Raw genomic sequence first — 144,179 nt, forward strand, 5'->3', positions numbered from 1 at the left:
AGTGACTAATACAGCTCCAGCCCTGATCTGGTGTGATGATAATACTTGTCAGAGAAGTGTCCTGAATCTCAAATACCCAACTCGGCGGCTTGGTAATACAAACAAGGACACGTGCCACAAAAAAATGTGGGGATCTTTAAAAAAAAAAAGACACAAACTAAAACATAATGCACAAATGAATATTCATCGTTGATCTAATGCTTACGCAAGTCATCATTTTTTGCTTTGATGTGTCTATCAGGATTTCTAATTTCTGGCCTGAGAGGGCTCATTCCCCACTATGTTTCATAATACTGTTAGTCACTATTTAAATTGACTTGCATAGCGTTTCCGTTCTATCCCCAACGCCATCTGCTATGACGGGGGAAGGCCCTTAAAGTTCCCAGATGCAAACAAGTCTGCATCAATAAGTCATCGGGATTTGACCCCCAACTGCCCTGACAACAAACACTGAATGGGATCAAAGGATTGAAACCAGCCTTGGGGATCACCTGACCTGAATTCAATTAAATCTTTATCAGCAGATCACAGAGGAGGCACCACCCGGCAGGGGGAAAGAGCTACCAGTGATGACTTACATAGTCTGGAAAAAGAGAGCGAGGAAGAGGAGGAGGAGGAAGATGAGGGGGAGGGGGAGGTGGGGAAGACACACACATGCATTAAAAGCCATGTGTGTGTATTCACACTGTCTTTACATACTTACACATGCATGCTTAGACACACATACAAACACAAACAGACACATGCAAACACACAGACATATGCAAACACACACACACAAACACACACACGCACACAGACACACACACACACACACACACACACACACACACAGCCTGTGGGACTTAGGTGAGGGCGATGCTGAATAGATATTAGGCAAATTTGCACGCTATAACTGGCATCATAATCTACCAAATGACTGACACATTCAAAAATGAGGAAAAAAAACTGTGCGTGCGTCAACTATGGAGACACAACGTGCATACCCAAACATCTATCAAAGCAAAAGGGGAAGATGGTTGGTTGGACAAAGAAAATCCCCCAAAATAACCTCACACGTTGCCTTGTTTGAGACCTTTGCATGCTTAGAATGACAGATGAACTCGTGACGACACGCTGCCTAAACCCGTTGGAAAGAGCGAGCCACTGCCGTTAAACCGATGTCAGGGAGCACTAGACAAGCCATGGAAATGCTATGAATCCACAGCGGCCGAGGAAGCTGCGGCTTTTAAAGGATGCTTTTCTCTTTTCTTCTCTCGGGCTCTGAAGAAAATGGAATGGTTGGTGGTCGATTTCCAGAGAGACTTTTAGCGAGATGTTAACAAACTACCCAAAAGTATAGGACTTTGTGTAACGTAACTTTCCACCGGCAGCGGTCGTTCAGATGCCCTGGTAAGTGAAATGTATGGACACTGAAATTCCCTGCTTCATACTATGCATTTTAGGGGCAGCGCTTAGAAGTTTGTTCTCCACATATTTTATCTTCACGAGCACAAAGTCACGTGCACGTACGCACGCACTCAGAGACGCGCACTATCACACATTAAGCCTGCATACTAGCACGCATGAGAGCGCGCGCCTACCCACCCACCAACACACACACACACACACACACACACACACACACACACACACACACACACACACACACACACACACATGCACAAGCAGGAACGCACGCACGCACGCACACACTGGCGCTTCAGTGCTGTGCAGGTCCGGCCGAGAGCAGCGAGACAGCGCCATCAATCGCATATTCATCACACTCCCGTGCCTCCAGTGGGAAGGCAGGAAATCCATTAAGAATTCACTGAAAAAAAACAAAAAAACTTGACAATCGATAGATGGGCTCAACCTTAAAGATTCAACAGGGATTTGTTTATAACAACAATCACAAATGAGTTATGAATATAATAAAAAAAAACAATAATCGTATTATTATTAACAATAATAATGATCATAATAATGATATTAGCAATTATTACAATACTATTACTAATGACAATATGTGTAAACGTAAGTGGTAGTAAAACAATTGCATCAATCTGAGAATTTAGCCATTTGTTGTGTTTGGGAGGCTACACATCAGGTTAAAAAGAAAACATTTAAAAGGAACATTGGGATAAATATAGCCTGAGTTGATAAGAACACGGGAAACGAAATTAAACGCAGGTGGTATGTTATTTGGTTTTTATTCTAGGGAATAGAGAAAATAGGGTTTTAGGTTCATGCCAGCAGTAAGTAGATCCGGGCGTGCGCAGCGCGGAAAGATACTGGGCGCATTCATTGTGGAAGGAGAGCTGCATGGAAAGGAGAGTGCGAAGTGGATGGAGTAGGGAAGGAGACTCCACGTATTGCCATGCCGAGATTTGGAGACTTTAAACTACATGAAAAACCTCCTAATCTACGTCGCGAATGATAGAATAGGTATGTAACCCACTGGTGATTTTTGTTGATCCTTTGTGACTGCGAATTTCAGTCAGTCTTGGCATCTTTCGGACGTATGAAAAGTTTCGATGGATCGGCGGCGGTCCCGCTAGCTTTGTGAGCGGCGCTTTGTAGAGGAATCGGCCACCGCTCCGTCTGCCTTTATCTCCGGGGGAACTTAAGCGAATGCGGGGTCGTTGTGAGTTTTGCGGAGTTATTTGTAACTTGGGTACGTGTTGGAGAAGCGTTTATTTTTTTAAATGGTCTTCATAAATGTCTATCTTTTGACCGTTACTGCTTTCTGTGCACTTTTCTGAGACCGTGCATCTGCTCAGCTCCGGACTGCCTTCTCTTCTTTTTAAAAACTGAATGGGTTTTGGTTGGGGGATGGGGGTTTGAAAAATAAATAGTGTTTAATTATTTTTTTATGGAGAACACATAATTAGTCGTTGTATAAATGCTTGCACGAAACGCAATCTCCAAAAAGTGCAATCAAGGAATTACTTTATCTTTCTTTCTGTATCTTCTATATCCGCTATGCCACAAGTTGAGTTGTGATTCAAGGTAGACTCTGTCAGTTATTAACCCAAACAGCCTAATACCTAACTCAAAAGTTATTAACCTAAACATCCTTAATACCTAACCCGTAAGCACGGCGCTGTGGTCGATACGCTCAAAGTAAACACGTGTCGTCTTTCATGAAAATAACTAGTAAAGACACAATGCCGACTTCATTGACTTTTAACAGATGACGATAATGCCTAAAATAACCTGGGTTCTTTTTGTTTTTCCTGTTCGTACCAAACTATTTGCAATTGATTTCGTGTAGCCTGTTATATTACGGCGTTATGCCTCATGAAAACCTAGTTAGGTATACATAGAAATAGAATAATCTAATATGAAGGGGATTTGAGCTCATGCTGCAGCTACAGCTGCTCAGAAACTAAGAGCTTTGTTGTTAGTTTTAAGCAGCTCCTCAATTGTAAGGGTTTAATTTGCAATGATTGACGTGACCGACATTTTGACAGTGTATATTGTCCTTGTCCCTGAAGGGTATCTTAGTTTATACATACAAATATTCAATTGTACTAAGGATCTGTAGTTATGCAGCTTACAACGTCGCATGCGGATACTACCTGACTCCGTGCAGCAGAGGTAGCAGCAAGGGGTTACTAGCCTACAGTAAAGTTTTGTTTATTTAACTGACCGTACTAGCATATCTAATGACCACATGACATCCATTTGCCTGTTACCATATCGGCTGGATAATAACCGACGTTCACAGCAGTTCACTTATTTAACAGTTGAGATAGTTATCACACGGATAATATAGCTGTATAATATATCCTTCATGATGTACAAATGCAAATTCGGAAATAATAGCCTAGAATAATTTGTTTTCATTTATTTGAATTCACTGACAAAGGACACAATCGTGTATGCTTTTCATTCTTACTTATCCTATTCTCTTTTCTTTTCTTTTTTTTCCAGGTGGCTCTGCCAAAATCACGGTACAAATATGGGAAAATACTTGATCCTACCGGTTCTACTGCTCCTTGAGCACCTCTGTGGATGCACAGGGAACCAAAGAGTTGCGAGATCCGCCACAATGCAATTCACCCACTCTGTTTACAACACAACCATATATGAGAACTCTGCTGCTAAGACGTTCTTAGAGAGCCATGCCAAGATGGGTATCTACATCGCTGACCCCACCTGGGAGATACGGTACAAAATAGTTGCCGGGGACAACGAGAACCTATTCAAAGCCGAAGAATACCTCCTTGGAGATTTCAGCTTTTTGAGAATAAGGACCAAAGGAGGTAGCACAGCCATTCTCAATCGCGAGGTCAGAGACCACTATGTACTCACCGTCAAAGCCACAGAAAGAGGCACCAATTTGGAGGCTCGCGCGAGAGTTAAGGTTCAGGTACTGGACACCAATGATCTGAGACCCCTCTTCTCACCGACGTCGTACAGTATTTCATTGCTGGAGAACACGGCCATACGCACCAGCGTGGCCAAGGTGACGGCGACAGACGCCGACATCGGTACAAATGGAGAATACTACTACAGCTTCACAGATTGGACGGACATGTTTGCAGTCCACCCAACAAGCGGAGTGGTGACCCTTACCGGCAAACTGGACTACTCTGAGACCAAGCTGTACGAGCTGGAGATCTTGGCTGTAGACAGAGGGATGAAGCTCTACGGGAGCAGTGGCTTCAGTAGCATGGCCAAGCTGACCGTCCGGATAGAGCAGGCCAACGAACATGCGCCGGTTATCACCGCCGTCGCTTTAGCCCCTTCTGATGCAGACCGCGACCCCACCTATGCTGTAGTGATGGTGGAGGACAATGATCAGGGGCAGAACGGGGAGATAGCGTCGCTGAGTGTGGTAGCGGGAGACCCTCTCCAGCAGTTTAAAGCTGTGAGAAGCAGTCCAGGGAGCAAAGCGTACAAAATCAAAGCGGTTAAGGATGTAGACTGGGACAGCCAGCCTTTTGGATATAACCTGACCCTACAAGCTAAAGATAAGGGGAGTTTACCCCGGTTTTCCTCTGCTAAGTTAATTCATGTTACCTCCCCGCAGTTTAAAATGGGCCCATCTAAATTTGATAAAACTATCTACAGGGTCAATCTCAGTGAGTTTGCCCCACTTCACACACCTGTCGTTATGGTAACGGCTTTGCCCAAGCATTCACAGCTAAAGTATGCTTTTAAACATAAATCGGAGAAGAATAGATTCAGCATTAATCCCGACACGGGTTTAATCACCACAGCCGGACCCATTAACGCTGATAATGCCCCCAGATATGAGCTGGACGTTATGACCGCGGACAAAAAGGCATTCACCAAAGTGATCATAGATGTGATTGATGTAAACAACAATGCCCCTGAGTTCCAGCAGACGTCTTACAAGGCCTCAGTTGATGAGAACGTACCTGTCGGGACCAGCGTGCTGGAGGTCAAAGCCACTGACCTGGATCGTGGAGAAAATGGTTACGTGACCTACAGCATTACCAATGTCATGCCGCAGCCATTTGTCATCGAGTACTTCTCGGGTGTCATCAGCACCTCCGAGGTCCTCGATTATGAGCTGATGCCCAGGATTTACAACCTCAAAGTCAGGGCATCCGACTGGGGTTCCCCTTTCCGCAGAGAGGTGGAAGCATCCGTCACCATAACACTAAATAACCTAAATGACAACAAGCCGCTGTTTGAAAATATCGACTGTGAAGTCACCGTGCCAAGAGACCACGGTGTGGGGGAGCAGATAACCACAGTGTCTGCCATCGATGCGGATGAACTGCAGCTAGTGCACTACAACATTAAAGCTGGGAACGAGTTGGATCTGTTTGAGCTGAATGCAAACTCCGGAGTGCTCTCGCTGAAGCAGACACTCAGTGACGGAGAGGCGTCCAAAGTGTCCTTCCATGGTTTACAGATCACCGCCAGCGATGGTGAACATGAGACCCAGTCCATGGTTATGAATATAACTGTCATCACAGCGCGCAAGCCTGTCCAATTAAAATGTGTTGACACCGGCGTCGCGACCATGCTGGCGGAGAAACTGCTCCAAGGCGGCAAGATTCACACCCAAGCAGAACCCGAGGATAACTTCATGGATATTCATTCTGTGAACCGCTTCACGCCACAGTTCGCTGAGTCATTTCCGAGTTCCATGGAGGTCAGAGAGGACCTTCCCATCGGGGCTCGCATTGTCCACTTGAGTGCTACAGATACGGACAGCGGCTTTAATGGGAAGCTGGTGTATGTTATTTCAGGGGGAGACACAGAGAGCCGCTTCATCGTGGACATGGAGAGTGGCTGGCTGCTGGTTAATGCTCCTCTTGATAGGGAAACAACGGACCACTATACACTCAATGTCACAGTGTACGATCTCGGCATACCACAAAAGTCCTCATCACGCCTCTTGGATGTCAAGATCTTAGATGCGAATGATAACAGCCCACAGTTTTTGCAAGACTCATATTCAGTGGAAATAAGTGAAAATACACCCGTGGGCACAGAAATCATCCAGGTGGATTCAACCGACAAGGATCTAGGGGACAACGGGATTGTCAAGTATTCTATTTTGGGTGGCACGGATCACTTTGCCATCAATGAGGATACCGGACTAGTGACGGTAAAGAAACAGTTAGACCGCGAGAGCCTTCCCATGTATGTTTTAAAAGTTGCCGCCCGTGACCAGGCTGTGGCCGAACCCCAGCTCGTCTCCACAGTGTTGTTAAAGGTGATCCTGGAAGACGTCAATGACAATCCACCCAAATTCGTGCCTCCTAAATACCGGGTGAGGGTGAGGGAGGACCTTCCCGTCGGTGCAGTGATCATGTGGCTGGAGGCTCACGACCCCGACGTGGGACCCTCCAGCCAGGTGCGCTATAGCCTCATCGACAGCGGCGATGGACACTTTGACGTGGACAAGCTGAGTGGTGCGGTGCGGATCGCGAAAACCCTCGACTACGAGCAGCGGCAGGTGTTCAACCTGACGGCGAAAGCCAAGGACAAAGGGAAGCCCATGTCTTTGTCGTCAACCTGCTTCATCGAGGTGGACGTGGTGGATATCAACGAGAACATTAACAGGCCGCAATTCCCCTCATTTTTGGATAAAGGATTTATCAAAGAGGATGTACCGGTTGGGACCTCGGTGATGAAAGTATCTGCCCAAGACGAGGATGAAGGCAGAGATGGGGAGATTCGATACTCCATACGGGATGGCTCTGGCCTGGGGATATTCACGATTGACGAAGAGACTGGTGAGTTTCTTTTCTCTCCTCTTTCCTCTGTGCCATTATCATACGGCTGCTTGTGAAGCGTGTGTGCTTTTTACTATTCAGAACATGAAAGAATAGGAAGGCAGTGGTTTGGAGCTAACTAGCATAAGAATGAATTCCACTATCTGGCATCCATCGATAAGAGTATGCGCGTCTGTGCGTTGGTATGTGTATGTGAGAGACGGTGCACTTCCGGGAGGACTGTTAAGGTTCCTGATTCCATTCATTTTTCCTCTTTGGGGGAGGATTTGATGGCAGGAACAGATGGGCCAGCTGTCTCTCAGACCTGCAGTAGACATTCCTGACCGGTTGTTTAGGTGAACTAAGCCGTTTCTAAATGCAGTGCTCCTTCCAGCTCCTCCTCTCTTTGGCCACATTTTTTTCTTTCAGGATACTGACCTTCTAAATGCATTACCTTCATATATTTTTCCATTAAACCTCTTTGTAGCAGATATTTATATTGATATTTAATTTTGATTTATTTTATTTCAATTTGAATTATTTAATTAATTATACTGTTTTATTTCAGATTCACTTGTATCTTAGGATTTTCTTTGACAAAAAAACACCTTTGCCGAGACACTCATAGACACGTCAAAGTCTGAAATTCCTGCCACAGTCCCTGCCACAAGGATCTAACCATTACCTTCTTTGATATTTTCAACATGGCTTCCATTTGGAAGCAACCACATTCTTGGGTGGCTAAATGTGGGTTTTCTCCCCTTAAAAGAATCAAACCCAGTTCCTACATATTTAATGTCTAAATTAAAAAGTGAAACGTGCTGCATAATACATAAGCTTTATAGCATATATAACCTCCAATGTTCATAGGCTCGATAAGAATGTTGGAAAAGTGGAGAATAAGAATAGCCCTCAGCCAATATCTTTGATTCTTCATTGATTTTAATGAAGAATCAGGTAGCTATGCATAATTGAAGGAAGTTGATGGAAAGTAAGCAAACCAAATAGTTCTGCGAATAAGAATCTGTTTTTTTATGCAGGTTGGCCTACAAAGTAAAGCACCATATAGAAAGAAGAATAATATCAACCAATCAATAGTGGCTTTTGTAAGGTGTGTTGAGCTTTGTGAAATTATTATTGGAAAGCACAATCTATTCTCCAACAATGGCTCAGGTAATACTCATGGTAAAAGAGGCAAACCCAGAGGAAGCTGAACCCTCAAATCTTTCAAATGTGTTTGGACTGGGAACTAAAAATACTTTTAAGTTGGCCTAGTGTGTGTGCTCGTACCCAGCAAACAGTGTTATCAATGTTCCGTGATGTATTATAGGTGTGTACTCCAGTGTTTGCAGGCTACATTGGCACCAAGCAGAGAACCTCGCTAATCTCCACTGTGAAAAACATTTCTCAACTCAGTTGTTGGGTTTGCTGCCATATTAATCAAAAATGGCCATGTACATTCTTTTCATTATACAATAAGAGTCGAACACTTGTTCAAATTTGTCTTTTCATAGTGTGGCAAGTTTCAGATTTAAAATCTTGGCAAAATAAAGCTCTGTGTCCGTTTGTGTGGTTGTTGTGTTTTCAAAATGGCCCCCTGTCCTGAGGGCACCTCCTGCATTTAGTCTAGGCTTGCAAATCATGAAGTTAGCCTGAGGTAGTGTGTGAGTGGACTTGACTTGGTTCCAGCTTTTTTGGCTCCTGCGTATGCTCATGTCATACTTCAATACTGTAAATTGGGTAATTAAGGATGATACAATGTAATACACTCAGTGATTGTAATGTTTGTGGCTAATTCGATTTTTTCCAAAGCAAAGTACAATCTGTTTTTTACTACGCTTTTCTCTTGATAAGGTGTGTGATGAAAAAAAGATCTAATCTGACAGACTAATTGTTTTCAGCATTTCTAAGTGGGACGTTTGACAAGTGAAAAATGCTTTTCATGTGTCCACCTTTGCTTCCCCATCGCCCCATAAACAGCCCAGAGAAACAGTTTGCTCAAAGAAAAAACGTTTTGTTTCAATATTTACTTTAACAGCTTGTGTTTCAACCCCATTTACATACTGTTAAAGTTGAAGCCACCTCTCTTAACAATAAACTGAATTGGCTTTGATTTCATTGATTTTTTTCTGATTGCTCATTTGAATGCTCTGTCTCACCCCAAAAATGTTCCTTGTAAAAATGTGCCTACTTCATAGTCATATCGTGGGTATGTGTGAATGTGACGTGTGTGTGTGTGTGTGTGCGTGTGTGTGTGTGTGTGTTTGTGTGTGCTTGTAGGTGTGTGTGTGTGTGTGTGTGTGTGTGTGCGTGTGTGTGTGTGTCTGTCTGTTTGTGTATACAGTATGTGTGTGTGTGTGGAAAACAGAAAAAGAGAAAATCTAACGACGGAAGGACTAAATGTTCAAGGTTTGACTTTGCAAAGCATTTCGAAAGAAACAAATTTTGTCTTTAGCAATGTTTTGTTTGAACAGCACTCTTTTGAATAAGCCATAATGAGCACTGGCAGACAGGGCTAGACATATAGAAGAGGATGATATTTACCTTAAGCTATTCCTCATAGAATGTGTAGCAAGGACACTGAGTCTGCTTAGATTACCTTGTTGAACAAGGTTCAATTCTTTATGAATAGAACTTGCCTCAGGCTGCTAGCCAGTGGATGCCAGTGGGCATTGGAATTGTCATGCAGAACAAACTAACCCCCTGAGAGAGAGTTTACCAACAGCATTCAAGGGCTTATTCCAGCATATGCTTTAAAACAATTAACAGACATCAGAGTATCTAGAACCCAGGTTTTAAAACATTATAACCAATCGTACGGAGAAGCAAATCTTTATAGACCAGCTTCTATTGGCTTTTACCAGTGTTGCAATCAGTAGACGCTCGATAAATGTGAACTATTTTGAAAGCAGTATGAAAGCAGACGACATCCCTATTCAGAGTGAGAGAAATCCTGCTCATTAGATAATGCATGCAATGCCCTTTCCTGCTAGATAATGCATGCATTGCCCTTTTACTTGAGGTTGTTAGCAGTCCGTACTTTGAATGAGAGCATTGTTATGACGAATGACTGTTTCGTACCGAAAGAAATAAGTTCAGATTTTTTTTTTATATTTCAAAGTGTTACTTTTCCTCCCTTTTCTACATTGATAATAGATGTGGAACATGCATATACATTGGCAGTTTAAGTTTTTGATGTTTCAGATTAGCTTTTTAACTGTAGTTTGTGTTTAGTATCTCTATTTATATCTGAGACGAGAGTGGCTGAAAAATGCCACATGACTCCAAGCAGTCCTCGCTCTAGTGCCGTTGCTGGGGCGATGGGACGAGGAATGTGCACTGGGCCAAAGTTGATTGTAGGAAGGTAAATTAAAAGCACACTTTCCCTTGTTAAAGTTTGTGTCTCTCTCATCCCATTAAGTCTTTTGGAAACCCTGTAAAGGTCCCTCGTGCAGATGGTGTCCCTGGTGTAAATTCTGCTCATGCTGTTGTTGACATGCTGTTGAGGCTTGGTTTAATAATGATGATGCTCTTGAATTGCGTCTGGGTATTGTTCCCATGTCGGCTTGATTTAAAGCACTTGTGATGTATAACAGAATTATTTTAGCACACTGTTACTTTGACAACTCACACGTATGCCGAAGGAAAACAAATACAATACAATTGTATTTGTAAGTAAACGATCCATGGCCTTTTGGATGGATTTATTTTTCTAAAGGGACGCCTAAATATATTTTGTAGGAGAGGGTTTTATCCAAAGCAATGTACAGTGAATATAGGCAGTCCCACATGTTATTAAGAGGCCGGCAGGGGTTATGCCGCAGACTGCAGGGATCAAACCCAAACCTTTTTGCTTCTCTTTTCTGCCCCTATGTTTTTCCCTTTTTTTCATAAATGTCAGGCGCACGTTTCCTTGGCTGTCAAAGCCTACCTGACCAAGCCTGAAAAAACATGAGTTTGTGATTCAAACTGATTGTTTTCGCCATCCAAGGGTGATGCAAGATACATCTTTTTGGAGCCAAACTGTGTGGAATCAAGACAAATGCATTTTTTGATTGATTGTGCAAATCCATGTTTTTTCATTGTACTGTTGTACGGAATTATCCGCTTGCATTAGACAATCACATTTTTATTCTTCAATCAATCTAGTCTTACCCCAAACAAATAGGACACTTGACAGCTAGGCCAATTCCAAATATTTGTCAACAATTGATATTTGTTTTTCTGAGAAAGCTCAATGACACTAAATTGTCCATATTTTTTGGCACGTTGACACCTCTGGTTTGTCATTTATCTTCATACCAATGCTTAGAAAAAGGCCACTATGGCCGGTGATGCAAATTGCATTTTTGAAACACAGGAATTGTCTGCATATATATTTTGACACAATTATCTCTAAAACAGGCTATAGTGGATTGCGTCCTTGATGCTGTGGGGCTACTTTATCAAAAGTCAATTTATCTCCAGAACATTTTGTTTTTCGTAGCATATGGACTATTGTCCCCAAGGACAAACTAGTGTAGCGAGCCGAACAGAAACAGATATATGTCAGACAATCCCCAACACCTGGGTGCCCGGAGGTGAAGCAGTGCGAGCTCATAATAATGTGCTCTTCGTTAGGGCGAGATTCTTTGGAAGTAGGTTCAAAGGCCAGACAAAATACCCCTGGTATGCCCTAATAGGTTTTTTACTTGATGAAGACCTTCATTAATGAAAGTGTAAATGAATGTTAACAACATGGGAAGCCATGTCGTAAAAGTTAAGGAACTTCCTATGAAGCATGTAGTAATTGCAAATCTGTACCTCAGCCATTTGCTTGAGGTATGTTTTAGTGCTATCTTTAGTAAGTGCGGCATGCTTTTAGGTCTATCCTGCTTGTTAAACAATAACATTTTGTCATTTTTTATTCTGTGTTCGCAAACTTGCACAATCATTTGGTTAGTGCTGGAATGCTGTAAAAGTCATGGTTTTCTGCTAGTTGGGGATATCTAAAAAGCTCTGTGATGAAGTGGAAGTGGTTACAGGTGTATCAGCCTAACTTGCTATGTCATAGCTTTTTGCCCGGGACATTTGAGTAGATAAGATAGGCATCACTTTGAGGTCATAGACCTACTTTGTCATGAGGCATCTCTCTGGAACTGAATACAGCATGACCCCATTTAACAGTGAAACATGAAACTGAAGAAACAGGCTCAGATATTTGTCTCAATTATATAAATATAAGGATTAAAATTGATATAATATATATGTAATTTATATATAATGTGCATTAAAATAAACACTATAACGACCCAAAGTAAAAAAACAACTTTGTAAAAAAAATAAGGAAAATTAGTTTATCCTAAACAATGGGTCATACTGTTCTTTTAAAGATTACTTTCCAAAAAGAACAAAAAGTTCTCTTGATTAGAACACAAAACAGTAAGATAATAACATGGCAGAAAGTGTGAGCAGATCTCAACAGGAGAGAGAAAATATAAAAGTTAAAATTAGGCCTAGGAATTTAACATATTTTAAAGTCCCTTTTACACAAAGATCACCAAAAGAAGATATTTCAATATGCTGGCTTTGCAAAGACACAATAATGTGCTTTAACATAAGATGCCGGCATTCCAGAATCAGAGGTAACGCAACGTCACCGTATAGTGTCGTGTATAACATACACTTCGGTTTGTGAAATAGCTTTCTAAACATTACCGCGTGAGTGTGGAGGGGCTCTTGCTTTCACATCACCCTTCAAACGCAAGCAAAGTTGTTTTGAATTGTATATAGCATATTGATGCATACCTTTTACAATGGAGGATTCCTGACAGCAACGTGTTTGTGTGATCAGAAGTAGGTTGGAGGATAAATTGAAGAGGAGCAGGGAGTGGTCTTTATGAAGAAAGGTGCGCAGACCTTGGACGCCATAGATGGAGACATTTCTTCAGAGATGTTTGATTCCCCCGGTGCTGGGTCGTACACATAACATCTTTTGGCTCTCATTTGGCTCTGTAACTACCGCCGCCGCTGGCTTAAAGGCTGAAATACAACTCTCCCCCATTCTGTGTTTGTACATTTTAAGAGAGGCTGAATAATGCAGCAACATCCCCACCTTGGAACAGGTTGTGTAAAACGGGCTTATGGGAAAAGGGGAGCCCATTAGAAATCTCTTTATTTTGTGCTTTATTCACTAACAATCAACATCAAAAAATCAAAGTCATCCTCTCACTTTTATCTATGGGTTATTTTATGAAGATGTATCTCTTTGCATGCCGAGCAAAGAGATAAATCTTAATAAAAATCTTAATAAAACTTACATACCAATAACAGACAAATCTTTCAAACCCACCATGGTCTATTGATGTTTGTGATATTGAATGGCCTGGCAAATAGCTAGCCAATAGCGATCTAGGCTAAGCTCTGGTCTCTACCTGATACACTGGCCTCAACAGCACAGTGGAGGAATTTGAAGCATGCTTCCAGGGCTATAGAGTGGTAGTTGCAGGGGGAGAGCGGAGAAAGTTTATGTAAGCATGTGAGCTGAGGCCTCAGAAGACAGAGGAATGTGGGTAGGGGTAAACTGAATTATATTAGGTGGTTCAAAGAGAGCTCCAACGTTAAAGCAAAGAGCCCGTCACGTGCTGGCCTAAGCCAATAGACTGGTAAGGAGCAAGAGACCTGGCTCCTCATGCTGCCTTATTAAAACGTGGTTTACTAAAAGCTCTCTGAGAATCATTCCAAATTGATGCCTTTTTGTATTGGAAGTTTATTTTTCTTAAAGGCTTAATACTTCAGTGTGAATGCAGAAATGCCAAAGAAAAAAAAATTAGGACGATAACAGATTTTGGCGAAATCCACAATCGTGATATAATGATGACAAGTTGGTTTTTGGTTACTGCTTCATATTATATACTTTTGACTTGATATGTCAGACAGACTTGACACCTGACAAACTCCACTGCATCCTGCAGGCTCAGTCCATCTTGAACACTACGGTATATGGCCGATGCTGTGCTGCCGCCCTCTACCCATGGTTACAATTGGTGTGAGGGAATCGGTATTCAATAGCGTGTTTGTCTTTTTCCTGTCTTGCTCTATTAACATTATGTCTGCAAGCCTTAAATAAGTGATAAGGTGTTACCCCTTTGAAATGATGTGTAATTCAACAAGGAAACCAAGCATGGTTACAAACAGGATCATAGACAGAGAGAGGTAGGCAGCCCACACAGAATATTCTTATTTATTCACGCTTATACTGTATCCGAATCCTTTTTTGTAAATTATATTCCAGAAAAAACAACTTCAGAGTTTCAGACTAAATATTTGGGCCTTCCTATCTATTTTTATGGGTTTAACCAAACAGTATGAATTTGTAATGATACAAGCATTTGTAGGTGATTAACCCTGCATTTAACTGGGCTTGGGCGGTGTATATATCCTTTTTAGTGCTGTCAAGCAATTAAAATATTTAATCGCGATTAATCGCATGAATGTCATAGTTAACTCGCGATTAATCACACATTTTTTTCTATTCTAAATGTCCCTTGATTTCGTGCTGCTAGCCTTTTAGTGAGATCAGAGAGTGTTGAGAAGGACAGTAATAAAAAATATTTGGTAAGATGGATATAAGAAGAGAGACCCGCAGTGAATTCAACCCGGTCCACTTGACATTGGGTAGGTGCATGACAGTGGTAGGCTTACATTAAAACCTCAATAGCCCAGGCTTTTATTTGTTTCAATCGCTGAACTTTAGGGAAAAACTCTTGCTCAGCAAAGATAAGAAATACTATAACATTTATTATTTAAACCAGTATGAATATTTCTACCGTACGTAGGCCTATACACATTACCAGGCTATTGAATAACGCCTACACACACACACACACACACACACACACACACACACACACACACACACACACACACACACACACACACGGTGGTGGAGTGGTAATCAGGAGAGTCGGGAGATTTCCCGGTGGGCCGTTAACGTTTCGGGGCTGTCCGGCTGATTACTGCGGGATAACAATATTGTGTTTATAAAAGTTCCTTGCAGCGCCATCCGGCAGCCTGAGCTGTGCGCCCGCAACCTCTCACTCACTCAACAAGCAACACTAACAAACTGTCAACGTCGCAACCAAGTCGATTTTGTAATTGAGCGGCCCCTCCCGAAGTGGTACAGCCCAGGTGGGCCTTGAACTGCGATTGGTCAGAAAGGTGTAACAGCTAATGACAACATTGAACTCTCGTGCAGGCTCGAACAGAGTGACACACAAAAACACACACACTTTTAAGGAGTTTTTCACCCACTCTGTATCCTTGCTTGCCCCAACAAGTTTTTGCGGCGTGCTTGTTGTTTTGTTTCCGGTGTAGCTATATCCGGTATGGTGTTGTCGTTTTTCTAATGTGACTAGTTGTTGCTAGACAGCAGGTGAAAAAACTGCAACATTTGCCAAGCCAAAAGAGCGTTAATTGCGCGATAAAAAAATTAACGCTGTTAAAATTGGTTTGCGATAACGTCGTTAATAACGCATTAAACTGACAACACTCATTTTTTTGTACCTTTAATATCCTTCTGACTTTTCACTTGGGAAAACACAGATCCAAAAATCCATAAGTAGAGTAAAGACAGAGTAGGCAATTTCGAGAAACCAGCCATAGTAAGCCTCCCTCAAAAGCAACTCCCCCAAAACACATGGCTAGCTAGGTTTAGCAATAGGTCTGCCTAGCCTTGTGGAAGACTCAGTCTTTGTTAAATCAGAAATAAATAATAAAAAAGGCACTCAATGTTTATTGTGTGGCTGGCCTCCAAAAATAAATGTATGCATGGGAACCACAATCAAATAAGGGTATTTGTGTAAAAGAAAAACTTAAAAGATGTGCTGATGGTGATAGGAGTCATTGTACCATGTATGGCATTGTCTGGCCGACAATGCTGTGTATGTCTAATATGCACTAAGCCTACTTGCTGGGTTTAAATATTTGCCCATAGAATAATAAATAGAGAAGAAATAAGCACCTTTCTTCAATAGAATATTGGTGGAGGACCTTGTTGCTGCGCAATAAGACTGGCAGTTGAATAAAAGCATGTGGCCATTAATCAGATTTTGTAGTTGGAAGAGGTCATCTCTAAATAAAGTTTTATGTGATCATATTTTCATGGCTCCATAAAGATTCAGTGAGTGACGAGATTGCAAGTGAAATTAAGTGATTCGCTGGAAAACAAGTTTTCAATGATCAAAGGACCTGCTGGGCTTGTGTGAGCGCAGCATAGTCACAGACGCACCTTTACAAATAGCGATCCCGAAATATACTTTTCCCAAGCACATAGACTGCTTCACAGGGACAAAATGAGTGAGTGTAAAGCAAGGGCAGGCAATTTTGAGAAACGAGCCAGAGCTAGATTTTGAAAGCATCCAACTGCAAAAAAAAACACATCTACTCTGCCCGCCTCCCTGAAAGCCACTCCCACAAAACACTTGAAAAGCTTGCTAGCTTTAGCAATAGGTCTGCCTAGCCTTCTGGAAGGTTCCGGTCTTGTGCAGTGGTGAAAACCCAGGGAACTTGTCAGTAGACTGGAGGCTAGGTAGACCTAGGTAGGCCCTCCAATCATTAATGTCTGGCCGAAATAAACGACTTAAGGGCTTCTTACGGTTCTTAAACAGCCAGAGTGATGTCAGCCCAAAGGGATGTTAACCACAAGCCCGATTGTTGGGGTTAAATAATTGTTTCTATTTTTGTCTCGTCGCCCCGGGGGCTTTTTGTATATCATTATAAAATAAAATATGCAATAATGATAGCAAATGCATTCCTCCACAAACATGAGACTTTCCTGTGACTGACACAGTCATTATCAAAGAACCTTGATTTTGAAAGGTGTGAGTTTCGGTTTTATGTTTGACTGGAAAGGCCTTTGGCTATGATAACTAAATGCTCAGTTTGTCCCTCAGTCCCTTAGTGTTATAAACTTGGTGGCATATACAACAAAACAAAACATTGGGTAGACAGCAATACTGCAGTTAGAACAGATAACTTTTTAGGGTGCTTAAACTTTTGGCTTATTTTAGGCCTAATCGGCACACATTCTTGGTAAGTAATCTCTCCTCTCTAGTGTTAAATGTAAATTCTTCAGCTTTGGTTCACCTTTATGTGGCTTATTTATAATCATAATCTTCACATGAATATGGATCTGTTCTGGAGAATGACTGTGTCCAGTGATATTACCAATATACATTATGCCTTAAAACTGTTCAGGCTATTCTAAAAAGCCCTACTGTACCTCTACTTTGTGCAGTATCTCAACAGAACAATGCCCGTAGGCAAAGATAAGATTGGCGTTGAAAAAGAAGAAGGAAATCTGGCAGCCTTTTCTGCACAGTCAGATTTTTTATTAGCCCGAAGGCAGGTTTTGCAACCTCCTTTACTGAGAGAAAAGGTTCAATGAGATAGGTGTGCCAGTGATTCAGCCCGTGATTCACCTTTGACAAAGGCCAAAGATTTGCAAACACACCTTTCCTAGTCCAAAGGCTTTTCAGATGGCCTGTGTTTATTTTGTCTGTTAAAACTGTGTTGGGATATCAGTCAGGAATTGCACATTATATAAACCAATAACAACTACCAGGACGCCCCACCTGGCAGTCACTCTCGCATGGCCGGTGAGTTAAATGCAGGGCACAGAGTTGTTTTGGCTCACATTCCGTCCGTGGCTTGCAGATAACAACGGCATATTAACTCATCCCCTTGGCTGATATCTACAATGCTGCTTGCCAGCCAGCCAGCCAAGTGCATGACATTTGTGAGAGTGAAATTGTTGTGTTAGGTCAGTGTCTGCCCGTCAAGCAGATGACTACTCAAGCATGGGCATTGGCTTGGCAGCAGCTCAAAAGAGGTCTGATGCGCTCACTCTCGCGCTATGTCCTATTAGCGCGCAAACGTTCCACCCCCCAACCATTTGAACTGACTTGAGCATGTGCGTACACGAACGAATAACAGATCCTCTCTGTCTCTCTTCTTGGTTTCCATGTTTCAGTCTGATTTGAAAAAAACAGAGAAATGCCTTTTTTCCCTTTCCATTTTCATATTCGCTTTTTTTTTTATCCCCTTCTGACTCGTATTGCTCCAAGTCCTTTGCCTTTCTGCAATTTTTTTTAAACATTCATGCATTCTCTTGACTTGAGTGGGCCTTTTCAGCACACCCAGAGTGTCAAGAGTTGCACTCACATTTTATATTAATACATGGTACATTTGCAGTTTCATACATCTTATTTTTACAGTGGCAAGCTTGATTTATGCAGTTTGCAGTCAGCTAAGTAAAATAACATAACTCTTTTCTTTTCTATTTGTAAAGACATCTTTAAAAGATCTTACTACTCTTTTAACTGAATGCCAATAAACAGTTATTTGGCAATGTTTGATGTGAATCCCAAATGGATTACATTCGGGAAAAACACATTTCATGTCATGTTATAATTTCATATTACTCTCACCTTTGGGTTAACCCTGTCTCAGCTTTGCTCCTGAGACAAAGTCGGTTTTCTGAGCAGTATTCTGGCACAACCAATATCTCGCAGCTCTCTCTCCAATGTCCCATGGGTCCCGTTGATGCACATCTTATCTTTATCTATATTTGTCCTCTTGGTAGAAGTTTGTTACATTAGGTGGTTAGTAGTCTTATTTACATAAGAATAGAGTCACTAGAGTGAGAAGAGAGTAATGCTTCATATGCGTGTTGTACGAAATAGCTGTCAGAAACATAAACTTTGTTTCCATGAAATAATTAGTGAAATCTTTCATCAGTGACGTCATTGTTCTTGGATTTGCGTTTTCCATTGGTCTGATTTGGATCGTGAAGTTCCCCTTTGAATGTAAAAGTTGTTAAAGTAGTCGTTGACTGAAGTCGATTTTTTCAGGCTCTTATTACAAGGTATGATGAAAAAATCGCATTTGTGGTGTTAGTGGAGAAAGTAAGAATAGCAGTGTTTTGGGAAGATTTGCAAACCAAAAAAAACGGATACAGAGGTCAGAATTCAATACTTCTACGATGTCAAACAGTAACAGACTGAAATTCCATCTAGCGAGCTGTGTGCTGAGCGGGAATCAATCAACAGTCCACGATTAATATTTAATATTGTTTATCAATTGATCGCACTCACAATTAGAATAGCAATTCTGAAGTTGGCCTAAATTCAGACTTGTTTCACTAACTTAAAGCAAAAATAAATAAATATTTAGTCTGCACAGCTCTGTATCAATAAACCCATTAAACCCAGTGAATGTTAACCTTAGACATCAGTGCTGCTGAGTGCCACGGAGATATTGGCTTGTGTTTCTCCTGTCCATGGATCTTCGCCTCAGGGAAACATCAGGGAACTATCCGTTTCCCCCCCCCCCCCCCCCCAACCAAAACCCCAACCCCAGCCCCCCACAGCTTCCCTTATTACAAGCCTCAAGCTAACTTCAGGGACTTGTAGCGATGAGTAACAACAGTACGGATCCCCCAGCCAGCGAGTAGCAGGACGCCTACAAAAAACCTCAAAACCTGTACCTGGAGGATGTATGAGGTTAGGGTTAGGAGTCCCTTGAAAGGGAGTTTTTAGTGACAGACCTGTGGAGTTTATTTTTTTTAACCCAGAGATCTCTCATAGCCTAAGGCAGCAAGGGGCTCTGCCGGCTCTTGGCTGCAGTCCTGCAGTGCAGTTCATTGAGTTACAGCAAGTGAACAATGGCTTTTGTGAGGGCTGAGGAAAGCGTGAAGGTTTTGCGGTGGGAAGTCTCTTCACTATGCATGACTTTTCTTCTTCACCCTTATCTGGTCCTCCAGCAAACGTAGACTGTAGGGCTAGGCAAGGCTTGCTTTGATAAATATAATGAATGAATTTACTTCCTCTCCATAATCAAGGCGTGTGCTCTCTTCTGTACTTTTATTACGACCTTTAGACCTGCAGACGGCTCCTTGCGATTCCGAAGTACAAACCAATCCCTTTATTCGGAAGGCTGCTGTCATAAACAGTAACACGATGACAACAAATTAGCCTACGTCACGACCAGTCTGACTCTTTCCAAGACAAGGAGCATGTTTACCTGGATACAAATAACTTTGTTGCCAGGATGTGGTTATAATGAATGGCAGCAATAAATTCGTTAGGCTAACAAACACACATGCAATGTATAATTGCGATAATGATAAAGCCTATATGCAAAAGTTAGATTTAACTTATTTCGGAAAGGTGTAACATTATTGTCCGATTTTAAGTTGAGAAGCAAGCTGCTACCCTTGAATCTGTTTCAGGTATCGCTTACTTTGCTCTATTTCTTTGACGGATGCAAACATGGGTGCAAACCCTTATGGAGTCAAGAAACAACCATTTTTTTCCCAAACTGGCATTTTTTCCCCCCATCCGTGCGCACTGAGGCACAACATATGCACGTTGTTAGAAGGGTGTCATGTCGGTCAGGCTTCTACACTGTTGTTTGGAGTGCAAAGCAAAACTTATTGTTTGCCGATAAGATGGCTTATGTTAGTAGTATATTCAAGTGTGTTTTCTTTGTATCACATTTCTATTGTTGATTGTGTTAGACCATACCATAAAAGTATATACATACATGTATTTTAATTTGCAAAGCCAAGAGCGACCAACACTTCTTAACTAGATGCAACTGTGCTAGTAAGATTGATGAGGCCTATCTTTGAAATATCTGTGGGGTTAATTTATCCTTTTCTGTTTGTATTGCCAATCGTGTTGGCAGTACGTGTCTCGTTAATATCCTAATGTCCTTATCTTATACCTGGCTTCTTCACATTTCCTGTCAAACACTTTCAAGCAACCTCACATCTCATCACCTGCCTCTGTAAGCCCTAATGTGTGCTCAGCTGAGACTGCAGCCCCCACATGGCAGTAAAACACACAGACACACACAATCACACAACACACACACACACACACACACACACACACACACACACACACACACACACACACACACACACACATATACACACACCCACACCTGACACCAAAACGATTTTGAAAGGCGTTTTGGAATGCAAATGCTAGAGCTCTTTGAAAGTGGAATGATTGCACCATGTCATGTTCCATGTTGTTCGTCTTTATTGATACACTCAACAGATCGCATAGAATGAGCAGGAAGTGGGGATAGGTTTCAGCACCATACCTAATGGCTTTGTCTGTTAACATTTATTGCCATAAGAGGTTTCAGAGTTCAAACCATATCCCCTTCTTCTCGCCACACAGGCATCATCCGAACACAAGAGCTGCTGGACCACGAGACCACCGCCCATTACTGGCTGACGGTCTACGCCTCGGACCGCGGCGTGGTGTCGCTGTCCACCTTCGTGGAGGTCTACATCGAGGTGCAGGACGTCAACGACAACGCGCCGCAGACCTCGGAGCCCGTCTACTACCCCTCAGTGATGGAGAACTCCCCGAAGGACGTGTCCATCATCCAGATAGAGGCCGTCGACCCTGACGCCAAGGCCAGTGACAAGCTGTCCTACCGGATCACCAGTGGCAACCCCCAGGGCTTCTTCAACATAAATGGCAGAACAGGTAAAGATGGCGGCCACTTAAAAGCAAAGGTCACCCTGGATTGCGGGATAAGCTGACGCTGCGATGACAATCGTAATATTGTCTCGTATATATGTCGCCATCATCAATAATAATGACCATTAAACACTTTATTTTTTTATCACTAAGGCTGCTCATTAGGTAAGGTAACTACTCTACTGGAAAACATGGTCCAAAGCTCAACAAGTATACCCTCCCGGGTTCCAGGCCGGGCATGGCTGAGCGGTCTTTAAAACAAATGGTGTGTAGAAGGGACGTCAGTGTAAATATATGAGCTTGAGACCCTCGGTCCAGGCTGGCCGGGGGGCTTCTCCCTCTGCAACACACAATACCGTGTTAACATATGGGCTTCTGGAAAAGGAGGCAGTGTTAATATTTCATTGGCCTCCCTCCCTCTCTCTCTTGAGGCTTCCCAGAGAGGCAAAAACAGCACAGAAATTGCAAACGAGAGGTTTCTGCAGAGGTTATTTCTTTGTGTTGGGAGATTACGGCCTGTTTAAGTGCCAACAAAGGTGCAATTTTCGTCCATCGAGCCCGCACCGACAAAACAACTCGAGGTGACCAAAGTGCGCATTCATTGGGATGTTCCCGTTGTGCACTTCATCAAACCCATCAAATGCAGCTTACAGTGATACGTTTTCATTACTCAACAAGGCAATATATGCTTTCGAACAGGTGTTTTATATTATTAAAAAAAGGTTGCTTCAGATTCCAGTAAATTACTCATCGGTTTTCAACGGCAGCTTTTATGAGCTGTATGCTAGCAAAGGGGAGATGAGGAAAAGCCAAAGGGGGCGAGGCAGTACGGCTTTGTTCTTTTTCTAGGTTATGTTTACGGTACAGAAAGGAGAGAATCACACCTGCCCTGCCTGGGGTAGCCCCCCTCCAACCATTCCTTCTTCCTGCTTTTGGCTTATATTTCACTAAACACATGCCAGTGACTTCAAAATCAATTATTATCAGCAGGGGCTGGCATAGCACAACATACAAAGCGCTAACAAAGCAAACAAAACAGAGCATATGTGTGGGTATAAAGTTCAGTGTTATTTGTAATGGGGGAAGGTTGGGGGGGGTTATAATCCATTGCCCTATTACATTAAACAATGATCCCATTTGATTTGAGTTAGTTGGAGGGAACTCATTTTGTGATTAAAACTATTTTCTATTTTTGTAAATGTTCTGAAATGGGCTGCGTTCTGTTTGACAGCGGTGCCAACAGAAATGATTGAATGGTCTAACTTGTACACTTGTAGTTACAGTAAAATATTTTTTGAATGCAAGCGATTGGAAGTTAAAACGAACGACGAGTTGAACCGTGGCTCAGATTTATCATGATAGACTTGTGTGGTCCGAACTCTGAGGCATTCACATCAACAAACTGAGGTTATTTTTGTAGGACGAAACCAATGAGAATTTTGTGACCAAATAAGGATTCCCCATGTAGCATGCTTTTGAATAGCTCCCGGTGTAGTCCTGGCTCCTTCCCAGGAGACGGAAGGCAAGGAATTACAATGAATGGAAAAATGTGGGTGTAGCACTCTCATTTAACTCTTATTAGTTTACCCTTAAAGAGGACAAATATGTGCAGGCCTATATTTAGTGTTTCACATGCATACACGACTAATAACGACTATTGCTGACTGAATTCTGGAGCAGGGGGGTTTGGGAATCGTCATTGCGTAAATCGTTCTGTCTCTGGGATTGTCTCTGGTAGCTGTACTGATGAAATATATGTATCTTTTGAAATAGTATACTTTTGCATACATTCAAGGGAAATGTTATACATATCAATGCAGGATTTCGCTCTTAATGAGATTGTACAGAGTCTTAAACACCCCTTAAAGAGCAGAGGTGGTATCAACTCTTCCATCGATCAAAGCCAATGAATTCAGTAATGGCGTGAACCCAAAGATATTCCTTTAATCCCACAAATAGAAGGCCCAATTATTTACTTGAAATACCGAGTAACGGAGTGAGGAAACAGTTAGTTTTTCTTAGTTGGGCCAAGCTGCCTTTTTTTTTTTTTTTTAAAGCTTGCATCTGCCATTATACCCCGTCTGTTTAATTCTCATTTATTACCTTTTTTTCTACTTTGTTGCTCTAAACGTAGATGATTTGGCAGCAAACCCTGAACAGACGTTTATATATATATATATATCCCGATCCCACCAACTTCACTTGATATTTCCTTTTTCCCAACTCCAAGCTGTACCAAGAAGAGTCCACTGAGGACACAGCCTGTCAACATCACAGCAGTGTGTCTCCCTGCACTCTTTACAGTGTCAGCCGAGTGTTCTGCAAAAAGTGGTTGTAGGGAGAGGAGGACAGTGAGTCATGTGGGACATTCATGCATATCAAAGCATGCTAAAACTTTTATCAGCTGGACGCCAGAGCCTCCTTTGTTGCCTTCAATAGAGAGTGGTTTAGACAAGAAAACAACCTTTCCTAAATCACGGCGGCGTTGCTCAAAGCTTTGTTTTGTAAGATTTAGGGGGAGGGGAGAGGCTGCAAGGGAGGTATATACGATGATGCGGAAAGGAGCCATACAAAACGAGAAAGGGAGAGAATCAACAGGCAGCCGACCATGAAGAGGAAGGCCGGTGGTTCAGAAAAAAGCCAAGCATGCTATGCAGTCGGCGGTAGTGTTTTTGGGGTCGCTAGATTTAGTTAGCGTGTAACGTAAGTGCCTCCAGGAAAGATTACACGTTAACTTTTATTTTTTCCTGTCTGGCCCATTAAGAGGGATTAAAATAACTGATATCTGCACACGTTATCAACTTAATATGACATGCTCACCGCATATTACAGGTTTTGGAAAATGTTTTAAATTTACAACATGCTAGCCTCTGTAATTACATGTTCCAAAATGGCATTGGAAGCGTAGGCTCTGTCTTGGCGTTGCTACAAAGCCCCACAAAGGGGCGGGAGAAAGGAAAATAAGTTGAGGCCTATGTTTTGTGTGTGGGTTTCACAGAACTGTGCATTTTGCAAACTCTCTCTATAGGCTTGTGTTTCAGGCAAACACGATCACATTCTCTCATGGTCTGTGTCCTTAAGCATTATGCCCAACAGCATATCGAGCTTTAAATACAGATGATGGCTTTACCTTAATGCTTCGGGTCGACTACGTGTAGCATATTCTTTTGCCGCTCGTCCCTGCATTGGCTCCACAAAGCCCAGCATGGAGAGCTTAGAGGCTTACAGTGTTCTTTATATCTGCAGAGTAAACAAGTGCCTCTGCTGGTCCGTTGTTCTCTGGCGTTGATTTTTCATTAGAGTGTAAGCCAGTCTGTTCTTCCTCTCTCTCTCCAAAAAAAAAAGAGCCATGCCCAGTGCCTGTGTGCTGCTCTCTCCCGTTTCTCTTTTGGCATTTAGCAGGATCTGCTTCTCAAAGATCATGTAGAGATTCCCTTCTGTGCACTGATAATGAGTATCTGTTTGCATATCCCCATATATTAGTGTCTGTGTGGGAAGGTGTTTGATTAATTAACGTACGTGATTTGGTATTCTCCATACTTCGGTGCACAGACAATATATCCGCTCTTGAAAGGCTTGACTTGACTCTCGGGTCGTTTTGCCTGGTCACTTTCGAAACGGCTACCTGATTTTAAAGAGGGTGAGCGTTTTTTTTCGTTATCTGGTTAATGGCGTTCTCTTGGTAGTTAATTACTTTTACGCTGTTCGGCCGTTCAGGAGATTGAACAACATTGTCTGTAGCACCATTAATAGGGGTTTTCCGTGTATTTATATGTCAGGTGGTGGCAGTTAAACATAATAAGCTCTTGCATGCTAACTCTTTTCTTTCGTCCGGGATGGGAGAAAAAGGAATTAGAATGAAAAGAGAGAGCGGTGGTGTGGGCACATGCAACCTTTACAAAACAACACCTTCCCCATTAATTTGAGGGCCCCTCCCCCTCCTCTTTCAGCTGACAACAGCATGGCCTTTTTAAGATCGAGCCATCTTTAACTGATTGTGCCATTTGCCCTTTGGTGGCGGATTCCATCGAACTTTAGATGAATATAAAAGATAAAGAAACCTAGGGGAAAGTTTTTTACCGGGCCTATTGAGTAACGTGTACCATATTCACTTCCTATTGGGCCCGAGGCCAGCATCTCATTGTGTTAGAGTGGAAATAAATATCGCAGGTAAGGCCATGTATAGCCAGGCTACCTCAGCCGGCTTTCATACGTGGTTTTAATCTGCACAGTTGAACGGACACCTGGCTGGTAAAAGAGTGGGACATTTTAATGGTTTGGAACCACAATACAACCGCAGTTGTGGTGCGACTCTCGGCTTACAGCAACGCCTTCCCTGTGCTTAAAAAAAAGAAAAGCACCGACTCTAACACACACACAAGCGGAGCAGTGTTGAGGTGATCCAACCAAAAGCAGTGGTAGCCAAATAGGAAATGGATACTACCTCCAACAACTTCCTGCCATTTCCTGTGATTTTGAAGCGAGACAATTGGAAGCCATTTCAAAGGTTATGGAAGGAGGATGTGAAAACAACCTTTTTCTGTCCACTTCTTTTTACCACTGCCGTGGCAGCAAAATGGACTAACAGAAACATGACTGACTCATTTACTTGACTACCTACCAAGCCCACCTGTTCCCTTTCCTACCCTACACTTGTTTTTCATAAGGACTGACCACTAAGAAACAGCTGAAGCCATATATCAGCGTGTGGGAAGGGAGAACAGGTTGCAGTCGGTGGTTTTCGGGGGTGTTTAAGTGTCTATCAAAGCCTCTAGTCATGTATTAAATAACAATATAAGTCTATTGCGGTGAGCTTATTACACATCAACGTGTATGAAATATAAATACAATTATCTAGGCTTTTTCTGAAAGGCTTGCAGATACAATGCGTTCACCTATTCTGTCTTGAAGAAGAATCTTCATATGTTCCACTCCCAGCCAGATTGCGTCATTAATGCATTTGCTGCAACCCTCAAAGTCTTTTCCAGTGTGTTGGCAGTGATTGAGGGGCCATACTTTAAGCCTTGTTGCTGACACGCCAACTTAGGAAAAAGGGGGGTGGGAGGTGTTGGGGACAGGGAATCTAATAGAGTTAATTTTGATTGGTTGGGCTGGTACAATGGAAGTTGGCTCGCATTTTTCGTTTCCTTTATTTTATCATTTGCGGTTGTAAATTATTTTCATTGCACCCTCTCCTCAAACTCACTGTCAGGTATAGACAATTATTTTTTATCTGAAAATCTTTCATAAATGGAATGGAGTTAAATTCAGATTTTTTATAGCTGTGCCTTTTATGCACATATGACACCAAATTATACGGTTAAATCAAAGAAAAACAGGATGGTCTTCTCAAGGTCTTTTTCGGTGGTCCAGTAAATTCCTTTTTGGGCTGTAACTACAAGTAAAAGCTACATAAATAAACTTACTTCACCTACATGAGAGTTTCACACCCCTGGCATAGAATAGCTTTGACATTTACACATCTATCCGTCAATTGCATAATAAGCATTTCAAAGATGAAAACATGCAAAATAAATCTAAATTGCACAACATGCATTGGACAACACACAAACAACAACTTTTCATACTTACACTTCCCTTGAAGAGCTGAGTTCACAGGCACATATTATCAATAATGGTATTTGTCAGAAGGAATAGTAGGCGCTATCATGCATGAGCTGGTCTGCCTCACAGTCCCAGAGCTTCCAATTATCCATCTCTGTGCACACCAAGACCTCAGTAGTATTGGAAATCCCAATCAGTCACAGATAAATAGGCTGCTGATGAACGAAATTACAGGTGCTGTCAAGCAAATTACATTTATGATTATTCAAATTCTTACCGATATGCTTACATCTTTTGATTTTGGTTCTTGATTGGCCTGGTGCTTTTTCGCAGCGACATTCTATTAGCCTACCCCGTTGGAGCACGCTGGTGTAAAGTGTACAGACTTTCTGAAATTCTTCAGAAAGGTTTTCATTAAAAAGAAACATGTTTTGCCAGATGGCTTTCAATTTATTGTCAACTTAGCTCTTGGGTTAGAAAAAAAACCCACAGTGTACAGAATCTGTTCAACTCAGATTCTGTTAACCTCAATACACAGAGAAAGGCTGTTTAATTCTCCTTTCAAGTGTGACCGAATATGACTTTTCTGGGTCTCCGGAGCTTTTTCGGTGTGTGAAGTATTGCCTTTCCCTCCCAGTGAATATCTCATGGTCAGAGGACCATCAGCGGCTCTCACTTAGCAACCTTGTTGGGATTCCATTATGACAGAGGGAACAAACAAGCTCCTGTGTGAAATGTACCAGCGCCTTCCCCCGACTGCCGAGCTAAGCGGCCGTCCAAACAGCTTGAAGCCTCGGAAGAATGTTGAAGCCTCGCTAGGCCGTACGAATTTGGCATATTTCAAAGTAATGTATTCTACGACGGTAGACACTGGAAGAGGAAAACTTGTTGACAAAATATTAGTCTTGTCGTAATCACCTTGTTACAAAAATATTAATGTGTGTGCTCAGCATGAGACACAGAAAAAACGATGAAATGTTTTTTATGATTTATTTCCCTTCCCATAAAAGAGTGTAGTCAACGGACCAGCTCGCCAAACACAACAACAACAACAGAAACAAACAAGCATTAAGCAGCGGTGGGTAAATGTCTCGAGGCGTTATGGTGGTGAAGAAAAGCCTTTGCCGCTAAAGCAGCCAGCTACACCCCCCTCCTCCCTGCCCTCCACCCCCTCCCTCTCTCCCATTGTCTGGACCCACGGCTAAATGCGTGTAGTGCGTAAATCTGCGTGTCACTCTCAAGACTGCTAATCACGGTGGTAATGCCCGGGTTCCAGTCGGCCTAGCAAGCGCTCTGGACTCCCCTAGGCATCCATTTTGGAGCGGCGGTTCCAGATGAAGGACGCGCCACTGCTCGTTCACTGTTGTTTTTCTCCCCCTCTCAAAACAGAGCGGGTATAATTACTGTCGGGCCAGCTCAGCCCACGCCTCAGGACGGGAACGTTTTTCGCCTGTGTGTCTTTGTGTGTGTCCATGTGTGTGTGTGTGTCGAGCTAAGGGTTGTGGGTTGGAACTGCAGGTCTCTTGGTGAGCCTTGGCGCTACCAACCGATTCTGTGTTTTTTTCTTCTTGAACTTAGAGGTAGAGCTGGAGAAGTATGCAACATTAGCTGCAGCAAAAATGGCACACAAAGGCTATTTCTAGTAGGGAAATGCACTTTTCTAAAGGACACGTCAAAGGGGTTATTTAGGAGTAAATGTCTTAGCAGACAGACTATAACTTATAAGAGACTTGTAATAAGTCTCTTATGCTTTGAAAAGGGATAAATAAATATGTGAAACATAATAAAAACTTCTTTCACCCATATCCCTGGCTTTTTGTCACATAATTTGTTCTAGAAGAGAAGTGTACGGTACAAACGTACCTTACGCTGTTACTCTTGATCATGTTCCATAGGCAGCTAAAGGAAAGGGAGAGAAAAGCAACAAGAATGAGACCCCATTGGCTCATTTGCTGTGTATGGAGAGGACTATTTCAAGAGCAGATCGTTGTGGCTTGCTATTCTGGTTCCAGGCATATGTGCCATTGATGGTTTTGGGCTTCGGAAATCCTTTGCTTTATGCTAATCAGGCGCAGTGTGGCAGGCAGACGGCTCTACTGTGGTTGTATTTGGCACGTGGACCCTATACTAAACGTCCCTGCAAGGCTGCAATTACACAGGGAGTGAGGACACAATACTGCTTATAATGTAGCCATGTAGCAGTTTGCCTTTATTTTCTTTTGCCTGTTTGTTCAGTTGAGTCGAGTCGGTTCGGTTGAATAAGATTAGCATAGAACTCAAGTCTCGTCTGTTTTCTTTTTTGCTTTGGCCCGGGCTCTATTGAACGGAGTTCCAACTGTTTGGCGCTACAATACACCCCACTCATTGCATGTAAACACTCCAGTGTGCCTGACAAAAATACAAATGATTTATCTAAACTCAACGCTGAGTCGGTTCGGTCTGGCATGTTACTGTGACTCAGATCACAGAGCGAAACGGACGAACTGCCTTCAGTTTCACTACAACTTCCATACAAATGACCTTGATGGTGCCAGCGTGGGGTGGTGTCTTCTAACCATCGCCAATGGTCAAATGATGCCTCGGCGACCCACTGGGATTTTTTTTGCATTTTCTCATCATGTCGCCTTTTGATTTCGAGGCCCTCAGCAGAGAGCGCACTTGTGCAATTCAAGTGTTTGTTGAAGGCGCCGTTGTGTCTCTGCTTGCCATCATAACCCTGTCCGATATCTGTGTTGTGAAACACAGCATCACTTCCTGTGCCACTGTCATTGTTTTCCTGCTCTCCAGTGCAGACCCTCATTTTGAATAATCCTTGTATTTATCCAAGAGCAAAACTCAGCGATCAATTATTTGACCACTTGTCATGGTGTACGTCAGAGGTTAGCTTTATGGCCGGGAAGGGCAGAGATTCTACAATAGAGGTTAGCATCTGGGCATCATGGGTGTGCTTGCGTATTGATTCAGCTTGGGGAAAGACATCAAAGCGGAGCGCTGATCAGCTTCAGGACCTCTGGTGAGCTGCAGGAAGCAGGAGGAGATGAGCGGGAGGAGATGAGCGCAGGAGCCCCTTGCGGCTGTTTGCCCCATTAAACCCCCCTCTCCCTGACCTCGGTTGGTGGACCTCTGTGATATTTCACACACAGGAGACAAGGCTCCCTGGCGGGAGGCTGTCTGGGCCTGTAGGTCGATCAAACTTAGAGGAGGGCCAACCGGGACACAGGTCGTCCACCATGAGGCTCCGGCAGGTCATCTTGTCTCCCTCTAAAGGTCTCTCCGTAGTAGCTTACACGGTTTACATAGTATGACCCAGAGCATGCTTGTAGGCACAGTGGGAATGAGGAACCAGTGTTTTTTTTTTTGTTTTTTTGTAATTTGATTTCTTTGAGGGAAAATTACAATAACTGGTTATAGCGGGCTCTATTTGGCACTGGGGAGGCAGAGCACGCAATGTGCTTGTGACTTAATTAGTCGAGCAGTTAACTTTTCTTCACCTCCATTAATTGCATTGTGTAAAATGTCTTTCACGACTGCACCCTTTTAATTAGCCAGATTAAATATGAAGATGAAAAAAAAAAAAGATGAAGAAAGGCTAAACGCGTGATCAATGATTTTCTCTGTTTGTTTTTGTTGCAACAGGTCTGGTGACGACCACTTCAAGGAAGCTGGACCGGGAGCAGCAGGATGAACACATTCTTGAGGTAAGTGCACTGTTTAGTCTGGCCTCCCACTCTATAATAAAAAACAGGAGACAGCCCGTCTTGTTTGGCTAAAAAGCGCGGAGCGCCAGGTCTTAATACCATCCTCAAGGTCAACCGCCACAGCCCACAACTTCAACACACGCAGAGAATGCAGACCTCACTTTCAGCCACTGTTGTTGACTCAGTGCCGGATAAGTCTAGTTGTACTGTGGAGGGGTTGTGTGTGTGTGTGTGTGTGTGTGTGTGTGGGGGGGTTGTGGGGGGTTATTTATTTACTTATCAAGTTAATCTGATTTCCGGAGACAGTGGGAGTAGGTGGGGCAGGGGGAGAGATCCCGGTGAATGTGCCTTTGTACTTCCCCACTCTTCCGTGTCTGGCCGCGGAACAAGCCGGGACAGGAAGGTGCTATCAACCACGGGGCCACGGTCTAAACATGTGGATTTTTAATTGAGCCTGGCTCCAATCTCCCTCGATACCTCCCCCCAACCCCCCTGCCCCACAAATCCGCTCCCTTTCCCCACCTCACCCTCTTTTGTAGGCTCCCCCAGCCAGCGTGGGTTCAGACACTGGGATCTCTTCCCCTCTTCAATGGGGAAGAGATGAAGTGGAGCCGATACAAGGCCTTTTAATTATGGTGCAGCGGCTTAAAGTTCATTGGATGGCGATTAATGCTGATGCATCCTTTTTCCAGACAGCCTCTGCATTTCATTCTTAAATCGGTACAGTGTGAGCAGTAATTGGATCCTGAAACAGAGCGTTAGATCATCCTCCGAGATGAAGATGATATTTTATTGTCGACTCGTCCCTGTTCACGAGGATTGAGTGTTAAGGAGTTGCGACAAAAGCCCAGCGAAAAAACTCTCTGTAAACAAAACTCAGTGGGTTTGTTTAAGGACCGAACTGGCTTACAAATGGTGAGCAGACGGGGAAATATTTCCCAGACCGGAGAAGGGTTACCCCTCCCACATTCTTGGCAGTTTGTTATGTCTGAGGAATTATTCATGCCAACCTGTGGTTCAACGCTGCTGTAATGCATCGAAGTCGACGTCTGAGTCGTGTTGGTGAATCCCGTGCATATGGGCGAAGAACAAAGCATGACATGGTTGTTTGCCCACTGTTTCCTGAATCAGAATTCGTAATGAAGGCTGGAGTTAATGAAGGCTTGCGATGAGCTTCAGGACATCCATTACCCACTTAAAAGCACGCAAATGAGCTCTTTAGTATTTAGCTATTTTTGCATTGCATTTCTGTGCCGTTTAGGCAAATTATTTTGATTAAATAGAATAACGTCCGGGTCACCTATTCGTTTTTAGTGTGTGATTAATAAGGCTGGTTAAAAGCAGCTTACTTGTGACACACATGCCTACAATGTGGACACAATTTCAGCGGAGCCTCGTATCCATGGAAACTCTGGAAGTGTTTGCAGTGTTGGGAACTTTTAGTGGTAATCTAACAGGAAACACTTTATTGGAACAGATCTCCTTGTAGGTGGAAGGCCCATGCATTCCGACACAAGCACCCCCCCCCTCCTCACTTACTCACCCATGCGCACATGCATGTGTGGAATTCACACCCTGTGCAAATCAAGGTGAAATTAGCGATAATAATGAACATTTTAGCACAAACACTGTGTTGTTCAGGATGAGCAATTTAATAAATAAAGAAGGACCCAAAAGGTCTGGCCATTTGGAACATGTGGAGCAATTAGAGAGGGCGCTGTGTCAGCATTGTTTGAGCCAGATGCCAGAAGGAGGTGAGGAGACTTTTAGGATCGTGAATGACGTGATGGATGGGGGTTGGTAGCGGGGGCGAGTGTTTCACTGAGTGTGTGTTTTTAGGTGTGTGCTTCAGTGTGTGTTTAGGGGTTTCAGTGTGTGTGTGTGTGTGTGTGTGTGTGTGTGTGTGTGTGTGTGTGTGTGTGTGTGTGTGTGTGTGTGTGTGTGTGTGTGTGTGTGTGTGTGTGTGTGTGTGTGTGTGTGTGTGTTGGAAGTGGGGGGAGCAAAGTAAACTCTGCAAGCTCTGGCCAGCTCTGCTTCAGTGGCGGTGTGTGTGATCCTGGTGTCTGAGGTGGGGGAGGGTAATCAACAGGAAGGGGGGATATGTCAGGACATGTCCAGTGGACAGGCCTGGGAAGAGAAGGAAGAAACAGAGTGGGGAATAACGAAAGAACAAGGGCATTGTGCGGTTGGAAAAAAAGGAAAATTAGCCTAATGCTGAGGAATCAAAACTGTCAAACCCTTTTGCTTGCAGTTGCACAAACACACTTTGTATTAATTGAATTTTGGAATGTCTTGTGTTTTCATCTGTGTAACGTCCTCAATAAAAGAGGGCTGCTATCAGCAGATTTAGTTTTAAGGTTAAGCTTTTTTTTAGGAGTTCACGTTTCACAAATTACTATCTAGGGAAGCTCCACAACAAAAAAAATCAGGAATAGCCCTCAAAATGAACCACAATGTAAACATTTACCTAACCACAGAGCAGAACCAGCCAGATGTGCTGTCTTGCTCAGGTGGTGCCCCTACTGGTGACCACACCACATGACACCCACTTTCTAACAACACATTCAAATAATAACAAAAGGAAAATTACATCCAATAGACTGCAATTAATGCATTGTATTGTTTAAATATAATCCACGTTGTGCTACCGAGGAGACAGATGGTTAAAATGGGAATGCACATCAGACTACACAGAAAAACAGTGACATGTCACCTACTCAGAGAGACCCACCGTTGGTTCACACCATTTAATTAATTCTGCTTGGGCAGCTGCAGATCTTGACGGGGGAAACAAAAATCCCCCAACAAAAACACATTATTCCCGTAATTGAAACTATGGCACCAAATGGTGTGTAACTGGTCAAAGACTGCTAAGTGTTTTCCCCATGCGAGCAGATGGTTTGAAATGGCTCTTTGGCATTTGTTCTGGATCTGTGTTTTTTGCAGGTTTAAATTTGAATTCACACCTGACGCCCTTCTTCCAGTCAAATGATACAGGGCCCTCGGGTGTGCCCCCTGTGAGGCAGGAGGGAAAGTAGTGCTTGTGTGTGTGTGTGTGTGTGTGTGTGTGTGTGTGTGTGTGTGTGTGTGTGTGTGTGTGTGTGTGTGTGTGTTTGTGTAGGTCAGCCGATGCTGGGGTTTCATCAAGTTCTCTCAGCTGTGCGCTTCTAATAATAATCGAAAAACAGTCCCGAATTTCAACCTTTACCCTCTGAATCGCATGAAGACGTCGCAAAGCATAAATTCTCACATTCTCAACCCTTTTTTTTACGATATATTGTGTGTATATAAACTTGGTTTCTTAAGCAATTATCACATGATAACACTGGCTGTATTTGCAGTGTATCATCAATTCTCTGGGTGGGTATTGTTCTTTATAAATATATTCAGTTAAATAATTGTTCATGTTGCTCGTAGTTGCACAGGATTATCTTCTCTTATAAATGCAAATCATCAGGTACGTTGACACTATCTCCATAATTTAACTCTACGGCCCCCCACTCCCCCAACCAGCACGGACTGCATAATCACACAACGCATTGGAATCACCCATATCTATTTTTTGTATTCATATAAATACCTCATAACTTACCTTAACCACATTGTGCATATTCTGTCCATATACCATCACTTAGATGCTTTTCTGTTGCTCACTTTTTGCTGCTATTCTTCATTTCACGTACTTTATTGCTCTTTGTTTTACACACCGACAGAGAGAGAGATCTTATTTGGTCTTTATCTGCGCCTCTGGCCAGCATGTGGCTCAGGAGGTAGAGTGGGTTGACTGGTGATGGGGAGGTTGCTAGTTCGATCCCCGGCTCCTCCTAGAGTGTCGAGGTTTCCCTGAGCAAGACACCTTACCCTAACTGCTCCCGACAAGCTGTCATTGTTGACACCGCTATCGATGTGTGCATTAGGGGTGTGAAAAACCGGTTACAAAAAATTGTAAACGGTTACACAACCCCTTTTTTTTTCGTGTACACGGTTAACCGTTTTTTTTATTAATTAATGATTTTTTTATTTTTTTTTCAAGTGGACCGCAGTCGCGCTGTAGGGGGATTATTTGTTCACCAACGTGGCGGATGCGTGAGCGGAATGATCGGAAAAAGAAAATTTGTTTGACTGGTTGCCATGGTTATCTCTGTGTGGTTAATTTGCAGTTGCGGTGTTAATTACGATGTTGTCAGCTTATTGTTACATTAAACTGTTATCAGAAAATGCGGTTATATGCTAAAGACCCTATAGTATCTGTGGTCATTTGAAATTATGGGATGAATTTCAAATTATAAATATGTACACTTTATGTTGAAAGTATAGACCGTCACGATTCCCATTGAAACAAATGGCGCAGTGATTATTCTTCAAAACGAGAGCTGGTAAATTGTGAAAAATGAATTAAACTGTAATCAGACAATGCGGTTATATGCTATAGACCCTAGAGTATCTGTGGTATAAAGGCTGGGACGAATTTTGAATTATAAATATGTAAACTTTATGTTGAAAGTATGGACCGTCGCGATTCCCATTGAAACAATGGCGCAGTGATTATTTATTTATTTTTTTACGGTTTTCGTTTACTGATTTTTCCTAAACGGTTATGATTTACTAACCGTTTACACGTGTACACGTGTACCCGTGCACACCCCTAGTGTGCATGAATGGGTGATTGTTAGGCAATATTATAAAGCACTTTGTGTGGCTACTGGTTAGAAAAGCGCTACATAAATGCAGTCCATTTACCACTCCGTGTTCGCTGTTGCTGCAGCCCCACCTGCATTTCCCCTCTGGGGTGGATCCGTAACACGTTCTCTATCCATCCGTCCGCCAGGTGACCATCAGCGACCACGGCGTGCCGGCCAAGTCCACCACGGCGCGCATCATCGTACGCGTGCTGGACGAAAACGACAACCGGCCCCAGTTCCTGGAGAAGATCTACAAGATCAAGCTGCCCGAGCGCGAGCGGGCAGAGAGGGAGCGGGTCACCAAGCGAGACCCCGTGTACCGGGTGGTGGCCCTGGACCGCGACACCGGCCCCAACGCCGAGATCTCCTACAGCATCGAGGAGGGCGACGAGCACGGCAAGTTCTTCATCGAGCCCAAGACGGGCGCCGTCTCCTCCAAGAAGTTTTCATCGGCCGGAGAGTACGACATCCTCACCGTGAGTGCCAGCCCCTACACAGCCACACGCACGGCCACACGTGCACAGACACGCCGCCGGCTGCGGTTCACGCCTGGCTTTCACAGGTGCACCGCGGGGGGGGGGGGGATACCTTACACCTCTTGCCCGATCTGCTGACGTTTTCCTGACAGGAAAAGGTGTTTTAGATAAGCGAGGATGTGCGAGAGACGCGAATGGAGACTAGGGGGACGAGCAAAGACCTGACAGTGCGGTTTTTATTTTTGCTTTTACTATTCCGAGGAATGAGGACCTGATAACCACCAAAGGCTGTGACTTTAGTTGGATTCGCATACCATTATCTCTCACAGGTTTATTTTGGATATTTGAAAAACGTGAAATGTGTGCGTCCTGGTGTGGAATCTTGTCCTTCTCTCAATGTCTCTCTTTATCTGCGTCTTCCTCTCTCTGCCTCTCTCTCTCTCTCTCTCTCTCTCTCTCTCTCTCTCTCTCTCTCTCTCATTCCTAATAAAGAACTTCCAACACATCCCTGTGTGTCTGTGTCTCTCCCTCAGATCAAGGCGGTGGACAACGGGCGTCCACAGAAGTCGGCCACGTGCCGCCTCCACATCGAGTGGATCCCCAAGCCGCTGGTCTCGGAGGACGCGGCCCCCCTGGCCTTCGAGGAGAGCCCCTACTCCTTCTCCGTGATGGAGAGCGACCCTGTCTCTCACATGGTCGGCGTCATTGCCACCGAGTCCTCTGACGTTGCTGTGTGGTTCGAGATCACAGGTATTGTGTTGTTTACGTGTTTGTGTGTGTGTGTGTATGTGTGGCGAACTCTATGTGCATGCACATCTCGAGGGCAGCACTAATGATATTCAAGCACCGGAATTGGGTGTGTGAGCCTGTTAGGATATTTTATTTATTGCAAACTAGCCCCTAGATTTGAGCAAACAGAGTATGCGCTAAGGAGTGTTAATTGTGCCGGTGACAAACACTTGAATGCTGCTAAGATTGGTTTTAGGATGAATCTTAACCTTCTCTACTTACCTCTCTTTGTTTCTGACTAACAGTTCTTCTCTTCTCCTTCTCCTCTGTGTCCGCTGCCATGTTTCTCCTTTCTTCTCCCTTCTCTCTTTCTTTTATTCTGGAATGTTGTCTATGGTTTGATTTTTTTTTTTTACAAGACGACCTAGAGGATTCTGGGATGTTTTACATCCTTCAGATGGCTTGTGACCACAACTGTACAGCGGAAGGTATCTGCTGAGATCTCCTAGTGGCTGTGTTGTGTTGTGGTGATCCACTCCTTTCTCAACCGTGTGTGTGTGTGTGTGTGTATTGGTGAAATGTGCTGTGCCACCATATTTATGTTACCCACCAGACCTGTGATATAACCATCATAACAGCATCTGCATTTATTTAACCAAGCGTATGAATCTTTACACTAGGTTATTTTGATGTATTTATTTCAATTTTCTTTTGATGACTTTGTTCCCTACTCATTCGTTCAAGTATTGGTGCCAGTTTATTAGCTATAACTAGTTACATCACCGACTGGGTGATGTAACTAGTTTTCAATGTTTTCTCTTCTTTCTGATAAAATGCAACCTTTAGTAAGTTACATTTAGAAGGTTCACAGTCCTAATAAATATTATTTTACATGCATAGACTGAGCTGAAGGCTATTTCAATACTTACTTTATATATGCTTGCATTACACTTTTCCTATTTTTTTTACATAAGAGTTCACGGCATCTCATTTTTACCATATCAGTAAATATCTTCATCATTTTGTAACGGTATAACCTGAAACCTAAATCCACCTGAATCCCTAGATGCTCGCCCTCCCTCCCCATCCTTCCTATCCTGTGTATGCCCTACCCTTGCCCTTTGTATTGCACCAGGTGATGATGTACCACTAATTCGATACCCATCTCCACTCTGCTTTTTCAAAAAAAAAAAAAAAAACTGACATCTCCACAGGTGGTAATTATGACAGCCGTTTTGAAGTGCACAAGGCCAGCGGAACGCTGATTGTGGCGCGGCCCCTCGACGCTGAGCAGAAATCAAATTACAACCTGACAGTGGAGGCCACCGACGGGACGCGAACTGTCAGCACCCAGGTAATTGAAAGACTAATAAAACTGTTGGGAAACTGACGAGGGACCTGTCACAGTTGTGTTGTTCCCGCGTCAAATACAACAAAGTCAATGGAAAGATCGTTTCCCCCCCCCGCCCCGCCCCTACGTGAACAGCTGCATCTAGACCGGCCCCAGCATCGAGGTGGACGGTGTTGTTGAAAGGAATGGTGAATGGAAAGTTAGGGTATCAAATCTCATATAACTGCACACATAGCTTTGTAAAAAGTGCTGTGTAACCTTCACAAAAGATGTGAAAGTTAACGTTTTTTTAATCTGTGAAGGTATTGGTAGTTTCTATTCCAGGGCCGGTTGTTTCTGCTATTTATTTCTCTTTTAAGTGTGAAAAACACGAGCGAAATAGTTTCTAGCTCTTCCTTTAGCGTACTGTGAAACATTAAACAGAATGTACTCTTACAGTCTGTTCTGCGATTTGCATGTGAATGGAGAGAGAAGGACGTTTCTACATTTGTTGCCATGCTTAAAACTGTGGTACAATGCTTTACTTGTCTGCCACCTCGGTGCTGCAAAGCATTTTTTTTCTTTTTGTCTTCTTTGGCGGGGAGCTCCAGAAATCTTCCATTGTCTCATTCCTGAAGGAGGTCTAACATGGCGGATGGTGCCATCGAGCTCCGATTTTTTTGATGTGCACATTCCTTTTGTCTGCCTCCTCCTCCTCTCTGCCACTCCTCCTCCTCCTTGTTGAAAACCATTTTGAACGCTTGCCTTTCTGCATTTTGCTCTGGGAGTTACAGTGCACAATACAGAGTTTGTCATCGCAATATTTGTCTTCTGATCACGGATGAAACCATAAATCCCCCGGAGAAAGGGAAAACCTGACCATGGGGTCGCATAAAAAGCATTGTCTCACGCCAGGAATTCACTGCAAGCAATCAAAAGGTTTGGGCGTGCAGGCCCTGGTTTGTCTGTGCGTATCGCTGTTTTGAACACATAGCTCACATAACTCCTCCTTAGATGTCTGTATCTGTCACGGTAGACTGGGTCATAGGGGATACCGGCATTCAAAATTGTTTGGTCCCCCCCGTTCCTCAAAGGGGCGGCTTCAGAGAGCGGTAGCCTTAGACTGGATCTATTTGTTGTCACTCCCTATGAATAAGGGCTTTCATCATCTGGCTGTGCCGCTCTGCCCTGCCCCCCGCTGAAGAAGCACGGCCCCCTAAGTGACGCTTTACAGCATACCCGTGGACGTGTTGCACCTCTAGTTAGGCGGAGGATTTTCAACACGTTTAGAGGCCCCCCTTCCCCTCCTCTATTTACAGTGCCACTGAAACCTCTCTCCCTCCCCTCGATGCCTCCTGCAGAGCAACCCTTGTGTAGCAGATATTTCTAGAAAGGCTGTAAATAGCACTGTCTCCGGCAACGTTTTACAGTCAAAATGAATTAAGCTCAAAGGTTAGTCCAGTCAATGTATTTGCATCTTTAGTGTTTCTTCCACGCCGCTACCTTTTGACAACGTGAACTTTTATCCACCAAATAATGGGAAATTACATAACGTAGTTAGCATTGGCATCGACATGGGGTTCAAACAAGCATTCTTCTGTCGCCGCCCGTGTCCATCATGATCAAGGCTTCTGCAGCGTCCAATTAGCCATACAAGTCCGTCATTCACAGGGCCGCTACTTGAATTCAGCGATTGGTTTTCCGCCTTCATTAATTTTGGATGCAATTCCCCTGTGATCCGATGTCATTATAGAATCATGAAAGGCCTTGCTTCAATCAATAGATTGGAAAATCCAACTTTAAGGAGCATGCAATTTGCCATCCACATGTGAGGTTTGTTTTGCACCTGGTAGCATGGGCTAACAGTAAACAATGAGGGTACTGTCTTCAGTCTCCAACATCTGGCTCGCTGTAATTAGACCCTGCTTTCTATTCAGCAGATGATTGCACTTCATCATCTGCTCAAGGTTACTGGGGAGACTGCTCCCAACATATTGTCCCCATTGATGAAGAGTTTTCAATTATAATCCTCGATCAATGGCATTTGTTAGCGGTGGAGCAATTTTCAAAGCATGTGCAAACCTTAAAAAAAAAATATGATATTGAATCCCATTAAGGAAAAACTCTTTGCAAAAACCGCAAACACATTTGTCCCGCTGACAAATATACTTTTGGCTTTTCTTTGTACTTTAAATCAATCCATCAGAAAGCACTTCTTCAAGAGAACATTTGCTGACAGGATTAGATTGACTCACGTGTGGAGTACCTTGTGAAAGCTCAGTGTTTCACTTATCTGTTCCTCAAATCAAAGTCATATGGACACCGTGCTGCCAGACGGCGTGGCCTACTTCCAGTCTTTGGAATGCATTTTCCCTACTTTGGCTCCCCCCCACCCCGCCTCTCTCCCTTAGCCCTCACATTCTTTCCTTTTCTTGTTCTCTCCATCTCCATTTTCAGAAACCCTCTCCATACTTTTGGCCGAGTATGTGAAGATTAGGATAATTCTGTTTGGGTAAAATATAATGCACAAATAGGAAGAACACTGGACCTCTGTGGGGCAGTGCTGCTACGGTGCTGGGCTCTGCTAATCCTGCTTTGGGAAGAAATGCGCATGGGCACACGGTGCCAATGTCCTGCCGTTGCCCAGAACCTGCCTCCTGGCAGGGGGCTTCCTCTCCTGCGCATGGTGTCGGTGGCATGCAAGGGCTTTAGAGCCCCCCGCACGTGTCCGGGTTTTGTGACAACACACAAGGTGTTAGTTAAGGCATTGTTTTGAAACAAAAGCACGCAGGACTCATCCTCTTCTGGCTTTGTCCTGATTCTCAAGGCGGTGTTCCATACACAGCGCCTAGAGGGTGTAATTAGAAAAATCCATCCAGAATAAAAGCTTTTATATCTCTCTCTCTCTCTCTCTCTCTTTCTCTCTCTCTCTATATATATATATATATATATATATATGTATCATAATTTATGATTATTTAATTCGAGAACAAATGTAGTTATTTGTAGTACCTTTTCAGCTCTCAATTAGGCACCCAAAAGTATTTGAAACAATGACCCGACCTCTTTCCCATATCTAGCTAGGACGTGCTAAAGGCTGTGCAGGAGCAGAACCTTTCTCTGTGTCGAGGCTGGGGGCTGGTTTGATAGATCACTGTAGCCACTCGTATTGGATGAAGGTGTCCGCAAAGTATCGGCTAATCCACACAAGGGGACGTTGCATCCCAACATTGGGCACCTCACGACCAGGAGCCATGCCAACAAGCCAGCCTGGGCATGGGGCCCTCCCTGCGTCCGTCCAGCCGTCGCCAGCCCCACTACATCCTGCCACGGCCCTGCAGGAGCACCCTCAAGCTGTTCTCTTGCAATCTGCTCCCCAGGACCCCCTGATTCTCATCTTAAACCAGCACAAACTGTCCCAACCGCCCGTCGCCTTCCCTCTCCGTCTCCGGCGGACTTACATGTTGTTAACGCTCTCCACATGTTGTTGCCCGCTCTGAAATGTGTTTGTGGCCTTTTTGGTGTATTGCTGTTCCTGACACAATGCCCCCTTTAAAAAACTGGCTTTTGCAGTCTTTTGTTCTCTTCTCTTTACTCCCCCCCCCCCCCATCCTTCCTGACAGCAGATCCCCCCCCCCCCCCCCCCCCCCCCCCCCCCTCTTGTCTGCAGCACTCCCAGAGGAAGGTATCTAGAAAAGCTAAAGAGTTCTCTATACTGGAAATTCTTCTGCAGTCAGCCTGGATCATGTAGCTTTACGATGTTTCCTTTGAAGTGCCTTAGCCCTCTTTCAGCAAGTGAAGTGGGGGGAGTTTGGATACTGAGCTAGCTCATGTGCGCACAGGGTGTTGGTGGGTCGGCGATGGAAGGGGAATGTTGCATAGAAAAAATAGCCCAAAGGCTTTAAGGTTCTTTACGCTACCTACCAACATACCATCCAGCCTGGCTAAGGAGTCCGGTGTCCAGGTTGTGACCAGGCTTTCTGTTAGCTGACAACACTTGTCAGCCCCCGCAGCCTTATCAAGGGCCTCCCCCTTTGCTCATGAAATGTTATCTAAATCAAGCCAGATTGAGACACACGGGCCCCCTCCTGGCTTCTTTCCGTGAAGACTGTGAGGCCGGGTCCATGTTTCTGGATGTGCGTAATCAAAGAGGAGGGGGTTGGGGTTACTGAGGTTGATTGTGTTGCCTTAGGGATGCTGCACTGTATGATGTCTGGCATGACATAAGAAGAAGACAGACAGCTCGGAGTGTGAAGTGTGTCCCTCGATATGCATAAACTCACTGAAACGCATGCACGCACTCACACGCACACACACATAGAAACACTCATTTCAAACCACACACACACACACACACACACACACACACACACACACACACACACACACTTTGAGATTTGCATACCTCCTGAGGGTTCTCATTTTGCTCAAATAGAGGATATAGTAAAAAAGACTTCTCTCTGCAGAAGGTTTTTATCAGTAGCTCTGTGACACAGAAGAGTCACGCCGTGTGATTGGTGGCACACGGCCAACGTGCAACTTTGATGGTAAGCATGCAGTCGCGGGCACTCTGCGAGATGGCATCTGTGAGATCAGGCCAGTACTGCCAACATCGCAGCACACAACAGATTGTCAATGTTATCGCCCCCTGACGCGCTGAGTCTATATCGGTCTCTTAAGCGGACTGACCACCGGCTCGACATCCTTTCAAAAGCACCCTGTGGACGGCCCTCGCAGCAGAGAGGGATCCGGCGGGCATAGGTTTAACCGTCACTCGAATACCTCTCCCCACCTCTCCACCCGCTCTTCCAGAAGCACCCTGCCTGGCTTTGTGCACCCACCTCCCCCTGGTGTCTGGTATGCAGGTGTCTAATCTGGCTGATCCCTTTGTTCCCCTTGTTTGGCCATGGTAGGAGCCCCTCGCCAGTTTTGGGACCCGGAGCTGGCATTCCAAACGGCTCTTGATAATCCTCTGTCGGAAGTGTGCTAGACGAATGCCGGGTGTTGATAAAACATGACCCCGACGGAATTTTACAGTTTGAGGACAGGACTCGCCACCACAAAGGACACGATGTTCTTTTGTCGTGAGCAAAAAAAAAGGGTGAAAAGATGCCCTTCTTTGGCGCATCGTTGCAGTTTTTGTGGGGTTTGCTCTGAAACATATGCATTTATAGTGGTGAAATATTGAGGGTCGGCGTTTGATTCACACATTGTAAACAGAAATTTTGTTAAGTCACTTATACTCAATGGTTCTACCTAAAATCCTTACTAGAAACCCATTGGCATCACAATCCTCCTTGCATCTTAATGTTATCTGTGGTTTTCGAGCAGTTCTCATCTGAGTGTTTTTAAGGTCATGCGGCCATGTAAAAATATGACGCGGGAGATTTGAAGGGTTTTGCAACAGTTGGTGTTGTGTCTGGTCTATCTTATTTTCTTGTTAACAACTTTGAAAGAAAAGTATTTTATTTCAATAATTATGTCTTAGTTCTGATCTTGGTTCTTTTTCGATCTTAGGTTTCTTTAACAATCATTTGTAAACGATGGAATGATAAATCCCATGTTTGTACCCAAGCCGGTCCTCCTTCAGACCCTAACGTGATGTTCTCCCATGACGTCCCTATAGGTGCTGATCCGTGTCATCGACACCAACAACCACCGGCCCCAGTTCTCCCAGCAGCGCTACAACGTCAGTGTGGCCGAGGACACGCCGGCCGACACCGAGGTCCTGAGGATTGCCGCCGCCGACGAAGACGAGAAGAACAAGCTGACCTTCACCCTGCTAAGCAGCACCGACCCCTTCAGCTTCAAGAAGTTCCGCCTGGACCCCGGGACGGGCGTCCTGTACACGGCCGAGGCACTGGACCACGAGACCATGCGCCAGCACACCCTCACCGTCATGGTACGCTGACGACAGGGCTACAGTGCTCCCATTTTGTTGACCGGCTTTGAGTCGGTCTGATTTATGTGTTCTTTCATCTGTTTCTGTGTTTTCTGCATTTAGGACTCTGCATGTGTTGCTTGAGATTAAGGTGACAACGGAAAATGTGGTTGCCCCAGCCTATAGTGAAATATTCTATAATATCCTCCATTTCTGTTTAAGTACTAGTTGTAAAAGATAGTTTCATAATTTTTTATATTTTTTTATATGAGCAGAACAAGAGTATTTCTTGATCTATGGACTTAATTGAACGGATTTGGGAACGGAATTCTTGAAATTTGGTTCTTTGGGTTTGGATTTTTGGATTAAAGGACTTTGCTGACCCAGTCCTTATACAGAACATCTATGCATGTGTAAATTAGCTTTCCGGTTAAATTGGAAAATGTAACTATACAAGTTTAATGTTCTCCATTTAAACATATCACATTCCCAAGTCTGCCTCTCCGTTTGGTTTGCGTCCTGTCTATTCTTCTGCTAAATGTGCATTCACACCTCTCATGACCAGGTGCGTGACCAGGACATCCCAGTCAAGAGGAACCTGGTGCGAGTGGTCATCAACGTGGTGGACACCAACGACAACGCTCCATGGTTCGTGGATGCCCCGTACTCCGGTCGCGTCTTTGAGTCGGCTGCGCTTGGCTCAGCCGTGCTTCAGGTCACCGCTCTGGACAAAGACCAAGGCCGAAACGCTGAGATTGTCTACAGCATCGAGTCAGGTAAATGTCATTGATGATATGATTTGTTGGTTCAGGCGTAGAACAGGTTTTTACAGAGAAACTGTCAGATAGGTTTCAGCAAAATGGGAGTTATTTTAATTTGAGGATTCTTTCTTCTGCTGAGCCTGGATCACGAATGCTTAACAGTGGAGGAGGTTGCTGGTAGCTTTGTCGGAACACATCTAAATACGTGGGCGCCACAGAGCATCTTCATAAGTTCCCACCATTGTTGTCTCTGCCAATAGACTCCGTTTGAGGGAGGGAAATTCAGTGATTCTCCAGTCCTTTGTTTGATACAAACATTTTTGAGATTGTTAAAATGGTTCAAGCCAACGGATTTGTCGGTAGTGTTCCTTTGAGACAATTTGAATAACGCAAGACGACTACTTGTTGTATAATTTAAATAAAATGTAGAGTTCTTTTCTGCCAAAGCCCTTTGAGAACAACAATTGGAGGCTACTTAGATGTGCTCAGTACATAAACAACAAAGCATGTCAGTCTGAAACTTGGATAATGGGCACACTAATTAATTAATTTGTTTTTTGTTTTGTTTTACAGGAAATGTTGCAAACACATTCGCTATGGATCCAGTCCTGGGGACCATCACAGTAGCCAAGGAACTTGACCGCAGCAAGAAGAATCAGTTTGAGCTCATTGTCAAGGCATCTGATAGAGGAACATCTCCAATGTCCACCACAGCAGCAGTGCTCATTTCGGTCACAGTATCTGACAACGCTGCTCCGAAATTCACTGAAAAAGAGTTTTCAGCAGAGGTCAGTGAATCCGCCCATCCCGGAAGCTTTGTGTGCTTGGTGACGGCCACCAGTCAATCATCAGTGTTTTATCAGATCAAAGCTGGCAACACCAACAACGTATTTGACATTAACCCAAACTCTGGAGTGGTTGTCATCCAGAGAGTTTTGGACTACGAAACCACCTCTGAATACAAGCTTATCATACAAGCCACAAACATGGCCGGGCTCGCCAGCAACACAACTATGCTAATTCATCTGAAGGATGAGAATGACAATGCCCCTTTGTTCCTCCAAAGGGAGTTCACGGGCATGATCAGTGAGTCAGCAGGCATCAGCAGTGTCGTTCTGACCCTTGAGAGCACTCCGTTGGTTATCCGTGCCTCCGATGCTGATGGCGACCACAATGCAATGCTTGTCTATCAGATCGTGGAGCCATTTGCCCTCAATTACTTTGCCATTGATTCCAACACGGGTGCTATCCGAACAATCACAGCCTTGGACTACGAGCAGAGGCAGGTTTTCCGTTTTACAGTCCAGGTACATGACCTTGGAATGCCACGTCTGTTTTCTGAAGCAGCAGCCAACGTGACTGTGAATATCATCAATGTCAATGACTGCCCGCCACTCTTCAGCCAAGAAGTATACGAAGCAAATGTCCTACTACCAACGTACAAAGGTGTAGAGGTCATCCAGGTCAACGCCAACGACTCTGACGCAAACGCACAGTTCCTCTTTTCCATTTCTGAGGGTAACATTGGCGACAAATTCAAGATGGATCCGAGTAGCGGTGTGATTGCCATTCAGAACGTCACACAGTTGAGAAGCAGGTATGAGTTGAAAGTAAGGGTTTCAGATGGCAGGTTTGCCAATACCGCCACGGTGAAAATCAATGTCAAGGAAAACAAAGAGCCCAGATTGAAATTCACCAGGGAATCCTACAAGGCCTTTGTTCAAGAGAACTCTTCTGAGAGGAAAACTCTGGCTGTCATCGCCACAGTTGGAAACCAGGTGAACGAGCCCTTGTTTTACACCATTCTAAACCCAGACAAGAGGTTCCAAGTCAGCCACACGTCTGGGGTTCTATCAACCACCGGGATTCCATTTGACCGCGAGGAACAGGACAGTTTTGACATCATAGTGGAGGTCACCAGACAGGACCAACCGGAAGACGTGGCACATGTTCTGGTTGCGGTCAAGGTGGAGGATGAGAATGACAACACACCCATGTTCATGAACCTGCCCTATCACGCTCTGGTCCAAATGGACGCAGAAGAAGGACACGCCATCCGCCAGGTCACAGCAGTGGACAAGGACCTGGGAAGGAATGCCGATGTCTACTTCCACCTCAAGGAACACCAGGAGCACTTCCAAATCAGCCCCTCTGGAGAGATCTCTCTGAAGATGAAATTGGACTCAGAGTCATTGAAAACATATTCCGTCGTTGTTGTTGCCAAAGACAGCGGTGACCCAGCTCGCTCATCCGAAGTAGAAGTCCCCATCACTGTGGTCGACAAAGCAACACCCGTGTTTGAGAAGACTTTCTATAGTGTTGAAATCCCTGAGAACATCCCAGAACATACACCTGTGGTTCACGTTCAAGCCAATGACTCTGAAGGCCCTCGCATCGTCTACACTATTTCCGAAGGGGACCCTTTCAAACAGTTTTCCGTTGATTTCAACACAGGGGTTTTGCATGTGATCCAGCCATTAGATTTTGAGTCGCATCCAGCCTATAGGTTGAGTTTGCGGGCCACAGACTCTCTCACCGGAGCACATTCTGAAGTGTTTGTCGACATAATACTGGAGGATATAAACGACAATGCCCCAGAGTTTTTATCAAAGTCATACTATGCCAACATCTCGGAAGCCTCTGTCATCGGCTCATTGGTTTTGCAGGTGGCTGCGAAGGATTTAGATACAGGAAACAACCAAGAAATCACATACCAGCTTGTTGAGGAAAAGGGAAAGAGTTCAGATTACTTCTCTATCGATCGTACCACCGGAATTATCAGGACCGCCCAAATGCTAGATCACGAGGAAACCCCAAACCTCAAATTAACAGTTCGCGCCATTGATGGAGGAATTCCAGCCCTCTCAAGTGATGTCACAGTTGCCATAGATGTCATTGACCTGAACGACAATGCTCCAGTCTTCACCAAGACACTTTACGAAGTGACAGTCAATGAATTGGCGCAACGGGGTCATTTCATCACCCAAGTCCAGGCGTCAGATGCTGACAGCTCTGATTCCAACAAACTGTCATTCTCTATTGTTTCTGGAAACGAAGACCAAAGCTTTGCCATGGACAAGCACACAGGGGCCATCATTATATCAAACCATCGGAGACCACATATGCTTCCTCTGTACAATCTAACCGTGTCTGTGTCCGACGGTGTGTTTAGAAGCACAGCATTTGTTCAAGTGACTATCATTGGTGCAAACTTTCATAATCCAACCTTCCCTCAGGTGGACTATGTGGTCGAGCTTGTGGAGAATTCACCTGTTGGAACCTTGGTAATGGAGGCAAAAGCAACCGACGATGACGAAGGCATCTACGGGGCGATTACATACCACATTGTGAATGAATTCGCAAGAGACAAGTTTTCAGTCAGTGAAAATGGAGAGATCTTTACACTTGAGAGCCTTGACCGTGAGAATGCCGTTGAAAAGGTTATCCCGATTTCTCTAATAGCACAAGATGGAGGTGGAAAAGTGGGCTTTTGTGTTATCAACGTTATCCTGACCGATGTCAACGATAACACCCCGCAGTTCAGAGCAGCCGAGTACAAAGCCACGATTGCATCTGACGCCCCGCGAGGAACGTCAGTGACCAGGATCGCTGCCTCGGACATTGATGAAGGAAGCAACGCAGACATATATTATGCGATTGAAGCAGATGTGGAAAGTGTGGAAGAGAACTTTGAAATCCACCCTTCAACCGGGGTCATTGTTACTAAAGAGAGCCTGATCGGACTTGAAGGTGAACTTTATGCGTTCTTTGTCAGTGCAAAGGATGCCGGGAATGCACCCAGGCAGTCTGTCATCCAAGTATACATTAGGATTGTTTCTGCTGAAGTGCCGGTCCCCAAATTTGTGGAACCAAATTACCGTTTCACGATTTCTGAAGATTTGCTCATTGGCACGGAGATTGATGTCATCCAAGCAGAGAGTGTCCAACCGGTGTCCTACATCCTCCTTACAGGCAACACTCCAGAAAGTAACAGAGATGAGGTGTTTGTTGTCGATCCAGACAGTGGGGCCCTGAAGCTGGAGAAGGCCCTTGACCACGAGACCACCAAATGGTATCAGCTCACCCTGCTGGCCCAGAGCAAACACGAGAACCTTGAGGTAGTGGCGTCAGTGCACATCAACATCCAAGTCAAAGACCTCAACGACAACAAGCCCGTCTTTGAATCAGACCCTTACGAGGCCGTCATCGTGGAGAACCTCCCAGGCGGCACGTCTGTGATCCAGGTCCGAGCCACCGACCTCGACACCGGCGCCAACGGCCAAGTGGTCTACAGCCTGGACCCTGAGCAGAGCTCCCAGGAGATTGGCGAGCTGTTTGCCGTCAACACCGAAACGGGATGGTTGACGACGTTGAAGGAACTGGACCGCGAGAAGATCAGCAAGTACACGATCAGTGTCCTGGCCATGGACAGAGGCGACAAGGTCCAGCACGTCACCGACGCTAAGGTCGTGGTGACGGTGGCCGACGTTAACGACAACCCGCCCCGCTTCACGGCGGAGATCTACAAGGGGACAGTCAGCGAGGACGACCCTCCCCCAAGCGGAGTCATTGCCATTCTGAGCACCACGGATGCTGATTCAGAGGAAATCAATCGACGAGTCAATTACTTCATTACTGGTGAGCGTTTTCTTTTCTCATTATGAATATCATTATTATAAGAGGATTTAAAAAAATCTGGAGCCTGCTTACTATTGCTGACGATAATCAAGGATTAATGGGAAACTGTTCAGATGTTCAGAGACCTTCTCATTTAATGTCATATCTGGTCTTTATTATTTTAAACAACATTATACATTCGGTAAGAATAAGAATCCTTTTCTCTGTGTATTCATCTGTTGAGGTGCAACACAGATCTTAATGTCACAGAAATGCAGCCTCTAATCACTTTTAAAATTAATTGAAAGCATTTCCTCGAGTGCTCATTAGTAGTTGTCAATCAAACAGCCACACACACACGCATAATGTTAAAATCCCCACAGACCATTTGCTAGCGTGTCTTGTGCTTCCCTAGGCACATTGAAGATGCATTGAGCTCTGATCATAAAGACCATGTTTAGTGCTGTGTGTATCTAATTTGGGCCGCATTCCTCAGCACAATTGACTCCATACTATCTTTTGCCATGGAGACCCAACGCTCCGTTCAGTCAACGATCAATGATGCACCGTGTGTTTATGTAACGCACTGAGCCGGCAATCCGCGATTTCTAAAAGGGAGAGAAAGTCGATGTAGCTGTATCACTTAATAACCATCCAAAAACATCTGGTGGCTGCCAGCCCGGCTCTCGGTATCAGCCAACACATGGATGTCGGCCAAAAATGGTGTACGGCAACATCAGGGGAGTGTTCCGCTTGATTATTTGTATGCTGGGTGAACAGGAAAAGCTCAAATCTGATCACAAGAGGTCATGGCGAGGCGTTTATAATTCAAAGTGCAGCTGAACTCTTCTAAGACCTTCAGATATATCTGAATTACATTACATTGACAGGCATTGAGTCCTTCAGCGGACACATTATTCACAGCCCCTCACAAGGCCGAGGCTGAGAACAATCAAAGCAATGATAAGAATTGGTGCAACCGCAAAAAAGTCTTGCACAACCCGGTTTAAAAGAAACCAACCTTCTCAGAACCAAGTTCTGAGAAGCAATTTCATTTATTATAAGGGATAATGGCATAATGATTACATCACAGAGGTACCAGAGATAGTGCATCTCAACAAAGAGATGTCAACATAAAACTAAATTCAGCAGTTACAGCAGTAACAGCAGATATATGAGCTAAAAAGCTCTAACGTGTACAAGTCAGATGCAATTCACTCTACCGGGGGAGGAAGGGCCCATGGGACATGACTCAGAAACATTTTATACCTCTATTTCATACCAATAGCAGACAGTAACCAGCAGGGACAACAACATCTCAGCAGATCTCAGACTTGAGTCTGAGACGCGCTTGTTTATTTTCCTCCCACTGAATCGAGCTGGATGAGTGAACCCAATTTTTCACTAAAACGAAAAGGCTTATAATTCTAATTTGGGTGTCTTTTCTTTCCTTCGATCTTGGGCAGGAGGGGACCCGCTTGGACAATTTGCCATCGAGCACATCCAGAACGAGTGGAAGGTCTCTGTCAGGAAGCCCTTGGACCGTGAGGAGAAGGACAATTACCTGCTAAACATTACCGCCACTGATGGCATTTTCGCTGCCAAGGCAGTTGTAGAGGTCAAGGTCCTGGATGCCAACGACAACAGCCCTGTCTGCGAGAAGGTGAGCCCAGACTATTAACCAGCACGTCGCTACCTGTTAGACACTTGGAATGCATTTAACTGCTAATGCATTGTGATGCTGCAGACTGAATTATGGCTTAAATGCATTTAATGGCGTTCCATTTCATTTTATTTTCATTTTATTTTTTTATAGATGATGTCAAGCGCCATTAACTTAGATTAAAGCGGAACTTCCTTAAACACATTAGACCTGTCCACGTATTAAGTGAACTTGACGTATGTGTAACGTCTGCTGTATTTTGCTGTATCTGTTGCCCCAGTCTCTCTACACTGAGCGTGTACCAGAAGACTCCCCGGCTGGGAGACTCATCTTGCAGGTCTCTGCAACGGATGCTGACATTCGCTCAAACGCTCAAATCTCCTACGAGCTCCAGGGGGCCGGTGCAGAGTTGTTCACCATTGATGCTGATACAGGTGTGTGTGTGTGTGTGTGTGTGTGTGTGTGTGTGTGTGTGTGTGTGTGTGTGTGTGTGTGTGTGTGTGTGTGTCTGTGTGTGTGTGTGTGTGTGTGTGTGTGTGTGTGTGTGTGTGTGTGTGTGTGTGTGTTGTGATAACAGTCTAAACCGTTTAGGATCACGGTTAGTCAATTGGAAATGTCAGTGGAAAAAGTTGTCAAGTCATATTATGGGCTTTGGGTGTTCTTTTTTCCGTCCATTAATAATGTCTTCCTGGCGAGTGTTCAGACATGGGGAATGTTTATAATGTGAAGTGTGCATATTTTGCACTTCTTTTTCCCTTTAACTTTATATTAGAAAATTGCAGGGCTTTGAACTGAAAACCGTAAACATATCAGTGATCCTAGCAAGAATTTACGACATCATTCACACTTAAAATTTACGCAGATGCTGCCCAATTTAAGTTATTTTTTAATTATTAATGATTATTATTATTCTTTGTAGTTTTCTGAGCGTGGCACAATTATCAGATATACTCCCAATAGAATAGATGTTTCTTCTGAGTCGCTATTATTTACAAACCTCTTCTCAACGGTTTGGATACATCGCTTCCCTGCAGGACAAACTCAGCTTCAGATTACAGTCATTCGCTAGTCTACTACTTGCACAAACATAATCCCCCCCTCACCCCCAAAAAAAAAATAAATCAACCAAACAATTTGAAAAGAGTTAAGGAAGCCCTGTGGCATGGCTCCGCCGGCGCCGCGGCATTAAACGCCCTTTGACGGCGGAATCCTCCCGCTTCCCGGCACTAAACGCTGGAGAGAGGCTGAGGTGGCCATTCGTCAGCATCCGGCCAGCCTCCGCATTCTGCTGCTAGCACCAATGCGTCTGCTTCTGGCACCAGGGCTACTGCTGCTAGCCACCAATGCTACTGCTTGTAGCACCAGGGCTACTACTGCTGCTAGCACCAGGGCTACTGCTTCTAGCACCAGTGCTACTACTGCTGCTAGCCACATATGCAACTGCTGCTAGCCACCAGTGCTACTGCTTTTAGCACAAGTGCTACTGCTGCTAGCAAAAGTGCTACTGCTGCTAGCACCAGTGCTACTGCTGCTAGCCACCAGTGCTACTGCTGCTAGCACCAGTGCTACTGCTGCTAGCACCAGTGCTACTGCTGCTAGCCACCAGTGCTACTGCTGCTGGCCACCAGTGCTACTGCTGCTAGCAAAAGTGATACTGCTGCTAGCACCAGTGCTACTGCTGCTAGCCACCAGTGCTACTGCTGCTGGCCACCAGTGCTACTGCTGCTAGCAAAAGTGATACTGCTGCTAGCACCAGTGCTACTGCTGCTAGCCACCAGTGCTACTGCTGCTAGCCACCAGTGCTACTGCTGCTAGCAAAAGTGATACTGCTGCTAGCACCACTGCCGCTGTGGAGGGGAATACGCAGAAGAGGATGTTTTCTTCTTCTCATCGTCCCTCCCGCCCCCCTCTCCCCCACATGCCGACACTAATCAGGATCGGGTCATGTGAAGCGGGTTGTTATTTTACGTTGCCAGACGTTCATCCCAGGACACACGCACACAATCTGCCCTCCGCCGCCAAGCCTCTTCCACATCGTTTCCCTCATCATTCCCCCCCCACCTGCCATTACTTATTCATGACTCCCTTCCCCACTTCTGGAGGCCCTCAGTTGTTTGGGTGTGGGTGTTGTTTTTTTGTGAGATTTAGAAAGGAGGTGATGGCGTGTAAGAACTTCAACGGTCTGTTTCGTCTATGAACTTACATGTCTTCCATTATTCACGAGTGTATGTCTCTCTCTGTCATACCTGCTCTACTGAGGGCGGATAGTGTGCAATAATAGCAGTTTTAAGAGTTCGCCGTTCAAAACTAGAGGGAATAGATGAGCTACTTTAAGTCATTTGACTCTTTTTCTATTTGTAACCGGACCACCTTTGTGAAGTGTGTGTGTGTGCGTGTACCTGTTTGTACATGTGTGTGTGTGTTTGTGTGTGTGTGTTTGTGTGTGTGTGTTTGCATGTGTTGGTGTCTGACTCTATGTTTGCATGTGTGTGTGTGTGTGTGTGTGTGTGTCTGTCTGTCTGTGTCTGTGTGTGTGTGTGTGTGTGTGTGTGTGTGTGTGTGTGTGTGTGTGTTTGCGTGTGTGTGTTTGCGTGTATGTCTGTGTGTGTTTGCGTGCGTGTGTGTGTGTGTCTGTCTGTCTGTCTGTGTGTGTGTGTGTGTGTGTGTGTGTTTGCATGTGTGTGTTTGCGTGCGTGTGTGTGTTTGTGTGTTTGGTTGAGGTATTTGCGTCTACACTCCCTAACTATCTTTCCTCCGTCTGCGTCCGCAGGAGAGCTGAAGACCTCCCAGCCGCTGGACCGTGAGGATCGGGACGAGCACCGGTTCCGCGTGCGCGCGCTGGACGGCGGCGGGCGCTACTGCGAGGCCGACGTCCACGTCACCGTGGACGACGCCAACGACAACCCGCCGCGCTTCACCTCCGACCCCTACGCCGTCACCGTGTTCGAGAACACCGAGACGGGCACCTTCGTGGCCAAGCTCCTCGCCAGCGACCTCGACACCGGTGAGCCGTTTTGGAAACCTTGTGTCCTCTTTCCTCGTTTCCTCTGTCCTTATCTCACTCGATTATTTATTACCCCGTTATCGCCGCCTTGTCATGGATCACCTCCTCATCGTTTTATCATATTTATTGCTTTTGTCCCCCCCATTATTGCCCAATATAATCCTAATGGAGAATCTTTTCTTATTAAAATGTTCAAATATTTGATCCCTCCCGTCCAAACAAGCAAGCTTCGGAGAATCCTATTATGTATTGTATTTGGGTGTATTATAGATGCTTACTTAACTTACCTTCGCCAAAGTACGAAAAAGAAAGAGGAAAAGAACACGTCCCTGACACAAGACTTCAATTGCTCCTTCATTATGCAGTGTCAACAAAACATTCGTCTCCACTCCACAAAACTCTTTTGCTCCGCCGCTGTCTGTATGAATATCATGCATATTTCATGATCTATAGCAAGCAGGGATGTTTCCCGAGCTCAGTTACTTATTTCTAAATGAACAAATAATGGGTTCAAACCCAACCAGGAATATTTCTGAATAGTGGGTCTTTTTTGCAGGCATCAGCGTCGTTATTGGTTGTTATGCGCTTGCCTGCCGTACCAGACATAGGCAGCCATTTCCTGTTTACATTCAGGTTTTTAGACCTACACAAGCCAACAAAATGAGAAATGAACAATTCGTCAAAATGACAGCACCTAATGACGGAACAAAGAGGGAAAAGCGTCGGTTAAAGAGCCGTCCCTCCTGGCTTTCCAGCTGAATAACAATATCGGAATGCAGATACAAACACTTCTGCTACAGTGACTGCATGCTGCTATCCAACGGTTGAACAGTAGAGATTTTAAATCAAGATAAATATGTTTTGTACTGTGAAATGTAGCGGGATTGGTAGAGTGGGAGGCTTGTTTTCAAATTGTATAAATCACAGAAAATATAGAATGTATAGGTGATTGTCAGTAACATGTTTTTACCAATTTGGACTGTTGAATCTCGGGAACTGTATAGTCTGTTTTTTTTACTTGGATATTCTGTCACATTGGATGCACTCCCACTCTTAAAATATGCAATTGCATCACTCTGATACATTTTGAACCATCTGGGCAATCTTGGTAATAAAATGGAATTGGCCCAGTGCCAGGCCCATTTTCACTTTGGTTTTCAGCAAATCACAAAAATGTTATTATCTTATTGTTTTGTCGTGGCTCACTGATTTCCAAAGTTTACACTTGGAAGAGGTCTCCTATCGTCGCCAGCTGCAGACGTAACACAGGTGGAGGTTGTTCATGCCAGTGGCTCAGCCAAGCATGGAAGTTTTAATAGCACATTATCATGGTTTATCTGTTTGGGGGCAGATGGACTAGTCATCTTTAGGGAGCGGAGAAGATGGACATCCCAACATTCATGGTGTCAGCACAATTCCAAATTGTGGGAGTGTGGTGGTCCTTCAGGTTCCATCAACAGCCCCACCCCTTGAAGTAGAAACTCCCATTTCATTTGTCGAGATTTGTAATCTTTCTCAGATATCCTCTGGATCTTTGATCGCCTGGTGGAAAGCCAGGAGCTCCTGAGTGTGTATACGAAGCCCCCCCCCCCCCCCCCCCGTTCCCAATGCTATTATCCAAACCTCTCTGTGGTCTTGGTGGACCTCCAATCGCTCCTTCAGTTAACGTGCTCTGGACATCGTCTCCTACTCAACCGTGTCCTGCTCCTTCCTGACTGCCTCACACTCTTGCCCCCCCCCCCTCTCCGTCCAGACGACAGCTTGGCAGAATGAATGAGACGGTAGAATGAGGTTTGGCGGGCTTGGGATTGTAAGAAGCGGGGCGGGGAGAGAGGGGTTGTCCTGGGGAGGCGTTCACTCCCTGTAGGTTTGCCTGTACCGAATTTGCCTCTTGTTCTGAGCATGTGAGAACAAGGATGAGGGTGCTTGTCGTTCTAATAAAGGGTCCAGAGAGGCAAAGCGATGTCTCCCTTGCTTTTCGCCAAGGGCGGTTTTAATTTAGAGGTGCTTGCGACAGAAAATGTGAAAAATCATTATCTTTATTTGAATATCTTTTCAAGTAGATATTGACAATGATCTGTGAAACCCTGTTCTTTGTCCTGCCAGAGAGAAAAGAGTCTGCATGTAATTAGTTCTTACTTTTCATGGTGTCTGTGTGCGTGTGTGTGATTGTGTGTGTCAGTCCACAGTCTTCACAAAGTCTGGATTGGTAGCCTTGATATATTGGGACATTTTAGCACCTACACACTTCCTTTAACTCTACCTCTACCCTTTAGGTAGTTGCTTCGTTTTTCTTCTGTGTGATTTATGCATTTTCTCCATCTGTCCTTTTTAAATTATTCAAATGCATCCTATACGCAGGAGATCCAAGTTTGTCAGTTTATTTTCACTGCTCTTAGAAGTATGCATATGCTGTGTGTGTGCTTGTTTGTGTGTTTGTTTATGTACCTGTGTTTGTGTGTGTGTGTGTGTGTGTGTGTGTGTGTGTGTGTGTGCGTGCGTGCGTGTGTACATGTATGTCTGGGCGCTGAGGTCCTCGCGGTGGATATAAGAACATAATCCAGTATGTTTATTAGTGCTAGTGAATAGGGGGCTGACAGAAGCCACCCATAGGCAATTGACTCAAGAGTTATGTGGTGTGGAAAGAGTAAATGGGCCGCATTCACAGCCCCGATCACCACCATCCTCTCCGGCTTCTGATAATGAGTTTTTTGTGGGGAAAGGACACACTCGCCTGATAAATGGGAATATAATGGCATATTCCAAACGGAGGGCCACCTGGAAAACACCGCTCCGATTATTGTCGTGATCCGTCTCTGTCTGGTTCCTGCGAGTGTGAAGCCAATGGGAGGGGATGAGTTATGGAGAACGTGACCTGACCTTGCTAATGAAGGGATTTGTGGCAGGGGAAACAGATAGCGAGGAGGCAAGATGTAAGTTAGGAATTATTTTCAGAGACTGCGTCTGTTATGCTTTGTTCTACTGTTCCTTAGCCAAGAGTTGCCTGATGAATCAGCACCTTTAGGTCGGATAACTGGCGTCCCGCTAACGATCTAGCCGACGCGGGCTCGATTCCTACCTGCGCCACTGTCTCTTTCAACCCACTATCCCGTCCGTCTTCACTGTCCCGTCCGTAAACATTTGACAATAAAACAACTATTCGGGGTGTCCTAAATATTTGGCCTGTTAAACCCTTTGAAACTGTAATGGTGATTAAGGGCTATACAAATTCAATTCAATTCAATTCAATTCAATTCAATGTAATTCAATTCGTTCTTTAGTTTTTTGTTTTTGACACTAAAACAACTATTTGTTTTTGTCTCCTTCTTCTTCTTCTCCCACATTCCCGGCGTTCCAGGCCTGAACAGCGACATCCTCTACTCCCTGGCCGACTCGGCCGACGGCCACTTCTCCATCGACGAGCGCACGGGCGTGGTCAGCCTGGAGAGGCCGCTGGACCGCGAGGTGCAGGCGGTGTACGAGCTGCGGGCGCGCGCCGCCGACCAGGGCTCTCCGCGCCGCCTCTCGGCGCTGTGCACGGTGGTGGTGTCCGTGCTGGACATCAACGACAACCCGCCCGTCTTTGAGCACCGCGAGTACGTGGCCACGCTGGCGGAGGACGTGGCGGCGGGCACCCAGGTGCTCCGCGTGCAGGCGTCCAGCCGGGACGCCGACGCCGCCGGGCAGATCTCCTACGGCATCATCAGCGGCAACGAGCACGGCATGTTCAGCGTGGACCCGCTCTCAGGTGGGTTAGGCTGTGTGCGTGCGTGCGTGCGTGCGTGCGTGCGTGCGTGTGTATGTGTGTGTGTGTGTGTGTGTGTCTGTGAGTGTGTCTGTGTGTGTGCAGAGTCAGCCCACAGCACTTAAGGGCTTGTACATCGGAATGCGTCATGGGATTTCTCTTTGCCGATACCCTGCCATTTTGGGATGCGAGAGAGAGGGAGAGAGGGAGAGAGAGAGAGAGAGAGAGAGAGGGCGTTGTAATAAATATAACGTATCCTAGGTTACTGGATACGTTGTTTTGCCATGTCTTGCTGCATGAGAAATGAAGTTCCAAACACAACAATTACCCTGAAGGAAAATTATTTCTCGATTAATTACTGAACAACGACCCAAACCCCCATTACTACCAATAACATTCCTATGCTCCTATTCTTACGAATCGGAGGTGGTCATTGTCGTACAAGCCCTACAGAACAAAATCAACTGGGTCCTCATTTTAACTTGCACAACCCGCCCCCCCCCATACCACTTAACTCGTTCATCACCACCCCGTACCTCACGCCCGGTGCCCTCCGCTCACACACCTCTCCTTCCTCCCCCCCAGGCGACATCTTTGTGATCGAGGCCCTGGACTACGAGGCGTCCCACGAGTACTACCTGACGGTGGAGGCCACGGACGGAGGCTCGCCCCCGCTCAGCGACATGGCCACCGTCAACATCAACCTGACGGACGTCAACGACAACAGCCCTGCCTTCAGCCAGGAGACCTACATGGCGGTCGTGAGCGAGGACGCCGAGCCCGGCAAGGCGGTGGTGACGGTAAGAGAGAGAGACGGCTGAAGGAACACATGCAGGAGCTAAGTGTCGGTTGATTAGCTGGAGGAAAGGTGTGTGTGACTGCTATCTCTGTAGCATGTGAGCATAAGATAATTAGCACTTTAACAAGCTGATATGCTGTACTTATATATATATATATATATACATGCATATATATATATATATATGCATGCTATAGCATGCTATACCATATATATATATATATATATATATATATACCTGGATCAGCCAGAACCCTGACCCCTGAAAACTATAGGAGGAGATAAAGTTAAACATCAAGCGAAACCACTTAAAATGACGCTTAGATCATGGTTTAACCCAAAGATGTCAACCTTGTGTTTTTCACTCTTATAAAGCACTTCCTCTATGTGGAAAACGTTCCCAGGTATTGCGGTTGTTTCTCCCAGAGAAATAACCTTATCGCGACCTCTCCTGCCTCCCCGTACCAATTCCACTCCAGCTCCACATATTCCCTCATTTATTGCTTCACCAGTGTCTCAGCCTCTCTGTTGATTGTTTATTCTCACTCTATCGCGTACCGGCACCTGTTGGCAAATCACCATATGGTGGCACAGCTAAATTAGGACTGCTGCTCTTCATGCCTCATGCACTCTAGCTTATGCCAGTGCACGCACACACATACCCTTGCACGCTGTGCAGTGGCACACGCACACAGAGTTAATTAAAGGGAGTAGAGTCTTTATACCCTCCAACTTGATAAGGGATTTATTATTCTTTGTTCTTTCTCTTACCTTCTATATGCAAAACATTTATCCGCATTCCTCCTAGCACCTCCAATTTACTTATCAGTCTCAAATCCCCTCCTACCCCCCACCCTCCCTTCCATTCCCCTGACCGAATAACCCCTATTTATCAGGATACTGTGTGCATCTAATGACCTGAATATAAGTCTTTTGGAAGAATTACATTTTAATATCCGTTATTGTCCTGTCGCTTGTAAGTCTTCCCTGACTGCTGATTTCCCACAGGACTCCCTTCGTTCTGCGACAGGCTATGTGGGTGTATGTGTATGTTTGTGTGTGTGTGTGTGTGTGTGTGTGTGTGTGTGTGTGTGTGTGTGTGTGTGTGTGTGTGTGTGTGTGCGTGTGTGGCCCCTTGTGATGACTGACTGCAAAAAAAACAAACAAGTGTATGATTGTACTCACTCCCGATTTATTCCTTGTACAGTTCCTTGGAGATCAAAAAAAAATAGGATGCAGCCGTCACAAATCAAAAAGCTGTGTTCACAGCCTATAAATAAACACAAAACTCATCCTAAACCCATGCTCTGTGTGTGTGTGTGTTTGGGGTCAAAGGTCGTTGCCGAGGACGCAGATGGGCCCTCCTACAGTCACGTGCGCTACTCCATCGCGGACGGCAACCAGGGCAGCCTGTTCACCATCGACCCCATCCGCGGGGAGCTCAAAGTAGCGCGTCAGCTCGACAGAGAAAGGGTAAGGAGAAAAAGAGGGATAAAAACCACAGTGCACGTACATTTCCGGTCCGTGGAATAACTAATTGCCCTCTCTGCATTCTACGCAATATGCACCGAGGGCTGTGTCAGAGCAAACGCACCCGTTTGTTCCCACTGCTGAGAATTCTTCCTCTCGTCTCTTTCATGGTCTCTCATTTGCACTCTTTTCTCACTCTACCCTTTTCTCACTCTACCCTTTTCTCTCTCTCTCTCTCTCTCTCTCTCTCTCTCTCTCTCTCTCTCTCTCTCTCTCTCTCTCTCTCTCTATCACCTCTCTTTTTTCCTCTCACTCTCCTCCCTCCCCTCCCACTCTCCCTCTCTCCACATCTCTCCCCCCCCCTCTCTCCGACTCCCTCACTCTTCCTCCATGTTTTCCCTTCTTCCTCCCTCACTCAACCTCCCTCCCCCTCTCCCCCAGACGTCGGGCTACACCCTGACGGTGGTGGCGTCGGACAACGGCTCGCCGGCGCGCTCCAGCGTCGCCGCGGTCAACGTGGACGTGTCGGATGTCAACGACAACCCCCCGCTGTTCGCCCAGTCCAACTACAGCCTCATCATCCAGGTAAGGGGGTCAGCCGGGGTGGGGGCGAGCACGCTGGAGGTGCTGGTGGTGGTGGTGGTGGGAGGGATAGAGGTGGAGGTGATATGAAGGGTGGAGGTGTTGGTGCTGGGAGGGATAGAGGAAGAGGTAGGCGGGAAGGGCGGAGGTGCGGTTGGTGGTAGGGGTAGAGGTGGAGTTGGTGTGAAGGTTGTAGCGATAAAGGTGGAGGTGGTGTGAAGGGTGGTGGTAGGGTTAGAGGTGGAGTTGGTGTGAAAGGTGGTAGAGACAGAGGTAGAGCTGGCACAAGTGTTGGTGGTGGGGATAGGGTTGGGGATGAAGGTGGTGGGGGTGGAGTTGTGGGTGGTGTGTGGCACAGAGGTAGTGGGGTGGAGGAAAAAGGGAAGGATGTGGCTGGGTGGGACGCTGGCGGTGCCGGGGGCGGGAAGCCTGCGTCTGGGTGGTACGTGGTGGGAGGTAGGGACGAAGGCGGCGGTGGTTGTGTTGGAACAGGTGGCGGCGGGAAGGAGGTCTCGCTGCGGTGATGGTGGGTGGAAGGCAACCTTAGATTAGAGGGTCAGGGGTCCAATAGAATGTGCATATGATTAAGATGGTCAGGGGGGAGGAGGAGGGCTAGGGGAGGGCCGGGGATAGGAGAGACAGCAGTGGATACAACAGCCGCAGCCCTGGAGAGATTAACCTAGGAGGATCCATAGCAGCCATGTGCACCTTGAATGTCAAGGAGGGGAGGATGGGAAATATATAGGGAGCACAAGGAGGGAGGGGACATCGCAAGGGTGGGGGGGCGGTGGTTGAGGATAAGGTGCGTGTGTGTGGGTTGGGGAGGACGAGGGGAGTTTAAAGACAGAGGCTGCATCTTAAGTATGCCAATGCAGATAAAAGGTGGATGCCAGGAGAATGAGCAGCAGCGGCGTTGAGGGGAGGTGAGCAGTCGAGAGGAAGTGGAAGCAGCAGGCAGAGGAAGGAGAGGCACGGGGCTAAAAGCATGGTAATAATACCCACTCCAGAGAAGGAGAAGGGCCATCGAAAGATTCATACCAGTGTGGTACCCTCTGGAAAAGACAGCCAAAAATGGGGAAGTAGATGGAAAAAGGGTGACGCCGTTGGGGGGGGAAGGACACGGTTCAAAGTCATTTTTTCCAAGGCGCCGCCAAGTAGAGGAGCGCTGCTGGGAAATGTAGTTCACACTGCACAGACGACTAATCACTTGAGAAGGGGACGAGATTGCCTTGCCAAGAAGAATGAGATCCCATGCCCTGGTTTTAACTTATTCCATGTCTCAAGCGCACTGTTTTTTTGAATAATACTCACCACAGAGATGACAATACCTCAGCCTGTGAGGTTATGGGTGAATGCTTAAACACAGTCGTTTTTCATTTCCAGCATCCCCAATCCAATGCGACGGCCCTTTAATGGAGAGAGCTGATCCCACTGTGTTCACTCATGCTCTTCATTTGCTTCCGCCCCCCCGCACACACAGGAGAACCGACCCAAGGGCACCAGCGTTCTCCAGCTGTCTGTCAGCGACCGGGACGCCACCCACAACGGCCCGCCCTTCCACTTCGCCATCGTCGACGGCAACGAGGGCGACGCCTTCCAGATCAGCCAGCAGGGGGCGCTGGTGGCGGTGGGGCCGCTGAACAGGAAGGGCCGAGAGCACTACCTGCTGCAGGCGCAGGTGAGCCTCGCTCTCTCTAAACGAAAGGCTTTGTTCCGCAGTATTGACCCATCAACTGGCGGGTCGATCTATCCTGCCGGCTCGGCCCACTGCTCACCTGTCACGCTCGCCCACCGGCTCTCTCTCTCTCTCTCTCTCTCTCTCTCTCTCTCTCTCTCTCTCTCTCGCTCGGTCTCTCTCTGTCCCTCTTTCTGTCTCTGTCACTCAGTGTCTCTCTCTCTGTCTCTGTCTCCATCTCTCACTGTCTCTCTGTCTCTGTCTCTCTCTCTCTGTTGCTCTCTCCCTCTCTCTCTCTCTCTCCCTCTCTCTGTCTCTCTCTCTCTCCCTCTCTCTCTCCCTCTCTCTCTCTCTCTCTCTCGCTCTCTCTCCCTCCACTCTCTCCACTCCTCTCTCTCTCCACTCTCCTCTCTCTATCTCCACTCTCCTCTCTCTCTCTCTCTCTCCCTCTCTCTCCCTCTCTCTGTCTCTCTCTCTCCCTCTCTCTCTCTCTCTCTCCCTCTTCCTCTCTCTCTCTCTCCCTCTCTCTCCTCTCTCTCTCTCTCTCTCTCTCTCTCTCTCTCTCTCTCTCTCTCGCTCTCATTTCATCCACGCTCCTCATTCATGGTCTGAGCAAGGCGTTCATTTCTCATCCTGCTCCACACTCCTCAGAGCCCCTCTGTCCTCCCCCATGCCGCCTCATTCTCACATTCTCTTTCTCCAGCTGGTCACCTGCTTAACCTGCTAAACAGAAGAGCGGACGAGTAAGTTGTAGTTCTCACTCAGCCCTTGGTCTTCGCTGACTGAGCAGTGCAAATCAAAGACCCAGAGGAAGATATTAGAGCCGTTACTGACTGGTGTCATCCGCAAATGTGTGTGTGTTTGTGTTGGTGTGTGTGTGTGTGTGTGTGTGTGTTTTGAAAGGGCCTCTGAAGTCTCTTGGGCAAACGGGGGATGATAAGAGTGAATCCAGAACGACGCTCCTCCACTCAGAAGTCAATCTTGTGTTTTTTTCTCCACATAGAATTGATGCTAATATATGCAAATATTTAGACACATCTTGCACTCTGGCTGCTTTGAATGAATCCTTCTGACGTCCCTCGCACAGCACTGCGCACTGTGGGGAAATAAGACTTTTTTTTAAAGGCACTTGATTGCCCCCTAGTGGCCGCCGTGGTGCGCTCGGCTCTTGAAGCAGTAGGGAGTCGGTGGGTGGGGGTAGGGGGTTATTACTACTGAATGAATAACTGGCAAACATTCCTGTCCTCATCGGCGCGTTCAAGAAAACGACTTTAATTAACTTTACTTCAGGCGTTTGGGCTACTTTCCAGAGCGACTCTCAGCGGAATCAGATCCATGTCATTAAGTATCAGATGGGTCATGCATCTTGCTCCCGGATGCCCACTGATAGGACTGCAGACATCGGGCGATCCACACTAGAACCCTTACTCTTAAGGCTTAGTTATGATTCCACGTCGAAGTCAGGCAAGGGCGTTTAAGGACCAATTACCTCCTTGCGAACCCTTCTTGCGGACCCTCCTTGTGTCCAGCGCAAGGGCCTGACGTGCGTTATCCTTCCGTCGAGGCGAAGCTGCAGCAAGGGCTGTGATTGGTCCGGTAACTCAAACCCGTCGCAGAACCCAACCAGGTTCATGACTGCGTCACAGCGACTACTTGGTCATTGCGTTGCGTCGCCGTGGAACCATAGCTGAGCCGTTACGCTGTGAGTCGAACGCCATGTCCCAAAACCCCCACGCTAACCCTCTCCCCTCTGCACGGCTCCCCCCCCCCCCCACTCCAGGTGTCAGACAGCGGGAAGCCCCAGCTGCTGTCCACGGCCTTCATCAGCGTGCGGGTGATCGAGGAGAGCGTGTATCCGCCTGCCGTCCTGCCACTGGACATCTTCATCTCCACGGCCGGCGACGAGTACCCCGGCGGCGTCCTGGGCAAGATCCACGCCACTGACCAGGACATCTACGACACCCTGACCTACAGCCTGGCGCCGACCTCGCCAACCCCCCAGGACGGGCTCCCCTTCACCGTGTCGGCCTCGGACGGCAAGGTGATCGCCCGGCAGCCCCTGGACGTGGGCCACTACCCGCTCAACGTGACGGTGACGGACGGACGCTTCACCACGCCGGCCGACGTCACGGTGCACGTGCGGCAGGCCACGGAGCAGGCGCTGGCCAACTCCATCGCCGTGCGCTTCGCCAGCATCGCGCCCGAGGAGTTCATCGGCGACTACTGGCGCAACTTCCAGCGGGCGCTGCGGAACATCGCCGGGGTGCGGCGCAGCGAGGTGCAGCTGGTGAGCCTGCAGCCCACGGAGACCGGCGACCTGGACGTGCTGCTGGCCCTGGAGAGGTCCGGGAGCCCCTACCAGCCCCAGGAGGTGAGAGAGAGAGAGGGGCACGGGGCGATCAGGGCGGGCGGTGTGGAGGCAAAGCCTTCAACACACTTTATTTAAACAGAGTCAAATCGATTCTACCCTGTCCCTTTATCCCGGATAGATCTGATATCAGCGTATATGGAATAAATGCGAACGATAGAACGTCATATTGTGCGTTACATCAAAAGAAACCATCGACTTACTTACCCTGACTTAAAAAAAAGAATGTTATTTCCAATCAGAGATCAAACCCGAAACTGATCAAGAGAGTTCAGTGCTTAGAGAAAACCAAATCACTCCTATTGATCTCCATACGAATGTCTCTTATTGCCGCTGCCACAGCCTCGATCCAAAGGGAAACCTGAGGGCAGGGGCGGCCGCTGGCCTCAGCGGAGCACCCTCTCTTAAACCGTTGCTTCCCGTAGGTGGTCTTCCGCAAGCTGAACTCGTCGGCGGCGGTGATCGAGGAGATGACGGGCGTGCGCATCGTGCGCGTGGTCATGAAGCTCTGCGCCGACATCGACTGCCCGCTGCACTTCTGCGACGAGGTGGTCTCCCTGGACAAGGGCAGCATGTCCACCTACAGCACGGCGCGCCTCAGCTTCGTCACCCCCCGCCACCAGCGGGCCGCCACCTGCCAGTGTGAAGGTAGGACCCCCCCCCGAGCGTCCGGCGTTTTGTGTTCAACCACGCGCCCCCGGAACAAATGCTCCGACACGACTCCTTTGTCATTTTAAAATCAGGGCTCTAAACGTTTCCGATTGCCTCCTTTTCCTTTTATGCTAAATGAACCTCTGCACTTAACACCCGCACGCGCTCAAACCCCGCGATGCCTGCCACACCTCCTCCGTGCTGCGCTCTCTCCGATTGATTTAATGTGTGGCGGTGCTTTCAGGAGGGAAATGCCCCATGGAGAACAAGCTGTGCGACAACAGCCCCTGTCCAGAGGGCACCGAGTGTGTGGCGGACCAGACCGAGGCCTCCTACAGCTGCGTGTGTCCCCAGGGCAAGACCGGCCAATGTACCGGTAAGTTCCCCGTCCTCCCCTCCTCCTCCTCCTCGTGCTTAAGGTTTATATTTATTGCATCTCCCACCCCCGGTTCCTGTTATGTTTCCCTGTTGCTCGCCCGTATGACTCACTCACTCTTCACGCACTCCCTCGTGTTTTTCCCGGGGCGTCCAGACGGGCCGTCCCTGACGTTCGGGGGCGCGGGCTACGTGCGCTACCGCCTGCTGGAGAACGAGAACAAGGAGGAGATGAAGCTGTCCTTGAGGCTGCGGACCCTGTCCAGCCACGCCACCGTCATGTACGCCAAGGGGACCGACTACAGCATCCTGGAGGTGAGTGCGTGTGTGTGCGTGTGTGTGTGTGTGTGCGTGTATGTAGGTGTATGCCTGTGTGTGTGTGTGTATGTGTGTGTGTGTTTGTGTGTGAGTGTAGGTGTGTGTGTGTGTGTGGCAAAATGATTCACACATTTCCCATTTGGGATTAAAAAAGTACATCTTATTTTATCTTGGTGTCTCGCCCAAAATACTCTGCACTTCCCTCTATCTCACCGGCCAAGAATGACACAACCTAAAAAGCAATTAAGAGTGGAGTTGATGGTGAAGTGTTGTGTTGATAAGAGCAGCGTCTGGGCTGAAGCCCGGCGACAGGGGTCCCGGCGAGGGAGGGGCCCCGGCGAGAGGGGGGGGGCCCGGCGGCTGCTCTGGCAACTCCCTCGCTGCAGTGGGGCCTTTTGAAATGCGCTTCACATGAGGGACGCTGGGAATGTGGCAGCCAGTTAAAGAAAATCAAACACTGGAGCTATTTTCAGTCTGGGAGGGAAACCAAGAAGAGTTTCTCACAAAGTTCTACCTCTCTCTTTCTCTCTCTGTCCCTAACTCTCTCACCCTCTTTCTCTTTCTCTCTCTCTCTCTCTCTCCCTAACTCTCACCCTCTCTCTCTTTCTCTCTCTCTCCCTAACTCTCTCACCCTCTCTCTCTTTCTCTCTCACTCTTCCTCTCGCTCCAGCTCTCACGTGCTCTTGCTCTCTTTTTAGTTTGCTCATTTTCGCTCACAATCTCTCTCTCTCTCTCTCTCTCTCTCTCTCTCTCTCTCTCTCTCTCTCTAATAGTTTTGTGTAGGAGTTATAATGTTAGTTAGGCGCTGGGCCCCGGAACCTGGGCCAGATTTGGGACACTTATGTGTCCATGTGAACACTACTTCAGCAGAAGTATTGTTACACTACCGCGGCTCTGTTAATTATTTTCTGCCACTCCATGGTTGTTTGCGTGATTATGTTGTTTTCCCAACCATCCCGCAACGGACGTTGTGCAAAATCATCAAGTGAAAAGTTATTAATTATTCCGTAAAAAGATTTCTTATTTAGTTCCGCTGTGAGGAATTAATTTATTAGTCAGCAGTGTGGTATAATTGATTTAATTCCAGCTCAGTTCATTCAGGGTTAATTATGGGTTTTCATACAGGACTTATTCTTGTATTGCTGGCTCCAGCATTTCCCCCGTAATGCTTCAGTTTGGACAACACAGGTCGTCAAGTGTTTGTAAAAGAATAATGGACTCACCGCAGCATTAATGTCACACGATATATTTCTGCAGGAAATGAGTGGCACTGATTGAAAAACGATTAGCCTTTGTGCTTCGAGAGTCCACCTCTGTGAAAGTGTAATGCGTTTCTGCCTTCCTTTATTCAATCCGCCTCCCCTCCCTCCTCCCCTGTTCAGATCGTGAACGGCCGCCTGCAGTACCGCTTCGACTGCGGCAGCGGGCCGGGCATCGTGTCGGTGCACAGCACGCAGGTCAACGACGGCGACTGGCACAGCGTCTCGCTGGAGGTGGACGGCAACTACGCCAAGCTGGTGCTGGACCGCGTGCACGCCGCCTCGGGCATGGCGCCGGGCACCCTGCGCACACTCAACCTGGACGACAGCATCTACTTCGGCGGCCACGCTCGCCAGCACGCCTCGCCGGGGGCGGGGCGCCACGGCCGCAGCCTGCCCGCCACCAACGGGCTGCGGGGCTGCGTGGAGGCCATCCGCCTCAACGGCCAGGAGCTGCCGCTGAACGCCAAGGCGGTGCGGGCGCACGCCGCGCTGGAGGACGCGGTGGACGTGTCGCCGGGCTGCGCCCTGCTGCCTGTGGAGAGCTGCGCCAGCAGCCCCTGCGTCAACGGGGGCATCTGCTCCACGCTGCCCAACGGAGGTGGGTGTCTCGCGTGGCTCTCGGATCGAGCGCCGTCTCCGGGGTTTGCGTAAAGCGCGGCTTTTTCGCTGGAGTCTAGTCGGATGTTGTAATGCTAGTTGTGATGCGTTGCGACGGGGCGGTCTGTGAACTTCAGTGTGTCCTTATCGATTTGCCTTAATGGTGAATTCCATCACAAGCAACCGCTTTTTCTCTGGTCCTCCAGGCTTCTTCTGCCGGTGTCCCGCGTCCTTCATGGGCACCCAATGCGAGGTGGCCATCAGCCCCTGTGCCTCCAACCCCTGCCTCTACGGAGGCACCTGCGCCACCCGCGGAGAGGACTTCTACTGCCAGTGCAGAGGACAGTACTCCGGACAAAGGTGCGCGCTGCTGGATCTCTCCCCGTTCTTTGGGAGAAAAAGGCTCTGTCTTTTACGGTGCTCCTTCAATCATCACATGTTTTAGTTGCTAAGACTACGATTTGGTGATGGTGGGTCACGTCTCCCTGTGAGTCCTGCTTAGGGACAGCTAAGAAAGGTTGACCAGGGGAAAGGAGAGCAGGAGGTGCTCTCTGTAGAAACAAACGTTTTGGACAAAAGCATGTCCTTCATCAGACTAATGAGATCTGATAGTGAATAGCCTGCAATGGCCTTCCAAGTGTCTTTGCCCTATGTCCTGTTTTCATCCTGCGGCCCCCGTTAGTGTTGCGTGTTTATGTGGCGAACTTCAGCGCCCTGCCCAAAGTCTCATGACGTAGGTATTCAGGATGAAATTGCTTACGCCTTTCATCCTGATTTCTACAAAGCTGCCCTTTCCGTGAGCCACGGTAAGGACAGCTGTGTGACACCATCCATCACCTCAGTGCAGATCAGTTTGAGTTCAGACAGTTCACCACCGGAAGCTTTGATCTCCCAATTGCAGTCTGACAGGAAAAATACTAACATAAATCGAACCTGCGAATTCGATTAACACCGGTGGAAGTCCTTAATGTGGTCCACATGCTTTCCTTGATAGGTGCCAGCTGGGTCCGTACTGCAGAGACAACCCCTGTAAGAACAGCGGCAAGTGCATCGACAGCCTGGACGGCCCGGTCTGCGAGTGCGATCTTGGTTTCCAGGGAGACAGGTGAGTCACCACTTCCCGTCACCTATCTGTAGGACACTAAAACGTGGGTGAACCTCAAACAACCTCAAACGCCCCGTCGGAGATGGATGAACGTGTTAACGGGGTCCGCGTGCGATGGGTTCCAGGTGTCTGGCGGACGTGGACGAGTGCACCAAGAGCCCGTGCTCCAACGGCGGCCTGTGCCAAAACACGTACGGCTCCTACCGCTGCAACTGCTCCCTGGGCTACGCCGGGCCGGCGTGCACGGTGCACTCCGAGGTGCGCAACGACTTTGTCTCCAACGCCTGGAACATCGGCCTGGAGGAGGTGATCGGCATCGTGGTGTTCGTGGCCAGCATCTTCCTGCTGGTGCTCATCTTCATCCTCATCCGCAAGCGGGCGTGCCGCGGCGGCGCCAAGGGCCGCGATCGGGACGACGACCGGCACCACCACCGCCTGTCGGGCGCGCACCACGCCTTCATGCAGAGGCCCTACTTTGACGCCAAGCTCAGCAAGAACATCTACTCGGACGTGCCGCCGCAGGTGCCCGTGCGGCCCATCTCCTACACGCCCAGCATCCCCAGCGACTCGCGCAACAACCTCGACCGCAACTCCTTCGAGGGCTCGGCCATCCCCGAGCACCCCGAGTTCAGCACCTTCAACCCGGACGCCGGCCACGGCCACCGCAAGACGGTGGCGGTGTGCAGCGTGGCGCCCAACCTGCCCCCGCCCCCGTCCTCCCACTCGGTGTCGGACAGCGACTCCATCCAGAAGCCCAGCTGGGACTACGACTACGACTGTAAGTATCGTACGTATATTTACTATCTTTCCGCACACCCTGACAAAAATCGACCCTCTGGCGCCGGCGCCATCCACTGTTTGAACGGGGCAGGATCTGCAGCCTACCTGTATGCATCCCGAAGCAAGAGGCTTCTTACCTCTACCTGCTTCAGTGAGATTCAATTGCTTTGGAGAAAAGAGTGAAATGTCTCACACGCCGTGCTTCTCCTTCCAGCTAAAGTAGTGGACCTGGAGCCGTGTCTGAAGAAGCCGGTGGAGGACAGCGCGTGTCACCCCTACAACACCAGGGGCAGCATGTCCGAGGTCCAGTCCCTCAGCTCCTTCCAGTCCGAGTCCTGCGACGACAACGGTAAGCCTCTCTCAAAAATATGATTTTTTTCCCTCTTATTCGATACAGTTTGAATATAACCAGGTCATTTTTCCTATTATATGGCATAGCATGCACTCCCTTTATAAAGCACAAAGATGTTGGTGGATTCCTTTTTTCTCTCCCCTCTGAAATGCCTGTGAGGTTTCTGCAAAGAGCTGTCCTCAGCCTGTGTCAAAGTGACTTGTTTGGATCAACGCTAACCCCTCTCTCTGTCTCTCTGCCGCATGCTGAGAATGGACCGCCCATAGGTGGCTGCAGGGTCACATGTTTTTCTCTCTCTTTTTCTATTCGCTGCGGGGCGTCAGCTCCCATTTGGATTAAGTCAGTCCACAGATCCAGAACCAGGTTTTAAAAAAGGGCGCTCCAGCCTGTAAGTCCTAAATCACCACGGGTACAGACGGAAGCAATCAATACAAAATGTCCACCGAGTGGTTCGCTCCAGATAAAAATCAAAACAAAACAGAAAGGTGTTGGGCCTCTAGTGTGCATACACAACCCCTGTTTGTATTTCCCCGAAATCCAAATCAAGCCAAAAAGACCAACAACACAGCTTTATTAGATGCATGCTTTATTCTGTTGTTTTTGTCTCTTTTTGTTACTGTTTTTTCTACCTAGACACAAAAGGCTGTTGGGCTCAAACAAGGAACATAGCAACAGGGTACACGGTGTAAACAATGATTTTCCTCCTCCCCTCTCCATGGAACATCGACTACCCTTTGTGATCCTCCAAAAAAACATCAGACCCTGATCCCACTCGTTCCTCACATTAACCCGATTCATGAAACAAATGTAATAGTGGAGCATCCATCGATATCGATTTGTCCAGGCAAAGTAGGCCTTCTTCTGATCTCTGATTAGAATCTCTCACAGAAACATGCTTTAATCATCTCGTGGACGTATTGATTCTTCCAACTGTACCAGTACCTGTGCCTCTATCAGTGTACCCCACCTCCCAATCATACCGACCCCCCTAGCATCCTCACCGTGTCTTTTGGTTATCTCATGCAAACACACCAGGCCTTCGTCTCCCCTACCTCCATTGTCTTGTGTCAGGTCCCCCCTCCGGCCATCCAATGTCCTTCCAAAGTCATTCAACATCAAGTCTATACATCCCCCCTTCCCACAATCCCAGACCACCTCCTAGCAGACCCAGGGAAACAGAAAGACAGGGCGAGAGATGATACCGCCGTTGTGTTCTGTTCTAGTTCAGTCTCCCTTCCCGCACACTGTGTGTGTTGGTAGTGTTAGAAACACACGGAGGCCTTGTTAGCCATGTTAGATCCCTGCCTCCCTCCCTAGCCCTCTCAGTGCTCGGGGTAGTGACGGTAATGCTGCTTGTCAAGGCTGGGGTTTATTCTTAGGATGAGGTATTCTCTCCCAGCCTCCCTCTCCAGTAGCTGGGGTTTTGTGTTTCCTCTCTGTAGTGTCAGCGGGACCTGGGAGACCTGATAGCTGTAGTCACTGCCAATTCCCCCCGCACTGAATTCGGGAGCGGGAACAGAATGTGAATTAGACCTTTTGGTTTTTCTGTATCTTTCGCAAAAAAGTAGTCTGGTAAATGTCAGAGGTAATATAGTGCGTTATGTAGACGGCTTGAAGGGAAATGGGGATTCTGCACTTTTCAGTCCTGTGTACCCCCGCCCACATTGTTTTGTGTTTGTGTTTTTTTGGTTTTGGTGTCCATGTTTACATCATCGCACATGTCTCATGCCTGTTCTCATCCTGCTGTACTCTCTCTCACTCTCTCTCTGTCTTTTAAACTGACATGATGTTCTCTTCTGTTTCCCTTCCTCGTTTGCCTTATGTCAGAGTCTTTTCTGACTCATGATCACAAGAACTCAAGAGGTGAATGTTTCAACTTTGTTTGCTTGATGCCCAGTGGTCCCCCCCACCCAAAGAAAAAACAAACATCTCTCCCTAAACCTGCTTACCGTGCATTAAACGAGGAGTAAATTAACTGTATTAGTACAGCCTCACTGCCCTGCTACTAACACTTGCCACCAGTGGCTTGGTCTGGTGTGCAGGGTTAATTAACACGTCCCAAGCCTTCCTCTGCATGACCCTGGTTGTGACCCTTTGACCTTGACCGTCGTCTCGTTCTGCGTTGCACCTAGTGTTGATTTCTCTGCGTGGCTTTGAGATTTGTTTTCCACAGCAGTGTGAGTTGGATTCAAGGTCAATGTTGAAATAATTGGACCCTGAAGCATGTTATCTAATGAGTCAAGTATTTTCCAAAAGCTACAAATTGGAATTTTATTGAATAATATGCAGTTAAGGTATAAATGTTTTGGTGTAAATAGAGGCAGAATCTTTTGTTTTGCATGTGGGTGAAGTCAATGTGTGTGTCAGTGTGGTTCATTTGATTATATGTGAAGTGGTGTGGAGTAAGTGGTTGTGTGTTTCTTGCTGTGGTCCCTAACTGTGTAATCATTGCATGGTGTGGGTTTTCCTTAACAATAACAAAATGTTTGCCGAGCGTCCAAACACAAACGTGTTTTTGCTGTGATTGCTCTGATGTCCCCGACGCTCATCTCTCACGTGTGGCTCTTACTTTGAAACAGGATATCACTGGGACACATCTGATTGGATGCCAAGTGTTCAACTTCCTGGAATCCAGGAGTTCCCGCAGTACGAGGTTGTGGAGTCCCCCCCCGCCCCGCTGTACAGTGACCGGGACAGCGCCCTTGACACCGACTACTACCCCGGGGGCTTCGACATCGAGAGCGACTTCCCCCCGCCCCCCGACCACTACGCCCCCGGGGACGAGCTGCCGCCGCCGCCGCCCCTCCCGGAGTACGGCCCGGACCGCTTCGACTCCCTGCGGCCGCCGGGCCGGGACCACCTGGGCGCCGCGCCCGCCAGCCCGGGCACCCCGGGGGGCGTGCGGCAGCGCCCGGCGTTGCCCCAGCTCTACGACCTCAACCAGTACCTGCCCCAGCACTCCTACCCCGCGGGGGAGGGGGGCGCCGAGGCCCAGGGCCAGGCGGCCGCCTCCACCTCCACCGCCCCGCCCACCGCCACCAGGGGCTCCCCCTCCCCGCCCTGCTCCACCGTGGGGACGGGGGGCTACCGGGGCGGCTACCCCATGGGCTACGGCCGGGACTTTGAGGCCCCGGCGCTGGACAACATGTCCCTGTCACTTTACACGTCCACAGCCTCCTGCTCAGACATGTCGGCGTGCTGCGAGGAGTCCGACGCCGTGATCAGCGACTACGAGAGCGGAGACGAGGGCCGCTTCGGACGGATGTCCATCCCAGGCCTGGACTCCCAGCAGCACACGGAAGTCTGACCACTGGATCCAAACAAAAGTGCCTGAACCCATGACTGAACCTTAACAACACACACACACACACACACACACACACGTACACACACGTACACCACAGCAACACAAATCCTTTAACCTGTGCACGCACACAATTACAGGTTTGCGAGAGAGAATATCACTGCTTGAATAATGCAAACACAGTCGGACTGATAAGTGAAGAACGTCGTCATCATAGACTTATCATGGGGGGTCTGTTTTGGCCCCCAGGGGACTTAGGGGACTCTGGGACTGGGCCCTGTCGTGTCCTCTTGTCTAACTGGAGGAGAAAAAATGAAGCGATTAAGAGCTTCTATGTTGACTGTGCCATCTCTTTGATCAACCGTTCAATTCAGTCATCTTTCACCCCGAAATTCATGTTTAAATGTTCGACAGCGTAAAAGAAAACACATCAACAAGGTAATAATCATGAGAAAAGAAAACATTTCATGGTGATATCTGTATTTCTATAAATGAAACCTGAGTAAAAATGATTATTTTTTTGATTTACAAGTATCCATTTAAATGTAAATTTCAATGTACAGTTTTGATTTCAAAGTTCACTAGGTTTTGTAGATATTTTATTTTTAAACACGAGTTAAATGGTGTGACATTATCAGCCTTACTGTGCTTACATTCACGAAAACAAAAAAATGAATGTTGAAAAAGAAACGAAAGTAGAGTGAGACTTTTCGAAAAGAAAACGTAACTGTAAAAGATTTTATTTCCTGCTCATTTCAACAAGGGTCTTCAATGAGCGACTGCATATTCTTGTGTTTTTCTCTTCTTTTCTATGGTTTGTTTGTAAATGCGACTTTGAAACCTCTTTATTTTTCCACCAAGAAAATGGGACCCAATATATTTATAGTGCAACGTTATCCATGGACACACGACTTTTTATGTGTCCGTGTGTGTGAGCAATGCTATGGTCTTGTTAAGGTTTTTATTGAATACTGCCACGAGCTCACGCTTTCTACTGGCAATAAATTATTCCTAAAAAATACATCCAGTGTCTTCTTTTTTGATAGAAACCATGTGTCTAGTGTGTTTGTATGTGTGTGTGTGTGTGTGTGTGTGTATGTGTGTGTGTGTGTGTGTGTGTGTGTGTGTGTGTGTGTGTGTGTGTGTGTGTCTGTGTGTGGGTGTTATTTATAAGGCCACAAGGAAACAATGATGAGTTCTCAAATGTGACTGAAACTGGAAGTGACAGGGTCTTATCTCTGATCTAAGTCAAGCACAAGTACTCACTGTCACTTTCGGTTTCAGTCTGAGTTCTTCAAATTCAATGTCATTGTATCAGTGATGTAAACATCACATGACTATTTGATGAAAACCAAAGAAGTGGTGTATAAAAATAAACAGAAATTGCAACTTCACTGGATAAGGCATGAAGGTCAAAGCCATCCGTTTTGTTCTCATTTCGTGACGGATGATAGCATAGAGGGAATACAGTTACTAGTAACCTGCCTTTAGGCATGCCATATATATATATATATATATATATATATATATATATATATATATATATATTGCTGTGTGTGCGTGTGCGTTCCGTTTTCCGAAATGTATTTCGTTTTTTGTCTGTTGCACGCCATCAACTTAAAATGCTTCCCAGAAAGCCCATGTCTAGCGTGGTTTGTCTATTCTTCCCCACTCTTTCCTATGCTCCCCTGTTCTCACGCTGAAACAGCCCCCAAAGGTCCACAGCGCTCTTAATACGGGGTTGGCAAGAACAGTAATTTAACAGTAATCTCAGAGGAGTTGTTAAGAAGATAGGGCTGGAGGGGTTAGAAAAGAACAGAAAGGGCTCTCCTTTCTACCGCAGGTAAATATTGAAGAGCGACAGCGCCCCCTGCTGGGATTACAGCCTATATAAATCGGTCTTATCAGAAGGCTACCCAAGGCTTTTTGATCATAGACAGGTTAGGGTTATGGTTAGGTTTGGGGGTTATGGTTAGGTTTGGGGGTTATAGTTGGGTAGAACAAATCGTTTTCCGGTACGGATAGGGCAGCGACATCAGACGCGGCTTTCCTTCGTTTTCGTTTACCTGGGTCCCATCGGTCACGCCATATGCCTCTCTCCGTCACGCCGGAGAACGCCAGGGGCCTGCAGCGAAATGCTCCGAGTTGTATGAGTAAGTTGGGGTGGAACATTTTAGAATAGTTGTGTTCACTGCTGAAAGTGAACACAGATTTTCCAATTTGAAGGTTGGGAATACGTAGTGAAGGTAAACGCACAAAACCAGTGCTAGTGGGCGTTCATGCTCGGTTCCATGTTTAACAGGTTGTTAATGACTGTGCAAGTGTTAACAGTAACACTTGCACAGTCATTAACAATCTCCAATTTCTTATCTAGACTTTCCCTTTTTCCACTTTCAATACATTTGAAGCTGCTTGATTTGTGCAATGCTGTATTTGATTAGTCTCTGTCCGGGTCATTTTGTACAGGTCAGTGGACGGAGGCCTGTGAAGCGTTGATCGGTGTGTGAGATATTCTGAAAAAGTTTGGTCCAACCCAACTTTTGAACGTTTGAACTCCGAGTAGCTCAAAGGCAAATGTGTGGTAAGCTTTACAGCCATTGTTTGGTAGATGGTTTGTTCCAACTTAACTGTGCTTTGAGCGTAACATTTTAAGTTGTATATTGTCAGCATGTTTGCCTTTAGATTTAATGTTGGGCAACCCTAAAATTCCAAATCTAAACTCTCTCTTTTAGTATTTTCCTATTTTTTTCCAAGAGGCTAATGGATGATTTGCAAACCTTGGCAAAAAAAAGGCAAGTGATGTTTAGCACGTTCTAAGATGAGTTACTGGCCCTTGATGATTCAAATATATTCTCTAACTTGATGAGTCAGGTTTCAGTTAGTGTACCAGAACCAGACGTGGCTGCCTGCCTTCGTAATGGTGAGTTATGACTTTCATATCAAACATATTTTTAGAAGTATTTAATTAAATTCTAAATGCTTTCATATTCATCGAACATATAATACTTCTTCAGTCTGTTTTGCACTTTAAAGAAATATCATCTTTTAAATGCAGTCTGTTGGATATGAATATGGACATTGCCAATACCCTATATACGAGCAAGTCACTCTTCATACAGGAAGTCAGTTTGAGCACTGATGGGGGGTTCTGAAGGTCCTGGTGTTGACGAATCACTGAACACCTCCACCTTGAAGGTAAAGGCAAATCTACAGCACTAGAACTCTTCAGAAATCTTTGAATGTTTCACAGAGTTTGTCAATAAAATGTGTCTCTTGAAATACAGAACTAACATGGGTAGTAGGTGGACAGAAGACCAGGCCTGGTAGCCTACGGCCAAACAACGATACAGAAGGGTGAGATAGTGAAATGCATGTCTTTTATTTTCTGTGCTCAGTAGAAACACCCGTACATGTCAAGTTTTAGTTCTGATTTACTTTAAACAAGCCTTCTTCACTATGATTATTTCAGGATTTCTCTGTATTGGTAACTTGGGTATTTAAGCCAACATTGGGTCGTTTAAGATGATCTTTTACACTTGCAACATTTGGAAACGGTGCAAAAAAAGGCAGGATAACAAATAGCTCTGAGTGAGCTGTTGTGTTGAAAGCATGATGTTATCCACACCGCTAAGAACAGCGAGAAGGGCCAGTGGGTTATCTTTCAGAGTTGAAGAAGTACCTAAATATGGATGCCTGGGGTGGTCGACTCAGTCCACTATGGGGACTCTAGGAAGATATACTAGGTGTAAACTTATATCGAGTATTTTACTGCTGCAAAGTTTTCTCCACACACAACATGTACAATTTTTTGTTTATAGCACTAGGGATGTGCCCGCAGTTACAATGTTCACGGCTAGTGGGTTATATTTTCCTATCCGAAATTGCCAGACGATATTCAGTTGCAGGAAATAATTCAATTGCAGAGGGGAAACATTTATTTTCATTCTATGCACACTTATTTTTACTGCGGGGGACAGAGACATCACCACCACCACTCCCCCTGGGCAGGCAGTTCCTACTCTTTTGATCAGATATCATAGGGAGGACAACAGAGGGCGGTCTCTATCTGTAGTTTGTTCTGCTTAAAGTGAATGTTGTGCCTGTCACTGCTTAATGCCAATGCGCTGCAACCAGCACACTCATTTGCCTAATTCGTGCAACCTAGTATAAGTAACGCATTTAAACATCGCAAATTTTGCCTTGCACATCGTTATTTTGCATTTGATTTGCATAGCCCAGAAACTAGGGTAAGGCTGAGTCAGTGAGAAGCAAAGGCCAAACTTTGCTCTCTGTTACAGAACAAAATGCGCTTGTGTTTTTTCGAAATTGCAAATATATGCAGTTCGTCCGACATGCCTTGACCACCGTACTCTTGGGCTAGAGGGAGAGTCTGTGCAGATCACCGACTCGTCTGGTCACCCTGGAGCAATGGGGATGTCCAATGATACCTTTACCCCAGGTGTGTACTAATCAGTAAATTAAACTCAGGGTTGGCAGCTTCGCTGGCTGTATGGTTGATCTCTTTTTTGACATGGATAAGCATATAGTATGAAATTTTGCCTTGCGGTTTGTCATGCAAGTATAAACTGTCATAGCTGTCCAAATGTATTTTAAATCCTCAACCATTAAATATATGAAAAGAACTTTACATTTTTGCATCCATCCACTACAAAGCATAAGGACGCAATGAAATTGATCAATGCCAGTCTACCAGAACAGTGACCATCCTTCTCCCTCCCGCCACACTCCAATATACCCAAAATATAACCATGCAGAGCTCCATAACTCTGCTTCCTAAATAACGACATACCTGCTCGGGCTACAACACTTTACCCATTACTGGTGAAAACAAACTGCAGCATTTAAAAACACTATTTGGGAGAACCAAGTATGTTTTGACCCATATTTTAATTAGATTTGTATCATCTTTTATTTCTGTATTACTTGAGACAGGCTTAAAATGCTGGCCATTTGGAGGCATTTAATACTGGTTGCTTAAATAATCATTTTTGTTTTTTGTCTTTTATGTTTTTTTTTTGCTTGACCTCCAGGGAAATATGTTCATACTGGAAGATGATGTTCAGGGAGTTTAGATGGAAACGATATGTGTTCAGGGAGCTATGATTAGAGGAGCTATGGCTTTAAGGTATTTCCCTAGCGTGTTCATCATTGTATAGTGCGAGTATAGTGTTCCAAGACACTTGCTTTTAATGGATGTGCTTTCAAAATCAAGTAGGCTACTCAAAAGAAGACTTGAAATTGAGTGAAACGAAGGAGACTTTCAGCTGTTAATGTTTTAGACATTGGGGCTTACTCTTCATGGAATGGAGCCCAGTTTGTGAAGTGTTTTATGCAAGTCTTCTTTCCATGGAGAACTTAAAAAACTGCTGACAGGTTGTTATGACTAAATAACGGGGCAGGGCTGTGCAGACATGGGGAGGGGAAGTGGCTCTAGGAAAGAAAGGAGACAATTGCTGTTTACAATAACCCTGACCTGCCAATGTAAAAACTACAAAAATAACACTGTTAAGTATAACAACTTAGTACCAAATATTGATGTCATTTTTGGCCAGAAGGGCACTCGAGGCAATGAAGGCAAAGGAGTAGTACTTGAGGACTTAAGAGTACCCAGTCCATTGCCTCATGCTTCCAGAATATCTTGAATTGTGTGAGAATGGAGAGTGGCATTATTAAATTAGGTCAACCAGATTACAGCTTTGCTTTTTTATGAACAGGACACATTACGGGTTTGACTTAGATTCTGCAGATAATTTAAAAGCAAGCCTGATACTTTGTATCAGTCGGAAATGTCTAATGCCAGTATTATCCACACGATGGCAGAATAACACTAGCCACGAAATGAGCAGCGCAAAAAGCAGAGGCCTTTGGCAGATCATGGAAATCCTACATGTGAGACAAATGATCGATTTCTTGTATTGATATTCTATGGTCTGTATATTTTTCCATGAATGTTGACCGTCCAATGCTTGTAATGTGGAGCTTCAGTAATTCAATTGTTCTTACAATACATCAATGTATTCTCAGTTTAGCAACGACACGGATTGCGTTCTAGTAAAACCACTCTCAGGCAACAGTCTGTAATTATAAAAACCAATAACTTTTGGAATTTAGCAGAAATTCAACAAACCTTGTGAATTTAGTTTTTTGGATGAAGTGGTTTGTAAGCCTGTTAAGAGGGCCATGTTCGCAAAGGATTAAGGGGCACACTTCCTCAGGTCCAAGTTCCCTGGGATGGGTGAATATCAGCAAGGCTGTGATTTGGTCATCCCACGAACGAGGTCTGAAGGTACTGAAGACAATTACAACCCTGCTGATATTCATTTTACTGCAACAAACTTTAGTGTGATATTGCTTTTATAGAACAGTTTTACAAGCGCTATTTATCAGTTCACAGTACTAAATGGCAACAGAGTATGATATGTTTGTTTATCAAATAATTTTGATAAATTTTGGCTCCACCAGCCCAATTAGTTTCCCAACTTGACAGAGACTGGACTGTTGCCAAGCAACAAACATTTTCCTGCACACTAGCTTGCTTCTGTGTGTAGACGTACACAAAGTTAGTTCTGACCAAGTAATGACACAAAGTAGCCAACTAGTGTGCAGGCAAATGTTAAGGCCGGCCAGCTACTTTGTATCATGCCAATTTATCTGTGTTTCCAGTTATTGTGAAATCAGTGACAGTTGCTTTTGTGGCATGTGTGATTCTGATGAGTTAAAGGCTGACAACCGTTGATATAATTAATGGTTATAATGAGTAAAACCTGTACAGTGTAGTGATAAATGATTAGTCAAAAGTCCTAGTGTTCTACTCTGTATCAGCATGGATGGTCTCTTGTCCAATCAAATTACAAATTGTTGGGAACTAATTATTGTTTAAGAGCAATCATTTGAGTGTAATGTATACGGAATGCCATAGCCATTAGTCGTGCGTCATTGAATAGCTCTCTGAGGGTTTACTCTGATTTTAAAATTTGATTTTAGTTCACTAATGGCTAATTTCTGACAGGAATCACTCTTATCACTCTTCGTCAATCACAGGTCTATGACTGCAATCAAATGCAATAATGAAATGGTCTTTGGCGGTTGATAGGCCAATTGAATATTGCTCCTGCCCGGGACGGGGGAAGGCCACCAGTCTGTGTATTTATAGATGTCTCTGATGTAGTAATTCTTATAATCACGTACTCCTTCCTTCAACCTCCAATAATTACATGGGCCTTCCTTCACTCTCCAATAAGATAGTTTTTTTCTATTTTGGTTCTCATATTTATGTGTTTCCATGTTTAACAGTGATTAGATAGTCCAAATGAAACGTTTAGAAAACGGAATACACAACATTAAGAATGGGGTGGCAAACCAACATTTATATTTTGTCATTTATATCAAAGTGTCAATAAGGCCAATGTGTAGGTTAATCTGATCCCGCTACGGCTCATATGGACTCATGTCTGGAGATGGGAGAGACAATGGGTATTTGAGGAAGTTTCAATATAATATACACCTATGCCTGTGTCTGCTTTGAGTGACACACACACACACACACACACACACACACACACACACACACACACACACACACACACACACACACACACACACACACACACACACACACACACACACACACACAGAATTCCCCATCTGCACCCCTGGGCAGAGCCTCTATTGTCATGGTAACAACGGCGGGTGAGAGCAGGGGAGTGGTTGTTGTGGCCATGATGCTACTGGGTCGATAACTGAGGTAAAAGACCCCCCTAGCCCCCTTTTCCACCCCCACCCCCCACCCACCCACTCGTTCTGCCAAGTGGTTGTGTGCAGTGAGCAGCTAGGAGGTTGTTGGATGGGCCATGAACGAGGTAGGTGACTCATCTCCCATTACCCCCTCCCCTCCCCTAATATTAACCGGCTGCTCCACCATCATCTCCAACACCTTCACGTGGTTCTCCCGGGGCTCAGAACGGTAGTGACATTAAGGTAAGGGGAGCGCAGGTTTCACCCCCCCCCCCCATCATAGAGGCACTCAATCGCATTGTTGACCCCACCCCTCCCCACAGGAAGAGAGTGATGGCATCTGATACTTGTGGGAATGTGTGTGTGTGTCATTGTTGTTAATCCTGTTATGCCAAATTTTCAAAGGGGAACTGCTATTTAAGAAACATGAATTGTATTTCACTTACAGATCTGCCCAACGACTAAGAGGCTAGCGAGGTTTTATCTGTGCGCTCCTTGTGTGTGTGTGGGGGGGGTGTGCTGTTGGCGTCACTTTCTGTTAGCCCACCCCAGCTTCTCCTTCACTGCTGACCTAGATACCGCGGGCAATGTTTAATTGACAATAGCGTATTATCCAGTCTATAACCGGGGGGGGGGGGGGGTTGATATTCGATATTCGAGTTATTTTTCCCATTGCAAAACACAACAGTGCTAAAAGTGAACGCAGCAATATATTAAACTGCTATCTGAGTTAATTATTGTTATTGATAGTAGTATATAGACATCTATTGTTTGTGTGGTTGTGAAAATGAAATGGAGTGATAGTGACTACCATACAATTGATCCCTAAACATCCACAGGAAAAGCGCATCACAGCTCGACATGCAAGGCTGTTTAATTGTAATATCATCCAAATTGTTTGTTATCCTACCAACGAACTAAGAGTGGGTCTAACGCCAAATGTCCAGTCTCTACAACAAGACTAATCCTGAAGATATCAATCCTCAAAGATGTGTTTTGAACAGGGAAAAGTTCGAATCTCGAATGTTAAACGAAAATTGATCATACATCCTTGTCCTCTTCTGAAACTTAAACAAAGGATGCTCTTCAACCTGTTTGGGGAAATGTGCGAATAAAATGATCTAATTGTTGATTAATTTGATTACATCGAACAAGCTTACATTTAAATGAGGCTCTTTCCTACAAAGTGACAAGTGGAAAAAACATAAATAAACACATAGCCTATAATGTAAATGAACGTTAGTAATAAAATGCGTGCATAAATTATCACAAGTTCAGCATAATCCTTGAATGAACAAACGTACGTTGAGAGAACGCGCGGTAGGCTTGTTGTTCCATGCGCCTTTACGCGTCACAGCCACCAAGCGACAGTATTTGCCAGAGTAGAACCTCCTCATCTCCGGGTACTTAATCACATGTTGGAGGGGTGGAAAATCGTAGCTTCAATGTCCCATACATACCAAACAAAGTGATGGCTAGCGCACTCTGCAAAAGTACAGAAGCTTATGGTAAAGACGCAGAGAGAGAGGCAGAAGTTATTTCGCGCAGATCCAACGCAGGAGCATCTCTCAAATAGTCCAAGAACGGAAGATGAGCGATGCCGGAGAACACGTACCCGGTGTTTCCACCATATAATTTATGTCATAATTTGTTGGTTTTTCACGCGCAGATTGTTAGTTTTACTGAGTGAGTTCCGCGTAAATTCCGCGTAATATATACAATGGTTATAAATGGGTCTCATCTGAACAGCTCTCAGGACCCCAATGGCCACGCACTGAATCGCCCACCGTGGGTCACTACAACTTTGGGCTGCTTCCTCATATTCACCATCGTAGTTGACATCTTGGGCAACCTTTTGGTAATTTTCTCGGTGTATCGGAACAAGAAGCTGCGGAACGCAGGTGAGTGTGACTGAAGTCCACTGTGCATGCCGACCAACTTCTGCCTTTAGGGAATATGTCGTTGATGTGAAATGTTCATGAGAAATGGCTTGTTAAGGAACTTGCATGTGTTTATGCGCTTTATCTATCCAAAAGTAGGTTGCTTCACTGAGATGTGGTTGATTTATATTCAACATTCGTATTTGTAATGTACCTCCTCTCATGGTCAAATGCAATTTTTGGAGGCATAGCGGTTGTCTTTCTAGCCTCCATTAAATTGGCCAAATCAATAATAATGTCCCCAACATTGCAATTTAATGGAACTAGACATTTTGAAAACAAAACAATAATGAGAAACAAAACAAGGGGACTTTTATTCTCACTGTAACGCAGAGCAACATTCCAAGACAGGTTGATAGTCATCGGTATGTAATACGTATATGTTGCAGAATTATTTCCCTTTTAATATTTGTTACGCCCCCCTCGGCTTCTCTATGGTTTGATCCATTTCTACTATTCTGGGTTAATGACTGGGATTAGATCAATGTCTGCTGGATCAGTGACGAGGACGCATTCAACTTGTCCCGCGTCATTTGAGCGTGACAGTAGCTGTTTCGGTTTTGGTCTAATACAGATATGAGCTTACTCAAGCTTTAATAGTCTGGGGATGAAATAGTGCGCAGGACAGAAAGTCCAGTTGGGTTTATAAACCCGCGTCCGTCTCGCCGCTCCTGACATTCTCACACTAAACTCAAAGTGACTGCTGGCTGATGACGCGTCATAGCTGCCTCGCCTGCAAAGCCCCGAGTAGAAAGATGTGATAAATACGAAGTCTAGCTGTCGTCTCCGATATCCTCGAAATCTGTCATGAACTTGAAAATGAAATCAGGCAAATACATCGTTTTTGACTTTTATGTATATCTATCAACATGCGTATGCACTGAGATATCATTATTGCGCCTTCCTGGGCTTTTCTAGCGTCATCGGTTTATGATAATCCCTCCATTTGATAAAACAGACATCCAACTGCAATAGCTGCCCTAAATTCTGGTCTTTTAATAGTGATGATGTGCACATCACAGTTGTAGCCCCGTTGTTACATAAGTACAATGTTGAGTAGTGGACTGTGTGTGTGTGTGTGTGTGTGTGTGAGAGAGAGAGAGAGAGTGTGCGTGCGTGACTAAACAAGGCAACACACTTTCTCAGGAACTTTTATTTGAGTATCTATCTTTGAAGTTTCCCTTTAATTGTTTCTAATAACAAGTATGTCTAATCTGTCCATGTTTGTGTTCACATATGTGTACACATATGTTAGAAATCAGCTCAATGTGTTGGATACCCCTTTTCACCCGCAAGATTCATTGATTTTTCACCTTTTGAAAACCTTATTGATTAACTGATGAAAATCATTTTCTATTGGTCATTACCATACAACATGTTATACAAATTCAATTGATTTCACACCATCGGATGACTGCAAACATTGCATTGGATCACAAATGCTTCTACAGTACAGGTCATTCAGGAGTTTTTGCCAAAAAAAACATTACAGAGTAATTTCCAATGGGTGCAAATTTCACAATTTGAAGCGCAAACTTACTTTTTTTTTGTCAATGTCAACTGTTTTGTTCAATGTCCACTTCAGATGGACATTGAACAAAACATTGTCCACTTCAACGTTCAATGTCTTATTTATACTTCCACACTTTCTAATTGTATTAGCTGTGTTGCAAAGATGTTAAGACTATGACCATTAAAATCATCTTTCCTTCCATTCTGCTTGTATTAGGGTTCTCCTCTTAATAGACATTTTGAAATGGTTATTGGCTAGAAATCCTTCTGCAAGTGTACAATCAAATATACTGGGTATAAAAAAGAACCCAACCTTAACCCAACCCCTGGGTAACCATGGGACAGACCACGCGCTGGGATGGTTTGACCCAAGTGCTGGGTTTTACCATTTAACCCAGAATGCAGTGTTGTTCTTGTGACCCAACCAAGTGAGTGAAATAAACTCTATTGCTGGGTTGAATATTACTCAGTTATGTAGTGTCTCATGGCCATGCTATTTTTAAATTATATAATAAAATAGATATATTTCTATAATCTATAATGATTTCCCATTGTCATCCAAACAGTGTGTACAAAAGGAGGCCACTGTAAATGTACAGTTAATGCATTTTTTTTGTTAATGACAACTAAAGAACAGCTCAAAGTCATACTATGCATGTTTTTGAAATAACAAAAACAATACAAATGTCCCACCCCACGCATCACCTGACAAAATCATTTTTTGAAGCTCCTTTTCATGAATACATATGAAGAATTGTTGCTAAACATCATATCAAAAAAGAATAGACATTGTTTTATTTCCCAGCCATTTTTCCCAGAGCCCAAGTACTGGCAAAAAAAAACCCTGTTGTGCTCAACAACTTCAAAGATGAGGACTCATGTCCATTAGACACAGCATGCCGGACAAAGTCCAGGTGGAGAGGCACTGCTTGGTGTGATGGATGTCAAACAGAAAGAAAACAATGCTCCCCAGCCTCCAGCAAAGTGGCTTGATGGCCTGACCTGAAACAAGGGAGAACAACATAAGAAATATGTTAAAACCTATCAACATGAATAATTACATCAGTTACTTGCTCAAATCTCCCTAACTACAGGTTTTACTATGTAAATGCCGATGTACGTGTATTGTGAAGATCCAAAAGACGAGTTTATATCTTCCCCAAATCCATACTGATGAAGAATAACTTATTCAAGGACACTTTGGACAGCAAAGTATTTGATTTAATTTTAGGCCATTAACATGGAAAGATACAGGCCCGAGCATACCAAGCATATATTCAATTAGACATGGGTGTACATGATTCTTATAGGGAAACTTTCACAACGTGGGCAGTAACAATAGTAAGTGTTTAAAAGTACACCAATAGGCGGCTGCTCCACTAAAATCTTTTGGCTTTTTCCACTGTTTCCTGCACTGCCCCCTCCAGTGCCCCCTCAATTGTCTTTTCCACTACTTCCTCTACTCTTTCCTTTAATGTCTCCTCCAATGCCTCCTCCACTGCCTCCTCCCCTGTATCCTCCACTGTCTCCTAGGGTTGGGTATCGTGTGGGTTTTATCCAATACCGGTTCCTACTCTGTGCTTTTTAAACGGTTCCGGTGCTAAAACGGTTCTCGAACCAGTACTTAAAAAAACGAAACTGCACACACGCACACATGCATACATGCACTACTTTACATTAAGCAGATGGTCAGCGGACACTGAGTTGAAGTTTAGGACATAGCACACGTTGTCACACACGCTGTTGAATGGCAACGGTGTATGCTAGCCTGCTTGATATGCAAGATTTACGGTTGGCATTAAATTACCTGTCTTACCCGAAGAGGAAAGGCTGCTGTGAGTGCTGTGACTGATAAATATAAAAAAAATGAATAAAATAATAATAATAATAATTACTCGCTGAAAGCAGGCAGGCACGCAGCTACGCTGCTCGAACTACAATTGCGTGTATGGCGCAACATTTCTGCCAAAGTCATATTAAGTAATATAACGCAGGAGCGCAAGGCAGGCACAGGAGCCACCGACATAGTTTTCAACCGCTCGGTACCGTGCTGTATTAATTCCCAAGTTTTGAAAAGAAAAAGTATTTGAAGCGAATAAGCGACTCTGTTTTTGATTTGTTTATTTGGTTTTAAACAGATAGTTTTGGATGCATGCATCGGCTTTGAGTTTGTTTGTTTGTTACTTTGAAATCACATACGCTCGCAACAAAAACACACACACACACACACGTTCATTCATTCACGCACGCACCCACTACAACCTGCCGATCTTCAATCAAAACAACATCAAGTTATAAGGCACCGAAATGTGCGTTCTTATTCGATCTCGGTACTACCTTTTACATTGGAACCGGTGCCCTACTGGAACCGAGTTTCGGTGCTCAACCCTACGTGTCTCCTCCACTGTTCTTCACGGCCTCCCGCACTCCACAGACACTTTCACCTTCAGCCTCAAGCTCTCATGCTTCCCAAAACATTCTCCCGCCGAAACACAGCAACAGAGATAAACAGGCCAACCTATTATGGTAAAATTGCAATGATCAAACACAGTGAAAGACTTTGAACGACCCCAGCCACAAAGATAATTGTAAATCCCAGCCAGTCCGATCGCTCGAAACCCCTAGTCAGTCGGATCGCTCGAAAACCCCAGCAAGTCCGATCGCTCGAAAACCCCAGCCAGTCCGATCGCTCGAAACCCCAGGGAGAGTTGGCTGCTCTGAACCTACCAAAAAATCCTGCCCACTGTCTGTTGTGGGAACCTTTGAAACTACGAGCCTGTTCATGTGCAGAGTAGTCTAGTGAGACAGTATTTATATTCATTCTGCAGAAGCTTTGACCCAAGGCCACTTGCAGTTCATTCAGATACAGGTTATGTAGGGGGTTGGGCCTCTTGCTTGAGGCTACCTAACCATTCTGGTCTGGTTGACTTACAGCTGACATCCGGCCTTGAGTCCCAGTGCCATTCAGCTTGGAGTCAGACAGCCCTTGTCGCTGCACTCTCCTGCCCCCTCGTTCTAATATAGTTAATTCACTTACAGTGGAATATACTGCTGCTTTTAATATCCCTCCGTCTCCCCTCTAGAATATGCACGAGAGTGACTGAGTGAGTGAGAGAGAGAGAGAGAGAGAAAGAGAGGGGGAAGGAGAGAGAGGGCGTGTGTGAAAGATAGAGAAATAGAGGGGGGAGGATAGAGAGAGAAATAGAGGAGGGAGGATAGAGAGAGAAATAGAGGGGGGAGGATAGAGAGAGAGAGAGAGAGAGAGAAGGGGAAGGAGCAAGAGAGGCATGGTTGCTTGAAATTGGAACATCTCTTTGCGTGTTTTAATCAGCAGGGTTAAGCGTGGGTGAACCCCAAAGGTGATGTCACAGTGTCAGGCGTCAGCATCTGACAAGTTTGACAATGGCATACGCGTCAGTCAGCCAGTGTGTGATTGGCCCCAACATCTGTGGCATATCACTGGGGTGCGTGCAGCGTGCCTGCTGATAAGCTTCCCTGTCTAAACGTCAGATGTTATCCTGAATTTGTATACTAAGATGGTCATTCTAGAATTCATTTTCTGCTTGTTTTCATTTGTGGTTTTTGGGTCGAGTTTTTTTCATGATTTGTGGTTGTGGTTGGGGATCCCGTGTGTTTATGTGTGCGTGTTTTATAATGTGATGATGTTTTTCTTGGCTGTTTGGACTTGGCTACTTGGCTCTTTTTTTTCAAGCTGTTGTTGTTACAGCTTTAAAAAATTGAAGCGTTTAATGCCGCTTTAAGAGCTATGTGTGTGTCTTCAATTTCCAACCGCTTTTCCGTTGCAACATATTAATTGCTGTTGTTAATATTAGTTTTGGACCAATGTTGGCAGTGGACCGGAAAGGGAGAACTAATGCATTTCCTCTAGATATTGTGCATCAGATGTTGTTTTCATCACTTCCTGTGATATCGTCATGGCAGGGACGGTTGCTGTTGTTGTGAGAATCTGTAATCCATTTACCCGGGACTGTTCTCACAGATCTGCTCTTTGAGTCCTCTTCTCTCATGATTGTGATGCTGCGACGCCATCTTTGTTAAGGGAATCAGTATGAATGAACAGGCAGTAAGGAATGTTGTCATTCGTAAAGGAATTTGTGCACATCAATGGGTCACGATGTCAATATTTTATGAAATCAATGTCATGGTCTACTTTCCATTAAACCTTCACTCTACAGTCACATGGGGAGAATTGCAATTCGTTGTTTAGGGAGCATTGCTATAATTGAAATTGAAAGCTGGAAAGCTGGCATTTGTTTTCAACCCTCAATCATTGACCATGCAATCTGAAACAGATGGGGCGACCCAAAGAAAACCAAATATGTCCTTTTATTTCAACAATAATAATAGGCAATTACAGTAAGGTAAATAGAATATCAAGTATATATATAAAAAAAACATATATACACGTGTTTCTCTTGGGACACAGTAATAATAAATAATGAATCAGAGATGGATTTATCTGCTGTTGCGGTGATGAAGGTGTTGTGATGGAAATAATAGATTGGAATTAGCAGCAGGGTGCGATGGGAGGAATGCTCAGACAGGTCTTGTCTCCACAGCAAGTACATTACTTTCTCCTCGATCTTTACAAGAAAAAATAAATAAAGCAGGATGAGCAGAGAAAAAACACAGCACCATCTTATTCTGAAGAGTTTCCTCGCGTTTTGATGTCTTCTACAGTCAAACAGGGGTAAAAAAAAACTAGTTAGGGCCGAACCAAGCTCGGAGTTGAGCTCAGCCTTGCATATTTGTTTGTTTTCAGCGTTTTCCCATTTGGCAAACCAGAATAAAAATTTTGCAAAATCACATAAATTATCTTTTGTTTGTTAAATACGTGACAAAATTCAAAATGAGTGACTGAAATGTGTAAAGCGTGTAATCAAGTCATAATCTGATGAACACGACATTTGCCCGTGGGAGGCAGCTAGCTGAGATGTGAGGCGCTAGATCTTACCTTGCCTACGGACTAATCAGGTAGTTATTCAGAGAGGTCTCGTTGGGTCTTCTGCAAGCTAGCAGTGTCAGGCTGCTCTTGGCAATGATAGTGGCATGTTGTCTGCACCACATGAATGACTGTTATAAACAACATTAAACTCTCTCATTAAACTCTTAAATCTCTCAACTCTTGTCAGGGTTATTTGAACTAGACCCTCGACACCGGTGCAGTCTTGAGTACGCCATCTTCCGATGACGATCAAACGCCAGGAATGATAACAATTTGGACCAGTGCAAACCATTGAATTAAAGCACATCCTTTATAGTTTTGATCAGAATTGAAATAGCACATTGTGAGGCCGAATGGTTCGTACCCCACTTGTACCTCATGTGCCCTTTTTGATCGATACTCAGATGCTCTGAAGGAGCCACTTGTATGAATGTATTGTATTACAGCCTTGTTTAAGAGAGCACACATTGGAAGTGGACCTGCCACTTCACTTCCCAGTTGCGGTGAACACACTTCAGAAGTTAGGACAATGAAGTTCTGTGTCTAATGCTTGTATCCGGTCATGAGAACTTTCTCACTCCAGGCTAATGGATATCAGTCCGATGCAAGTCTTCACCACAAGCCACAGTCTTGATGGAGCCCGACAGGTCGACAGGCGCCATATGATTTCCTTGAGAAGTCCACACATCCCCTGTGAAGGGTTTATTTTGGAAAAAATCGAAACGGGTCTGTTCCACTCCTTAGAAATCATTGAGCAATGTTTCCCAACACATCCAATGGAACAAATCTGATCACCACCCCGGTCCTTGTAATAGCAATACCATTTAAATGAGCAATTAAAAAACAAATCGAAACAATGAGTCACTGTTCCAACCCAATTGAATCACACTAACCAAACACACAAATTACATTACACAAACACAAGTTACAAAGTGGAACAGTTTGAAAATCTATTATTTCAGCCACACCACAAGATTGGGATTCAAACCCAGAATCTCTCGAGCGGAGTCTGAACCGCCTTACCACCAGACCATCATGCTCAGCGAACTGGGAAAACAAGGTCCCGTTCCTGACGGTCCAATAGGAGAGGCTCTTCAGGTTGATGAGCGTTCCAGGCCATGTAATGAAGATCTGTTAAAGAGACAAGACGTGGCGCGTTAAACACTCGTGTCTTTGAGCTCTCACCCAGCGCTTGTGTGGCTACGGTGTGGATGAGTGCTCTACTTTCATACCCCTGTAAAGAAATCACATGTTGCAGTATGGGGAAGCCAAGGAGAACACATTGGCTGTTCTGTCCTGCAGGAGGTAGAGGCAGCAGAGTCTAGTGGGGAGGGTTGTTTCACTCCCAGTCCAAAAGGTTCAAGGCTAAGATCTTCACCATCGTCATTCACAATGATCTTTAACTGTCATTTGAGCTACAGATATTAAGCCGACTGGCTTCACCCTTCAGTAACTCTTCGTCGTGGAAAAGGCGCTACTGATTTCGGAGTACAACGTTCAAAAACTGGTCAGCGGAGATCGGCCTGCTTTACACAAGATTTTGCTTTACTCTTCTCGTCTTTAATATATAATGTATAACTGTTCTTAACATTGTTAAGAACAGTTAAATAAATAGTTGATGCAACAAATAGAAGGCTTCAAATAAGACCCTAGATTGGCCTCAGATCTGGACATCCTGGATCCCAATATGCCTTACCCCCCTACCCTCCTCATTCCATAAACCTAAAGATTCAATTTTGAATATAATAGGAGCCGTGGCAGATCTGAGAGAGCAGATCTGAAGAGAATCCTTGAATTGTTTTCCAGCAGGGTGACTTTGTGGCCTGGGAGACATCAGTGGCGGCGATGTGTGACTCATTGTCTTCCAGCTGTCACATCAAGTTATGTTTACACCCATCCCTTCCAACGGCTCAACCCTAATTTCGCTCCACTACTCTGGGATTTGTAGTTTTGTTTGGCATGATTAGCCATTTATTTGCCGCCAAGCACCGCTGCAGAATATCATCGTCGACAAAGCTAGCAAAGCTAACAGTGAGTGCTAAGTATCAGCTAATGAGGTAAACAATAGCATAGAGGGATGAGCAGGACTGAAGTGTACAAGAGAAATTTCTCTCAGACACCAGCACTGTTATTAAATAGAGCCAAATGAGATCCTCATGATAAAGGACAAAATACCCGTCAACTTGTGTTTTGTATGTCTGCCTACGATCGCTAAGCCTCTTGGATAGATTCTTTATTCAAATGACTCTGACTTCGGTTACTTCTACTTTTCAATGCCACTTTTGTGATTGAATGCGCCAGATCAGAACAAAGGTCTGACGTCCACACTTGGCACTCAATTGGAAACTGCATAACTATGTTTGGATTTCCATTTCCCACAAAAATACCTCCTGGAAAAATAAATCTGCTGAAATGGCACTGTGTGTGTGAGCAGCTTATGTTGTTCTTACTGTTTGAAAGGTTATGTAGTGGTTGGGCCCGGGCTAGGCATGCATTGTGGAGGCAAGGGCAGCACAGGACTAGCCCTCTATGCGTACAATACATTACCGAGGGCAATTTTGGTTCTTTGGGGGTGTGGGTCAGAGAACACCCTATTTGCAAATGTATCATTTGAGCCTATGCATACTTTGCATTCTGGGAGAATCCCGGCAGGCTTATTGTAGGCACGGGGGCGTGGTTTTAATGAGGTAGCCAGCAGGCCAAAAGTGGGCCCAGATTGCTGTCCACACACTTATGCAATCCCCTCAGAGCGTGAGCCTGACCACCTCGGGATGGGGTCAAGCTCATCAGATCACAATGTTGGCAAGATCCGATCTGGGACCTTAACCGAGGCCTTTGGCTGTCCTCCTAAAAAGGTGGTTGCATAATGTCAGATGGCAACACTGCTTAAAAGCAGGAATTAAATAACGTTATCAGGGAAGTCTGCTGGGAAACTAATAACCAGGTTTTCAATTGCTTATCTGCCTGAATTACTCTGTTCTAACAACTGAAACAATGGAGGTCAGTTTGGTCAATGTAGTTAGTGTGTGCCAACATTTGGTACTTTTGCTTTCAAGGTTTTCTTCAATGCGTTTAAGAAATAAGGAGGGGAAAGAGCCCAGAGGGGTTCCTTTCCAGAGGGTTCTTGCATTTATTTTTTTGATAAAACAAAATCAATAGTATAATGTAATAATATAAATATCATAATAAAAATAATAATAGTCCTTCAACCAATCAGACCAACGATCGCTTCGATCACGACAGTCGCTTCCCTGTCGTCATTAGCTGCGTTTCCATCCCTCTGATTTTATGCAAATTTTGAAGTATTTAATCAGTAAACGGTGATGGAAACACCAAAATTCGCATAAAAATCCTCTAATTCGCAAAAAAGTTTATCCCCTCGCTGGAAGTGGTTTCTGAGAAATGCGAAAGAGAGTAAATGCGCAAAATGGGAGAAGCGTTTGTGTACACATCTTATATCATATATATATATATGATGTCTATGTTTGCATATCCTTTAATTATACCGTGTCCGTTAATCCCTGATATATATGGACACCTACTAAGTAATTCCAGTCAAATTGTCTGTTCAGCTTTCAAAACGAGAGCTGGTACATTGTGGAAAATGAATTAAACTGTAATCAGACAACGCGGTTATATGCTATAGACCCTGGAGTATCTGTGGTATAAAGGCTGCGACGAATTTCGAATTATAAATATGTACAATGTGTCCTTTAAATACGTCCATGGAACAGATGGCCAATGTGAATAATAGATACGTGTGGACCTCTGGAAAGGTAAAACTTTTCCTTGCTCTCATCGAAGAAAAAAACATTACAGCTATTTTTGATGGAAAACAACGCAATTCAACTATATATCAGGACCTAAGAGAGGATGTTATCAAAAGGATACGACAAGCCCTGGAATGTGTGTTTTCCGCTCCAACCACTGGATGGAATAATATATAATATAATATAATAATAATATATAATATTATCTTTTCTGAGTTAACAATAATTTTGGGAAGGTGTTTTTGAGCACAGTACATCATACTAAACTTTGGTAAAACGGTCGCCGACCGTCTTCACTGTGCCGTATATCCCGCTGCTTCAGGGTTTTCCATAGGCGCGTTGAGAGGAGGAGCGGGCGAATCAGCTGCTTATAAGTGTAGGCCTAGCTGCGCACCACTGGCATGAATGAGCGCTTGTCTCTGTGTGTGCGTGTTCCTGTGCGTATGCTTGTGAGAATGTCAGGGAGAAAGAGTGCTATGAGGAGATGAATGAACGGAACGATATTAATATTTAAAAATCGCAGAAAAAAAGAAGGGGAATCAATTAGTGGCGCTCGGTGTTGATTCTGTGGCGCGGCTCTGCGGTCTATGCATGGGAAACACTGCACTTCAGGGAATACCTGGCAAATAGTTTACTAGCTTATTAGTTATGCCCAGGACATTTTTGGACAACTTCAGGGAACACCTGGCAAATAGTTTACTAGCATATAAGTGGTATTATGTGGTTGGCATTAGCTTTTATATCTTGGTCAAATGGAAAGGTTAAGGGAATGAGTTTACCCTTTTCAAAAATTTTGATTGAAGTGCAGATGGATACAGACCTTGCCTCCGAAGCCTTGTTTGCAACTTTTCTTCATAGATAATGATATTTTATCACTTATATATCAAGATGTAGATTTAAATAAAATGATTAAACACAATACTAAAATCTGTAGATATCCCAATATTTCAGTAGTATTCATTTTAACCCCTTCCATTCCAAACTAGTGAGCCTGGCCTCTCTTTAAGTCAGAAAAATATTGCCTCGACGAAATCGTCAAATATTATTTGTTCAGATGGGAATCCTGACATTCCATTTGCAAAGTGCCCTAAGCCAGAATGTGCTCTTGCTTCAATGAGAAAAAGAAAAAATAGACGGAATTTTCCATCAGGAATGGTCAGTGTCTGGCCCAGATTTGAACTCTTAGACTAAAGGAAATGAGTGAGAAAACGTGTCCTGTAACATATTGTAACTCGGTGTAGCTAAACATCCTCATTAAACAGTGCCTCGTAGCATAGTATTAATGCTAACATAAGATTATACAAGATTCAACCCCAACCCCTTTTCATAATAATCATACCTACAATGATACAAAATTAATAAATATAATTATAATAATAATATATACAACACATGATCCCTGCTGCCCCCCCCCCCCCCCCCCACCCACAATTTTTCTATAATATGAACCTGGTATGGCTGAGGGGGCTGAGAAGTGGTATTTGCTACTGGCATGCAGCCAGAAGAGGATCTACGCTCCTCGGTTGTGGGAAATTGGAGCCGCTTTAGTGATGCATCAAAGATAGGGGCCTTTTAATTCAGGGATTAGCGGGAATGCCACATGCTGGCTGGTATTGGCGCGGCTTTGATGCAAAACTTTGTCATTAACAGACGTGGAGCCCGAGATTTGGCCCGTCATGCCTCATACGGAAGTACAGAGTGAACTGTAATCCACACTATCCAACCGTTGTGGAGAAAAAAAAGCAGGGGGACGTATAGTTTGCATTTGAGCCAGTCCATCGACTTTATCAATGGCAACAGAACACACAGGCGGGGAGGAGACCTCATTAAAAAAATGCTGGAAAGTATGAGATTGATTTACAAACTAATCCCAATCAACGTTTGAGGAGATTAAATTGAGCTCTTGAAGGTCGACAGGGGGTAATGTAGGAGGATGGAAATGAACGGCTCGCGTCTGTATGCTCACACACACACAGACTCTCACACACAGAGGACATGGCGAGGACAGCTGCAGCGCTTTGACACATTCCATGTCGCCCGTCTGTTGACGCCGTATGTGTTTACACACTCAATGCTCTGTGTGTACGGTATGCCCTTTGTATCAGTTATGCCTACTTATTATAATAAACAATTATTTATACCTCATAGTTGACCGCCAACTGGGAATAAATCCATCCAATTATAACTGCAGCTGTGAGTAGAGACTGATAAAATTAAGCCCTTTAGATAGTGGTAGGAGCAAGTCAATTGGAAAACAGAATGGTGTGTCTGGGTTTTCTGTATGTGTTTGTGTTTGTCTGTGGCTGGGGATGGGCGGGATGCTTACATATACAAAGCCATCCATCAGTGTGTGTGTGTGTGTGTGTGTGTGTGTGTGTGTGTGTGTGTGTGTTTGTTCTTCGATTTCAGGGTGTGTGTCTGTGTGTTTATGCAATGGCATATCTGTGTGTGTTTGTGTGCTTGCATGCATGTCATGTCTGCATGCATGCCATGTGTGCGTGTGTGTGCGTGTGTGTGTGCGTGCATGTCGTGTGTGCGTGCCCACACTGTACGCTGGCCAGGCTCTAACCCGTCTCCGCTAAAGTAGGTCAGCCCTCTCTCTCTGGGTCAGCATCTGGGACTCAGGCCCAGCTCCTCCACTCAGCCCCCGTGCATCTGGGGGTTTGGGGGGGGGGGGGGGCAACGACATGGCCCCGCTGGACCTCCCGCTAGTGTCTAGTGATGCAGGTGGCGGGGGCTGAGGCCCTTGTCACGAAGATGTCCTGTGTAAACGCGCGTCTTCCAGATGAGAGTGGATGGTTTCCTGTGGAGGAGCCTGTAGATGCCAGGGCTGCGCTGCCACAACAGCGCTACAAAGCGAGCAGGCCGGCTCTTAGCAGCCACAACCTTTAAACGTCCCGTATTTGTGACTGGAAGAACATTGCTGGCGTTCTGTTTATTTGACGGTTCCTTTCGCCGGCCTGCCTGGCTCTACACGTCATCACAGATGTCTCTTACCTTCCAAGCCTTTAGTCTGTCATGCACTACGTTAAGTGAAAACTGTTTGAGTTTGTACTTAACTGTACATGTTTTATTCAATTCAGCAGAAATGCCCCATAGACATTCAAAAACATCTTGAGTGCAACACCCCCCTCCCTCCCCCACGAACCCCTCTACAAAGTGTAGCTTTCACTTTGCTCAAACCAGTAGAGTCCTAATCTGTGCAGTTGTGTAGAAGTTGCATAATGGATGGGTACTTCATTATGAAAAAGAACACAATGGCTGCGTGGAATGGATTGCATAGGGATGAAGAGAGCACTGCAAGATGAAACGCTTTCTGAGAATGGAGCAGGTGCTCTTCGCTTGAAGACCTACTGGTGTAACGGGGGGGTTAGGCAGAACCCAAGTGCACAGACTGACAATGGTGACAGGGCAGTCCAAAGGTTTTATTGATCGCACAGATGATCAGGGTCGGGCAGGCAGAGTAAACAGGCAAGAGTTTGGGACCTGGCTGGCAATCAGGTAGACTGGGGGTACCGTCGGCGGGCGGGTAGTCAGGCAGGCGAGGGGTCGGTATCAGGAGGGCAGACAGGCAGGCGAGGAGCAGGAAACGGGAGCAGACAGGCCGGCAGGGACTCAACAACAGGCGGGTGGTCAGACAGGCGAGGGTTCGGGAACAGGCAGGATCAGTGTTGGAGAAGCAGTTCTGGAGTTGTGGGAAAGCTCTGTGATTATCGAGAGACGATCTGGCAGAGACTGAGTGGAGAGAGAGGATTTATATAGAGGGAGCACAGGTGAAGGTGGTTGAGCTAATTAGGTGAGATCAGCTTGGCAGGCAGGTGAACGGGAAAGTCAGGAGCGGAGCATGACAGTACCCCCCCCCCCCACCGAGCTGGGAGGGTAGAGGGGGCCCGGAGGAGGGTTAGAATTCGTCCGAAGCAACGGAGACCGTGTCCTCCGTAGATGAGGAGTCAGTGTCCCTTCTCCTCGGAGGGTCAGAAGGTACCTCCGCCGATGGAGCCATAGCGGGCGGGCGTGAGGACGAGGCAGGCTGGTCAGGATGTGACCGGTGGAAGTCCGAGATGAGACGGGCGTCCACGATGAAGTGAGCCGGGATCCAGGAGCGCTCCTCCGGACCGTACCCCTCCCAATCCACCAGGTACCGGACGCCGGACAGTGTACACCGGACCGCCGTCGACGAGCTGAGGGGGAGGAGGAGGCAGAACGGGAGGAGCCAGAGGGCTCTCCTGGACGGGCTTGACTCTGGAGACATGGAATGTCGAGTGGATCCTCATGGACCTAAGGAAGTGCTGTCATTAACAGAGCAGTTGCACAAGCAGTTGCACAAGAAGGCATTACAAGTGGTAGAGTCGCCATCATAGCGCTCGGGAATCCCCACATTGGGCTCACGGGGCGAAGTGACGGGGGGAGCAGTCCCCGCAGGATGAGGTGGTTCATCCAAACTGATCCAGTAAAGCTCAGCAGATTTATTAGCATGATACAGAATTTACTAATTTACTGCTTTTCTTATCATTCATAGTCTTAACAGATTGACTAATCAGATCAGCTGAAAGAATATTTGATAGAAAGGCAAAATCATTAGCTCTAATAAAACAGCCACAATACTGATTTCCAAATAGAAATGTACCAGCCTAGTTTTAATATGTTTTTAGTACCATCGGTCAATTTCCACGTGTCAACTAAATCCCGGGATGTGAGCAAAGTAATATATCTAATCAAAAACCTAATCGAAAATAGCCAGATGCTTTACCCTTCACATCCAGAATATCTCCAGCCTGCTACCAACATCATTTCCTCGGAAGGAGGACATGACCCCTTAACTTTACCTCACGGGTCAGTGTTCCATGTCCAGCTCAGGCTTTGCCAGTTCTAAACATATCCCTGTGATATTTCCCATACATATGAGATTTGAAGACTTCCCACCAATCTCCTAATGTTTAAGCCCCTAACCCGTACGCTTTGCGTCGATCAAATCACAGGTCTGAGCCCGGCGTCTGCAGTCTGCTCTGTCAAAGTGTCCTCTATCTGTTCCCTGATCGTGGGTAGTCACATGTTTGGCACATTCATAACGGTTTGATTGGATTGAAAGTCAGTAGTAATATCTTTCATTCAGAGATGCGCTAAGCTGCAGATGACAACCAGGGGATGGGAAAGGCGGGGTTCTGTATTCATGCCACAGCTCCAGAATGACCTACTGAATGTCGCCCATGTATTGTGATGGCAGAGAATGTCAAGCTTCCTCCGTCTATCCCGTTATCTTTTCCACGGAATTGTGTTGTGAATTTCTCAGCACTGCTCTGCAGCAAACCAAACTCGTCAAACAGCTCACCAGACGGCACTGAACAGCGTGACGTCCAAGCCGCAACTTAAACAGAATAAAGTCAGGAAACACCTTCTACCAACAAACAGGCACATGAATAAATATATTAATTAAATAAATGATGTGGATGCTTGTGCCAATAAACACACAACAATGGCTATTGAATACAATATATAATGGCCTTCCTGATTATTTTACAAAACAAATATGAGAGGGAGAAAGAGTAGGGGATGAGTTCCATCCCAACGTCCACAATCTGCCTGTACCCTACCTCGTGACGGTATGTCAGAGTACATGCTGAACAGGGGCGGTCTGAGACCCACTGGTCTGTGTTCCCTTTTTCCACCTTCTTGCACCACCGGTTTTGTGACACATGAAGTCTGTGTAATCAGAGTGACAACTTGACATTGGACAACTTGTCTGGGGGTTGAAGGGTGGGGGGGGGGGGGTTGGTCAGAGCTGTCAGAGCATGTCCCCCCTTCCCCCCAGCCTGCCGGGCTCGGCCACACATCCAGCATGACACCCACCGCCGTGGTTCTCTACGTAGCGTCTGCCTTTAGACTGAAGATGCGGACGGAGAGAGCCAGCCCGAAAGGTGTTTCCCTGCACATGGTTAACAAAACCCTCATCTATAACCAGATGTTGGGCAATTTGTTAACATCGGAGAGGCGGCTTGTATTTTTCATTAACAAGACTAAATTCTGTTGCACCCTCTTGAACTCAGTGATTGTTTCTCCGTTCTCCGTTGTTTCCTAGTAATCTCGCCCAAAGGTGGGCCGGTCAATTTAGCATGTCAGTGCAAAAACCCTATTATCCTCCATTACAATTAACACATCTGTGATCGTACACAGAGTAGACATTTATAATGAATGTCCTTGGTTTTGGATGGGTGGGGGTGGGGGTGGCGGAAGGCATCACATGCTTTAGTCCAAAATGGAGGCCCTTGTGGATAATGTGTTTACTTATGTGTACAAGGACCAAGCACAACAAACACTGGTGCACACTCTTATGTCGAGAGGCAGGGAGGTATGTAGCCGTGAAACACGATTGATCCTGGCCCTCATCCTCACCACCACACTGGTGGTTCTCTGTGTTGGAAACAGACACTGCGGCTGCACTGACCTTACTGCAAGCCCATTGCAATCAACTGCCTGATTGCTAGTTTGCCATTTAATTGAATTGCTTCTTTTGGAATGGGTGGAAATTAATTGTGTTTTTGTTTTGTTTTTATCTGTGTTTCGGTTGCTTCTTTAGTTTCAAACTAAAGTAGTTAATTGTGCTGCAGTATTGCAGTATGTTAGAAGAAGAACCATATTTACAGCTCCCCAGCTCCCCCAGAATCCCTAGCTTTGTTGTGCTGGTGGTTTGGAAAATAAATAATGAATATTTCCTAAGGGTCATCAAGGAGCTGGGGGTAGGAGACCACAGGTAGACTTTTGGCATATGTAAACCCTAGCCTTTACTATCCTGCCACTACTACATGCAGTGCATTTACGATGCAAAATACTGACTGCCAAATCGTGTTCTAGTGTAAAAGAATAAAAAATTCATTAGCTCATTAACGCCTTTAGTCTAAACAAGTGACTGAATAGTAAAAAGTAGCCTACACATTTTATTGTGTTGAACAGAGGCGACCGTATTATGAAACCTAGTATTATGAAATTATGCAATTGTTATAACATCGTATTAGACCACTTCTATGGAATGCACCAGAGTCCGATTGGAATCAGTGATCTCACTGAAATCTCTCTGCGCCCACACACTTCAGGCCTGTGCATGCGTACAGTAACACCCTGCACACACACATCAGTACTGCGCATGGGTACATGAACACCATGCACACGCACATTTGCATCGTGCACACGCACATTAGCACCATGCATGCACACAGTCAGCATCGTTCACACACACGCAAGCACCGTGCACGCCCACGTCACGTGCACATCAGCAGCATGCATGCCCACATCACTCGGCACCACCGTGAACTTGCGCATCAGCACCGTGCATGCGAACATCAGCACCAACATAGTGCACCTCAAACACACCTCAGCACTGCTATTGGAAAATGTTGTAGGGGGAACACTGTCAGCGCTTGTGAAGGTCAGCAGATTATTGCGTTCTATTCATCAGCTCAATATCTGGAAATCTAAGTCTGACCCTGCGGGACACCATCTTCCTATTCATCTTGTATGAATCTCCATCCTTCTGTCTGGCCTTCTGTTGTATTCTTTCTCTTCCTTTTTGTCTGCGGGTGTGTTGTTGTTGTTTGTGTGTGTTACTGTGTGGTACTACAGTGTGGTACAGGCACAGCGTGGGTGGGTGCTGTGTCTGGGCTCTAAGCCAGCAGAGAGGGGCCCAGAGTGGATTAAATACCACGAGCTGGGCTAAAAGTTGCACCGCCAACCTCTTCAAACGAGCATGACCCAATACAAGCTGACGGAAGTCACACAATTCAAAAAGCAAATCAACTAAAACAGGTTACACATAAAAGCAAACATATGTTTATTTTTTTGTAAGCAAAAAACTATTACAGAATTTTTTTGGAACGGAGGAAACTGGGCGCATTTAGCAAATAATTGCTCTTCATGAATATGCACTCATGGCTATGGCTTCCTGTAATTGGTGGGCTGTTGTATATTTAAGTAGTCAGTATGGAACAAATATCTTGTCTGATAAATGATCGTCGATAATGGGAAATTTGTAAAATGCAGATACGTTATAGACGATATTTGATCAGTAATGAGACCATTTGTATTAATGCAGGTTTTTCTTTTTATATTGCTAGTTTAGCATATTGTATTCGATTTACTTTGATGTTCCTGGCGTAGTGTAACAACTGTTACAAACAATTCACTGTGGGACCATATCTATCTGCAGAACCAATCATTGGAAGCCCATTTCGCTTCAGCTGGCCGAACCATATGGTTTAACCAGCACTGTGTAGTAGATAGGTCATCGGTTTGGATGTTTTTCACAGTTGATATTTGCAATTCATGTTCAGCTAGGGTTCAAAGAGGAACTACTAGTTTTAACTAGGGGTAAAGGAATAAACAGTCTCAACTTGGTCAGTCTTTTAAGTCTGCGACAGTTACCTGCAATGTACACATTTTGAAGGTTTGTTTAAACTTTATCTTATAACCGGATAAAAAGATAGTTTTTTTTTACATGGTTTTCACTTTTCTTTGAAACAGTCATTTGAATTTTAGATCCATTTGCAACCATTTTACCGGTTTATTTGTTTGTAGTTTTTAAAAACTATTGTTTAAGGGCACGTTTTTTCTAATTTGCCTTTTAGCGCAAAAATATTGACAAAACTATGGCTCTGTACAGAGGATAGCTGCTGCTTGTCATTTTCGATTGGAAGCCCCGTCTTCTCATCAGGTACACACTGCTAGACACAGATTGCTGTATATCCGAGCGTGTATTTTGTGGCCAGTAGCCAATAATATACAAACAAACAAAAAAAAATGTCTAATGAGTTGTGTGATTCTTAATACATCACCACAGGAATGCTTAGCTGTTCTATATTTCCCTTTCAGTACTGATGTCGAGATGTTCCTGATGGGCATTTTGTAAAACAGTCTCAATAACATTATGCAACAGTGAAGGCTTTATTTTGGATTATTTCATTATATTTCTTGCTTCTAATTGCTCTGCATTCAACCTTTGAAACCGTGAAATAAAGTAGCTATTTAACCTTGTGTCGGCATTAAGGGGCAGAAGTGGGTCATGTGGTAGAGCAGGTTGTCTGGCAACCAGAAGGTTGCTAGTTTGATCCCTGGCTCCTCCTAGCTCGGTGTCAAGGTGTCCTTGAGCAAGACACCTAACCCTACCTGCTCCCGACCGGTTGCCTTGCTATTGACAACGCACTCAATGTCTGATTATGTGTTTGAAAATACATAAATGCAGTCCATTTACAATATTTACACGCGTGTGTCATAGTCTTCTCCTAAACTATTCAAAGTATAAGTAAGTAACACAGCATGCTTAGAAAAGGCCATTTTGTGTATTTTGCATATTTTGCACTCAAATTGAAGCCTAGAAAAAACAGATTCTTAGAAAAGGCCATTTTGTGTATTTTGCATATTTTTCATTTAAATTGAATCAGTTACAAATCAGTCGAAAATGTTTTTTGATGATGTTTGTGGCTCTTTGTATCATCACATCCTTCCGCTGCGCTCCATACTCCATAGAAGCAAAGGGTTAACCAACATTTATATGCCATGCATTAACACTTTTACATCCGATCCATAGACTTAAAAGAAGCAGAAACACAGACAGCCAATTCTTTCCGTTAGATACGCTCAGTGGTGCAATTAGGCAGCCAAACCATCTGAGACGGAGGTTTACCTTTACGGTTTATCTTGGGCACATGCGTCTTTAGCCCCCCTGGGCTCTTCATTTTCCTTTTTTAACCTCAATTGAGGGGTTAAAAAAGGAAAGATTTACAATGACGTCGAGTTTTACAAATACACATTATACAATACAAACACACAACAGTCTACAAAGAGACAAAAACAATTTAAACATTCTGAAGATGGAGAACAAGAACATTGCTTAGCCAAAACAGTTACAGTTTATGTGGGGCAGATTCAAAATAATATGTCTAAATTTGTTAAAAGATACGAATGTATTTATTTTAATTTGAAGTTGTAAATTGTTCCAGGAGTCAGGGTCACTGAAGCTAAAAGCTGTTTTACCGAACTCAGACCTGGCGTATGGAACATATAACATGAGCATGTCAGTAGAGCGGGTCTGATAAAGCCCATCTGAAATTTGCAGCATTGTGGTCAAATAATGGGGAAGCTTCCCGGTCAGGGCTTTATAAATAAAAATGTGCCAATGTGCCTGTGAAAAAATGTCATGCCTTTCTTTAAGAGAGGATCACCCAACCTTTCTTTATAAACCACAATGGTATGTGTCATAAGCATCTCCTGTGATGAACCTTAAAGCAGAGTGAAAAACAGAGTCCAGGAATTTAAGACATGAATGAGATGCATGCCGATAAACCATAATCAAGAACAGACATAAAAACTGCCTCAATAATCCTTTTCCTACAGAAAAAGGGGAAGGTGGTTTTGTTTCTATAAAAATAGCCAATTTTTTGTCGCAGACGACATACAAGATTTTTGATGTGAAAATTGAAAGTATGTTTATCATCTATCCAGATGCTGAGATGCTTATTTTCAGTGACCCTTTCAATCAGAAATCCAGTATTTGTGAGTATATTGAGATCATTCAAGTTTTTAGCTTTTGCTCTGGAGAAACACATTTATTTTGTTTTGTCAGTATTAAGAACAAGCCTGACGTCCACTAGACAGTCCTGCAAGATGTTAAAAGAGCTTTGTAGGTTCAGAAAAGATTGATGCCCCGAATCAGAAATGCAATACAATACTGTGTCGTCAGCGTATAGATGGGCGTGACAGTTTTGTAGTGATGAAACAATGTTATGATATAAATTGTGAAAAGAACTGGACCCAAAATTGAGCCCTGTGGGACACCATTTGTAACAGTTAAAAACTCAGTTTGGTAGCTTCCCAGTATTAATGACTGCTGTCTATCTGACAGATAATCTCTAAACCAGCTGCATGCAGAATTATCAAAACCAATGTCACACAGCCTCTGTAAAAGCAAATGGTGGTCAACAAGTGTCAAAGGCTTTTGAAAGATCAACAAAAAGTGCTGCACAGTGCATTTTCTCGTCTAATGCTGAAACAATGTTGTTTAAAACAAAGGTGACAGCAGAAACAGTACTGTGGCCTGCCCTGAAACAAGATTAGAATGGGCTCAGAATGGAAGCACTGGCTAGAAATGTTTTCAACTGATTATTAATAAGTGAAGATGTTTGCCAAGCATGGGAGTTTGGATATTGGCCTGTAGTTATTTAGTTCATTTTTGTCACCACCTTTATGCAAGGCATTGACACAAACTTTTTTCCAAACTTTGGGAACTATACCAGAGGAGATGGAAAGATTAAAAATGTGGGTTTTTTGTTTTGATATGATAAATGCAGAGAGATTGAAAATGGATCCAAATTGTCCTCACCCATGTACTTCCTGGGGTTGATGGCTAGGAGCGCATCTAAAACAACACTAATTGGAACAGGATCAAGGGTGAAAAGAGGAGATTTAGAGATAGGCAGTATATTTCTGGTTGCAAAAGGCGTACATCCTCCATTTTGGAAGAGTTCGCCAGCAGCTATATAATGTTTATTAAAAGCTAAACAAATCTCCTTTTGATAATTTAGAGTTCGATCATTTATTTTAATCTGAGTTGGAGCTGTGCTAGAATTAGGTGAGTGCTGCATGCAGCGCTCAACTATTGTTCTTCATAAGTTTCTTTCTTTCTTTCTTTCTTTCTTTAATATTCTCTACAAACTTTGGGACCTATCTCCTTCCTCAATTATTCACCTAGAGACTCCATTCAAATTTTAAAATATTCAGAATAACTTGGAATCGCGCACTTCTTTACAGATTTTTTAAAGGAGACATATTATACCACCAGGTGTGAGTGTGATTAGCCTCACAAGCCGTTTCAAAAATCTGCCCCATATGACATCACTAGTAGACTGATCTATCCAGCACAGATCTAGGTGGACATGCCCACTATTGATGTTATATGGGGCAGCTTTTCGAAATGGCTTGTAAGGCTAATCACACCCACACCTGGTGGTATAATATGTCGCCTTTAAATATTTTATACTTTTTAAGATATTCTACTTTTAAAATATTATCTTTTTTTTAACATGGGAGTCAATTGGAGGACGGCGGAGTCGTCCTCTGGTACTTCAACTGTTTAAGTCGTAACTAAATCAATTTTCAACCGTTTATCTTCGTTCAAACCATTTAACAAATCTACACACTTGTATCTTCAATGATGTCTAAACTGAATTTCGATATCATTTAAACTTTCTTCAGAATCACAGTTTTAGTTTCAAACCGTCATATTCTACAGTTGGTCCCATTGAAGCCGTCTAGCCATTCTGACACTTCAATTACTTAAGACATTGTAACGGAATTTCGATATCATTTAAACTTTATTCAGAATCACAGTTTTAGTTTCATACCGGCTTCGTTTTCAGTTGGTCTCATTGATTTACGTTGACGCTGGAGCGTGATGACTTTCAGCAGTGTTGTCAGATTGGGCGGTTTTTCCCACCAGATTGGGCTACTTTTGGTGGACGTTCAGGCAGTGTGGCCAGATTGGGCGATTTTTCCCACTCTATTGAGCTACTTTTAATCATGCACCGGCTCGCTATTCTCTTAAAGACACACACACACACACACACACACACACACACACACACACACACACACACACACACACACACACACACACACACACACACACACACACACACACAGCAGTGCAGGGCAATACATTTGACCTTTCAGATTCTTCAGCTCAATTCATTTTACATTTCTGCATTTTTAGTAATGCTTTGCGCTTTTCCTTCAGCTGTCACTTTGTTTCCAACCATTTAAATTCTTAAATGGTGTGCATGTTTACATCGTTTACTCTATTTAGACTTGTCACTTGATTTAAGCCATTTTACGTTTCTTTATGTCTTAATCTATATGGCTTTATTAAAAAATATTTTCAACCTCACTTTGTACTACAGCACTCCCCGCATTTTCTGCAGAAAAAGCTTTTTTTGTTGTTTTTATTGTTGTTCACAGCCTTCCAGAATAGTGCAGGGTTTGAATAGCAGTTGGAGATTAAATCAAGATAATACTCAGATTTAGCTTTCCTAACCATGGTTGTGCACCTATTTCTGATTTGTCTAAAAACGATCCAATTAGAATCTTCTCCAGAGCGTCTAGCTAGAGACCAGGCTTTATTTATCTCAGTAAATAAGTCGGACAGTTCATTTGTGAACCACAAGTTTGAACTATTTTTTACCCTTTGCTTTTTGTGGGGTGCATGATTGTTCAAAATTGAGGTGAAAGTATTGGTGAAAAAATCCAAGGCCAATTCAACATCAGATATTTCAGTTGTGAGTTGGATGTCACTATGAAGGAGTTCATTTAAAAAGGCTTGCTGATTAAAACCTTTAAAATTAAGCTTAATAAATATTTTAGGATGAGATCTTTTCAAATGAATACTTCTGATACAGGCCACTGGGCAGTGATCACTAACCCCAAGGTGAAAGACACCAGCAGAAACTATTTTATTGACTTGATTAGATAAGATTAAATCAATTAAAATTGATTTTGCTGGGATTTTTAGATTGGGTCTTGTGGGCTCAGTTATAAATTGTGTGAAATTTAGGTTGCTACAGATTTCTTTGAAAGATTCAGAGGCACCAGAGAGCCAGTCAATGTTAAAATCACCCATCTTCAAGGTGCATGCGATATATATCGGAAGTAAGCAAGCTCTAAATTGCTAAAATAATCCACGTCTATCTTTCTATCTAGTCTCACGAGTTTGGATTATGAGCAGACACTTGCTGGAGGCAGGCTGACATAAAAAGATCAACACTGGTTCATTTGATGACCTTCGATGGAAGACGATAATATGCACGATAAACACTAAACAGTAAATAAACACTCTGCATTGCCGTTGGGCTATCCAACATGGAAAGTCGATATAGTCAAGAGGTATCATGGGACGTGGGGCCAATAAGTATAAACTTTATTTCAGATGCATGAACCATTCATTTGCAAATGGAGTGTGGTTAAACTGATGAGGTCGAGGATTTTTTTTATTTGTTTTTCACAGTATAACCAAAACAATATAAATTAAACGAGGGAGTGAGCCACACACAGACACGTACACACAAACCCACACACAAATACACACACTGGGAGAGACACAAAAACAAAAACCCACACACTGGATGAGAGAGACACACACACCAAGAGAGAACAACACAGAGATACATGCACAGATACACACATACACACACAGAGATACAGGCATGGAAAGAGAACCACACAGATAAACAGAGACACACGCGCACACACACACACAGACAGACAGACAGAGATACACACACACACACACAACACACACACACACACACACAAAGACAGACAGAGAGAGAGAGAAACAGACACACACATACCAACACTGACAGACACAGAGAGAAAGAAACACACACATACACACACACACAGACACAGAGAGCGAAAGAAGCACACACATGCAGAGAGAACCACACACACACACAGACACACACAGACACAGAGAGAGTGACACACACACACATACACAGACAAACACACATACAGACACACAGAAATGTTCCCTGAAGATCAGTGCTGTGATGTTAGCTTTCCAGGAAGCAATAGGGCTGGGCGCCTGTAGGCCTCCCCAGCCGACCTTACCAAGGTCAGAGTTCTTACCACCAAGAGACTTGAGTTTAAAATCTTGTAACAGCCGTGCTATAGAAAGCCAACGCCAAGGGACTGTAATCTTTAAGGATCCCCAGAAGATGCACACTCACATCACATGCTCACGTGCACACAACACACACACAATGACTCAGATCACAGAAGGACACACATCACACAGATAAGGAGACACACACACACACACAAGGATACACACAAACACTGACATGCACACACAATGACACACATCACATACACAGATAAGGAAACATGAACACACTTACACGCACACACACACACTGACACACATCAAATACACTCAAAAGGACATATTCAAACACTGACGCATGCATATACAGATACACACACACACAATGAGCCTTTTAAGAGCAGTTTTCTTGTGATCATGAGAGCAGCCAGTACCGTATAGAGGGCACCTGTATGATGGATCCCAGAGGACGTGATCTAATGTTTAGCGTCGAGAGATTGCTTGGTGAAAGAATGTTTGCTGTATGAGATGAAGGGCAGGGAGGGGGATTAGGAGGCACCAGCCAGAGCTAAAGAGCCCTCTAAAGACCCTGTCAGCTACACCCAAGGCACCGCCTACCGGTCGACATGTTATAAATACAGGCTCCGGGAGCCTGAAACGCTTGAAGAGACTGTTGATATGATATGACAGTGGTACTTAAAGTTTGAACAATGGGAGTCTTTCTTGACCTTAATCAGGGCTGGTCTTTAGCCGCTCAGTCTTTATACTGTTTTTACTCAAGCACAATGGAAGCACTTGTTCATGTGACATCTGTGATGTTTCTGCGTGACTGGTTCATCTGCGCTGCTCTGCTCCCCGTAATTCCCCCCCCCATAATGAAAGCACGCCGCATGACACCCAATGGACGCTTTAGTTGGAGCACTTTCACTGTGTGGCTCGAGCAATCAAGCGGCACTAATACAGCGAGCTGCTAAATATCAGCTGGTGGCGGTGTTGGTATTATCCAATTATTGGATCAGACTTGCTAGTAATAGATAAAACTCCAATATGCTTAATTGATCTAATTTGCAACTTTTTCTGTCAATTTTATGAGTGACCCGATTGGCATTTCCATTGTTTCCGCCTAACGATGCAAACCTTCCCTTTTTCTCGTGTGTGTGTGTGTGTGTGTGTGTGTGTGTCTGTGTGTGTGTGTGTGTGTGTGTGTGTGTGTGTGTGTGTGCGTGTCAAGGCAACATCTTCGTGGTGAGCCTGGCGGTGGCGGACCTGGTGGTGGCCATCTACCCCTACCCGCTGGTGCTCTCCTCCATCTTCCACAATGGCTGGAACCTGGGCTACGTGCACTGCCAGATCAGCGGCTTCCTCATGGGCCTCAGCGTCATCGGCTCCATCTTCAACATCACCGGCATCGCCGTCAACCGCTACTGCTACATCTGCCACAGCCTCAAGTACGACAAGGTGTACAGCGACAAGAACTCGCTGTGCTATGTGCTGCTGATCTGGGCGCTGACCGTAGTGGCCATCGTGCCCAACCTGTTCGTGGGCTCGCTGCAGTACGACCCGCGCGTCTACTCGTGCACCTTCGAGCAGTCGGCCAGCTCGGCGTACACCATCGCCGTGGTCTTCTTCCACTTCATCCTGCCCATCATGATCGTGACGTACTGCTACCTGCGCATCTGGATCCTGGTCATCCAGGTGCGGCGGCGGGTGAAGCCCGACAACCGGCCCAAGCTGACGCCGCACGACGTACGCAACTTTGTCACCATGTTCGTGGTGTTTGTGCTGTTCGCCGTGTGCTGGGCGCCGCTCAACCTCATCGGGCTGGCCGTGGCCATCAACCCGGACGGCGTGGTGCCCCTCATCCCCGAGTGGCTCTTTGTGGCCAGCTACTTCATGGCCTACTTCAACAGCTGCCTTAACGCCATCGTGTACGGCGTGCTCAACCAGAACTTCCGGCGCGAGTACAAGCGGATCGTGGTGTCCGTGTGCACGGCGCGCATCTTCTTCTCAGACAGCTCCAACGACGCGGCGGCCGAGAGGCTGAAGAGCAAGCCGTCGCCGCTCATCACCAACAACAACCAGGTGAAGGTGGACTCGGTCTGAGCCGCCCATCACCAACAACAGCCAGGTGAAGGTGGACTCGGTCTGAGCCGCCCATCACCAACAACAGCCAGGTGAAGGTGGACTCGGTCTGAGCCGCCCATCACCAACAACAGCCAGGTGAAGGTGGACTCGGTCTGAGCCGCCCATCACCAACAACAGCCAGGTGAAGGTGGACTCGGTCTGAGCCGCCCATCACCAACAACAGCCAGGTGAAGGTGGACTCGGTCTGAGCCGCCCATCACCAACAACAGCCAGGTGAAGGTGGACTCGGTCTGAGCCGCCCATCACCAACAACAGCCAGGTGAAGGTGGACTCGGTCTGAGGCCATGGACGTCCTGGGTACTGTGGTTGTGTTGGGAAGAACCATTTCAATGGTTAATGAGCTGACTCTAAACAGAGGCCACAAGCCCCAACGGAACAGCTCCATGCGAGCGAGATCTCGCTAGCGGTGGAAGTCATCGAACAAGGGGTGTGTGTCTTTTACCATACACTTTGAGCTTTTCTTTTTTTGCACTGCCTGCAGTGAAATAAATATACAAAGATGCCATTTAGGTTTTTCATATTCACTCAAATTGTGTAAACATGTCAACATATCATGTTATCTCTATTTATTTTGTATAAATTGTTCTGTAGGTATATCTATCTATATATCTATATACTATATAGATATAAATGCATAACGATATCGATCTATATCTATATATAAATATATTACATATCAGGTTTGTTTTACAAAACAACCTTGCTCGTGGTTACTGTCAGCTGTGGGGGTTTGTAATGAATCAATAAAAAAAAAATCAATTATACAGAAGCACGACAACAGTGGTGGTCGTGATGGAGACTGAGTTGTAAGGACTTTGTATAACGGTGAGACAATGTAACACTTAAAAGGAACCAACACTGTGGTGCTGTTTTGTGATGAAATAAAGTAACTGTCCCTTATGTTAGGTGGAATAAATAAATGTCAGAAGAAACAAATTAATTTATGTTTCACTCTCTCTTTTCTATCTGTACGTTTTGCCCGGATATGAGGATTTCCTCATATGCAATATAAAATGCTGAAAATAAACACGCACTGAAGCATATCTTACAACATACTAAGAACTTCTACCTTTGGACATTTAAAGTTAGAAGTTCTTTACATTTTCCATAACCATTTTCTTCAACCATATTAATTCAACACCATGTTTTACTGAGACTACATTAAATGTGTGCTTCTAGGTCAGTAACAACTTTGCCCGAAAATACCAGAAACACTCTCCTCAACCACCACAATTTCTGTGTCTTTGTGAGCATGCGTGTGCACATGTGTTCATGTTTTAGCTGTAAAGCGATGAGTAAAAACGAGAAGAGTTAAAAAAAAACAATGCGTTGTGATTTCAATGTTACGGCAAAATAAATGGGTAGAGTGTCCTTTTCAATCTCAAGCACTCGGCAACACGAGGGTGGCATTGATTGTATGCATTCGCGCTCTCCCATTCCCGTGCACGTTACCCAACATGCGTGGGCGATCGGGTTACTGGGACAAAGACAAAGGCAGGATAATAAGCAACAACCTCTAAAGCGAGCCGGTGCATTTGTGTGCGTTTGCGTGCGAGGCTTACATAAGGGCTTATGGGGGGTTTGGTGCTCGAACAAATGTTAAAAAAAACTTGAGGGTTTGAAACTCACCTTCCAACGGAGTTCAACCGTAATCTCGGTCTGAAGAAAGCGGCGATGATTCGTGTATTGTGTATAGTGAGGGTGTAAAGGGGTCACATTTACCTACCTCATGTTCCATGAGGTGTTCAGAGTGAAAACAATGCAACGCAGAGTGGGGTCCTTCACGTGGGCTGTGGATCAAAAGGATGTGAACGAGTTGAATACAAGACATGCGATGAGGTTGAGAGACCCGACAAATCGCTCATAGTGTTGTGCAACATCTTCCCCCCGTTTGCGGTTTGCGATATAGTTACTTCAAAGGGGAGCACATAAATGCATTTTTAAGGCCGAGTTTGTATTGAGACGTTGCTTTATAATGAGGCAGGAGAGGGAGAACAACATATACACTTGGTAACTGAAGTCACACAAAGAACAGACACATCAAGACACAGACTAATCAACTAATGTGTTGAGGAGAGGAAGATCTTTAATAAACAAAGAACTAATTTAAACTAAAGGAAATTGTGTGGGGGAGGGGGGGATAAACAACACTAGAAAAGCTGTAAGTGTGAAGCCCAATGTCCATGATGAGCTCTAAACGAGGTCATCATCAGCGCAAAGAACAAATCCACAAGATACGATTATCTGTTTGCACGCCACTGCACATGCTCACAGACTTGGAGATGAGTCTGATTCTGAATTCTGAGTGCAGAGAAACATTTCAACAAGTTCTGAGGGTAAGTGTAGGAGAAAGTGTTTGTTGAATTCTGAATTCTGATCGGTCGATTGATCTACGGTCTGTTATTTCAAAAATAGAACCCTGTTTTGATTAGCAGCCCACAGCTATGGACACAGTTATCCAATCATAGAAATGAAAGGGATATCTTTCTTAGCTTTAGCAATAGAATCATCTCTACAGCTTTGAAATTGTTGTTATATTCCGTGTCAAATTCTTGATTCCTTTAATACGTAGCCATGTAATAAACACATCGGGTTCCTGCATCAGCCATGGGGCCCAGACAGGCTCCAACGCCTCGCCTAGCGCTAGAGCTGACCCGTGGATAATGGACATGGGGCATGACAAGCATAGCATCCGGGCAACACATAGGAAATCCCCCCCCCCCTTAATACTTTAATCAATCAAACTTCAACATATACTAACCCTTTTTTATCAATAATAATTATATTTACTAATAAAACCCACAAACAAAGAAGAACCATATTTAGAAAAATCACAACTATGATAAGTCATAGAGATGTGTTTTTTGATTTAAATAATACAAACAGATGACACATGACTTAATTTGCTTTGTTTTTAAAGATGCGTTCTAACAGTGAGTGCCAGAGCATGGAGCCCTCGGTTCCTCTGGCAGACGGCCCTAGAGGCGAGGGCAGCGCTGCTCTATCCTTGGCCGTGTCCGTCGGGGCTAATGCAACCTGACACTAGCGTTTTACTCAGTCTTCTAAATTAAGACGTCAATGATCAAGAGGCAGTGGTCGAATGTTATGCAATCAGTTCTGTTGAGATTTAACCATTTGTGGAGTGATATTGCTGTTTCGTATTATTTGTTTTTGCCCACTGAATATGTAATTGAAGTTTGTGCAAATGTCTACCGTTGCTTCATAGGACCTGGAGTGTAAGCAGTCTTGTATTTTGTTATGTTAAACATTTTATTATCTCAGTACTTCAAGTCAATCCGATTTATAACAGCTGAATAAAACATAAATGTGTCTCGTCAGCCGAATGGAATGACAGCCCTTCTACTCCCAAACTGCTCCCTGAATCTAAGCATCAACTCTTTGTTCCGTCTCATTTGGTACTAGTTTATCATCCTGAAACAATAATCTGAATGACAAATATGGATGTAAACGTTATATGTTTTCACTTACACTCAAAGAGCCCAAATACAAAAGTATTTGGGGCCTTAGTTTAACGTGTTTAACATTTACCATGGGTACATAAGACCTCACAAAGTATAAATAAAATGTAGTAAAAGTATATTTTAAAGTATATATTAAGTATATTTCAAAAATAAAAGGGTGAAAAAGCAAGAAACAACATGAGCTGTTATCGGTAACCAATTAGTTCTGTTTGACAGAACACTCACTTCTAAAAGTATAGACTCTAGATTCTCTCTGTCATTCAAGGCGGAAAATTTTATTGTTCCATGCCTCACTTGGCTTTCCCTTCACATGGTTTAATATCCTTATGGGAACACTTACTCCATCTCGATAGAGCACGATTAGGTCCCCAACTCAGGCAAACAGTAGGTTTTACTTCAAGCCATGATGTAGTATTCTATTAAAAGATTTTTGTTGAGTCATCAAGACAGACTCCCTGCTCACCTGCTCAACATCAAAGTTGTGTTTAGGGCAAACCCATTGGCACAAAGAAACACACAAAAGGCTAGTCTCTGGGGGTCTCATCTATTAGGGTTGAGATCATAACAATGATATTCACAGAGTCACTCTTTCTGTTGAGCCAATTATGGTGGCTGTGAGTGATAACAACCCCTAAAGTGACTGCTATTTAATTGGAATAATAAATGGCTTGAAAATGGTTAGGGTTAGGTAAGTGTCAGGTTCCTGATGTGTAATATGTTTATATAAAGATATAGATCGCTATTGTGTACCTATAGCAATATAGTATACAGATAAATATATAGATATACCTACAGAACAATTTAATACAAAATAAATAGAGATAACATATGTTGACATATTTACATAATTCAAGTGAATATGAAAAACCTAAACAGCATCTTTGCATATTTACCTAACCGCAGGTATTTAAAAATAAGATAAAAAATATAAAAGTGTATGGTAAAGAAACAAAGGGCACCCCTTGTTTGATGACTTCCATCGCTAGCGAGATCATGCTCACATGAAGAAGTTCCCTGTGGCGTGTGGCCTGAGACTATATCAAAATGTAAACATGAAAGGAAACCAGTGGGGTATTCCACAAAGCCGGTTTTATCACATAACTGGGTAAGTTAACCCAGGGTTTGCGGTAACCCTAGGTTTTCCGTTCCAAAATGAACACGGTATGTTAGTTACTATAGAAACATATGCTCTGAATCAAACCTGGTCGGAGCAGGTTTTGCGGAGGTTAAGTTTGGAACAAAACCCGGTTTTGGGTATTTAAACCCGCGTTCACCGCAGATTTCATGTGTTCACAATGGCATGCCCTTTTGATGGGAGGCCTGTTGATATCGAAGCGCAAATTATTCGTGCAATCCACCGGGAGCGATTAATAAGACCATGGCTCGACATCTTGGCATATCTGGATGACTTTTTGCTGGAGAGATATAGATTCTCGCGAAAATCTTTAATATATTTAAATAGCCTTCTCCAGCCTTACATAGCCAACACTACCAATCGAGGACCTGGCCTCAGTTCACTCCAGACTATTTGCGTAGCCCTCCGTTTTTGGCAAATGTTTTATCTATAATGTTGGAGAAGCTGAGCACATCTCAGTCCTTTCTGATGACCCATCCACGTCCGGACCAAGATTTTCATCGGCCTCCTATCATACAAAGAGCAATATTGGCTGAGTACTATATGCTGAGAGGCACTTACAACAGAAAGTATACAATAGTCCTAACGGACTTACATCCACTGGAGAATGTTCGATCGTAGCCGGCGGCTCCATTACAAGCACTAATCCATCTTGATCTGTGAAGTTGATGAATTGTCACTTTTAGCTTTTCTACCCAGTTACCAAAAAAAAACATTTGGAACATTTGCGGTGTGGCACGCACACGGTTTGCATGTGTTACTTCGAAGACAAACAAAATTTAAAATACAAGAAAAACAAAAACCTACATTCAACCAGTGGGGTACCCTCACATGGCCCCGGACTCTCTGAGGAGGTATCTCCAGGTACCCCCTCCATGCCAGGGCGCCCGGAATTTATGTCTATTGCCAGGTCCTCCACCGGGGTCAAGCCAGGGCCGCTGCTGGCCATTTCGGTGCCCTATGCGAGCGGGGGGGGGGGGGGGGGGGGGGGGAAGCCTCTTTTTATATATTAGGTGAAAACATATAATTGCCGAAATTGAGTGATAGGTTATGTAATTAAGAAAAAACAACGGTGGGCCTCTTCATAACTAATTTATATATTTTTTTAGTTCAATAATGTAATAATTATTTTTATTCTTATTTATTTTTTTACAAACCATAATTTTTGGTGGCTCCCCCCCAGGTACTTGGTGCCCTACGCATTCTGCGTACTCTGCGTATAGGGAGCGGCGGGCCTGCTGCCAACTGTCGGCCTTTTCACGATTGGCTTAAAAAAAAGGGCTTATTTAAATGCTGGACTGACAAAATATACCAATACGATGGTGGGAAAAGCTTACCAGTTTGTATGTTTTTATACTTAACTTTTACTTGATCCGCTGATGGAGCCATCGGAGTACATATTTTTTAGAAGAAAAGGGTTATGTGGTAGGAACGTTAAGAATGCTTAACTGGGATATTAATAGATTCATGGCTCAAATATTAAGGATCATGCTTTTGACATGTAACTAACACATTTACGTGGTCAGCGATCCGCTGCCAGGCTTTGGTTCTCTGGGTTGCAGAGGCTTTAGTGTTCCCTTTTCTTGTGATAATGTCCTTCTCCTCGTCATAGCTCTCAAAGGAGAACCAGGAGTTCCATTTCATTTAAATAAGCGGCCCGTTTCGCCATTTCGATCAGGGTTCCATGATACATACATCACGTCTTTATAGGTTTGGCGTGGACGCGCACAACCCTGTGTTAACCAACCCCGTGTTGATTGAACTAATGCATATCAACGTCAATCAACCTAGAGTTTGTTGCGTTCTTTAAGAAAGTAGTCCAATCCGGATCGCTTTTAACTCACTTTATTTGTTAAATTATTTCGGTATGGTAACTATGAAGCAAAAGGAGGGGAATTGTATGGACACGCGTCTGAGCGACAAACAGCAGGCCACAGCAGGTCGTTGGCTCCGCCCTCCTCACCTGTCTAAAGGTGCTGCCATCTGTGGCTGGAATAGTTATTGCAGCTTATATGTCGGGTCCTGCCCCCCTTGTGGCTATGTATAGTAATTACAGCTTATGTGTTCGATCCTACATCCTAGTGGCTATGTATGGTAATTATGGCTTATGTGTTCGATCCTACTTCCTCGTGGCTATGTATGGTAGCCAGGGGCGTAGGAATGAGTTTAACATTGGGGGGGACACATATCGGAAACCTGACAGATCCGGTATAATTTTTAGGTGGGACAAATGCGCCTGTCTCCGATATTGGAGGGGACACGTCCCCTCCGTCCCCCCCGGTTCCTACGCCCTTGATGGTAGCCCATGTGCTTAAAATACGTAACAAGTTCAGCGTTAACTCTGTGTTTGTTAAACCTCCTCCTCTGTGTGCAGATGACACTCGACACTATGTTGGTTTTCAATGACATGAGTCATTGTCATCTCTCAACCAGGTCCTTAACTGGAGTACAAATACCCTCAACGTGCAGTGTGTACAAACGTCTCTCATTCATGCTTGACGCTTTTCTGTTGCAACTCTCAACCGGAACCTTAACCGGATCACAAATACCCTCCAACGCGCAGTGTATACAAACGTCTCTCATTCATGCTGTCATTCTTGTTGTTTTCATTGAGACTCCTTACAGCCCTCCTCCATCCCCCTTCCCCTCCGGGAACAGGCTCCACCTGTCTACTGAGAGAGATATTACGTCCTCATGGGCCGAGGCACTCCATGATGAACGCCCAGATGGGATTCTACAGGTGCACCAGTGCATACCACATCTCCCCCTATCAGGCCATGCTAAGCTGAATGACTGCATCCAGGGTGTCTTTCATTTATCCTTTATAACGTTAGATGTTGGCACCAGTAATCGTCAAGCATCCATAGATTTGATATGTTGTCATAGCGACATATACGGTATCATAAACATTATCTGGCTATGCAGCAAGTAGGTGCCAACCACCGTTGTATATTAAAGTCAAAATATACACATTTATTTATTCCTCACCGTGTGAGGGAAGTGGCTGAAAGAGATCTCAAACCTTCGATGGGTTGTAAGTAGTTGTCACGAATTAGCAACCACAACCTTGACATTAGAAGCTAAGCTAAGTCAGCCTCAAGCACTCAACACAGTGTCAACAATCATTCATATTTTTATTTTGCTGCTTTGGGCCATTGACCAACGATTGTTTATTTTGTAGATAAACGTTTGTGGGAGTGTGTGTGGGGAGGGCTGGTTTTAGCAGCCTCACCTGGCGGAGACTGATTGGACTCTGGGGCTGGGTCAGGCTGCACACCTGTTTCACACTGAGTTATGATTGTGCCCAGGTTGAACCAGCCATCTCCACAGGCACATGAGGAGACTTTAACAAGAGACCGGACTTGATTGCCTCACCCTGCGGCATTTAAGTTTGGATGAAACCAGAAAAGTCAACTAGGTGGCATGCCGCATGAACCTTTGCTACGTTATCGACATAGCGAAATACATCTTTCTATTGTAGTTAATCATCTTGGTCATGTGAAGCTCCTAGTCTTGATACATATGTAGGTTAATAGATGTTGCTATTGTTATCATAACATTTTAAGTTAAACCCCTAATTGTGAATATTAGATGTAAGATAGAAATGGGTAAGGGTAATGAGACGTTCCAGTTTTCCAGTGACAAAGGGGTTGTATTCTCAGAGGAAACACTGGTGGATAGGGTTCTAATGACAGAAGTGATGGAACCTGAATGTCAAATTCCCAGCTCAAAAACAGTCCTAGTGGGGCACTGGGACCTAGTTAAATGGGCCAGATTGGTTGCATTAATCTAAAGCAGAACATTGATGGCCCTGATAGTAAATTGCAGTTTTAGTACAGTAAAACATCCAAATGCATGACTGAAATGCTACAAATCAGTTGTGTTGTTTGGTTAAAAGCCTTATGATTTGCGATGCTTTAAAGTGATTTCAAAAGAAAATTGAGTGTTTTGAATGGGTCCATAATTGCTGTGGTCCTCTGAGTGTCAATGTGTGTATTCTCGTGCACATCATTGGTTTAGAGGTACTTGACTGTGCAAGGCAACATGGATGCAGTTTTCCACAGGCACAACGTTTTATTTTTTTAACAGTAACAACCTTTACCTGTTGCATTTAATTAGTCAGTCATTTCAAGTACTTTTCCAGTGCAAGTTTGTTGCTAACAAGTCTATCTTGCAAAAGAGGTGCTCAACTTCAAAGACAGAACTGAATTGATATATTGATAGAGTATTGAAAAAAAATCGAGTACAAACTGACTCGCAAACATTGTGCACCAGCTCAAGAGTACATGCACCCCAAGGGGGGCACGGTTTTGGACATGCATCTCCATAATGGAAAGTGTGGCTATTGCCCCATGATGGTTTTTCTGCTGCTCCAAGGACAGACTGATGTATTTTGTTTGCTCTGGCTAGAGGGATAACTGGACTGTCTTTTCCTCAATAACTTCAAGAACAGTGCCAGGGGCATTGGAGAAAAAGATTAGATGGTGGGCATGGTGATGGTATATTTCTATATATAACATAAAATAAAACATTATTTTAGATTATTAATAAGAGTGTGTGTGTGTGTGTGTGTGTGTGTGTGTGTGTGTGTGTGTGTGTGTGTTTTATATATATATATATATGACTTGGCTGCAGACCAACGTTGACTGAGGGCTCTTAGCTCCATGTTTTATATTTTTTACAGCTTATGGTCATAACCATACTTGGTAGCTAGGCCTTAATGTTGCCTTCCTTTTTTGAGACATTTCAGAAACAAAGCATTTTGGCCACATCATCATGTGACCCCTGCTAACAAAGCATGAGCTAGTTGCTATAGAAACAAGATGTCTCTGCTAATGGCGCTTTTCATGCTCTTTGGGCTTTTTCAGGGATGTTTACAGACTATAAGACCGGGGAAGATTCATATCTTAGAGTCAGTGTGAATATTTTCATTTTAGAGTAAATGGTTTGTAAGGTGTCTCCTGGAAAATCAGTGAGCTTGTACTGAAATATATATGCATGACAAACACATGACAGCCAGCATGCACGTTTCTTTTACTTTACTACATTATTTACATTGAAGTGTAGTCATATTTAATTGAATGGTATAGGCTCATTTTAGAACGGTGGACGAGAATTGTAGAGTTGCATTAGAGGTTAACTGGGTCATATTTAGTTCCTAGTCTGGGGAGGTGTCTGTTTATGAATGTAAAACAGAATGTGAAAACAGCCTGCTCTTTCTGAAATCATTTCTGGACTTTACTGGTAATAAATTATATATTTATATGCAGATGATGCATCTACTGTAAACGATACCATTGGTGTAGCCTGATTAACTAATGAAAGTAATCCATTTTCTTAATTTACAAATATAAAGCGTGCAATGGGTTGAGTTTTACATTATATCGTTATATTAGTAGTCTAGTTCCGAGGAACTGAAATCTATTTTTGAACATTTATTTGATCTTATCTGCATTTTAGTAATAAACAGTTGCTACAGTTTATATTATTATTGCACTGCATGGCTTTTAATTTGGACAATTTTCATCAACAATAATGAATAAATGTTTCCTCCAGCTTCGGCTGTCCTCTTTTTTCTCCATCCCTCTATTTGGTCTGAATAACCCATTAGAAACCCATTATTTTTCGGGGTTAGGGGTGTGTTTATGTGTACTTTGTTATTGACTGTATTGTGCATGTTGATCGAGAGTGTTTTTTCAATGGCCACCGAACCACCATGGTTGGATAACAGACCAACCATGGTCTGTTATCCACTTATTCTATTTTGTTTGTCTGAGTCTAAAATCGCAACAGCATAATGTTAGCATAACATAAATAAAGTGAACCCAGTAAACAAATCAACCTGAAGTATATTTTTTGTAAACTATGTTACACTATTGCAGTATAAAAAAACCCTATCTCCTTTCATTCATTCAAATGTAGTTAAGTAATGATTATTAGATCATTACGATCTTAAAATGAGCTATGGGCCTATAGCTCAATGGCTTATCAAGCTATAGGTTATTTTTAGTACAAAACTTGAATTGATACTCGCCAAATATATCCCATTGACGGAAGGAAGATGACATCTGAATAAGGAATAAGCACTGCACATGTGGCCACCGCTGGCCTCTTTGTCTGCTGTGCTACCTTTAATGATTGTGCTAATGAGAAATTCCTCTGAGAATAATGAATAAAACGGAAAAACGAACAAAAATATGGCGTCAAGTGGGAACGACATGCTCAAGGGCAGTCACAGTTGGATGCTCTTTCTCTTGTCAATCTCTCTTAGTTCAAAGCAGTGATTCCTCTTGGCTATAGGTGCTACAAATGGACCCCTTCCTAACGTGGGAGAAAAGCCAATCATTAGTATATTTAACTATAGGAGAAGAGAATATATATTAGGTGCCACTTATTATTTAATGAATATATTAAGTGAATCTTTCTCACTTATTTCTGCTGGTTGCCTTTCCATGCATTAATTAACTTGCATATCCCCACATATTACCAAGTAAGTGGCAACGGGATTTGCCATGCACAGATATACAGATGTATGGCTGTAGATAGGTTACAGTGTCAGACTATGCACGGCAATATCTGCCGGGGGGGATGGTAAGATGGTACTTTTCTACAAATTAAAACTTGGGTAGAATTATTATTGTTATCTGCATTTTACGTTTTATTGAAGATCATGGACTGGAATTTATAATGGCAATCTTGAAGATTTAAGTTCCGTAAATCTTTGCAGCTCACTTCCCAGAGATCAAAAAGTGTTGCATGCGTTACGTCAGTAAGTTGGCAGTTGGTTGACTGGCAACTAAATACCCTTAACCTCACAAACGTGTTAATGTCTGCGTTACATTTCACAGAAAATATAGAATATAAGTAGCCTAATATAGGTTGGAGAGCTTCATTCGCTCAGATTACTCATGGTATTCACATCCAATCCTGACCCTAGATAAAGAGAATGTACAAGTGTTTGACTTAACACAAATTTAAGACACAGGTGAATGTCCCATTCACGTGGAACCATTCCATTTAGCAGAACAGCGAAAGTGTACTACAGATTACCGACGGAGGGAATCATTTTTACCAGCGTGAGTGATATGATATGACAGCTGTTGTCACACAGTTTCGAAGTGAAGTCTGAGTTAATTCACCCCCTCACAAGCATTGTATAACTTATAGGCTGTTCCTTCGAGAAGGATTTGAATATCAAAGATGACTTTAGTATTATCCAGTAATAATATTAAATTATTATCCATGCTAGATCTCACTGTTATATAGTTTAGTTATATCGTCGCCTGTAATTTATTACACAAATTATTGAATGTATTGATTACTACCTAAAACAAACTGCAGGAAAAGGTCAGTAAAATAATAAGTTGATGGAAAGTTGAGGATCAAACTCCAATCACAGGTGGAATGTTTTCAGCTAGTCTCTATTTTCTGGCATTAGCCAAAGGTCACATTCTGGCCGCAAACTGCTCCCAGAATGCAGCAGCTTGGCTCCTTACTGTTCTCAACAGACGGCATTACATCACAACCCACAAAAACCTTCTGCCTTGCATTGGCATCCATGTTCACTTCTGGACAGACTGACCACCTCTAGAAAGACTGGAGGGCTGTTCTGGCTCCAGGTTGTAAGAGAGATGTTGGTGAGTTTGGAAGCTACACACAGCCATTCAATTCATTGTATTTGTATAGCCCTTAATCCCAGGTACAGTCTCAAATGGCTTACAGTTTCAAAGAGCCATATATTTATGACACCCCCCTCGCTCTAGCCCCCAACAGGGCTAAAAACAACAACTTTAATTAGCAAGGAAGAAATCTTGAGAAGGAACACAGAGTTGGGGATCCATCCTTCCAGGGATGATCAGGAGTACAATGGGTGCCATATATACATACATACATACATACATACATACATACATACATACATACATACATACATACATACATACATACAGGCAAAACATTTTAAATCTGTGATGGGGTGCTGGCTAGTTAACCCTAAGAAGAGCCCAGGCATTCAGTTGTAGTCACTGTGATATCCCAGTCATCCGCTAAAACAAACAGTATAATGAATTAGAAGGGGAAAGTGCATAGACTATTGCTAATTTAGTGACTACACAAACAAACACGTGTCGATACGATCAGAAACAGAAATCTTCACATCATCAGACAGACGCTGACACACTTCATCCACGCATTCGGCATCAGTTCCGACATCAGCATCGTTTGGCAGCCCTAGGTGCCAAACAAAACACTGTAGAGGCACGTTGTTCTTAAGGAGAGCCTTAGGTCCCCATGCAGGTTCTCTCCTTGACCTCCACGAGTCCAGGATTATTGTAAAGTGACCCTTTAATCACGTGTTTTTTAAATGGCCACCCAGACCCCTGCACAGGGAGATCTGGCTGGCAGAACCACTAACATAATTGAAATGTTGAATACTATGTTCTACCTCTGTCCTCATTTATGTCACATTTAAGATGCTACATGAATAGAGTTAAGTAATGTGTTGAATAGGGATTATTAGTAGTAGTATGTTAACAATTCACAAACCAAATAAACTCCTATAAACCTCCACACCATTATGCTTAATTAATCCTGTTACAACCCAGTGACTCCATTCTCTAAATTTCACCATTAATGAACAGATCGGGCGTTCGGTTTCTGAAGCAGGGCTCATTACACACTGTGATGAAGCGTTTAATGGGCCTGTTTTTAAACAATAAAACAGTTAGCAGAACAAGTCGCTTGTATTAAAGAATAAAGTATTCAGATTCCACTTAATAAAAGGTACACACTGAAATGGGTATACTTAGCAGAAGAAACCAGTGAACAGATCCCCTGTAGAGGATTGTATAGGGTGAGCTATCGTCTTGACTCGGCCCAAAAATAAAAGCCATGCAAGTTTAGGCAGCTCATTAACTGAAGCTACGTTGCTTTCTCCACACCTAAAGTGGGTCTGTTACCGTACTGCACAGAAGGTAATATATGAGGGTATTGACCTGTTCTTAACAAGGCATATGTCCCTCTTCCGGCCTCTTTTCTGGGGTCCAAATACCCCAGTGTGACTCGGTACACTCTGACAACCAAGTTGCCAGAATGAAACATAACTCTTTTAAATTTCTGCAAACCACGGATTTGTGAATCTCAATGCTTCTGAACCATAAAAATGGTCAATATCAACGCTTCTAGATATGTGTGTATCAACGTAGAGGGTTATAACTGCTCATGGCGCTTTCAATGCTCTTTTTGTGTTTTGAGGCAATTTAATATGGGTAGGCTATTGTGGAGTGTGTGTGTGAATGATGGTTGGTTTAAGCATCCTCACCTGGCCCGAGTCAGACTGATTGGACTCTGAGGCTGGGTAGGGCTGCACACCTGTTGTGCATTGAGCAATCATTGAGCAATCAAAAACAGTTTACACCAGCCATCACCACCTATACTCCTTAATGGCAGCATTGAGCACATTCTCTTTCAAACTCTACAATAAGCCAGTTTCCAACATCCTCACACTGTGTCCTTGTTCTGGAGGAGCCAAGAAAGGCTTGTAGAATCAACATTGCTTCAGCTATATTCTGTTTCAGAAATGACCTTAATTTTATATTTTATTAAGCAACAAGTATTTCAGACATTTGGAACAATGAAGTACATTTTTGTTCTCACCCAATTTTCTTATATATCCATATGTGCTTGTTTGTGACCTATTGCAGGGGGAGGAGGATAGTTAAGAATGTGTTAATATAACATGTTCATGTTAACATACAGGATGTATGTAACATGCATGCATGTTACAGAAATGATGGCTTTAGGTTGTTAACAAGGTATGTATAAACACAGGAACTGGGGGAGGGGAGATTCATAAAATGAATGTAGTTCATTGCTCAACGTTCCAATTGAAATATAATGTGTAATAAAAAGCTACATTTTCGTTCTTTCTTAAAAGGTGACATATTATACCACCAGGGGTGAGTGTGATTAGCCAAACAAAGCCTTTTGAATAGCTTATAATGGCTAATCACAGTCACCCCTGGTGGTATAATATGTCACCTTTTAAGAAAGAACGAAAATTTGGTTTCATATAGCTGACCCCCATACACACATTTTGTTCAGAAACTTTCATTCAGGGTTTGCAGAAACATAAAAATAGGTGTGTGTGTGTGTGTGTGTGTGTGTGTGTGTGTGTGTGTGTGTGTGTGTGTGTGTGTGTGTGTGTGTGTGTGTGTGTTTGTTAATGAATGGCCAAGCTTCACAGGCTGTCATTCTCTGAGTGACAAAGAAGAGCTGTGTTGGACCTTTATGCAATGTCAGACAGCACTCTGATTCTCGTTACGATTTGGAACGGCTCAACACACCCATCACACACATCATTCTTGGTGGCCTCCACTCTATCAAATGTTATTTGTGAATCATACGGAGAATGAGGGTGTTAACAAAGGAAATAAACAGACTGGGACATCTTGAACTAAAAAAAACATCTGAAATAAATGTATTTTGTTTGGGCCCTTGCTGGTCGGACGCAACGTGCTTCTGCCGACCGGCGGGGTTTGTTTTGGTTTTGTTTGTGTAACTGAAATTGACAAAGCCAACGTAAGGTAGTCTCTTCAATCGCTGGTTCTGGTTTGCCACTGCCATTGAAAGGGTCATGTCACGGTCAGAACACCCAATTGGATTTTAAAGATTTTGCTTTTTTAGAGTTTAAAAGTGTTCAATAAGTGAGAATGCATTTCTCATTTCTCTTATTGCTAACATACGTCAGCTTGATAGAACTTGTGCGTAAGTCCTTTCCTTTCATCTAACCCTAACTCGGTGGCCTTAACATGTCATAAAACTTGATGTTGTAACTTCTAGCTCGCATTACAGTAACAAGTATCCCTTCCCGCTGGCAACATTCCAACGTCCATGGGATCATTGCACATTTTATTGCGTAATAGGCCTACTACTTATCCCTCCCAAGAGGGCCTGGCCTGGTGGTCCATTTTCAACTAACCTAGCTCTGCTCTGCTGCCTCACTACAGCCCTTGCACTGGTCATGTGATCCGGGTCATGTGACATGGGTTTTATTTTGGTCCTCCATTAGCGATTCAAACAGCTGTTTAATACCGGCGTACAGTTTTACTCATGGTTCATTCATATCATTCTTTATATAACAATTACAACCAGGGTGTCACAACAAATAGTATTTTTCAGTTAATAACTATTATTACTTTTATCACTGTTGGAGGTCAATTAACCAGTAGCTTTTTACCAGCTATTTCATATGAGGCCAATAGATTGCAGAGTCCATAATTCTCTGGTCTCTGCAATGAAGCTCACGTTGAGCTTTATTCTAGGCAACTATTTACGTTTTCCTAGAATCAGGTGTGTCAGGAAGCAGAAGGTATAGGACATGACGTGTATGTGTGTGTGTGTGTGTGTGCGCACGCCCGTCTTTCCCAGTATCAGATGTGCGTGTGTGTGTGCGCATGTCTGTTTATTTGATTGTGTGTGTGTGTGCGTGCACTGGTCTGTTGTTCTGTGTATTTGATGTGAATGTGCATGTGTGTGTCTTTTGCACACGTCACTGGGTGTCTGTGAGCTCAGCCCTGTGGTGTGCTTTGCTTGCCTGCATGCTCAACATAGGCATATACTCAGCTGGAAGAGAGGACATGTATGGGATGTCAGCATGCATTAACCTCTCATGCAACACATGGAAGCCATAGGGGGGCACATGTGTCCAGGGTCCAACAGTTTTAAGTCACTCACCTCTGGAAGTCAAACTTGAGGAAAGGCGAGCAGGTAAAAACATTACCTTCATGATTAAGTGTAATTCGCTATGGATTTATACTCCCATTCACATGTGAAAAGGTGGGAAGTGTCTGGGAAGAGGTATTGGCGTTTCAATAATTAAATGAGTCCTAAAGCTTTAATATTTATACAAATGTGAAGCAGAGAAGGGCGTTCAAAAAAGTAGGTTATTGGAAACATAAGGAGGTAGCCTACAGCTCACTGGTGGAATGGGTCCTCCTGTATCATTGCTAGTCCATTCATGGCTTTGTCCTTTTCTCGATGTGCCAGCTTAATTGCATGAATAACCTTCATGCATGATTGATGACGCTTAACTCCAACGTCAAGGTTTCTTGAATAATTGTTATGACACCTCACTTGCTTTATTAAAACTAGTGGGTCATCTATACTCGCTCATCACTCTCTCGCCCTGTCACACATTCACTTCACCCCTATTCCTCCCTTACCCCTGCACTCCCTTTCTCACCAGCTGATGTGAGGGTGTGAACTAGAGAAATTGAGGATACACCCCCCCCCCCCCCCCCCCCCCACCTCTCACACTTCATTCATTCTCTATTCTAGCAGCTCCATGCTAGTCTAACTAGCGCCACGGGCAGCCATGTCAAGTTGTCTCTGGATGACTCCTACTGTGGTGGATGAACCACGGGGCGCAACAGGGGACCATTCAGAATAGCTCTCACACTTTTGACAATAACTGTGATTATTAACCTAAATGACTTAATAATGTATGTTCTGCCTCATAATTATAGAGTTAGAACCTCATTATTACCTCATTAAAAACGAATTATTACCTCATATATTCTCCTTTTTCTTGTCATTCTTTATCCTTCTGGAATATTAAGCACTCAATAGTTAACGGTGAGCCATAACATTTTCAGTGCCCAATAAAAAGACTAGGAACTTAGACTTCCACTTTTCAAGTTACAAGTGAGAGGGAGAAAGAGGTTCCCATGGTGGGTTACATCCTCCTAAATCTGTCTTTACGACATGTCACGGAAATCTTCAAGAAACCTTTGTGTATGGGGCCACCTTCAAAATTTGATGAAATGTGCCACATTAATCAAAGTTTACAGCCTGTAGAAAATTACTTTCACGAGAACCCAAAATAAAAGATATTTTGAGTTGACATGCTGACATGGTGATTAAGTAGCTTTGTGGGGCTTTATGAAAGAAATGGCCAAAATTGTACTACTGTAATAGCAGACCTGTCGCACCAGTTACTCAAGTTGGTTTGTGCGCATGTGCCAAGCAGCCTGCAGCTCACACACACACACGGCACGCGCAAACGCACACATACACCGCACACACGGGCGCGCACTGACGCAGACGTTTCAAGACAAAGCCAGCGCAGGACAGCGCATACACACACATGCACGCCAAGCGGCCTGAAGCTCACACACACACACACACACACACAGCACGCGCGAACGCAAACATACACCGCACGCACGTACGCACATTCACACAGCATACACGTCATATAAAAATCTTTAAATTCAAATGTCGCGCCGACCGGCATATCAACACACAAGTCACGTGATCTTAAAGAGACCCTATCACACAGAACAAAAACAAGTCAATAACACAGTGGGCCCTATTTTAACGGTCTGAAACGCAAGTGAGAAGCGCCAAACGCAAGTAGCTTTGTGGGCGGTTCTACGGCGACGTCGCTATTTTACCGGTGGATAAATGACTCTTGCGCCCGGCGCAAATCTAAAAAGGGTTGGTAGCCTAATTACCCGTAGGTGTGGTTTGGGCGTAACGTGCAATAAACCAATGAGAGTGCCATCTCCCATCCCCTTTAAGAGCCATGAGCGCATTTGAATCTGACGAGTTGATATTTTGAGTTGATAGCACGTTTGCAGTCTCCGATGAGACAGATGCATGACCACATGAATTTCAAACTTCAAATGGCTCAGTTTATGGCCAAATAATATGGCCTGATTCACACACGGAATAGCGTTTTCTTCTCTCAAATGAATTTCGGCAAAGAAAACTTAACACACATTTGATATGCGGTAACTGTGGTTGTATTTAATGATATAAGCAATACATTAACAAACATTGTTTCTTACCAGTATTGTATGCATTATCGTTATCGACTTGTGTTCCTAATATGCATGTGTCCCCCCGTTAATATACATTGCAATGGACTGTATTATGCGTTACGTGTTTTGCGTATGTTTAAACAGATGGACGCACACACGCGCGCCCGCATTCATTAATTATTTTACACATACACACGTGCCCGCCCGCATTCATTCATTTTATTTAACACTCACTCGCAGTAAAACAATGTTTTCTCACAATGAAATACTCATGTATTTCAAAAAAAATATGTGTTTGCAGATGTGTTGATTTAAAAGTACAACTTATTACAGCTGTATCAGCTGTTCTTTCACAAATAATCTACCAAGAATGTGTGGATAGGTAGATGAGAGAAGCAAAGTGTATGCGCGAGGTGCACAAGCAACATTATGCATTGCGCCCTTAAAATAGCCTCTGAACAACGCGCCACTGACTTTAAACCAGGTATTTCCTGGTTTGTGGCGGAATTGTTTTCTGAAACTGCAAAATAGCACCAGGGAATGTTTGCGCCAGAACACGCCTCCTCCTTTCGCCGAACCGCCCCTTTGGGCGCAAGATCATTCACTAATTTACCGACGTGTGGCGGTGGAGAGAAAAGAACGCTCTCCGCCAGTTGCAACGACACATGCATCAGTGTTGAAAGTAATTTGCGCTGGATGCAAGATAGGGCCCAATTATTATGCTTAATTCAAAACGTAAGGAGGAAATTATTATGCTTGCTTCATAACTAAGGAGGAAATTATTATGCTTGTGTACTTGCTTCATTACGTAATAGGTGAACCTAAATGTTATACATTGTAACATTATAGGCAAAATGTTATATTATGCGCTCAGAAATTTGTTACATCGACTGGGGTTTCTACATTATTGATATGGGTTTAATTACAACTAGAGGTTGAGCGCAGGAAATGCGTGCGCGGAAACTCTAGTTATACAAAAACACATCTCAAAGTACCATTACTTTAAAACTAGAAACCAATTTCAATGTCTGCTGGCAGTTTAATTACTTCACTTGACTTTGTTGGAGTTGCAGAAAGTGTAAACCGTAAATCAAGGTAAGTTTGCATGAGAACCATGATAACTCGACTTAATTGAAAACACATTTTGCATTTACAAACAAATTTTACTTCCAAAAATGTTTTCCAATAAGACCAGCTTCATAGTACCCCTTATGAGCCATGGATGTCTTCACATTGATATTTTTTAGCTACACCCTGTTTTAAAATAAAATAACTTGCAAACTAGCTAACACCAAAAAGGACATTGCAAGAATATCCGCAATTTTCTTTTCAATATCCTCACAAAGACTGAAAGAAATACTTTCAATTTAATGCTATACGAGGTAAAAGGTGAAAATAAAATCAACTTGACTTGAAGGCAAGCAGTCACCAAGACAACAGCTGCCCCTTAGGAATACAGAGGCGGTCACTGGATCTAATTCGGCAAAGGGGATTTAGCTGGCTGGTTCTCCCTTCCCATTATTCCATCACAGACATAGCAACTTCTTGGGCATTTTTGAACCTGCTATGAGATGTGCTGTTATTTATGCTATCCGCATGACTGAGCTGACGAATGTGACATGTACATTCCACATACCATGAGCATGAGCCTAGCATGTTGGGATCTCTGGTGTAGGAAGAGCCAAAAGCTTCCTTTTTTAATTCTGTTTATACTGAAGCTAATAAGTTAAGCAAAGATGTTCAAGGGGTTAACTAGATAATCAATACCATGAAATGTGTAAATAACTATATACATTTATATTCCTTCCCATCTGGGAAACCAGAAGGGCCTTAAATTACTGGCGTACAGAATAATAACCTGCTCTTCCTACCTGAAAACCAAGGTCTGAGAGTGTGTCTGTGTGTGCTGTTTGGTTGCAAACCAAAATAAAAGGAAAACAATATTGCATTTTTGGTTGACACATTTAGAAAAAAACCTTTCAAATTCAAATTTATGACAGTGATATTTTTTTAACAGATCAGCTGTAACAAAAATGGCAGCTAAATTAATTGACCAAAAATAGTGTTGGAGTGTGTGTGGATGACGGCTGGTTTAAGCAGCCACACCTGGCCGAGTCTGATTGGACTCTGGGCTGGGTGAGGCCGCACCCCTGTTTCACATTGAGCAATCAATATGCATGGGTTGACACCAGCCATCTCCACACAAACTTAGGGAGCTCTCCCGGATGGCAATAACACCAGGCCATGTGTCATGACTAAACCTTTACAATAAACCAGCCACCTAGGTGGAGTGCGTCAGCCACCTAGGTGGCGCACGGCATCGCTTTTGCTACAAGTTTCAGGGGGATGCAAAGGTTTCCCAACATTCTCCTTCCTCAAAACTGTTACTAGTCCGGCCTCGAATCCCTAATCCCATGCATATTTATTGAGGAGATATAAACAAGAGAAAATAAAACGTGCATGCTCGTAGCGTGCGCGCTGCGGAGCGTGTAGCTTCTATTTATAGTGCCTGCTGTTGACTGTTTGTGGCTGCACACGCGAGGCTTTGGCAATGTCAACAAAAACGTAACATTTAGAAATGCCAGAGATAACAGATCGGCTTGGAATAGCACAATACGTCTTTATTAGGTTTATTCATTTATTTAGCTGTTTATTGATTATTTTGGAACATGTCCCACATTGTACTTCGTGGTGTGGAAATGCTCGCCTGCTCCTTGTTTATGTTGAATGTTTCGAGGCTGACTCCCCTCCCGGACAAGAAACACTGATGAATCGAGAATTGGTGATGCATCTTTTGGCTGATGAATAAACACTTGTGTATGAATCAGCTGGTATGATGGGAGAGGGAGAGAGAGAGTGAGATAAGGAGAGAGAGATGGGGTGGTGGAGACTGAGGGAGTTAGGGTGAGGAAGGTCGGCCAGGGGGATGTTACTGATATCTATAGAATTTGAATGAATAACTACACCCTGTGTTATTATCACATTAGGGTTTGCCCCAGACCAAAAGGTGCATGGAGAGGGAAAAGGGAAAGTGCTTTCAGCAAACAGAAAATGCTACAATCTTCACACGCTTCATTTCAGTCGTCTCTACTTATCCAAGCCTGCTCCCCCCCCCCAACCCCTACCCCAACACCCCAAGGCAGCAGACCAACTTGCCTCTTAAAATTAGCTCTCCATTTGGTCACGGGTGTAGCCTGTGTGATGCATCAGCACTTTTCTTTTTCACAACGTTAAATCATCTGTTTCTTTTTGGCGAGAGGTCACCGAGGAGCTCAGAGGAGCAGTCTGGGTCTGGCTGGATGCCCGCCCAACCATCCTCAAGCACTTTGGTCTCCAAACAGAGAGCTTTTAGTCTGCTGTGTGGGATGCAGCTGCTAGGTTTGCTTGTGTGTTAATGCTTATGTTTGAGTGTGGATTTAAATGTTAGGTTTGAGTGTGGAATTTATGGTTGCATTTAAATTGAATAGACATCCTCAAATGTCCTCTGGAACTGTAATAATAAGTTGACATATTTCTTCATCTTGAAAAAAATTGTCTCTTTCATGCAGAGGATATTCGGCCCCTTCTTATAATAATAATAAAATCAGATTTATGTAGCGCTTTTCAGGGTCCCGAAAGCACTTTTGATTGTGAGAGAGTGTGTGTGTGTGTGTGTGTGTGTGTGTGTGTGTGTGTGTGTGTGTGTGTGTGTGTGTGTGTGTGTTTGAGGGGGAGGTATGACACCTAGTCCATTACCAGTGTGTAGCACCCATTTGGGTGATGAACGGCTGCCAGTATGTGCCAGAAAGCTCACCACACAGTGACTGGCCCAGTGGAGCGGCGCGGAACGATGAAACAATCCAATTAGAGACCGGGGGAGGATTAGAGGGGGCCATGTTGGTACGAGAGCCGGGTTGGGGATTTGGCCAGGACACCAGGGGGAGCACCCCAACTCCTGCTGTGAGTCCCATGGGAGCTTTGGAACCAGGACCGGCCCTGCTTAGCTTCCAGACGAGATAGTGTTGCTATGCAGGTAGCCATGGTAGTGGCTTCTTCCAGACAGCGTTCCTGGTCGTGTGCTGAAGGACTGTGCAGAGGAGCTGAAAGATGTCTTCACAGTCATTTAACGCTTCTCTGAGTCAGGCTGTTGTCCCGTCGTGCTTCAAAGCCACCACCATCAAACCTGTTGCAAAGAAGGCCTCACCATCCACTTTCGATGACTATTGTCCCATTGCACTGACCCCCTTAATCATAAATTGCTTTTTCGAAGGCCCCTACCAGTCTGCATACAGAGGTAACAGATCCACCGAAGATGCTATCTTTTCTGCTCTACACCCAGCCCTCACCCACCTGGACACCAATAACTCACACGTCAGAATGATGTTCATAGAATTTAGTTCAGCATTCAACACCTTCATCCCTCAGCAGCTGATCGGCAAACTGGACCAGCTGGGGCTCCGCAATTCCCTGTGCAACTGGCTGCTGGACTTCCTCAGCGAGAGACCTCAGGCAGTGCGGGTCGGCATCATCACATCCAGAATCCGGCCCCCCAAGGCTGTGTGCTCAGCCCCCTGCTCTTCACGCTGCTGACCCACGACTGCACTCCTTCCTTCAGTGACAACCACATTGTGAAGTTTGCGGATGACACAACCGTGGTTGGTCCCATCTCCAACAACGATGAGACCCACTACAGGAGGGAGGTCAGCCAACTGGCCACGTGGTGTAGAGATAACAACCTCTTCATGAACGTTGAGAAGACCAAGGAGGTTGTTATTGATTCCCGGAGAGTCCCCACTCCTAAACCCCCACTGACCATCGACGGTGCTGCTGTGGAGAGAGTGAGCAGCACCGAGTTCCTGGGGGTTCACATCAGTAAGGATCTCTCCTGGACAACCAACACCACATCACTAGACAAGAAGTCCCCTCTACTCCATCCGCAATCTGAAGAGAGCAAGAGCCCCCCCATCCATCATGTGCTCCTTCTACAGAGGCACCATCGAGAGCATCCTGTCCAGCTGCATCACTGTGTGGTATGGGAGCTGCACTGCATCCAACCGCAAGACCCTGCAGCACAGCACAGTGAAGGCTGCTGGTCGGATCATCGGTGTCCCACTCCCCTCCCTCCTGGACCTCTATGGAACCCGCCTCACCCGCAAAGCAACCAGCATTGTGGGTGACCCCAGCCACCCCTTCACACAGCCTCTTCAGCCTCCTGCCATCTGGGAGACGGTACCGCGGCCTCCTGGCCGGCTCCACCAGACTGGGAAACAGCTTTTTCCACCAGGCTGTCAGGAAGCTCAACTCTCTCCCCTCTCCTCCTTCCCTCCCCTCTGCCCCCACGAACTCGGGACTTTGAATCCCCTCCTTTTTGCCCCCAAGATCCCTGGACCAATGACTTTCTTTTAACTTTATTGATATATACCGTTCTGTTTTGCCTGGCTTTGCACCATTCAAGACTATTTTTCACTATTTAAAATGTATTTTTTGAAAATATTGCTTCTTTCAAAATGTAATCATAAAACTGGAATGTGTGCAGAGCTCAGTGACATCGGCTGTATACTCAGAGAACACAGACAACACGTTTCGAGGGAGGAGATACAGCGCCTTGCGAAAGTATTCACCCCCCTTGGCTTTTTACCTATTTTGTTACATGACAGCCTTTAGTTCAATATTTTTTTATTCTGAATTTTATGTGATGGATCAGAAGACAATAGTCTAAGTTGGTGAAGTGAAATGAGAAAAATATATACATAAAACTATTTTTTAGAAATAAAAAACTGAAATTTGGCATGTGCATATGTATTCACCCCCTTTGTTATGACGCCCATAAAAAGCTCTGGTGCAACCAATTACCTTCAGAAGTCACATAATTAGTGAAATGATGTCTACCTGTGTGCAATCTAAGTGTCACATGATCTGTTAGTACATATACACACATTTTTTGAAAGGCCCCAGAGGCTGCAACACCTAAACAAGAGGCACCACTAACCAAACACTGCCATGAAGACCAAGGAACTCTCCAAACAAGTCAGGGACAATGTTGTTGAGAAGTACAAGTCAGGGTTAGGTTATAAAAAATTATCCAAATCTTTGATGATCTCCAGGAGCACCTTCAAATCTATCATAACCAAATGGAAAGAACATGGCACAACAACAAACCTGCCAAGAGACGGCCGCCCACCAAAACTCACGGACAGGGCAAGGAGGGCATCAATAAGAGAGGCAGCACAGAGACCTAAGGTAACCCTGGAGGAGCTGCAGAGTTCCACAGCAGAGACTGGAGTATCTGTACATAGGACGACAATAAGCCGTACGCTCCATAGAGTTGGGCTTTATGGCAGTGGCAGAGTGGCCAGAAGAAAGCCATTACTTTCAGCAAAAAACAAAATGGCACATTTTGAGTTTGAGTTTGAAAAGGCATGTGGGAGACTCCCAAAATGTATGGAGGAAGGTGCTCTGGTCTGATGAGACTAAAATTGAACTTTTTGGCCATCAAAGAAAACGCTATGTCTGGCGCAAACCCAACACATCGCATCACCCAAAGAACACCATCCCCACAGTGAAACATGGTGGTGGCAGCATCATGCTGTGGGGATGTTTTTCAGCAGCCGGGACTGGGAAACTGGTCAGAGTTGAGGGAAAGATGGATGGTGCTAAATACAGGGATGTTCTTGAGCAAAACCTGTACCACTCTGTGCGTGATTTGAGGCTAGGATGGAGGTTCACCTTCCAGCAGGACAATGACCCCAAACACACTGCAAAAGCAAAACTTGAGTGGTTTAAGGGGAAACATGTAAATGTGTTGGAATGGCCTAGTCAAAGCCCAGACCTCAATCCAATAGAAAATCTGTGGTCAGACTTAAAGATTGCTGTTCACAAGCGCAAACCATCCAACTTGAAGGAGCTGGAGCAGTTTTGCAAGGAGGAATGGGCAAAAATCCCAGTGGTAAGATGTGGCAAGCCCATAGAGACTTATCCAAAGCGACTTGGAGCTGTAATCGCCGCAAAAGGTGGCTCTACAAAGTATTGACTTTAGGGGGGTGAATAGTTATGCACATTGACTTTTTCTGTCATTTTGTCCTATTTGTTGTTTGCTTCACAATAAAAAAAACAAAAACATCTTCAAAGTTGTAGGCATGTTCTGTAAATTAAATTATGCAAATCCTCAAACAATCCATGTTAATTCCAGGTTGTGAGGCAACAAAACACGAAAAATGCCAAGGGGGGTGAATACTTTTGCAAGGCACTGTATGAAGGTAAACATCTCACATATATGTTTGCGTGTGGGTGTGTTTGTTCCCACCCCACACCCCCATCAAGTCGGCCTCGACGAGAGACGGGATGTGATGCGGAATGGAATCGACTGAGCAGCGTGTGATGTCATCTTTAGAGTGCTGAAATCCGCCACCACCCTGTCGCTCATCCATCAGCGCCAGTATCCATCAAAGGCCCGAGAAAACATAAGCCAAGGGCATCGCAACGGGGACGCCCAAGACCAGGGGAGACGGAGCTAGAGAGGGGCCAAGGGTTTACTCTGCTGGGATGTGTAGAGAAAGATACAGAAGGAAAATAATATAGAAGATGATAGAATAGAAAAGTAGTCCCCCTCTTTTGCGCCCTATATACCACACATATAGGTTCACCAGGATTACATAGGATGCTAGAGGGAGAGAGCGGGAAGATGGTGGGCCGGGAGGCTGTATTGATATATTTTGTTGAGTGCATTCAGCAAACAAAAACAAAAAATGCTACAGTATGGATGCTTAATTTCAATCGTCCGTACTTATTCCCCCGCCCCCCCCCCCCCCCCCATCGGCCTAACACCCCAAGGCAGCAGAACAACTTGCCTCTTAAAATTTGCTTTCCCTTTTGGTTCCAGCTGTAGCCTGTGTGATGCATCAGCACTTTTCTTTTTTCACAACATTAAATCATGTTTCGAGAGATCACTGAGGCGCTCAGATGAAGCACTATGGGCCTGGCTGTACGCCCACCCCAACCATCCTCAAGTACTTTGGTCTCCACACAGAGAGCGTTTAGTCAACTGTGTGGGACGCGGTGTACAGCTGCCATGTTTGCGTTAGAAAGTTCACCTGTCCCCTGCTACACTGCAAACCTCCTCCAGATGGTATTAATTTGATTTATCTTATCAGACATAGCAGACATATACGCATGTACACTGCACACATATTTTTACTGGGAAGATTAAGGATGCTATGCTAATGCTGCCTTTGTTCCAAGCGGTCATTATAAGAGAATACATTATGTAAATGTGGTCAAATGTGTTTGTGTAGAATACAAATGCAATTGTATATGCTATTATATTGGATTCTATGGGTAGAAAAAAAGCTTAAAATAAGCATTTTTTGGTCATGCCATTTGTCACAATGGACTTCACATGACCCACTAACCGACCCCATATGTAGAGGGAATAAACCTGACACTGGTGAATGTATGTTATTATATTATCCTAGGCGTTTCTGTGGAGACAAGACACTGAAACATTCACTGTTCAGTGCTGAACTGTAAGTGATGTGTTGTAGGAAATTAAAAGGGGAAAGATTTCACTTATGTTGTCATCAGAGTCTGAATAAGCATTATCGTGACACAATAACAGGAGCATATCTATCAAGATAATTGTTGAGCATTAATGGGTTGCAGTTTAAGGTTATATACCATAAATAACTGCAACTTAATAATTTATTCTATTTACTCTCATAGAGGTAGAGTGGAAATAGAAGAAATTATTGTTCACACACACACACACACACACAAAATAACTAAACCAACACATTGAATGCAATATTACACAAGGGTTCCACATACACACGACTGTTGCTTGCTAGCCCACTGTATTTATTTTTTCCTTATACCATGGAACAAGAGTCCCGCTGAAGGCAAGTGCAACTCGAGTATTTAGCCCGCTGGGTGTACCGACAGCTTGGCAGGTGTGCTCAGGCGAGAAGTCGCTATCCTCACCCCACCTCAGGCAGAATTCATCCAATAAAAGGCAAAGGACGATGGGGTGCTGGCTAGGTTCTCTGCTGGCCTAGCCACTGCCCATCTCCCTGACGATACCGGTGACACCGGGCAACACCCCACTTACACAGAAGCCTCGCTAACTATTTTTGTAATTTTTTGTATTTGCTGGATATGTTAATGTTAAATACATAGATTTCATTTGTAAACACAATAGGAAATAGGATATATATGTTAGCTAAACATATTTTAAATGTAATGATGTACATACAGAGTCCACAATGAAGATGTAACATTAGACGTTCCAACTGACAGTTTCGTTAACTAGGATTCAGATTGACGTTATTTTTATGCGTTTGTAAAACTAACTCACATATTTATTCTCTATAGTTGTTATTTTTCTATGTGCAAAACTTTAAATAAAATATATTGTCTGTAACATTTGTCACTGTGGCTGAGGCCAAGGCTGGGGCAGTGTGTTTTCTCTGTCGACTTATATCCGCTGTTCCCCGATGTAAACAAGCCTCTCATGGTCTCAACCACTACCTCAAGAGTCTCTTATCCTCCTACTCTGTTTTTCACCACATTTCAATGTCTTTAGAATGTCTCAGACAGACAAAAGATACATGGAACATGGTCTTGTCTAAGGGCCGGGTGCACCTTGGATAACATCCTTTCATTATTTATGAGATGTGTTTTTTTTGAAAAGGGGGTTGCTATCTTTAGAAGAAGCACACTTAAGACTATTTCACTCATTAAAGTTTTACCTATTTTTGGAACACTTCTTTAAAAATAGCAACTTAACTGAAACCTATGAATAATGGAGTGAGACATCGAAAAGCCCCACAGCAGTACGAGCACTACAGGAAAACAAGCTAATGCAAAATGTATATCGCTCTCAATGTATAGCATATATCATTGACTGCAAACATCATAAGTATTATCATGAACGTACAGAGTACGTATTATCTCATTCCTTGAGAAAATTGTTGAGTGATTTAGAGCAATGTTGGAAAAGGGAGGTTTACTAATGCATTGTTTGCATTTAATTACTTTAGTTCAAATGTTTTTTGTAAATTATTTGGTAAATTAAGTTTACACCAACCAACATAAGTTGATTGGTGTAAAATTGCTTCGGGATATTTTGATGGGGATTTATTTCAACATAAAAACATAAAATTATTGGGAAAGCCTTGGCCTTTCACAAAAATTTAAGAATTTCTTATTTTTTTCACTTGACTGACAACCTTAATGAGCTGGAGAGAAAACACTGATATTCTCTGTCATTCGGAATCTTTAACCTCAACCTTCTACAACTAAGGTGCAATTTAGTGCACTACCTCAGTAAAGTAAGACATGACAAAGCGTCAGCGTAAGAAAAAGGGTGTAAAATAAGTAATCTTTGGATATCTTCCGTTAATTACTCAATTATTCTGTTCACGATCCAACACCTTCCATTGGCCTACTTTACTTTGATGTACAGGAATTAGGCTGAAGGCGTGTGAGTCATTGTTGTGCAGGCGTATCAGACTTCTATTACCTCAACCGTGTGTGCGTGTGTGTGTGTGTGTGTGTGTGTGTGTGTGCGTGTGTGTATGTGTGTGTGTGTGTGTGGGTGGACATGTGACACATGCATCCTTAGGGAATCTGGCATTGCATTCTGCGTGGGTTGGCAGGTAAATTCCATCCCTGATTTTTCTTTCAGGTTGGCTCCTTATTTTTTCTATTTTCGTACATATGCAGGTAATATACAATACAACACGCTGTCTTTTGTAAATCAACTTACTGTACTCAAAATAGGCAACCTTTCGATTTTTGTAAAAATATGTTCAGTTTCAAGGACACTTTGTGCTTGAGGCCCCTCCAGACAATTTGTGTTAGAGGTTGCTTGTTAGAATCAGACTGTACCAGCAGACTGTACCAGCACTACATTGATTATAGTAGTTGGTATGGATGGAAAGGTCAGTGAAAAAAGGTCTCGTCATCTTCAAGTACAACCCCAGAGCCCTTTAGCAAGGCACTCAACCTCAAAGAACCTGCAGTACTCCTGCCCACATGAAGGAGACTACTAATGTGGCGGCACAGGGTTCAGTGTGAAACGGTACGGTTCTCGGTTCTCCACTTCTTTATTAACTGGAGACCAATCTGCCGATAAACGGCCATTTTTACAGGAAATTACGCCTTACAGGAAATTATGCTCCCATCCCCATTCTCCTCCATAATGAAAAAACTGGAGATAAAACAAATCACTTTGTAACTCGATGGAGATTCGAAAAACATTGAAAATGGATGTCCTGAGCAGTGTTTCATTATTAGTTTCCGTTTTATTGAATGTGTACTCAGTCTACTTCACAAGATATGCGGAATTAAGGATTTCCGTCAATTTGGTTAAAATGTTTTCCACCCAGGACAAGAAAGATGCGTTGGTACAACAGTTTATAAGCCCACACACACGATCTGCATGTGACCGCCCCAAAATCAAGGGCCCGAAATGGAAGACTTTTGATTGGTTCTGTGAGAAACGTTTTCTTTCAACTCTGTAATTGTTTCCAATCAATTTTAGTAAGGAAACCTGGGAGATTGTCTCTAGTTGAGCGAAGTGTTTAGAGACTGTGTTGCTAGTCTAACTGGAGACTGAATTGGTCGCCACCTTTCGTTACCCACTCACCTGCTAACTGCCCTGTTTATTGTGACATACAGTGTACCCGAGTAGTAAAGAGTGTGAGTTTCACACAGATATTACAAAGTCAATGGCTCTCTCACAGGTTGACACTTGCTTTGGGGTTAGATCCATTCCTGTTACACACACGCACACACACGCACACACACACACACACACACACACACACACACACCACTTTCCCTTAATATTTACATAAAGTAATTGAAGTGCCAATTTACCTGTACATGTAAATGTACATTATTGCTAGGTGGAAGGTTGAGGCTTGCAGCGTTCATGCCTGGTTAGAACTCATTAATGGTGAAGCTGGCGTCCAGCGGCTGCTGCAGTCCCCACAGGAGGTGTGTGGGGGGGGGGGTTATGCGTGTGGTGCTTAATCTACTCCCGGCATGCAGAACACACAAGCTCCAAGCAAGAATCAATTCACACACACGCACGCACACACATGCACAAACAGACACACACAAGTAAAGGGACGCACACACAAGTAAAGGGACGCACACACACTTTGGCACATAATCTCCCTAGAATTGCGTAATGGAAATAATGAAATAATGACATGATTCATGCATAATAAAAGGAGACATGTATGTGGAAGACTCAGTCAGGCGAACACTCATGATCCAGGCTCTCCCCTGGACAGTGGGGGGCCGGCCATTTGCTGGCTCGTAGCGGCTGTGTTACTGTGCGACCTCCTCTCAGGTGTAAAGGGTTATGTGAGGCCACGGGGCTGATTTCCACGAGTGTGGCTTATCACATCGGACAGCTTTAGGAGCCCGGGTTATTTCAATTCACCGGCCCGTCTATTTCACCAACGTTTGAAAGGGCTCGATGCTTTATTTTGAGAGTCCTGGGAGCCAGAGATAGGACAGGTCCTTAAGAGTTATTCCAAATACACATCACATTTATTTATTTATTTTTGCATTGGGGGAAAAAACAAAATTGATGAGGTGCCAAGTATGTGCTTTCTGGATGGCAGGGTGACCCAGGGTGTCATCCATATGAAGGCATGGGATTCGAAGTATGAACATACATGTGGCTAAAGATAGCTCTGTGCGTTGACACAGGTTGTTGGCAGAGGGGAGAAGACGTCGGAGGCTGTCAAGAGCTTGTCACTGGTTCAAATCCCAGGTTTCTTTAATTTTTTCCCAGACATTGCATGAGCAGCAGGAATGTGGTCTAATAAACGCGACCTTCGAGGTTGTCCTTTTGTTATCCTCCACGTTCCGCACCGTGGGAGAAAGATCTGGTTTAAGTGGGGGAGATGGAAAATGTATTTGCTTCTCTTATTTCTCATTGTGAGTCTGTTATAGATAGTAATGTATACATAGAAATAATTCAAACGACACAAACATCTGGATTCAGATGTATGTTGATGTAATAATGAATTAACTGTTATTGCAGACCCTGGGTATATTCATGAACAGAATGCTGTAGATGCTCTTCAACTATGACCACACCAGCATTTGGAATAATTGTTTTTTAAATGCAGTATTTGAAAACATTTCGTGCACACAAATGTGTTAAAATATTTCCAATTGGGTGCTCCGGTGGCGTAGTGGATAGAGCGCGTACCATATTGGCTCCAGCCTCCGTTGCAGTGGTCGCAGGTTCGAGTCCGACCCGTGGACCTTTACTGCAGGTCATTCCCCCCCCTCTCTCTATCTCCCCATTTCAACTCTGTACTGTCAAATAAAGCTTGAAAATGCCAAATAAAACAATCTTAAAAAAAATAAATAAAAAATATTTCCAATTATTTCAATCACAGTGATGGATAGCATACGTCGAGATACCTTTGGTGCATGTGTAGGGTGAAGCGGTTAAAAGAAGCGGATAAATCATCTAAAGATTAATTGATGAATATCAATTCATATCTGAAGGTACTATAAAAGGGAGTACATGTAGATCAGATTAATAATATTGAAACCGAGGGTCAAAGATACATCGTTAAACTCTTCGCAGCCTATTGCCATTGAAACCCCTCCGATGCTGCCTTGACAGATCTATACTACTGAATATCTATACTACTGAAATTTCTGTCATTCAGTGTGAAAATTATCAACGAAAAAAATCAATCATTCCTAATTGCAAGCGCAACATTTGCTTCAAATACATGAACGACAGCCCTATATTGTACGTGAGTGTGGGAGTCTTTGTGGATGATGGCTGGATTAAGCAGCCTCACCTGGCCAGAGTCTGATTGGACCCTTGGGCTGAGTGAGGCTGCACACCTGTTACACATTGAGTAATGAGTGTGCACAGGTTAAACCAGCCACCTTCACAGAAACTCAGGAAGAGTTCTACTAGATGGCAACATGGAATGTATCATTTTCAACAAACTTTTACGTTCGTTCAACACCCAAATGACTATTTGGAGTAGCCCGGCAAAAGTCACCTTGGTGGAGTATAGCAAAGAACGTTGCTACAGTTAGATAAACAAATTGTGAATAAACTCTCTTTATTCATAGTTTGATTACGTGGAATAGAAGGGGAACGGAAGGAGGTTAGAGTTGGAAGGGGAACGGAAGGAAGTTAGAGTTGGAAGGGGAACGGAAGGAGGTTAGAGTTGGAAGGAGAATGGAAGGAGGTTAGAGTTGGAAGGGGGACGGAAGGAGGTTAGAGTTGGAAGGAGGTTAGAGTTGGAAGGGGGGGGTAAGAGGTTAGGGTAAGAGGGGGTATGGGAAGGGTTGAGGGTTTCAAAGGAGTATCCTCCTTGAACATAAACGGTAGGAGAATGGCCTTGGCCAGAATATGGGTGTGCAAATTGTGACGGTGTTGATTTCTGTGATAGTTGCTAGTTAAAAGTATAGTTGCAGATTCAGATTACAGAAGTACCGCACCAGGTTATTTCTAGATAAAACTCAATGCAGAGTCAAATACAGACAGACATTTTTGACATAATTACACAGATCTTAGGTGTCGTTGACTTCATCTCCAGAAACATTTTGTCACGCTGGGGGATTCAGAATTTGTTTAATTTATAAACCGACACTCAAAGCTACCCGTTCTACATAATTGAATTGTATGTCCTCCTGTGCTCCTTTCAAGAAGAGATAAGAATGAATCACCCATGCATGACAGTATGTGTACACGTGTGTATGGTTCAGAGAGGCAGGGGAAGAGAGAGGGGAGTGTGAGAGAGACGGGGGGGGGACGGGGGGAGAGTGAGGGTGTTCTGGTACGTGTGCAGGAAAGACCTCTATTTTTAGACAGTGTCCTCGGAGAGTCAGGGCTGAATGAATTCTGGCGGGGGAGAGCGGGATGAAAATTGAATAAAAAAAAAGATGGATTTATTTTTAGCCCTCCCGCATTCATACATTTATGAATCCCTTTATGAATCGCGCCTGTCCCGCCTCTAGCAAACCCATTCCTCTGTTTGTTACTGCTTTCGCTTCATTGTGAAAGCTGAAAACATGCACGCGATTTGGAGGGAGAGAATTGTGGCAGGTTGAAGGACATGCATATGGAGGCAGACAAAGAACGAGCCCGGGATGCCGTGCGTGCATTCATGTGCGAGCCTGCGTATGTGTTTGAGAAAGGGAAAGAGATATAAAATATAAAAATTGTCTGTGCAGCCGCTCCGCTGTGAAATCTCCTGTGATGGTATAGCCTTGAGGGGTTTCTGATGTATTAAGTCATACGTGACTTTAAGTCAGTGCTTCATGACTGACTGGAGAGATGGGGCTAAAAATGGAAAAGGTGGAGAGAGTCGAATGAAAGGGATACAATATGCGCAATAGTGAAAATGTAAATGAGTTCTCCAAAATGCAAGGCAATGAGAACACGGATATTCCTGAGAGACTGAATGGAGATGAAAGGACGTTGATGGAGATGTGAGATTAATTTGTGTTGT

At 44.4% G+C, this 144,179-nt stretch overlaps 2 protein-coding genes across 4 annotated transcripts; both read left to right on the top strand.

Moving 5' to 3' along the window:
* The first annotated feature begins 2,306 nt into the window (after positions 1-2,306).
* On the top strand, positions 2,307-74,512 carry fat1a (FAT atypical cadherin 1a). 3 transcript variants are annotated; one of them, XM_079758561.1, is made up of 28 exons: positions 2,307-2,427; positions 3,919-7,208; positions 21,422-21,736; positions 30,932-30,993; positions 35,822-36,151; positions 36,685-36,901; positions 38,095-38,234; positions 43,837-44,112; positions 44,657-44,867; positions 45,426-49,490; positions 50,936-51,132; positions 51,413-51,566; positions 53,903-54,136; positions 57,495-57,884; positions 58,467-58,681; positions 60,016-60,153; positions 60,592-60,735; positions 62,213-62,410; positions 64,188-64,778; positions 65,201-65,423; positions 65,671-65,802; positions 65,959-66,116; positions 67,502-67,979; positions 68,185-68,338; positions 68,973-69,083; positions 69,209-69,870; positions 70,078-70,212; positions 72,795-74,512. In XM_079758561.1, the coding sequence occupies exons 2-28, from the start codon at positions 3,947-3,949 to the stop codon at positions 73,520-73,522; spliced, it is 13,920 nt and encodes a 4,639-aa protein (XP_079614687.1). In that variant the 5' UTR covers positions 2,307-2,427; positions 3,919-3,946; the 3' UTR covers positions 73,523-74,512. The 3 variants fall into 3 exon arrangements, with proteins under 3 accessions (XP_079614687.1, XP_079614689.1, XP_079614688.1); XM_079758563.1 differs by having other exon boundaries at positions 69,209-69,861; XM_079758562.1 differs by lacking the exon at positions 2,307-2,427 and adding an exon at positions 2,565-2,656.
* Positions 74,513-82,823: 8,311 nt separating this feature from the next.
* On the top strand, positions 82,824-110,972 carry mtnr1aa (melatonin receptor 1A a). The gene is made up of 2 exons (XM_079731053.1): positions 82,824-83,175; positions 109,338-110,972. The coding sequence occupies exons 1-2, from the start codon at positions 82,995-82,997 to the stop codon at positions 110,207-110,209; spliced, it is 1,053 nt and encodes a 350-aa protein (XP_079587179.1). The 5' UTR covers positions 82,824-82,994; the 3' UTR covers positions 110,210-110,972.
* The last annotated feature ends 33,207 nt before the right edge of the window (positions 110,973-144,179 follow it).

This window comes from Pollachius pollachius, assembly GCF_949987615.1.
Source record: "Pollachius pollachius genome assembly, chromosome: 2".
NCBI classification, from domain to species: domain Eukaryota; kingdom Metazoa; phylum Chordata; class Actinopteri; order Gadiformes; family Gadidae; genus Pollachius; species Pollachius pollachius.

What these genes read in the sequence shown, in the direction of transcription:
- mtnr1aa (XM_079731053.1), top strand. Translation starts at nt 82,995, where the DNA reads ATGGTTATAAATGGGTCTCATCTGAACAGCTCTCAGGACCCCAATGGC. An exon ending in CAAGAAGCTGCGGAACGCAG is followed by an intron (nt 83,176 to 109,337) that starts GTGAGTGTGACT and finishes GTGCGTGTCAAG; the next exon opens with GCAACATCTTCGTGGTGAGC.
- fat1a (XM_079758561.1), top strand. Translation starts at nt 3,947, where the DNA reads ATGGGAAAATACTTGATCCTACCGGTTCTACTGCTCCTTGAGCACCTC. An exon ending in ACAGCCCTGTCTGCGAGAAG is followed by an intron (nt 51,133 to 51,412) that starts GTGAGCCCAGAC and finishes CTGTTGCCCCAG; the next exon opens with TCTCTCTACACTGAGCGTGT. An exon ending in ACTACCTGCTGCAGGCGCAG is followed by an intron (nt 62,411 to 64,187) that starts GTGAGCCTCGCT and finishes CCCCCACTCCAG; the next exon opens with GTGTCAGACAGCGGGAAGCC.